The sequence below is a fragment of the Mesoplodon bidens genome (genome assembly GCF_964165515.1).
Source record: "Mesoplodon bidens genome assembly, chromosome: X".
Lineage (NCBI taxonomy): Eukaryota > Metazoa > Chordata > Mammalia > Artiodactyla > Ziphiidae > Mesoplodon > Mesoplodon bidens.
In genome coordinates, this window is record NC_138163.1 from 37,625,412 (window position 1) to 37,769,590 (window position 144,179).

General features: G+C 42.7%; 2 protein-coding genes across 2 annotated transcripts; both read right to left on the reverse strand.

Moving 5' to 3' along the window:
• Window positions 1-8,206: 8,206 nt before the first annotated feature.
• SLC25A5 (solute carrier family 25 member 5) lies at window positions 8,207-11,097 on the reverse strand. Its single transcript, XM_081222054.1, has 4 exons — window positions 10,906-11,097; window positions 9,387-9,873; window positions 9,015-9,155; window positions 8,207-8,625 (listed from the first exon to the last, which is right to left on the reverse strand). The coding sequence occupies exons 1-4, from the start codon at window positions 11,014-11,016 to the stop codon at window positions 8,468-8,470; spliced, it is 897 nt and encodes a 298-aa protein (XP_081078180.1). The 5' UTR covers window positions 11,017-11,097; the 3' UTR covers window positions 8,207-8,467.
• A 12,330-nt stretch (window positions 11,098-23,427) lies between these two features.
• Window positions 23,428-67,675, reverse strand: SLC25A43 (solute carrier family 25 member 43). Its single transcript, XM_081221437.1, has 5 exons — window positions 67,351-67,675; window positions 60,237-60,478; window positions 56,583-56,755; window positions 26,868-27,002; window positions 23,428-26,029 (listed from the first exon to the last, which is right to left on the reverse strand). Exons 1-5 carry the CDS (start codon window positions 67,623-67,625, stop codon window positions 25,829-25,831), a joined length of 1,026 nt encoding a protein of 341 aa, XP_081077563.1. The 5' UTR covers window positions 67,626-67,675; the 3' UTR covers window positions 23,428-25,828.
• Window positions 67,676-144,179: the final 76,504 nt, after the last annotated feature.

Here is a 144,179-nt window from a genome sequence, read left to right on the forward strand (position 1 = left end):
ATTTTTCACACAGATTTGGGGAGGGGGGTTTCTAAGACCCTGGCTCTAGCATGGACAATATAGCAGCAGTATGGGAACCCGGCGATTTCCAAACCCCTGCTATATCCAGAGCCTCCCTCTAAGGCCAGGAGCTGGGCAAACAATAGATGCCAATCAAGAAGGCCCTGTGCAATTTATTACTGCAGAGTCGTTCCCAGGGAGCAAGATGCTGGATCCAGCCAATATTCACTCCTGCGGGAGCACAGTTTACCTGTTCATTCATTCATCCTCTCATTCATTTCTCCCTCCAATGGACATTTACCACACATCCGCTATGTGTTAAGTTCTCTGCTCCATGTTAGGAATGTAAAGAGGAACAAGACATAGCCCCTAATGGAGACAGACAAGTAAATACTTAGTCATCATACAATGACACAAACGTTATGATTCATTTGCTTAATAATTTCTTGAACAACTACTATGTGCCGGGCACTGTTCTAGGCACTGGAGATACAACCATGAATTGAGCAGACAAAATTCCTTGGCTCATGGAGCTGACATAAGCAGACTACTTTAGCAGTTCAAAGGAAAGGGCAGCGAGCACTGGCTAGTGGAGTCTGGGAAGGCTTGCAGAAAAAGGCGTGATGGCAACTGGGTCCTGAAGGACCGCGCCTTGACAGAGAGGTAGGGAAGGGCAGGTGGGGCGGGGCAGAGGGCGGGGGGGGGGGGTAACTGCGGACAAAACCGCCTGCCATTTTAGTAAACAAAGAATGTTGCCCGCCATCAGGCCAGGAGCCACTGCATCTGCACCCCCAGCCCAACACGGGGCGCCCTGAGGGGAATTCAGAAAGGAGAAAAACAGGATACTGGCCCTAGATAGTTAAGATGCATATCTAAGGAATGATTTCAATGAGCCCAGATTCCTGCATCTTCCCATATATAGAAAAGTGCTAAATTCATTAACTTGAGGTGCCTGTTTTTGTGATTAGCAGTAATCTTTTAATGTTCAACTACATTTTTTTTCCAGCAAAATCTCCTATGTATCCTGGCTCCCCCCTTGCCTCTTTGGAACAGTTCCTCAGAGCTCTCTAAGCTGAGAGGCAGTCTCTCCCCGGGTGCAGTCCTCAGTAAGGTCCCCGAATAAAACATAACTCACAACTTTTAGGCTGAGCGTTTTTCTGTAGTCCACATAATAGTACAGCAAAGCTTAGAAATATGAACATGAATGCCTGGTGAGGGAATGGCAAGCAGCTTGGCTTGGGACTTTGGAGCGTGAGCAGAAGTAGTAGGACAAGAGGCACAAGTTACTGTCTCTCCATAGCTGGTGCAATCAGCTAAAACAGACCAACACCCGGGTGTCAGCATTTTGCTGAGACGCCCCGTCCCAACCCCTAACCCTGGCAAGAGGTGAGGGGGCGCCAAACACCACGTGGTCATGTGGTTATGTTAGTTGGGTTGGGCCTTACCCAATGGCCCAATAACCCAATAACCCCAGCCTCAGGCAAATAACATTGGACGGGTGCTTGCTCAGCGCCTCCTTTTAAAAGGAGGGTCTGGGGGCTTCCCTGGTGGTGCAGTGGTTAAGAATCCACCTGCCAGTGCAGGGGACACGGGTTCAAGCCCTGATCCAGCAAGATCCCACATGCCATGGAGCGACTAAGCCCATGAGCCACAACCACTGAGCCTATGTGCCACAACTCCTGAGCCCGTGTGCCACAGCTACTGAAGCCTGCGTGCCTAGAGCCTGTGCTCCGCAACAAGAGAAGCCTGTGCACCCCACAAAGAGTAGACCCCTCTCGCCGCAACTAGAGAAAGCCCATGCACAGCAACGAAGACCCAACGCAGCCAAAAATAAGATAAATAGAATAAATAAATTTAAAAGGAGGGTCTGTCCTGAAAAAGCTAGGGAAACTTGAATAAAATCAAATGTAGCTTTAGGTTCAAGTAATTATTTTTAAACAATAATTCTTAAATTGGCTGGAATAGTAAATAACCCATACTCTAAAAATGAACTCTGTGAACAGTGCTTTGGTTATTACTATTTCTATTTAATTGAATATTTGTCAGGTGGATCCTGTGTTGAAACTAGCCAGCTTTCATATTTTAATATATTTCATGACTGAAAATAAGTAGTTGGACAGGATAGCCTTGAAGTTCTCTTTGAAAGTCAAGGACAGCTCAGAGTACATTACCTCACCTCTTTAAGCCTCAGTTTCATCAGCTGTAAAATGGAGCTAATAACAATACCTACCTCTCAGGGCTGTTGAGAGGGCCAGGAGAGTTAATCCATGCAAAGTGCTTAGCACCACATTGGCATATAGGAGGTCAAAATAATTAGCTATGATCCTGATTCTGTAGTTTTAGAGAAATCATGGTATTTGGTTGTATCGATTGTTTAATCAGCAGAAGCAGGCTTAACAATCCAATATGTCTAGATCTAGAAATTCTGAAAAGGGCCACAGTCCTCGGTAGAAGACTTAAGAAATGATATTGTATCTGATCCTGTAAAAAAAAATTATATATGTGTGTGTGTATAACTGAATCACTATACTGTACACCTGAAACTAATACAACATTGTAAATCAACTACATTTCAATACAAATTAAAAAAAAAAAGAAACCAGATGGTATTGTAACCCAAACAAGAAAAGTTGATTCCCAATCTTCCTGGTGGACAAAATGAGGCACTAACCCTTGATGAGGTGTGATGTGACCCAAGACAGACAGAGAAACATGGAGCTGAAGTGGATTACAATTTCAATGGCCAAACTCCCAGTTTTTAAATCCTAATTGGCAAACAGCATGCTTTTACCCAGAAGTGCAAGCACTTTTACCCCCTGACCTTCAATTTTTGTAACAAAGGGACTCCTGATTCCTGAACTTAATTGCAAAAGTGAAAGGATATCTTTTGCTTCCAAAGGTCTTGGTGTGTTGCCTCTCCCCAGCAGCTTCTTTCCCTAGGGAGTCACATCATAGACTTGGGTAATCAGGCCGGGACCTCATGGATTCCTTGAAATACTACAAGAGCAAAGGGAACCCCGGTGATCACATAGTGTCCCTGGGCCAGCAGGGCAGTAGGGTCTGGGTATGAGGCAGGATGGATTTATTTTTGGCCTTTGCTCCCTTGAATAGTCAGTGTTGTAAAATAAGTGCTCTAACTTAGAGTTCAGGGTTACCACTATAACCACGTTTCTATTCAGTCCACTCCAAGTGTCCTTTTCTTTCTTTACAACCTTTGCTTTGTTCGTGTGTGTGTGTGTGTGTGTGTGTGTGTGTGTGTGATTCACTGTCTATAGGACATGTGGCATTTTCTTGAGACTGTTTCAGAAATCTGTAGGTCAGGGATAAATCCATTACATCAGTCTCCCATGAATGAAACAAAAATCATTTAAAGCATTCCAATAAAAAAATAACAGTCATAATAATAGCAAAACTGGGTAAAGCAGGTGTCCACATTGTTCTAAGAACTTTACACATATTAACCTTGCTAATCTTCACACTATTCCTATGAGGTAGGTACTGTTGTTATCCACGAATGGCAGATGGGGAAACTGAGGCACAAAGCAGTTAAGTAAAAATTGGATAGCTGTCGGGAAGTCTCTGGAAGTCCAGTGGTTAGGACTCTGTGCTTCCACTGCAGGGGGCACGGGTTCGATCCCTGGTTGGGGACCTAAGATCCTGCATGCTGAGTGGTAAGGCCAAAAAAAAAAAAATTGCACAGCTGTCAAGTGAGAAAGTTTGGTATTTGAAAATGAGACCTCTAGTCCAAAAGAGTCTCATGAGCGAGTCCTGAGTGGGAAGATGGGGAGCAGTGGGGAGACCAGATGACAAGGAAGTCCCAGACCTGGGTGACACCTCTGCTTGATGTACAGGGCTGCCTCCAAATTCCTTTATCTATTCCAGCTCCACCAGCAGGAGTAGATGCAGGTTTTGTGGGGATATCAGTTTATATAGTTATATATAATCTGGGTGCCCTCTTTTAAAAAACACAAACATATCTTTGGAACATTTTACAAAACCAGATGACCAAATAAATATGTTGCCACGGTGCCTCCCAGGGCTGGAAAGGGGCCCGTGCAAGGGGTGGCTCCGAGGCTGAAGCATCGTTAGGTTCGTGGCACGTCTCTCTCTGCCATGACAGAGTACATTTGCTCCTTGCCCAGCAGGGCATTGGAAGCTCATTTAGACAGAAGACTTGCCCTTTTCACTCCCAAACACGAGTCCCTCGGAAGTTGATCTGTCAAAAGTGGTCTAGCACAGACTTTGCCCTGGTTATGTCTTTATGGCCACAACTATCTCCGCTGTGGGAGTGAAAACATTAGAGATGGTGAAACATGTCGGGAGATTAGATCCCACAAGTTCCCTTAAATCTCAACAGTGCTAAATTTCCTCCCTGCATTACAAAAGTCACACAAGGAAATGAAATCCCAGGATGGACGCTCACCATCAAAATGAGACCCCTCTTCGACTGACAGTCATGGAAAAACCATGGATTAATACTCTTTTCATGTCACTCAGTTGTGTCTCCGAAGAGGGAACAGTGAAAATACTGCCCAGACTGTCACTTGAACATTGTTTATATTTGTTGCCGGGATACCAAAGGCTCTTTTAAGCCTTTGGCTAAGAAGAACACCATGCATCTGAACTTGTTCACCTGCACTTAAAGCAAATGGCTGAAATGATGGGAAAGCTCCTCCAAACATTTTGAGTGGACCGCAAGGCATTTTTGTGTGTTTCCAGAAATTGTAGCATCCAATATTTGTTGTTCCAATAAATCTCCACCTGCATACCGAAGTGCACATTACACAGAACTAAATGAGGCTCTGAAAAGACCGAAGTTAATTATTTTGAGGTAAAGCAGACCACCTTTGACCCAAACTCTGAGCTGTAATTTTGTTGCTCAGCTTCTTGGTCCCGAAATTAATGTAAATCTTTACATTCGTAATTTTATTTGCCAACACCAACCCACCCACACGGTCTGCAAATGACTGTTCTGAGTCAGAGACTATTCAGTTACGACTGTGTTAGATATTTTAAAATGTTCTCGGGAAGGATTCAGTCACCTAATCCCAGTCCTTTCACAGATTCTGCTTTATGTAAAAATGATGGACCCAGAGAACATCTAAACTGGAAGGACTTTAGAGGAGAAATTAAGGTTGTGATGTGAAAAGTGACTTGCCCCCGGGTCACTCAGCGACCAAAGCTAAAAGCGCAAAGGAAAGTACTGGCTTCCTTTTAAGGTTGTAATAAAGGGTCACACTTCAAAATCCTTGCTCAGAGTCCAGAAGCTACCCTTTCCCTACTCTCCTGCCTCTGACAGCGTCTGTGAGTCCTGATACCCACAGTCTGACACCGGTCTAAAAGAATCATGCCATTTTGAATCCAAGCAGTCAGAATATGATTCAGATAAAAACAAATCAGCTACTCTTACAACAAGATGCATTACATTTTTTTTTTTGGATGGATAGACAAGAAACTGTTCATAATGGTTACTTTTGAGGAGGGGGATTAGGGATGGGAGAGGGAGGACAGGGAAATGTTTGCTTTTCATTTTATATCTTTTCTTTACTGTTCAACTTTGATGACCATGTACAGATACTATGTTGAAAACCTAAAAAACAAATTAGAAATACTATGCTGCTCACAAACTTCACAGGAGAAATGAAATTTACCACAGGAACATGGACGCTTGAAAATCTAGCATCCAGTACAGCAATACTTTAAGATTTTTTCTACTGAAGTGTCCATAATGGCAGAGAAGGCTGAAAGGTTTCCCCCTGGGGTCTGAGGGCAGTGCCAGAAATGGTTCTCTATACACAAGAACTCCCTTTGCAGCTTTAAAACACATTCAAATTGTGCAATAGACTCTCTAACGTATCCGCCTCTCTTTTAATACAAAAATAATGGCTTAAATGACTTACCATCCACGACAACTGCCCCTGTGGGGAGACACCCCTGGTTTCTTTCTCCAGCGGTTGGAGCACCCGGAGCACACTGCCTTCAGTGACTGAGCGGAGTGGCCCCTGGAATGGGGAGCACGGCTGTGTGCGAGCTGACCTGTATTCTGGCTCTCTCACCTGGAATCAGGCTTCACGGATGCTGTTAGGCTTTGAATAGTAACAAAACAACGGCATAAATTAGGGGGTTGCTAAGATTGTGTACCATCAATGTTCGCATGAGCATAATGGACATAATGAATTCTATAGCACTATCCTGCACAGCTTGGAGAGATTAAAACCACTTTGTCTTTAAATTAAATTTCAAAAATCATTGAACAACAAGAATAGAAAGAGAGAGAGAGGAAAAACACCTCATATGTCAGCCACCCAATTGTAGGAAGCACCACTTCTTTCTTTCTGATCATTAATGCTCGGTCCTAGGTTTATTTTAATAGCTGCCAGCTCAGTGAGTCCACATCTATTGTAATAACCATAAAGGGGGCTTGGGTTCTCTCGTATTGTGGTTTGCAGCCCTAAGTGGAGAGCCTCTTATCCCCTTTCAGGAACAAATTCTCTGAAAAAGACCTAAGCTGAAGTTTATTTTATATAAATTCTGCAAAAAATAGTATGTGTAGGCTATTGCAGAGAAAGAAAAGTGGATTTGAATTCATTTTTAAGTAGTTCTCTGCTTGGACAGATCTTCATTCAACAAAATGGATGTCTGATTATGAAAAACTCACATCAGAGTGCTTACTAGATGCCGGGTGCCATATTGATTGCTCTACATGCTTTATGTTACTTAACCCTCATTCCCAACACCCCTAGGAAATATGGCTAGCACTATTAAATCCCCACTTTACAGATGAGGAAACTGAGAGCCAGGATAAGTGACTTGCCCAAGGCCATCCAGCTAAATAAGCAGCAGAGCCAGGATTCAAATCCAGGTACTTCCAATTCTGAAGTCCCTGAAATCTTAACTGTCTCGTAATGATTATCACAGTTACCATTTATAGAGTGTTTATTATGTATGTTCTATGGTAGATGCTTTGCATAAATTCTTTAATCCTTGAAACAACCCTCGGAGGCAGGCATTATTATTCTCATTTTATAGATGAGGAAAACTGGGGCTTAGAGAAATTAAATAACTTACCCAACAGCAGAGTAATTGGCAGAATCCAGGCCTGACGCCAGTAGAGTTCTGGGTTTTTTTTTTAACAACTTTATTACCACACCTTTTACACGTAAACACTGTATATATTTAAGGTATACAACTCGACGATTCAATATGTATACATTGTAAAGAGTTCTCAACAACTAAGCTATAGTACAATTAAGGTGCTTGGCCAGTGGGCACATAACAAACTCTACGATCCCCTGGGCACCAATGCTGCAGACCCCGTCTGTGAGTGGCACTTAAACATGCCAGTGTGCGAGATGTTCCTCAGGAATGTTTTACCTGTGCACATGGACCACCTATCCTATCACTTTCTACTTTGAAATGTTGTGGCTTGACAGCCATGGTGCTTTATTCTTCATACAAATCTCGTGTTACAGGTAAGATCCACTGGATTTCTGAGGCCTTATCAAGAGCTACAGAAATTGCAAACACACTCTCACATGGATCCCAAGTAAGGGTTTATCCAAAAAAACCAAATGTCCTCCATTGACTAGGCTTATTTGCATGTTAGGCAAGATGCAGATGCTCCATTTCCTCTTTGTAAAATGAGTTTTGAGGTCGTGGCAGCTCTCTCCATAATCTTTAACAGCACTGCCATCTCAGCACCATGTAACTATGCCAGCTCTAATCCTCTGCTTTGAACAGGATTAAATTAAAATGACTTGAGACAGGTGAAGATAGATGAGGGAAGGCAACTGGACAAAAGTTGCTAGCTGTTACCACCTTATACTTTACAATACTTCTGTTGAAATGAGGTGAAATTCATAGAACCACCATTCTAAAGTGAACAATTCAGCTTGTATTTCTTGATTAATAACCACAAGATAGGAAAGGTGGGTACATAGTACTTTTTAGAGAAAGCTCATCAGCTATGACTGTCTGCAGGCAATGGACCAATGGTTTTTTGGATGCTTTGGGTCTGAATTTCACTTTGCTAATGTATTGGGAATGTTGATGGGTCAGACGACTGAGCTATTCTTTGCTAAGTAGAAGAAAGCTCTTCATCTCAGGAGATACTGTAGCATTTATTAAACATGTAGCATTTTACTCAAACACAGCACTTACTAAATTATAAAATGTACTTTTATATGAAAATAAACCACAAACAAAATTATATTTCAGGTATTTTTTATTTCTTCAAATCTGTTATTTTATCAGGAGTGACTAAAATAAAAAACATAATTGGGTCCCATCATCGTCATGGAAATGGCTTTAAGAGAAAACTGGTCAGGTGAATATTATTGCTTCCCATTTTCAACCAGTAAATAGTTGCCATTGATAAATAGACAGCCAACAGTCTGTCAGGAATGCTCAAGATATGTTATATAATACAACATGCCTGTTCACAGAAGAAGGAAAACTAGGAAATAACTTATGTGAACTTCTTGATTTCATCATACAAGACAAGCACAAAAGCACCACCCATGCCTCTGAGGACATTGGACCACGCGCCCTTGAAAAAGGCTTTGGCTCCTTCGTCACGAGCAATCTTCCTCCAGCAGTCAAGTGTGCCTGTGTACATGATATCCGCTGCGAAGGACAAAGACAAGGAGCTGGTGACCTGAGGCTGATGAAAAATCCTTAGGTTTGACTAGACTAAACCAGAGCCCCACCTCTAAGAGCTAATGTCAGTTTTTTAAAAATCCAACACTGACACATTAGTGTGGGCAATACTGAAATCTTAATCTGGTGACTAGAGAACAACAGGGGTACGTAGACTACCCGCTGGTCTTAACCTCTAATACCATGGATGCCTCTTGGGCACCCAAGGGGCCCACTCAAAGGCAACTGTGCAGTAGACACAGACCAACCAACCCCATCTACGATCTCAACAGACTGCCATTTTCAAAGACAGGCATGGCTAGTTTGTGCCCATGCTCCACGCCCACATCTTCGTCTTCTGCTCAAGCGGAACTTACTTCCTTTGCGCCCTGACTGCATCATCATGCGGCGACGCACTGTGTCAAACGGATAGGAAGTCAACCCAGCAACCGCTGTGACGGACTGTGCGATCATCCAGCTGATGAAGATATGCGTATTCTTGGGATCTGGAAGCATTCCTGAGGATAGAAAAGAGACACTTTTACCAGAAAGCAGAGTCCTCCTGACTTGTCGTCTGCCACATCCCCTCATCCCCAGCGTCTCATCTGTACACAAAGGGCTGTACTGCGTGACCTTGGCTTCCGTCAGCAATTACAAAGAAATCTCTGGCTCCTAGAAAATTAGGATGGCACAACGATCTTATAAATGATCTCATGAGAACACAGTTCTGAAGCACACAGCAAACTTACCCTTCGCAGTGTCATAGATACCGAAGTAGGCAGCTCGGTAGATGATAATACCCTGCACAGACACGTTAAAGCCTTGGTACAGGCCCTTAATCCCATCAGATTTGTAGATCTTAACCAGGCAGTCACCAAGGCCTCTGAATTCCCTTTCAGCTCCAGCTTTGCCCACATCGGCTGCTAGACGAGTACGGGCAAAGTCAAGAGGGTACACAAAACACAACGATGTGGCCCCGGCGGCACCACCTGATGCCAGATTCCCTGCGAAGTAGCGCCAAAACTGGGTCCTCTTGTCCACACCACCCAGGAAGATCTGCTTGTATTTATCTTTGAAGGCAAAGTTGAGAGCCTGGGTGGGGAAGTATCTGATGACATTGGCCAGGTTACCACGCCAGAAGGACAGGACTCCCTGCTCCTTGGGGATACGAACCACGCAGTCTATGATGCCCTTGTATTGCTTATCTGCAGTGATTTGCTTGCTGGCATGCTGCACCTGACAGACAAGGAGGAGGCCAACAGGGAGGGTTATAACCACGGAGAAGGGAAAAGGGAAGAGAATATATCATCTCAATGGACACCCTTAAAGGTTAGCTGGCTCCCGCTTTCCCCAAATCTAGTCTTCTATATCACACAGGCTGGACGCCCCCGCCAAACCTCTGACGCTGTCACAGGTGGAAGAGGTGATCTGCACCCTTAGAAGCATTAAGCCTCCATCCGTTTGGATGCGGAGGAGGCACACTCAAGCGGACCCGTGACCTTTAGGCCTGGGAGAAAAGTCATTACCTCAGACCCAGGTTCAGAAGCATCAGGGCGAGGCCCACGTCGGGCGCAGTCACCTTGGTGACCGTGGCCTACACCTCAGGGTCCCCGAAGCGGCTTCCCTCCCGATCTGGCTCCCCTCCTCTCCTGGAGGTGACCCGTGGGCCACCACCCCTAGGCCCGTGCAGGCGCGCCCTCTAGAGCCGGAGCGGGAGAGCGCGCTGCGGAGGACGCCGGGCCGCGGGGACGCGCCGGCGGCTGCGCGGGGGAGGACGCAGAAGGGACACGCGCTTCCCGGCGCCGGCTTCCGGCCCGGCTAGGTCAGAGCGCGGCGGCCGGCTGCGAGGCAGCTCCACCAGCTGCACGGCCTCCACGGCTGCTATCCCCTTGCCGCGACCTTGAGGTCTTCGGTAAGGGCAGGTGTCCCTCTTTTCAGTGCCGGCTTTCAGGCTTAGCCCTTGACCTCAAGGGAGCCAGTCACCCCCGGGCTGTCCCATCCGAATTCGCTGCCTCCGGGATGCCCAGGCCCTGGGCTTCCTCCCCCGACCCTCCGACCCTGACCCCTTCCTAGATCCTGAACTTCAGGTCACTAAAGCATCTCCCTCAAGTCTGCCTTTTGGTCCGATCCTGCGGCCACCCCTGCTCCCACGCTGCCACTTCCCTGGACTGGTCCAGAGGGTTCGTTCTCCCCAGGCCCTGGGGCACCACTTCCCGCGCGACCCCCTCCCCCCACTTCCTGGTCGGGCTCTCGGATTCCGGGACGTACCTGCAGCAGCAGCTTGACCCGCTCGATGGGCGCTACGGCGGTCTTGGAGATGGCCGCGGCCACTCCACCTGCCAGGAAGTCCTTGGCGAAGGACACGGCGGCATCTGTCATGTTGGAAGGAAAGAGGAGGCGGGCGACTGCGGGAACAGCAAGAAACCGGCTTGGACTCCGGGGCTCTGGGGCGGAGCGAAGCAAATGGCCGATTTATATACGGGAGGCCGGCGCCCGGGCGGCCGGCGTCGGAGGCGGACGCCGGTGTCGCTGAGTGGCTCAGCGCGCGGAGGGAGGAGCCGTGGAGTCGGGCACCGGCAGCCCTCCGCGTCTACCCGGCTCGCCTGCAGCGCCTGACCCGGCCCGAGGAAGGGGCGGCCCCAGAGAGTACCCGGCCCGGACGCGGGACCCTGGGGGAGACCTGGAGGCGCGGAGGGAGGGGGAGGTCACGACGTGCCTGGACAAGGGTGAGGCGCGATATTTAAGGGGACTCCAAAGAACAGACAAACACCCCCCTCCCAAACTTGGTAGTCAAGATAAATAATATTTAATGCAATATTTTAAAGAAAGATTCGTATAGAAAAAGTAGGGCGCTCTGGCCAGTCGCCTGTTTTTGTAAATAAAGTTTACTTGGAGCCCCAGGGCTGGAATGAGGGTGAGGCAAGTGAGGCAGGACCCTACAAGTGCAAGATGGGAGCCTGTCTTTATTATAAATTTCGAAACATTGTTCATCATGGATTTTTGTATTCCTTTTGATATTTAAAAATAGTGCATTAAGGGCTTCCCTGGTGGCGCAGTGGTTGAGAGTCCGCCTGCCGATGCAGGGGACACGGGTTCGTGCCCGGGTCCGGGAGGATCCCACATGCCGCGGAGCGGCTGGGCCCGTGAGCCATGGCCGCTGAGCCTGCGCGTCCGGAGCCTGTGCTCCACAACGGGAGAGGCCACGACAGTGAGAGGCCCGCGTACCGCAAAAGAATAAATAAATAAATAAAATAGTGCATTAAAATAATCATTCGCCTTGATTACTGAGTTGTTTAGCGCCCGCTTACATTTGGTACCAAGGCAAGTGGCTCACTGTCCTCACCCTAGACCTATCGCTGCCCTGGAGCTTGATGGGTGAAGCTAGAGGAAACTGGGGAACAGCAGAGGTGGGACACCGTCAGCGTGCCCCGGACCCCGGTTTGCAAATGCAGTTTAACAGAGATTTTGCCGGGAATTGGCAGAGGAGAGTCCAAAGAACTCGGTAGGGGGTGGGGAAATTATTTTAGCCAGAAGCCAAAGATAGAGGTTATACCGTTAAGGTTAAGAGGTTGTGTGAATTAGATTGGTATTTGGGTTCCTGGACCCCCAGGTAAAGTGCTCTTGAATTGAGTAGACTCCTGAACTCCAGAAAAGTTTAGAGGAATCAGTAGAACTAGACTGACACCCATTGTGTCAAGGGACAAGTGCTTACTGAGTCCCTTAATCTCTGCACTGGGGGAGCATTTGCCACACATGTCCTTAAAAACCTACTTGTTAGCTTGAGTACACTCTCAGATTCAGAACAGGAGCTGAGAGTGTCATCACAAATCCTATGTAAGTAATCACAACCATGTTTATAAAAGTAAGGATAACTGTTGAAAACTCCAACTGCAGCTGAGCCCTAGGTACCCAGCACACTGAAAACATAGGTGGCATACCCCTCACTTTACTTTCTTGCCCTCTCCCACCTTCTCTAGATCTGCCCGTTAAAGGACCCAATTCTAGGATTCCTCCAGGAATGTCAGGTCCTTCCTCTAAGTATACTTTGCAATTCCTTAGACTTCCCAAGATCCCCAGCAATCCGAAGTGTTGAGCACACACAGCAAGTTTTCAAAGAAGAGAAATTTTCACTCCAGCTTTGTTGATCCTGGGGGCTATCTTTGACCTGTATTCTCGAGAGGCCGCTACGCTCTTGTTAGCTGATTGTAATAGAAATGCAGCTGGATACAGAAATGACCTTGCTGTGCAATTTCAGTGACAGAGTGTGTTCTCTGAAAGTGGTAGCCAATCCTCTACCTCTACTGGTGAGAGAATGAACAGCTAAAACAAAAAATCGCTGGAGCATTTTGTTTAGAGGGAGGTGGATTTTAGAATGCATTTCAAAATACAATTCAAAACCTTTCTAGTCTGAACTCTTGACATTCTGATGAATGCATTTTTAATCAAATATTAATTACCCTGACCCACCTTACCGCCACTTACGTACCTTTTTCTACCTTTCATTGGCCACATCTGCTACTCCCTTTGAGCATGATGTCCCTACCATATTCTAGTCCAAAGCTCTTTTACTGTTTCAAGCACCCCCACATTTATTGTTCTGTTAGATTTCTCTCTCTCCACAAAAAGATGATCAAATAATTACATAGAATTTGTCCCTTTTCAGTCTTTGGGTGCTTAAGTGTAGTTTTACTGAAGTTGAAATACATTTAAAAGCGAGTCCATGTCATGACTTGGTATTTTGCTAAATCTACTGTGAGCTGGAGCTCTCCTGGTTGCCAATGACCAGTAGTACCTCAAGAAGTCAGATGTTCTCAAAAGTGTCAAGGTCATGAAAGACAAAGACTGAGGAACTGTCACAGATTAAAGGAGACTAAGGAGAATGACAGGTTAATGCAATGTGTGATCCTGGACTGGATCCTGGACCAGAAAAAGGACATTGATGGTACTATTGAAATTTGGATACATATCTGTAGATTAGTTAATAATAGTCTACCAATAGTACTTTTAGTTATAGTGGTTATGTAAGATGTTAACATTTAGAGCAGCTGAGTGAAGGATACATGGAAATTCTTTATACTGGTTTTTTTGGGGCAATGTTTTTATTTCTGAAAGTTAAAAAAATGTAAACGTCAAAAGGAAAAAAAAAAGAAACCAGTAGCAAGAGTCCAGGAAAATAGAGATTAATGTCAATGATAATGATGTTGATAATGATATATGGCTAGTCAATTCATCAAAAACAAATTCCTCCAATGAGACATAGTGGGAGCTGTGTGTTAGTAACTATTGTGTTCTGGAAGTTGTGTAGAATACATGTATAATTAAGAAAGAGAAACTAACGCTAAGGCAGTGCCTAGTAACTCTCAGAAAAAACAAGGAAGAGGGTCAGAAATGATACTTAAGGCCTCAGTTATCTATGTACTAACACACCCAGAGTATGAGTAATAAAGTGAATGTAAAATGTCAATACAAGCAAGAAAACACAATTTTATAGGTATTGTTCAAACTTGATGGAATGGGACTTCTGACTGGCATCAGGAAAAGGAAGGGTAAACCTGGTTCAGAGAGATACCATATAGAAGGAGAGCAATTCATTGGTGGGAGGGTGAAAAACATTCCATGAAAATGAAAGGGAGAGATGAAAGTGATTGTCATTGTGGAAGCATACCTAGAGATTGCCTAGATAGATAAAAGCTATGAATAGTACTTCATAAAGCCATCACCTAGACTAGAAATGTTGATCACCTAGACAAAAACCATCTGAATATCTGCTGTAGGTTTCATTATTCTGATAGCAACACACTGGACAAATTCTTTACTCTCTTGCTGATAATTACAGTTCTCAGAACACTGAAGAAGCAATGAGGTAACTTGCTAAACTAGGCTTAATCCTGATAATAAATAAAGAAGATCTGGTTAGCAAAGTAAAAGTGACAAGAATCTAAGGGAAACTGACCAAGACTGACTGGTCTGGATCTGTCAAACAAAAGAAGGCTCGGCATAGTCAGATAGGTTAACTAACCTGTGGAGTGTGTTTGTGTTAGACTTCAGAAGGATCAGAGAAAAGATAAATATGATCTCTTGGCCAAGTTCCAAACAGAAAGATAGCTCAGGAGGGTGAGAGATTCCCAAGATAAAATTCAGACCTGTACAATTTGGAAAAATTCCAATGAGAAATTAAAAAGGGAGAGATATATAATAAATTAAATGCCCTTCCAGGTTATCCTCTGATGAGCTCAAATTTTTAAAGTACATATATAGATGACACATTGAGGGCTAGACTTCCAAGGACAAAGACCAAAGAGTATTACAAACCTCTGGGAACTGAGTCAGAAGGGCTAAAGTCCAGAATAAACCCAGGCTTATAAAATGGGAAGGACCACAATAAAGGTTTCTAATGCTCTGTTTAGTGCAGGACATTTAAGGATAAGGAGCTAGAGCATGTGTGAAAAAGAACTGAGGGTCTTACTTGACTGTGAGTTGGCAATGCCAGAAAATGCTAATGAGTCTTGAGTTGGGTCAAGATGATGGTCATCAACAGATCAGGGGACTTTTAGTCCCATTTGGGCCTCCGCTGGTCCACCCATAGAGCTTTTTTTTTTTTTTTCCCCAAGTTTTAATTTTTTTAACTTTTTATTTTATGTTGGAGTACAGTTGATTAACAATGTTGTGTTAGTTTCAGGTGTACAACAAAGTGATTCAGTTATACATATACATGTAGCTATTCTTTTTCAAAAATTTTTCCCAGTTAGGTTGTTACAGAATACTGAGCAGACTTCCCTGTGCTATACAGTAGGTCCTTGTTGGTTATCCATTTTATTTTATTGTATATATACATTAAAAAAATTTTTTTTGCGGTACACGGGCCTCTCACTGTTGTGGCCACTGTCATTGTGGAGCACAGGCTCCGGACATGCAGGCTCAGCGGCCATGGCTCACGGGCCCAGCCGCTCCGCGGCATGTGGGATCTTCCCGGACTGGGGCACGAACCCGTGTTCCCTACATTAGCAGGCGGACTCTCAACCACTGCGCCACCAGGGAAGCCCCTGTATATATATATTTAAACGTCTTTATTGGAGTATAATTGCTTTACAATGGTGTGTTAATTTCTGCTTTATAACAAAGTGAATCAGCTATACATATACATATGTTCCCATATCTCTTCCCTCTTTCGTCTCCCTCCCACCCTCCCTATCACCCCCCATCCCACCCCTCTAGGTGGTCACAAAGCACCAAGCTGATCTCCCTGTGCTGTGTAGCTGCTTCCCACTAGCTACCTATTTTACGTTTGGTAGTGTATATATGTCCATGCCACTCTCTCACTTCGTCCCAGCTTACCCTTCCCCCTCCCCGTGTCCTCAAGTCCATTCTCTGCCCATAGAGCTTTGTGCTTACTTCTGGATGCCATGTTTAAGAGGACGTTAACAAACTGGAACGTGTTCAAAGAATGCAGTCAGGAAAGTGAAGTACCTGCAAAACATGTCATATGAGAAATGGCTGAATGAATGAGAGAGATTTAACTGGGAAAGAGCTTTGGGTGAAGGAGGGCCATCATGACTGTTTTCATAATTGAAGGGCTGTCAGGTGGAAGAGAATAAGACATTCTATATGGAATCAACACCAGCTGGTAGAAGTGTCACAAAGGTAGACTTCAGCTGAACAAGAAATAACTTTCTAAAATATGAGCTGCTTAGGAATTCCCTGGTGGTCCAGTGGTTAGGACTCTGTGCTTTCTCTGCTGGGGCCCTGGGCTCAATCCCTGGTTGGGGAACCAAGATCCCACAAGCCGCATGGTGTGGCAAAAAAACAAAACAAAACAAACAAAAGAGCGACTTAAAGGTGGAATGGGTTGCTTTACGATGTGGGGAACTTCTTGTCACTGGAAATGTTAAGAGTTGGGGTAAAATGGCCACTTGTTAGGGACACTGTAGACGAGATTGCTATGTTGGCTGGGAAGAGAGTTCTGCACCCATCTAATTCTAAGATTCTGTGGCTCTGTTCCTTTGTATCTATAGGATTGAATGGATTGAGCATCTGAGTTTGGGAATCTGGGACAAAGTAAGAGAGAGGTAATTTGGCCCAGTGGTCAAGAGGGTGGGCTCTGCAGCCAAACTGCTAGAGTTCAGATACTGGCTCTGCCACTTGCTGTCAGGCCTTGGGTAAGTTGCTTAACCTCTCCAGATTTCCATGACTTCTGGTGTAAAATGGGAATGATAATGGTACCTGTACCTTGAAGGACTATAGGGACAATTAAATGAGATAATATATGCATAAACAGTCTAGTACATAGTAAGCATTCAATACATGTTAGATTTTATTAATAGTAAGAAAAATACTGGGCTTCCCTGGTGGCACAGTGGTTAAGAATCCGCCTGCCAATGCAGGGGACATGGGTTCGAGCCCTGTTCCGGGAAGACACCACATGCCGCAGAGCAACTAAGCCCGTGTGCTACAACTACTGAGCCTGTGCTCTAGAGCCTGCGAGCCACAACTACTGAAGCCCGCGTGCCTAGAGCCCGTGCTCCGCAACAAGAGAAGCCACCGCAATGAGAAGCCCGTGCACTGCAATGAAGAGTAGCCCCCGCTCGCCGCAACTAGAAAAAGCCTGCGTGCAGCAACCAAGACCCAACACAGCCAAAAATAAATAAATAAAATAAATAAATTTATTTAAAAATTAAAAAATATATATATTGCATCACACATCTTTACAGTCCTCCTAAAGTACTTAGCCCAGTTTTGTGGTGCCCACTGCCAGCCATAAGGCGGAAAAGCAGAACACTTCCTTCATACCTCTGAGAAAATGCAAAGAGCTGGAAGTTCATTTCAGGAACAGAACTAGAGTTTTAAAATACTTTTTTGTAGCTTTCAGAATTTTTTAAGAAGTTGTTCACCTCAAGGAAAATCAAGAGTAACTAACACGAACGAGTCACTCTGGGTTAAGAATTTGCTACCCTCTAAACTCTAACAGATTGGGTTATAGATGAGATTTTCATGTGTGGATTAACTGCTCTTCCCCATAAAACGCAGTCTGCCCAGCGGTTGGAAAAATGAGTTATTTTGATATATTTCAATAAGGACAGGTTTCTGAAGTTTAAAGATTTTGGCCAGTATATATGGATAGCCATAGTTTTACAACTCAGATTAGTAATAAATGACCAACATCATTTTTCTTTGGAAAATAAAGTTAATAGGGAAAAATACTTTCAACATACTGCAAGTCTCTCTCTCTCTGTGTATAAATTAACAACTTAATCTTAGATAGTTTTTTAATGTATAGATAGGCACTATTCAAAATGTACAGTTACATAAACTTGGCATAGAACACCAAGGTTTTAAAAAATTTTTTTTAATTTAGTAGAGATGATTAGACTGAAGTGTTTTTTGTTTAGTTACATTGTGTGTGTGTGTGTGTGTGTGTGTGTGTGTGTGTATGTGTGTACGTCCAATGTTCTATTTGATCCTTTCTAGGCAACTGGGACATGTTGTGAGAATAAGTTGACTAAATAATTTATTTTCAGGGTAGGCTTGTAAAGCAAGTTAAAAAGGCAGAGAATTCAGGCCACTTGAACTATACATGACTTCAACTGAAAGAAGGTCTTCTGGGGCATGATGAAGCAGTCATGGTATAAACTACCTTCCAGAAACACAAGATTCTAAGCCTAGGATGCTTCAAATTAAATAAAGAAGGATGGTTCTACTATGACAGTGGTAACTTTTGGGGTTTTTTTGTAATTTATTTTTTTTCTCAGTTCCTCATTTTTATTTTCACACACACACACACACACACACACACACACACACACACACACTGCATTTTATTTTTACAAGAGATAAACTGACACCAAGCATTGTAAATGGATGACCACAACAAAAGCAACAATGATTGCAATTACCAAACACGAAACACACTCATACTATGTCATAATATTGACATTCAGTCCAGGAATCCTCCACTGTAACAGCTCCTTTACTCTGCAGTGAAAACTGATGTGTATATTTTCTGCCTCTGAGTCCTTGTGGGATTTATTTTTATTAAAACAGAAAGTCACAAAAATTATAATCATCCTCATCAGTTCACTCAGTCCCATGTAATTAATTTCTTTTTCATCTTGATCTTTTGTTAGCACTTTTATGAATTCATCAGTTTTCCATTAGAGTTCTGAAAATGCTTCATTCATTTCAGCAGTATAGTCAGTTACCAGAAACCTGTACTTGTCAGTCTTTTCCATGAATTCCTTGAAGATGAAACCCTTTTATAGGAACATTTTTGCAAAAGCATCAGAGTACACCCAGAACTGTCTCTAAATGACAAAAGACTTAAAAATGACCACGGTTAAAGATTTGATGAAAGTTCATAATAATGCAATTGACAAGGAAATTTAGTTATTTCAGAGATACACATTTTAAAGTAATAACTAGAATTATGACTTATAACATTATACCAGAACATATAAGATTTTTAGAAATTTCGTGTAATGTCTGAAACATTTATATTAACATATTTCCATACAAATAACCCAAAGAAAGTTTAGTATTAGTTGTTTTTTTGGTCTGTTTGTTTTTTTATACTGCAGGTTCTTCTTAGTCATCCATTTTATACACATCAGTGTATACATGTCAATCCCAATTGCCCAATTCAGCACACCACCATCCCCACCCCACCGCGGTTTTCCCCCCTTGGTGTCCATACGTTTGTTCTCTACATCTGTGTCTCAAATTCTGCCCTGCAAACCGTTCATCTGTACCATTTTTCTAGGTTCCACATACATGCATTGATAAACGACATTTGTTTTTCTCTTTCTGACTTACTTCACTCTGTATGACAGGCTCTAGATCCATCCACGTCTCAACAAATGATGCAGTTTCGTTCCTTTTTATGGCTGAGTAATATTCCATTGTATATATGTACCACAACTTCTTTACCATTTGTCTGTCGATGGGCATTTAGGTTGCTTCCATGACCTGGCTATTGTAAATAGTGCTGCAATGAACATTGGGGTGCATGTGTCTTTTTGAATTATGGTTTTCTCTGGGTATATGCCCAGTAGTGGGATTGCTGGATCATGTGTAATTCTATTTTTAGTTTTTTAAGGAACCTCCATACTGTTCTCCATAGTGGCTGTATCAATTTACATTCCCACCAACAGTGCAAGAGGGTTCCCTTTTCTCCACACCTTCTCCAGCATTTATTGTTTGTAGATATTTTGTTGATGCCCATTCTAACTGGTGTGAGGTGATACCTCATTGTAGTTTTGATTTGCATTTCTCTAATAATTAGTGATGTTGAGCAGCTTTTCATGTGCTTCTTGGCCATCTGTATGTCTTCTTTGGAGAAATGTCTATTTAGGTCTTCTGCCCATTTTTGGATTGGGTTGTTTGTTTCTTTAATATTGAGCTGAATGAGCTGTTCATATATTTTGGAGATTAATCCTTTCTCCGTTGATTCGTTTGCAAATATTTTCTCCCATTCTGCGGGTTGTCTTTTCATCTTGTTTATGGTTTCCTTTGCTGTGCAAAAGCTTTGAAGTTTCATTAGGTCCCATTTGTTTATTTTTGTTTTTATTTCCATTACTCTAGGAGGTGGATCAAAAAAGATCTTGCTGTGATTTATGTCAAAGAGTGTTCTTCCTATGTTTTCCTCTGAGAGTTTTATAGTATCTGGTCTTACATTTAGGTCTTGAATCCATTTTGAGTTTATTTTTGTGTATGGTGTTAGGGAGTGTTCTAATTTCATACTTTTACATGTAGCTGTCCAGTTTTCCCAGCACCACTTATTGAAGAGACTGTCTTTTCTCCATTGTATATCTTTGCCTCCTTTGTCATAGATTAGTTGACCATAGGTGCATGGGTTTACCTCTGGGCTTTCTATCTTGTTCCATTGATCTATGTTTCTGTTTTTGTGCCAGTACCATATTTTCTTGGTTAATGTAGCTTTGTATTATAGCCTGAAGTAAGGGAGTCTGATTCCTCCAGCCCCGTTTTATTCCCTCAAGACTGCTTTGGCTATTCAGGGCCTTTTGTGTCTCCATACAGATTTTAAGATGATTTGTTCTAGTTCCATAAAAAATGCCATTGGTAATTTGATAGGGATTGCATTGAATCTGTAGATTGCTTTGGGTAGTATAGTTGTTTTCACAACATTGATTCTCCCAATCCAAGAACATGGTATATCTCTTCATCTGTTGGCATCATCTTTAATTTCTTTCATCAGTGTCATAGTTTTCTGCATATGGGTTTTTTTCTCCTTAGGTAGGTTTATTCCTAGGTATTTTATTCTTTTTGTTGCAATGGTAAATGAGAGTGTTTCCATAATTTCTCTTTCAGATTTTTCATCATTAGTGTATAGGAATGCAAGAGATCTCTGTGCATTAATTTTGTAGCCTGCAACTTTACCAAATTCATTGATTAGCTCTAGTAGTTTTCTGGTGGCATTTCAAAGATTCTCTATGTATAGTATCATGTCATCTGTAAACAGTGACAGTTTTACTTCTTCTTTTCTAATTTGTATTCCTTTTATTTCTTTTTCTTCTCTGATTGCCATTGCTAGGACTTCCAAAACTATGTTGAATAACAGTGGTGAGAGTGGACATCCTTGTCTCATTCCTGATCTTCGAGGAAATGCTTTCAGTTTTTTATCATTGACGATGTTTGCTGTGGGTTTGTCATATATGGCCTTTATTATGTTGAGATAGGTTCCCTCTATGGCTACTTTCTGGAGAGTTTTTATCATAAATGGGTGTTGAACTTTGTCAAAAGCTTTTTCTGCATCCACTGAGATATCATATGGTTTTTATTCTTCTATTTGTTAATATGGTCTATCACATTGATTGATTTGCATATACTGAAGAATCCTTGCATCCCTGAGATGAATCCCACTCGCTCGTGGTGTATGATCCTTTTAATGTGTTGCTGGATTCTATTTGCTAGTATTTTGTTGAGGATTTTTGCATCTATATTCATCAGTGATATTGGTCTGTAATTTTCTTTTTTTGTAGTATCTTTGTCTGGTTTTAGTAACAGGGTGATGGTGGCCTCATAGAATGAGTTTGGGAGTGTTCCTTCCGCTACAATTTTTTGGAAGAGTTTGAGAAGGATGGGTGTTAGCTCTTCTCTAAATGTTTGATAGAATTCACCTGTGAAGCCATCTGGTCCTGGACTTCTGTTTGTTGGAAGATTTTTAATGACAGTTTCAAGTTCATTACTTGTGATTGGTCTGTTCATATTATCTGTTTCTTCCTGGTTCAGTCTTGGAAGGTTATACCTTTTTAAGAATTTGTCCATTTCTTCCAGGTTTTCCATTTTATTGGCAAAGGGTTGCTTGTAGTAGTCTCTAAGGATGCTTTGTATTTCTGCGGTGTCTGTTGTAACTTCTCCTTTTTCATTTCTAACTTTATTGATTTGAGTCTTCTCCCTCTTTTTCTTGATGAGTCTGGCTAATGGTTTATCAATTTTGTTTATCTTCTCAAAGAACCAGCTTTTAGTTTTATTGATCTTTGCTATTGTTTTGTTTGTTTCTATTTCATTTGTTTCTGCTCTGATTTTTATGATTTCTTTCCTTCTGCTAATGTTGGGTTTTGTTTGTTCTTCTTTCTCTAGTTCCTTTAGGTGTAAGGTTAGATTGTTTACTTGAGATTTTTCTTGTTTCTTGAGGTAGGCTTGTATAGCTATAAACTTCCCTCTTAGAAATGCTTTTGCTGCATCCCATAGGTTTTGGATCATCGTGTTTTTGTTGTCATTTGTCTCTAGGTATTTTTTGATTTCCTCTTTGATTTCTTCATTGATCTCTTGGTTATTTAGTAACGTATTATTTAGCCTCCGTGTGTTTGTTTTTTATGTTTTTTTCCCTGTAATTGATTTCTAATCTCATAGCATTGTGGTCAGAAATGATTTCAATTTTCTGAAATTTACTGAGGCTTGATTTGTGACCCAAGATGTGATCTATCCTGGAGAATGTTCCATGGGCACTTGAGAAGAAAGTGTAATCTGCTGTTTTTGGATGGAATGTCCTATAAATATCAATTAAATCTATCTGGTCTATTGTGTCATTTAAAGCTTCTGTTTCCTTATTTATTTTCATTTTGGATGATCTGTCCATTGGTGTAAGTGAGGGGTTAAAGTCCCCCACTATTATTGTGTTACTTTCGATTTCCTCTTTTAGAGCTGTTAGCAGTTGCCTTATGTATTGAGGTGCTCCTATGTTGGGTGCATATATATTTATAATTGTTATATCTTCTTCTTGGATTGATCCATTGATCATTATGTACCGTCCTTCCTTGTCTCTTGTAACATTCTTTATTTTAAAGTCTACTTTATCTGAGTATAGCTACTCCAGCTTTCTTTTGATTTCCATTTGCATGGAATATCTTTTTCCATCCCCTCACTCTCAGTCTGTATGTGTCCCTAGGTCTGAAGTGGTCTCTTGTAGACAGCATATAGATGCATCTTGTTTTTGTATCCATTCAGCAAGCCTGTGTCTTTTGGTTGGAGCACTCAATCCATTCACGTTTTAGGTAATTATCGATATGTATGTTCCTATGACCATTTTCTTAATTGTTTTGGGTTTCTTTTTTTTTTTTTTTTTTTTTTTTTTTTTTTTGCGTTATGCGGGCCTCTCACTGCTGCGGCCTCTCCCGTTGCGGAGCACAGGCTCCGGACGCGCAGGCCCAGCGGCCATGGCTCACGGGCCCAGCCGCTCCGCGGCATGTGGGATCCTCCCGGACCGGGGCACGAACCCGTGTCCCCTGCATCGGCAGGCGAACTCCCAACCACTGTGCCACCAGGGAAGCCCTGGGTTTCTTTTTGTAGGTCCTTTTCTTTTCTTGTGTTTCCCACTTAGAGAAGTTCCTTTAGCATTTGTTGTAGAGCTGGTTTGGTGGTGCTGAATTCTCTTAGCTTTTGCTTGTCTGTAAAGCTTTTGATTTCTCCATCGAATCTGAATGAGATCCTTGCTTGGTAGAGTAATCTTGGTTGTAGGTTCTTCCCTGTCATCACTTTAAGTATATCATGTCACTCCCTTCTGGCTTGTAGAGTTTCTGCTGAGAAATCAGCTGTTAACCTCATGGGAGTTTCCTTGTATTTTATTTGTCATTTTTCCCTTGCTGCTTTCAATAATTTTTCTTTGTCTTTAATTTTTTGCCAAGTTGATTACTATGTGTCTCGGCATGTTTCTCCTTGGGTTTATCCTGTATGGGACTCTCTGTGCTTCCTGCACTTGGGTGGCTATTTCCTTTCCAATGTTAAGGAAGTTTTCGACTATAGTCTCTTCAAATATTATCTCTGGTTCTTTCTCTCTCTCTTCTCCTTCTGGGACCCCTATTATGCGAATGTTGTTGCGTTTAATGTTGTCCCAGAGGTGCCTTAGGCTGTCTTCATTTCTTTTCATTCTTTTTTCTTTATTGTGTTCCGCAGCAGTGAATTCCACCATTCTGTCTTCCAGGTCACTTATCCGTTCTTCTGCCTCAGTTATTCTGCTATTGATTCCTTCTAGTGTAGTTTTCATTTCAGTTATTGTATTGTTCATCTCTGTTTGTTTGTTCTTTAATTCTTCTAGGTCTTTGTTAAACATTTCTTGCATCTTCTCGATCTTTGCCTCCATTCTTTTTCTGAGGTCCTGGATCATCTTCACTATCATAATTCTGAATTCTTTTTCTGGAAGGTTGCCTATCTCCACTTCATTTCATTGTTTTTCTGGGGTTTTATCTTGTTTCTTCTTCTGGTATATAGCCCTCTGCCTTTTCATCTTGTCTATCTTTCTGTGAATGTGGTTTTTGTTCCACAGGCTGCAGGATTGTAGTTCTTCTTGTTTCTGCTGTCTGCCCTCTGGTGGATGAGGCTATCTAAGGGGCTTGATGGGAGGGACTGGTGGTGGGTAGAGCTGACTGCTGTTCTGGTGGGCAGAGCTCAGTAAAACTTTAATCCGCTTGACTGTTGATCGGTGGGGCTGGGTCCCCTCCCTGTTGGTTGTTTGGCCTGAGGCCACCCAACACTGGAGCCTACCTGGGCTTTTTGGTGGGGCTAATGACAGACTCTGGGAGGGATCAAGCCAAGGAGTACTTCCCAGAACTTCTGCTGCCAGTATCCTTGTCCCCATGGTGAAATAGAGCCACCCCCTTCCCCTGCAGGAGACCCTCCAACACTAGCAGGTAGGTCTGGTTCAGTCTCCCCTGCAGTCACTGCTCCTTCCCCTGAGTCCTGATGTGCACACTACTTTGTGTGTGCCCTCCAAGAGTGGAGTCTCTCTTTTCCCCAGTCCTGTCAAAATCCTTCAATCAATTCCCACTAGGCTTCAAAGTCTGATTCTCTAGGAATTCCTCCTCCCATTGCCGGACCCTCAGGTTGGGAAGCCTGATGTGGGGCTCAGAACCTCCACTCCAGTGGGAGGACTTCTGTGGTATAAGTGTTCGCCAGTCTGTGAGTCACCCACCCACCAGTTATGGGATTTGATTTTACTGTGATTGTGCCCCTCCTTCCGTCTCATTGTGGCTTCTCCTTTGTCTTTGGATGTGGGGTATCTTTTTTGGTGAGTTCCAGTGTCTTCCTGTCAATGTTTGTCCTAGCAGCTTGTTGTGATTCTGGTGTTCTTGTAAGAGGGAGTGAGAGCACGTCCTTCTACTCTGCCATCTTGTTTTCCTCCTCGACAGTGGTAACTTTTAAATGTTAAATGTTTACAATTAGTTTCTGATAAGGCATAATTTACACCATGGTGTGTGCACTCAGAAATTAGCAAAGATTATGAGTTCCAGGACTGTATCAGGAAGCCTGGAGTGAACCTGGGTGAAACTAGGCTGCTGTGGGTTGGTGTAATCTGTGAGCCTGTGGTGGAGCTCCCGTCGTGGTATCTGCCCAGCCACTTCAACTACATGTTGCTCTGAGGAGTCATGGCAATGCCCTTTTTTGGTGTTGTGTAAATTGCCTACTTACATTCAGAGTGTAAATTGCACATTTCACTACTGCTAGGTTCTGTTGTAAAACCTGGTGGGATGCCATCCTGCGACGGTCATGTTGGGAAACCCTCGGTGGCGTAGGTGTTTACGGGGCCATCAGTTTGGAGCTCAGGTATGGCTGAATCTTCTCATTTCCAAGAGCAGCAAACAGGAGCACCCTCTTGTCACTCCACGCATGCACAATTCTGAGGCTACATTTCTCTCTGATTGCAACACACCTTCAGTCAGTGCACTTCTAGCTCCATTCAGTTTTAAAGAGTTGGTTTTTTAGACTTTAGCTGTCCAGTTTTGAAAAACTTCTTTAATTCCCGTAATTCCTGGGGCTTCAAACTCTGATCCACCCCTGGGGTCAATTTATAGCTCAGAGGAGACACGATGTAACCATTTTGGTAAAGACAGATTCTCTTGCAGAACTCAAAGGTGCCAAACATAACTCCAAAATATGGAACTATCTGTTTAAAAAGAAAATGAAAATCATGTTAAAATCTTAAAAGAAAACATCAATGCGTCTGCAATCGACTTGGATCAGGGTAAACTAAGATAAAAGCTGTAGACAGTACAACATGGTCATTCTTTTTTGGAATCAGGGAAGATGGCAAAATGCAAGCTGGCCCAGTGAGGCTTGGGGAGAGGAATGGCAGAACCATTGAAGGGCACGCCCTGGGGAAGCCTGGGTCTGGGTTGATATGCATGTAGGCAGTCTGACACTGCCTGTCAACATATGCTTGTCCTTTTTTTTTGGCTGTGCCTCGCGGCTTGCAGGATCTTAGTTCCCCAACCAAGGATCAAACTTGGGCCCAGCAGTGAAAGCACCGAGTCCTAACCACTGGACAGCTGGGGAATTCCCAACATGTGCTTGTCTTGATTGGAATCAGGAATCACTTTGCGTCAAGGTTAGTCCAAGGTTAGTTCACAGTTCTTAACTTTTTTTTTTTTTGGTCATGGAGTTCTTTGGGAAAATGATGAAAGTTATGGATCCTCTCCGCAGAGGGATGCACAGATGCCCATATAGACACATTTTTGCATACAATTTTAGGATAGGGGGTTAAGTTCCCTTTGGAGTCCATGAACATACATGTTGTGAACCTTTACACTGAATGCTCAGCTCCTCTGGGATGGGGTGTCAGATGCCCCAATACTGCACAGGGTCCCCACTCTCCAGGGCTGACAACCAGCCTGCATTGTGCTAGAGGAGATGTTTCCAGGCAAACTGTAGGGGGAGCAGCAAAGGCACAGAGCAGGGTAGAAGTGAAAGAGGTAGACAAGCAGTAGACTCACCACTCCTCTCACCTTCAGTAAGTTGGCTGCCAATCCATTCCAGAGCCCCAGGACCCCTTGGGCTTTCACTATCTGCCGGAAGCAGTCCACTGCTCCTGAGAAATGGACATCTACTCCTCCACAGTGGGGAAGGTAGGAGCTCTGAGCCTGGCAGGAAACAGAAGATGGGATGAGGTGATTTAGTCACTGGGAAATAATGGTTCTAGTCAAATACTCAAGGTCTCAAGTCTGGGCTCTGGATGCAATGTCCTGGCCAAGATGATGATAAAGAATGGCTGCCACGGGGCCCTACCGGTTCCGTGGGCTTAGAATGAATATTAACATGCAGTAAAGCCATGACACCCCATTCACATATTTGTGGCTATTTTTTCTTGGAAGGAAGCAGCCATTTGGGATGGACTCAACTTCACACTTATCATTGCCTCCCTAACTATGCCCGTTGGATGTGGTAGACACCTCTCAGGCCCTTCATCTTTTTTTAAGTGACTTCTGTTTCCTTGTCTTAACCAATTCCTCCTCTGTGAAGTTCTCAAGTGGGGGCTGCTCATCTTCCCACATCACAGATGTCCTAGGCTGGGGAGCAGAGGGCAGGGCATTCTTCCAGCTCCCTCTTTCTGTTCCCAGACCCTGACTCTGCTGCTCTCATGCCAAAAGCTCTCAGCTGGGGCTCGTGCCACTGAACCACACTCCTGGTCCATGCTGTCAGCTACTGGCCTCCTGGCCACTCTTCCACATTCACTGAGGCCTGTGACACCTGGTAGCTCCCCATCTTCCACTCTCTCCACCGTCGTAGGGAACTTCAGCATCTGTAGTCACAAGCCTTCCCATACCTAGTTTCTGGACCTCGGCTTCAGTGATCCTCACCTTTACACCCCTTTGGCTACCCCATGGATTTCATCATCACCCCCAGTACCATCCTGACTGACCACCAAAATGCCCCATCTTTGAAAGTAACTTTTTTGTCCTTTAGAAAAACAATTTTACGATCAGATGAAATAACTTTTCACTATACCATCTATATGCAAATGGACTCTATTTGTTCACTGTGAGGGGGACAGCCCCTCATAGCTGGCTTTCAGAAATGGTGACAAGTTTACCTCAAGCCACGCACCTACTTTGGTTCGTTTCTGAAATGTCTAGCTGAGGCTAGTATAGCATTTTATTGCAATGGAATCAAGCTCTTCCATGTGGGAGAGGCAGTAGAGTATAAGAGTCGGAAAAGCATAAACTCTGGAGTCGGACAGGCTGGGTTCTAGCCCATGGCTGCCCCACTTACTTACTGGCCATGTGACCCTGGGCAACTCACCTAACCTTTTTGAGACTCAGTTTCGTTATTTGGAAAATAAGAAAAGTATCTGCTGTGAGAATGAATGAGATGTGAATGCAAAGCACTCAGCGGTGTCAGGCACATGGAAAGGATCAATAAATATGAGCTAGTGCTGCTATTACTATTATGTAGAAATTATTCTAAATATCAATCAAATCCCTTACCTGACCTATTAGTCCTCTGTCTCCACTTCTGAAATCTTACACTTCAGAACTGCTCGGACCAGTCTCCTCATCCATCCAGCTGCCCCACTCCCTGATGCCTCTTTTTTGTTTTTGTTTTTTTTGCGGTACGTGGGCCTCTCACTGCTGTGGCCTCTCCCATTGCAGAGCACAGGCTCCGGACGCGCAGGCTCAGCGGCCATGGCTCATGGGCCCAGCCGCTCTGCAGCATACGGGATCTTCCCGGACCGGGGCACGAACCCGTGTCCCCTGCATCGGCAGGCAGGCTCTCAACCACTGCGCCACCAGGGAAGCCCTCCTTGATGCCTCTTAATCGCCATCGTTCAGATCACTAACCCCTCTAGTCACACGCCCTCTCCCTTGTCTCCCAGGCCACCACTTCCCTGCTGGCTTCACGGTCCTCCTTTTTTGTCCTCCCAGCACTTCTTTTTGTTCCTAGTCTCGAAATCCTTTGTCTTTCAGCTGATCTCCATGCCCCCCTCCCCACCAACCCCTTCTCTGCTCCAAGCCTCTGAACATGAATCCACAAAGGGGCAGGTCGGTGCCACCAAAGCTTTGAGGCCTCTAACCTCTGCTGGATCCTCATACTGCAGAGCGAGCCCTGGAAGCATCCTTTCCCATTCCTCACAGTGGCTCTTCCCAACCTTGCCACATCCCTCAACGCCCCGCACGCCACACCGTGTCCTCCACCCTAGACAGGCGACCCTGCCTCCCAGTTCGTAGGGAAAATAGATCATCTTTTCTTCCCACTGGTGCCCTGGATCTCACACCTTTGAATTCCTCTTGGGCACCTCTCTCAAGAGACCTGATTTTCCCCCCTCGCAGAGGAATAAACTCAAGTCGCTCCCAAATTAAAAACAACTCCTTCCTCCAATCTTTGTCCTATAGACACTGCCCAAGCTCATTCCCAAAGTAACATACAGTAAAGTTACCTTGTTTTGGTATAGAGTTAGTTATATGAGTTTTAACACATGTATAGATCTGTGTGACCACCCTCACAATCAGGATACAGAACTGCTCCATCAGCCCCCAGAATTCTCCTGTGTTGCCTGTCTGTAGTCAAGGCCTCCCCCACCCCCAGCTCTGGCAGCCATTGATCTGTTCTCTGTTCTCACAGTTTTGCCCTTCGAGAATGTCATATAAATGGAAACAGACAGCATGTAACCTTTTGAGACAGGCTTCTTTCACTCAGCACAATGTCTTTGAGATTCACCCATGTTGTGTTCATCACTAGTTTCTTCTTTATTGCTGAGTCGTATTGCATTGTACGGATGTTTGGTTATCCATTCACCTGCTGAGGCACAACCCTTCCCACCTCCCCACTCACTGCTCTGCTCACTCACTGTGGCATGTGTCTCCATGACTTCACTGAACTGATTCTGACCAGACCTATATCTCTTCCCTGCCTTTTAATAGTTGGTGTAATTATTTACTTTCTTTACTGGTCTGCTCCTACCCTCAACTAGAAGTTCAGCTCTGTAGGAAAAGGGATTTCTGTCCTCTATCAGGGCGAAGGGTGAACTTTGGGGTTTGGCCTTCCCTTTGAGGTACAGTAACAACCAAGCACAGACCAGAGTATGAGAAACAGGATATGAAATGAACAAGCTGAGTCTCCAGCCTGGAGTTACAGGAACCAAAATGGTCAGGGGGCTTTGGCGAATGTCTTATTTTTATTTTTTATTTTTTTTGCGGTACGCGGGCTTCTCACTGTCGTGGCCTCTCCCGTTGCGGAGCACAGCCTCCGGACACGCAGGCTCAGCAGCCATGGCTCACGGGCCCAACCACTCCGCGGCATGTGGGATCTTCCCAGACCGGGGCATGAACCTGTGTCCCCTGCATCGGCAGGCGGACTCTCAACCACTGCGCCACCAGGGAAGCCCCGAATGTCTTATTTTAAAGCATTTACCCCATCGAGAAGGAACTGCTGTCAAACAGATATTAAGCCTCCTTTCCCTTAGAAAGAATCAGCCTAATCACAAGACTTGAAGCTCCTCCTGCTACTGTAAGAAATATTGGAAAAAGGAGATTGTGTTCATGTAGGAAATTAACTGTCTTATTCTTGCTATGAGATAATACTATTGATTTATTTTCTGCCGGTTTCCAGTAAAATTGCAAAAAGCCCCCAGTCATGAGTCAAGGTAATAATTTTGGAACCTGAGACCCCCTACCACAACTAAAACAGAAGACACTAACCAAGTGTCTAACTCATGTATAACTCATATACATGAGTTATATGACAGGTCAGTTATAATCAATTTGTGATGAATCGGGGGCCATCTGTAGTCAATCTTAGGACCCTAACAATCTTCCAAATGTCTCTCCTTCACTCCACCTTCACCGCCAAGCCACCATCAGTGCTCACATGGACCACCGCAGCAGCTTCCTTAGTAGTCTCCTTGGGACATAAAAAGTTTGAAACTCCTTGCCCTCCCTCTCTATAGAGCAGCTAGAGTGATTTAAAAAAATCAACTCATTTTATTCACCTGCTTAAAATATTTTAATGGCTTTATTAAAGCCACTTAGGATAAAATATAAATTTCTTACTGTTGTCTGTAAGCTGCAGCGGTAATATAGTAGTAAATATTTAACAACTGGTTCTGTGGGCGGGGGAAGCCCTGACTTGTAGCATTTGCTGACCTCAATGGTGTAAATACTCCCACCGTGGCAGATTGCAGGCTACCAACTGTGAGGTCAACCAGCTCCCAAATTTGCTGCAATTTAATAATCAGCTCTCCTGAGCCAGTAGGAGATGGCTGTAGCACACGACTCAAGACTCAAAGGCTCAGGCCCTGAGTGACCTGCCCCCGTACATATTTTCAGTTTCATTTTGTGTCACTCTCTTGCTCACATACTACACTTCAACTGTACTGGCCTTCTTTCTGTTCTCCTCTGCCCCCCTCTCTCCTCTGAGCCACAGGATCGTGTAACCAACTATCTACTTGACATCTCCACTCGAAAGTCTAACAAACACCTCAAACTTTGTATGTCCTACTCAGAACTCCACCCCAACCCTGACTGTCTCTAGTTGTCCTCATGTCAGGAAACGGCACCGCCATTGACCTATTTGATCAGGCCCAAAACTGGAGTCACCCTTAAGTTCTCTTCATCTCTCACCTTCTGCTATCTCATCTCTCACCAGCTAGTTCCAGTGCTCCAAATGTATCCCAAATCTGTCCACTTTTCTTTCTTCCCACTATCATCGCCCTTGTCCAAGTCACATCATCTCTCACCTTCACCACAACCACTGCTGGCTCGTCTACCCGCCCTTATTCCCCACAGAGCGGCCAGGGTGAACTGATACGGTTACTCCTTGACTTCAACTCTTCAGGGTGCCCCTGTTGCCCTCACAATGAAGTCCAGACTCTTTCATCTGGCTTACCAGGCCCTCCATGACCTGGTCTCTGCCTGCTTCTCAGTCTGATCTCCTGTTCCTTCCTGCATTACATTCTATGCTTCAGACACTTTGCAGTTCCACTGCCAGTACCTCTCATCTCTCTTGAGTGAGGACCAGACTTTGCTTACCCATCCCTTCGTCTCCAGTCTCTGCCCTCTCCAATCCATCCTGCACACAGCAGCCAGGTACCACTCAAAACTCATCAGATGCTGTCATTGCTTTGTTTCGAAACCTTCGCCAACGCCCAATTTTCCAAAGAAAGACTTCCAGAAGGAGTGTTTTCCAAAGAAAACTTAACAGAATTCGAAACTCTCTACAGTTTGGCCCCCACCTGTCTTCCCAGTATCATTTCCCACTATCACCCCGTGATGGTTAGTTTCATGTGTCAACTTGGCTAGGCCGCCGTCAGTACCCAGCTATTTGGTTAAATACCAGTCTGGATATTACTGTAAAGGTATTCTGTAGATGAGATTAACATTTAAATCACTAGACTTTGTTAATTTGATAAATTAGGAGTTTGGGATTAACATATACATACTACTGTATATAAAATAGATAACCAACAAGGAGCTATACTCAATATTTTGTAATAACCTATAAGGAAAAAGAATCTGAAAAAGAAGATATATAAAACAGAATCACTTTGTTGTACACCTGAAACTAACACAACATTGTAAATCAGCTATATTTCAATTTAAAAAAAAGAATCACTAGACTTTGAGTAAAGCAAATTACCCTTCATAATGTGGGTGGGCCTCATCCAGTTAGTTGAAGGCCTTAAGAGGCAAAAAGACTGAGGTGCCCTGAGAAAGAGGGAATTCTGCCTGCAGTCTGCCTTTGGACTTGAACTGCAACATCTCCAGTCTGCTGGCCTACCATGCAGGTTTCAGATGTGAGCCAAGTAACTAAAATCCATCTCTCTCTCTCTCTACATATATACATCCTATGGGTTCTGTTTCTCTGGAGAACCTTGACTAATACCTACTCCCACCCCAGGAACCCTACATCCAGTCACACCCATTACCTCCTGAATATTACATATACTTTTTCTGATGGGCAAAATCCTCCTCACCCAGGTCCAGGTCAGATGCCACCTCATCTTGAAACTTCTTGATGCTGTGATTAGAACTGCTTGTTTCCTTGCTTCCTCTTCCTTTGTCTCCTTCCCTACTTTTCTTGAAATTTACCTCTTTCTGTGTTTGTTTGTTTGTTTGTTTGTTTTTTGGCTGTGCCATGCAGCATGCAGGATCTCAGTTCCCTGACCAGGGATCAAACCCACGCCCCCTGCAGTGGAAGCACAGAGTCCTAACCACTGGACCGCCAGGGAAGTCCCTGTTTTTTTTTAAAAACATTTTTTATTGTGGAAAATATCAAACATATACAAAAGTGGAGAGGCTAGTAAAATGAATGCAAAGTTCCACCACCCAGCTTCAACAATTAGCAGTGTATTGACAATCTTTTTTCATCTCTATCCCTTGCAAGACATAATTTTAATTTATCTGTTTAATTTAAATTTAGTTATGTTTCTCGAAAATACAATGGCTTCTTCTCTAAAATATGAAATAAACTATATTACATATATAGAAATATATAATACCATTACCACACCTATGATATTTCCTTAATATCATCATGTATCTAATCAGTGTTCACATTTCCTTGATTGCCTTATAATTAGTTTATAGCTTCTTTGTTTGAATCAAAGTTCTTTTCCTGTTTTGTGCTCCCTTAGTTATTGGTTAGACCTCTGCTGTGGTCCAGGCTACCTGGTATGAGTTATCTGGATGCAGTCTCTGGGCTCGCAGTCAGCAAGCTCATGCGAGCAGGCACTAGGCCTTCCTCACTGTCTTAGCTCTTTGGGGTCCAATACCCTTCATTGCACATACTGGGCACTCATTAAATGTCAAACAAAATTCCCCTTAATACCAGTGTCACTAGTAGTTTTTCCCAAATACAACTGTTTACCCGTGACCAGGCTCAAGTAAGCCACATAGATGGCCATGAAGTAAAATAATGGCCAATATTTACAGAGTGATAGATGCCAGGCATTACACTGAGCATTTGACATGTACCAGCTCGTTTAATCCTCACAGAAGCCCCATGCAGTGGGTAGTATTATCTTATTAGCCCAAGTTTATAGATGGCAAAATGGAGCCCAAGAAAGGATAAATCTCCCAAATCACAGACTGTATGAAAAAAAGCATCAACCTGAATTTGGGTCTGTTTGACTCAGATTCAAGCTCTACCCCACTAAGCTACACTGTTTCCTGATGCCCAGGACTGAGATGACTACCTCAGCCCTCGACAGACTTGTTTCCACACATCGTCCTTGAATGTGGGTGCCACAGCATGCACACCAAATGAATTCTTTATGCTAAGACTGGAGCTCATGGTGTGGTATGAATAAATACCTCTACAAGTATCATACTAAACAGATACCCAGATCACAAAGGCAAACCATATTGCTGGTTGCCCCTTGGACTAAATGTTTGTGCACCCCCAAAGTTCATATGTTGAAGCCCTAACCCCCACTGTGATGGTATTTGGAGGTGAGGGCCTCTGGGAGGTGACTAGGTCATGAGGGTGGAGCTGTCATGAATGGGATTAGTGCCCTTATAAGGAGACACACAAGAGAGATAATGTCTCTCACTCCACCACGGGGGAAACACAGCAAAAAAGTGGCCATTTGCAAACTGAAAGTGGGTTCTCACCAGACACCAAATCTGCTGGCACCTTGATCTTGGACTTCCCAGCCTCCAGAACTGTGAGAAATAAGTGCTTGTTGTTTAAGCCACCAAGTCTATGGATTTCTGTTACAGCAGCTCCAACTAAAATACCCCCAAAGAAAGAAGGAATGGTAAAGCTATACAGCAGTGCTTTTCAACCTTTAGCTGCATGTTAGACGAAACAGGGAAGCTTTTGAAAACCATCAGTGATTGGGATCCACCCCCAGAGACTGAGATTTAACTGACCTAGGGTGAGGTCTGGACGTCAGCATTTTTGGCAAGCTCCTCACATGAGTCTGATATGCAGACAGGTTGAGGATCACTGGTGTAGGCCCTCCACAGCACAAGGCAGCTCAGGCTGAGACCTGAGCCCATCAATCTGCTGCTGACAGTGAGAACGCCTGGGGAAAGCACATGGGTCCTGAGGCCAGACTGCTTAGATGGAGACCTCACTTTGCCACTCACTAGCTCTGGGACTTTGAGCAAATGCCTTGACCTTCCTGAACCTCAATTTCCTCATCTCTAAAATGGGACAATAGTAATAACACCTACCTTATAAGATTGTTGTCAAGATTAAATGAAACATATGTAAGGTGCTTAGAACAGCATTTGACATATAGTAACCACCATTATCATTATTATTTAGTATTTAAACTTGGAGAAGAGGGAATTCCCTGGTGGTCCAGTGGTTAGGACTCTGTGCTTTCACTGCCGAGAGTGCAGGTTTGATCCCTAGTCAGGGAACTAAGATCCCGTAAGCTGCTCAGCATGGCCAAAAAAAAAAAAAAATCCCCAAACCCCCCAAAAAATCAAAAAACCAAAACTTGGAGAAAAGTATGCTGAAGACTAAACCAACCCAGTAGACTAGAACGCTAGACCGCCATTTGCCCGAACCGTATCTTCCTAGCAAAGAGACACAACACATGTCAGGTTACGAGCTACAAGGCTCTTAAGTTAAATCCTCCCTCCACACAAACCCGGGCAACTATCCCATGGTGTCTAGTTCAGATCTGAAGCTGCCAGGATGGGCATGCAGCATTCTGCAGCAGACATCATCGGAGAAAGCCGGGTCTGAGAAAGTTGGCTCTGCCACTATCTGCATAACCTTGACCAAGTCCTTTAGTTCATTGAACCTTAGTTTCCTTACACGTCAGGTAAGGAGACTGGAACTAAATGAACTTGAAGGCCCTTTCTTGCTCCTCTAATCCATGCTGTTGGTCCTACTCAAGGCTCCTTCCTGCCCCTAGGACTTCAAATCTGCCGTTCCCTCTGCCTAGCTAAGTCTCTCTTACTAATCAGACTAAACAGCACTTCTTCAGAGAAGTCTTCCCAGATCTCCAGCCTAAGTCAGGAGCCTAGTAAACACTTTTGGTCACCCTGTACTTCTCTTTCCTGGCACGTGCCACAGTTTGTAATGATTTAGTGTATAATTATTTCTTTCATGTCTCCCCCACTTCACAGACTATAAATACCATGAGGGCAGTGACCATGTCTATCTATCTTGTATGTGGTTTTAGCCCCCAGATCTACCAATATGCCAGGCATCCAGTCTGTGCTTAATACATACTGAAGAAAAGGAGGAACGGGAGTTCCGGGTAAGATGGCGGAAGAGTAAGACGCGGAGATCACCTTCCTCCCCACGGATACACCAGAAATACAGCTACACGTGGAACAACCCCTACAGAACACCTACTGAACGCTGGCAGAAGACCCCAGACCTCCCAAAAGGCAAGAAACCCCCCACATACCTGGGTAGGGCAAAGCGGAGAGATCCCCACACAGACGATCGGTGCCGAGCGGCACTCACCAGCCCGAGAGGCTTGTCTGCTCGCCCGCCGGGGCGCGCAGCGCTGGAAGCTGAGGCTCGGGCTTCGGTCAGAGCGCAGGGAGAGGACTGGGGCTGGCGGCGAGAACTCAGCCTGAAGGGGGCTAATGTGCCACAGCTAGCCGGGAGGGAGTCCGGGAAAACTCTGGAGCTGCCGAAGAGGCAAGAGACTTTTTCTTCCCTCTTGGTTTCCTGGTGCGCGAGGAGAGGGGATTAAGAGCGCTGCTTAAAGGGGCTCCACAGACGGGCGCGAGTCGCGACTGAAAGCGCGGAGCCCAGTGACGGGCGTGGGACGCTGGGGCTGCTGCTGCCGCCGCCAAGAAGCCTGTGTGCGAGCGCAGGTCACTGTCCACACCGCCCTTCCGGGAGCCTGTGCAGCCGGCCACTGCCGGGGTCCCGGGATCCAGGGGCGGCTTCCCTGGGAGAACGCACGGCGCGCCTCGGGCTGGTGCAACGTCACGCCGACCTCTGCCGCTGCAGGCTCGCCCCGCACTCCGTGCCCCTTCCTCCCGCCCGGCCTGAGTGAGCCAGAGTCCCCGAAGAGGCTGCTCCTTTAACCCTGTCCTGTCTGAGCGAAGAACAGACGCCCTCCGGCGACCTACACGCAGAGGCGGGGCCAAATCCAAAGCTGAGACCCAGGAGCTGTGAGAACAAAGAAGAGAAAGGGAAACCTCTCCCAGCAGCCTCAGAAGCAGCGGATTAAAGCTCCACAATCAACTTGATGTACCCTGCATCTGTGGAATACATGAATAGACAACACATCATCCCAAATTGAGGAGCCCGGAGTCAGTGCTGTGCCTCTCAGGTGGGAGAGCCAACTTCAGGACACTGGTCCACAAGAAACCTCCCAGCTCCACATAATATCAAACGGCAAAAATCTAACAGAGATCTCCATCTCAACACCAGCACCCAGCTTCACTCAACGACCAGCAAGCTACAGTGCTGGACACCCTAAGCCAAACAACTAGCAAGACAGGAACACAACGCCACCCATTAGCAGAGAGGTGGCCTAAAATCATAAAAAGTCTGCAGACACCCCAAAACACACCACCAGACGTGGACCTGCCCACCAGAAAGACAAGATCCAGCCTCATCCACCAGAACACAGGCACTAGTCCCCTCCACCAGGAAGCTTACACAACCCACTAAACCAACCTTAGCCACTGGGGACAGGCACCAAAAACAACGGGAACTACGAACCTGCAGCCTGCAAAAAGGAGACCCCAAACACAGTAACATAAGCAAAATGAGAAGACAGAAAAACACACAGCAGGAGAAGGAGCAAGATAAAAACCCACCAGATCTAACAAATGAAGAGGTAATAGGCAGTCTACCTGAAAAAGAATTCAGAATAATGATGGTAAAGATGATCCAAGATTCTATTTCCCAGATCCAAAATCTTGGAAATAGAATAGACAAAATGCAAGAAACAGTTAACAAGGACCTAGAAGAACTAAAGACGAATCAAGCATCGATTAAAAACACAATACATGAAATAAAAAATACTCTAGATGGGATCAATAGCAGAATAACTGAGGCAGAAGAACGGATAAGTGAGGTGGAAGATAAAATAGTGGAAATAACTGCTGCAGAGCAAAATAAAGAAAAAAGAATGAAAAGAACAGAGGACAGTCTCAGAGACCTCTGGGACAACATTAAACGCACCAACATTCGAATTATAGGGGTTCCAGAAGAAGAAGAGAAAAAGAAAGGGACTGAGAAAATATTTGAAGAGATTATAGTTGAAAACTTCCCTAATATGGGAAAGGAAATAGTTAATCAAGTCCAGGAGGCACAGAGAGTCCCATACAGAATAAATCCAAGGAGAAATACGCCAAGACACATATTAATCAAACTGTCAAAAATTAAACACAAAGAAATCATATTAAAAGTAGCAAGGGAAAAACAACAAATAACACACAAGGGAATCCCCATCAGGATAACAGCTGATCTCTCAGCAGAAACTCTACAAGCCAGAAGGGAGTGGCAGGACATAATTAAAGTGATGAAGGAGAAAAACCTGCAACCAAGATTACTCTACCCAGCAAGGATCTCATTCAGATTTGATGGAGAAATTAAAACGTTTACAGACAAGCAAAAGCTGAGAGAGTTCAGCACCACCAAACCAGCTTTACAACAAATGCTAAAGGAACTTCTCTAGGCAAGAAACACAACAGAAGGAAAAGACCTACAATAACGAACCCAAAACAATTAAGAAAATGGGAACAGGAACATACATATCGATAATTACCTTAAATGTAAATGGACTAAATGCTCCCACCAAAAGATACAGATTGGCTGAATGGATACAAAAACAAGACCCATATATATGCTGTCTACAAGAGACCCACTTCAGACCTAGAGACACATACAGACTGAAAGTAAGGGGATGGAAAAAGATATTCCATGCAAATGGAAACCAAAAGAAAGCTGGAGTAGCAATTCTCATATCAGACAAAATAGACTTTAAAATAAAGACTACTAGAAGAGACAAAGAAGGACACTACATAATGATCAAGGGATCAATCCAAGAAGAAGATATAACAATTATAAATATTTATGCACCAAACATAGGAGCACCTCAATACATAAGGCAAATACTAACAGCCATAAAAGGAGAAATCGACAGTAACACACTCATAGTAGGGGACTTTAACACCCCACTTTCACCAATGGACAGATCATCCAAAATGAAAATAAATAAGGAAACACAAGCTTTAAATGATACATTAAACAAGATGGACTTAATTGATATTTATAGGACATTCCATCCAAAAACAACAGAATACACATTTTTCTCAAGTGCTCATGGAACATTCTCCAGGATAGATCATATCTTGCGTCACAAATCAAGCCTTGGTAAATTTAAGAAAATTGAAATTGTATCAAGTATCTTTTCCGACCACAATGCTATGAGACTAGATATCAATTACAGGAAAAGAGCTGTAAAAAATACAAACACATGGAGGCTAAACAATACACTACTTAATAACGAAGTGATCACTGAAGAAATCAAAGAGGAAATCAAAAAATACCTAGAAACAAATGACAATGGAGACACGACGACCCAAAACCTATGGGATGCAGCAAAAGCAGTCCTAAGAGGGAAGTTTATAGCAATACAATCCCACCTTAAGAAACAGGAAACATCTCGAATAAACAACCTAACCTTGCACCTAAAGCAATTAGAGAAAGAAGAACAAAAACATCCCAAAGTTAGCAGAAGGAAAGAAATCATAAAAATCAGATCAGAAATAAATGAAAAAGAAATGAAGGAAACGATAGCAAAGATCAATAAAACTAAAAGCTGGTTCTTTGAGAAGATAAACAAAATTGATAAACCATTAGCCAGACTCATCAAGAAAAAAAGGGAGAAGACTCAAATCAATAGAATTAGAAATGGAAAAGGAGAAGTAACAACTGACACTGCAGAAATACAAAAGATCATGAGAGATTACTATAAGCAACTCTATGCCAATAAAATGGACAACCTGGAAGAAATGGACAAATTCTTAGAAATGCACAACCTGCCGAGACTGAACCAGGAAGAAATAGAAAATATGAACAGACCAATCACAAGCACTGAAATTGAAACCGTGATAAAAAATCTTCCAACAAACAAAAGCCCAGGACCAGATGGCTTCACAGGCGAATTCTATCAAGCATTTAGAGAAGAGCTAACACCTATCCTTCTGAAACTCTTCCAAAATATAGCAGAGGGAGGAACACTCCCAAACTCATTCTACGAGGCCACCATCACCTTGATACCAAAACCAGGCAAGGATGTCACAAAGAAAGAAAACTACAGGCCAATATCACTGATGAACATAGATGCAAAAATCCTCAACAAAATACTAGCAAACAGAATCCAACAGCACATTAAAAGGATCATACACCATGATCAAGTGGGGTTTATTCCAGGAATGCAAGGATTCTTCAATATACGCAAATCAATCAACGTGATACACCATATTAACAAATTGAAGGAGAAAAACCATATGATCATCTCAATAGACGCAGAGAAAGCTTTCGACAAAATTCAACACCCATTTATGATAAAAACCCTGCAGAAAGTAGGCATAGAGGGAACTTTCCTCAACATAATAAAGGCCATATATGACAAACCCACAGCCAGCATCATCCTCAATGGTGAAAAACTGAAACCATTTCCACTAAGATCAGGAACAAGACAAGGTTGCCCACTCTCACCACTCTTATTCAACCTAGTTTTGGAAGTTTTAGCCACAGCAATCAGAGAAGAAAAGGAAATAAAAGGAATCCAAATTGGAAAAGAAGAAGTAAAGCTGTCACTGTTTGCAGATGACATGATACTATACATAGAGAATCCTAAAGATGCTACCAGAAAACTACTAGAGTTAATCAATGAATTTGGTAAAGTTGCAGGATACAAAATTAATGCACAGAAATCTCTGGCATTCCTATATACTAATGATGAAAACTCTGAAAGTGAAATCAAGGAAACACTCCCATTTACCATTGCAACAAAAAGAATAAAATATCTAGGAATAAACCTACCTAAGGAGACAAAAGACCTGTATGCAGAAAATTATAAGACACTGATGAAAGAAATTAAAGATGATACAAATAGATGGAGAGATGTACCATGTTCTTGGATTGGAAGAATCAACATCGTGAAAATGACTCTACTACCCAAAGCAATCTACAGATTCAATGCAATCCCTATCAAACTACCACTGGCATTTTTCACAGAACTAGAACAAAAAATTTCACAATTTGTATGGAAACACAAAAGACCCCGAATAGCCAAAGCAATCTTGAGAACGAAAAATGGAGCTGGAGGAATCAGGCTCCCTGACTTCAGACTATACTACAAAGCTACAGTAATCAAGACAGTATGGTACTGGCACAAAAACAGAAAGATAGATCAATGGAACAGGATAGAAAGCCCAGAGTTAAACCCACAGACATATGGTCACCTTATCTTTGATAAAGGAGGCAGGAATGTACAGTGGAGAAAGGACAGTCTCTTCAATAAGTGGTGCTGGGAAAACTGGATAGGGACATGTAAAAGTATGAGATTAGATCACTCCCTATCACCATACACAAAAATAAGCTCAAAATGGATTAAAGACCTAAATGTAAGGCCAGACACTATCAAACTCTTAGAGGAAAACTTAGGCAGAACACTCTATGACATAAATCACAGCAAGATCCTTTTTGACCCACCTCCTAGAGAAATGGAAATAAAGACAAAAATAAACACATGGGACCTAATGAGACTTAAAAGCTTTTGCACAGCAAAGGAAACCATAAACAAGACCAAAAGACAACCCTCAGAATGGGAGAAAATATTTGCAAATGAAGCAACTGACAAAGGATTAATCTCCAAAATTTATAAGCAGCTCATGCAGCTCAATAACAATAAAACAAACAACCCAATCCAAAAATGGGCAGAAGACCTAAATAGACATTTCTCCACAGAAGATATACAGACTGCCAACAAACACATGAAAGGATGCTCAACATCTTTACTCATTAGAGAAATGCAAATCAAAACTACAATGAGATATCATCTCACACCAGTCAGAATGGCCATCATCAAAAAATCTAGAAACAATAAATGCTGGAGAGGGTGTAGAAAAAAGGGAACACTCTTGCACTGCTGGTGGGAATGTGAATTGGTACAGCCGCTATGGAGAACGGTATGGAGGTTCCTTAAAAAACTACAAATAGAACTACCATATGACCCAGCAATCCCACTACTGGGCATATACCCTGAGAAAACCATAATTCAAAAAGAGACATGTACCAAAATGTTCATAGCAGCCCTATTTACAATAGCCCGGAGATGGAAACAACCTAAGTGTCCATCATCGGATGAATGGGTAAAGAAGATGTGGCACATATATACAATGGAATATTACTCAGCCATAAAAAGAAATGAAATTGAGCTATTTGTAATGAGGTGGATAGACCTAGAGTCTGTCATACAGAGTGAAGTAAGTCAGAAAGAGAAAGACAAATACTGTATGCTAACACATATATATGGAATTTAAGAAAAAAAATGTCATGAAGAACATAGGGGTAAGACAGGAATAAAGACACAGACCTACTAGAGAATGGACTTGAGGATATGGGGAGGGGGAAGGGTAAGCTGTGACAAAGTGAAAGAGCGGCATGGACATATATACACTACCAAACGTAAGGTAGATAGCTAGTGGGAAGCAGCCGCATAGCACAGGGAGATCAGCTCGGTGCTTTGTGACCGCCTGGAGGGGTGGGATAGGGAGGGTGGGAGGGAGACGCAAAAGGGAGGGGATATGGAAACATATGTATATGTATAACTGATTAAATTTGTTATAAAAAAAATAAAAATAAAATAAAATAAAATAAAAATCATAACTCCCCCAAAAAAAAAAACCTCTGATTGGAAAAAAAAATCAAGTAATACTCCTATGTAAAAAAAAAAAAAAAAGGAGGAACGAACTTGCAGTTGATGGAAATGAAAGGTAAATGCTTCAAAGCAATGTGCTTGATTGTTTCTGTGATAAACTCCATAGAGGCCTTCCAACAGAGGCAACATTTTAGGTTGTTCATTCTTTCCATGAGTTCTGAAATAATTAAACAATTTTATGAAGATGTAAAAACTCATATATCCTTGACCAAAGCAATCCTATTTCTAGAAATCTACCCTACAGGTATATTTGCCCCTGTGGGAAATGATGTGTTACGAGGATTTTTGTTGCAGCATTGTTAGTAACAGCAGCAAATTGGAAATAATCTAAATGTCCATCAGTAGGGGGCTAGTTAAAGAAACAGTACATCAGACTATGGAATACTATGTCACCATTTAAAAATATGTGGCAGCTTATCTGGACTGATAAGGTGCCATCTCCAAGATACATTTTTAGGTGAAAAAAACAGTGCAGAAGAGTATATGTAGCATGCTGCTGATTATCTAAAAACAAAAAGAACATAAATGTGCACGTTTATGTGTATCTTTGCACAGACCACCTTTGGAACGACCAGGTAAGAAGCTGGAAACAACCAGTGTTTTCTCTGCAGTGAACTGGGAGTCCCAGGGACAAAGGTTGGGGAAGGCTTACTTTTCAGTGGACACTCTTTGTACCTTTTGGATTTTGTATCATATGCATATATTACCTATGCAAAAGGTAGAATATTAATTTTAAAAGAGCATTAAGACAATGAGAAGGCAAGCCACAGACTAGGAGAAAATATTGGCGAAATTCATATCTGATAAAGGACCGTTATCCAAAACATACAAAGAACTCTTAAAACTCAACAATAAGAAAACAAACAACCCAATTACCACTACACACCAATTAGAATGGCCAAAATCCAGAACACTGATAGCAACAAATGCTGGTGAGGATGTGGAGTGACAGGAACTCTCGTTCATTGCTGGTGGGAATGCAAAATGGTACAGTTACTTTGGAAGGCAGTTTGGTGGTTTCTTACAAAACTAAATATATTCTTACCATAGGAGCCAGCAATTGTACTGATTAGATTAGATCTTAGTATTTACCTAAAGGAGGTAAAAAAAACTTATGTCCTCACAAAAACCTGCACATGGATGTTTAAAGCAGCTTTATTTATCATTGTCAAAGCTTAGAAGCAACAAGATGTCTTTCAGTATGTGAATGGATAAATAAACTGTGGTATCAGACAATTAAATATCATTAAGCATGAAAAAGAAATGAGCTACCAAGCCACAAAAAGACACAGAGGAAAGTTAAGTGCATATTATTAAGTGAAAGAAGCCAATCTGAAAGTGCTACATACTGTATGATTCCAACTATATGACATTCTGGAAAAGATAAAATATGAAGACAGTAAAAAATCAGTGGTTTGGGGGAGAGGACGAATAGGCGGAGCACAAAGGATTTTTAGGGCAGTGAAAACACCCTGTATACTATAATGATGGATATACATCATTATACATTTGTCCAAACCCATAGAATGTACACCACCAAGAGTGAACCCTAAGGTAAACTACAGACTTTGGGTGATTCTGATGTGTCAGTGTAGCTTCATCCTTGGTAACAAATGCACCCCTCTAGTGGGGGCTGTGGGTAATGGGGGAGGCCGCACACGTGTGGGGAAGGGGTACGTGGGAAATCTCTGCACCTTCCTCTCAATTTTGCTGTGAATCTAAAACTGCTCCAAAACCCCCCCAAAGTCTTAATTAAAAAAAAAGCATTTAAAAGGAGAGACCAAAGAAAGAAAACAAAAACAAAAAAAGAGTCTGCTAGTTGGAGCAAACAGGAGCTCAGAATCTTTCACTTGTTATTTGGAAACAACTTTTATCTTCTGTAGCCATATGGAACGCAACCTGAAGACCAAGTGGTCCACTCCCCAAGCCATCTGAGGACATACATGCGTGGAAGGCAGTTGTGGTAGCAGGCTTTTGTCCTTTGGCAAATCCCCAATAGTCAAACAAGCCAAAAAAAAAAAAAAGCCAGTGGTATTGAAGTAAAAGGACCTTTATGTCCTGTGAGCCACATGGCCCAAGTTTCTCTTGGCAGAGCTAGGTACCCAAGAGTTATCCTCATATAGCCAAGAAGCACCCTGGCTCTGTGGTGGGGACGTCCACAGAAACGGGTGCAGGCAGCTGCCCCCGGCTTGGCAAGCCTACAAGTCACTCCCCATCCTGGCCGAGGTGCCCGAGGACCTGCTCGTAAAGCCCGCAGTGACATGGGGGTAGTGAGTAAATGGACAGCAGGTTAGTATTTTGCTTGGGAAGAGAAGAGAAACAGTTCTCATGTGCCGATTGGGGGCAGGGCGGAGAAATCAAAAGTGCAGCTGGGCCAGAAAGCAATTGAGATGCATGCAAGCGAGAGCAGCAGAGGGAGGCCGTGGGAGCGCATGCTGAGTAGCAGCGGCTGAAGGGCCAACTTTTAGTGTCACCTTTTAAAATTTAATTTTTAATTTTTTAATTTTTATTTTTTGGCTGCACCCCACGGCTTGGGGGATCTTAGTTCCCCGACCAGGGATTGAACCCAGGCCCTCGGCAGTGAAAGCGCAGAGTCCTAACCACTGTACCGCCAGGGAATTCCCTAGTGTCACCTTGATTGGGAGTGAGACTGGGTAGGAAGGGTGCAGGAGAAGATTTGGCAGATGCCAGTTTTCTGCAGGCTGGGAATACAGACATAAGCAGTACCTGCACAGGGTGGCCTCTAGGTAAACGCCTGTTAAATTAACCCAATGAATGAATGATTCACTCCCCTACCGTCCCGGATCACCATTATCTATAGAGATGGAAGATCTTTTGAGGTCTTACGATGCTAGCTCACTTGTGTGTTTATAGCGATCATAGGAAACACGTAAACACACCTGGCCCGGCTTTTGTGGTTCTAATCAGGCCTTCAACGCCATGCGTAGATTCTGAAGAGATGCTTCAAGAACAATAAAAATAGTACCTCGGTTTTATTGAGTATTTATATTGAGTGTTTATCTTGTGCCTGCCTCTGTATCTGCATTAACCCAATTCAGTCTTCTCCATGGGGATATGAGCCAGGCATTAGGCTTCTCCCCGTGTTTTACAGATGAGGAAGATGAGGCTCAAAGAGGCGATGTGGCTTACCCAAGTTCACGGAAAGGGTAAGGGACAGGGATGGCACCCAAAGCCCACACTCTGGACCAATGAGCTAATCTGCCCATGAAAGCTTTAAGATGAACACAGCTGTCAAAAACAAATGAACATCAGCTCTGTGGGGGAAAGGAGGTAAAAACTGGTGCTGCGTTTCGAAAGCTGGCTTGAGGCCAGCGGAGGGATGGGCAAACCCCAGTGTTCATCTCCTCCTGACAGCAGGAGCCGCAGATGACTGCTCAGAGCTGCAGGCCTTTCTTGGCTGACAGCAGGCCTTTTCTGGGACCTTTCTTTCCCTTTACCCCTACCTCTCTCTTCACCCCCACTCTGGAGGCAGTGGGAAGGGGAACGCCAGTCTTAGCTGCTGTTATTGTTTAGCTGGAGCTCAAAGAAGTCTGCTTAGCAGAGGGTGGCCTTTTTTTTTTTTTTTTTTTTTTTTTTTGCGGTACGCGGGCCTCTCACTGATGTGGCCTCTCACGTTGCGGAGCACAGGCTCCGGACGCGCAGGCTCAGCGGCCATGGCTCACGGGCCCAGCCGCTCCACGGCATGTGGGATCTTCCCAGACCGGGGAACGAACCCGCGCCCCCTGCATCGGCAGGCGGACTCTCAACCACTGCGCCACCAGGGAAGCCCGAGGGTGGCCATTTTGATACCCAGACTTTATCTCTTGGAAGGAGTAAGCCAGCTCAGGTCAAGAGAAAGGGCAGAGTGATTTCACAACGAGTGGAATTAAGATGGCTCCTCCCTGCTCCCTCCTTGCCTGCCCTCCAGGGGACAGTCTTCGTTTCCATGATCAACAACTGCCATCCCTAAAGTATTTAGGGCACTCTACACTTTTGGAAAAAGCAAAGGGGAGACTTCCTTTCCTTACACCTTAACGATGATGCTCAAACGAAGCCACCTGGCCTGAGGGATGTCCAGACATCTACCTGGATCCGAAAAGCATAGTTTTTTCTCAGATTGCCAAGGCAATGCTACTGACTTAGGCAGAAGAAGTCAGTCCCCAGAGGGGCCAGCCCCCAGAGCAAGATGATGGCAAGGAGTTAAAAATGCAACGAACTAAAAAGGTAAGATTCCCATCCTCTCCCATGACCCCGAGAGCTTAGAACCCAGCAGTGTTTGTACTTCAGGATCATCGGGCAAGTTGGCTGTGCTGGGGAAATAGAACTCTATTCCTACTGACAATAGACACGATGTCAACCAAGAAATGTTGAACTAGGCGGAACATCTGAAGCTTGCTTAGCGCTTCCTAGCAGGTGTGATGAGAACAATCTACTTTCCCCTCCTGGGGCTTTGCACCTGCTCTGCTAGGGGCTCGGTGAGCCAGAAGGGCTTTCTTCCCAGTCCGTCCGAGCGGCGTGGCCAGTCTGCGCCAGCCAAAGGTCCATGGCTGCTGAATGTTCTCTGCTTCTCATTCCAACCTGCCGGCTTCAAGCCTTCCATTGTCAGGCTGCCAGTGACCAAAGAAAGCCAGAGCCCCCAACAGCCTGGTTTACCAAAGGTTTTTTTTTTTCTCCAACTTGAGTTAACCATTCCCTGGCCAAAGCCACCCTCGTGCCTGTTTCTGAGCTTGCACACTACTGTTTTTTTCAACCGAGGCCAAGTGTTCCCAGATCTCAAGGTTAGGTTTCCCTCTCCCTCATCCTCTACTCCCACACCCAGGGCAAGGGAACTGGGAAAAAAAAACAAAAAACGATTACCTAGCATCTAGGACCAAGCCCCTATTGTCCTGGTGGATAAAGCATGGGCCTGAAGGAGAGACCTAGGTTCAATCCCAGCCCCCCGCCCCACTTGCTAGCTAAGTGACTGTTGGGCAAGTTACCCTCTCTGTGCCTCACCTAGAGGCACATTTCCTCACCTTGAAACTAGGAATAATAACAATACTTAATAGGGTCGATAAAGAGGATGGAATGAGATGATAAACTGCCCGGTCTGTATCACATGACCAATAAATGGTAGTTATTATCACGTGATTACAATTTCTTATTCCCAGGGAAAACTTTCCTTTCGTTACCTCCTCCAGACATATTTTGTCCCCTGACAAAAGCCTTCCCACCAAAGGAGGGCACAGATTTAGACCTGTTCATTCATGTCACATTTACTGAAGTCAACAAACTGATGAATACAAGTGCTATGATGCTGATTCATCAGGCACTTCCAGGTACTGTACAGAGCGGTGGGAGGTTGCCATGAAGACGGAGGTGTACATCAAGACTGTTTTACTCTGTCCTTTTAGCATATTTACTTCTCTTGACATGGTAACAGCTGTTGGAGCTGCGATACACAACTGGAGAGCTAAGGTAGGGGGTGGGAGAAAGTGCCCTTTCAGAGCGAGGATTGCAGGCAGTCTGAGACAGGGGACAAGTCGAGGTTTCCCTAGGTCAGCAGGCCGGGGAAAGGGCAGGCTGTTCTTACCTTCAGCAGGGGGTAGGGACGAGCACACAGACTTGGGGCTCACCCAGCAGCAGCTAAGGTTCAATTCTGTACTCACAAGGCAGTGAGATCTCAGAAGCCGGACCTGAACTTCATTCATTTTTAAACAAGTATCGAGTGCCTGCTACATGAGGCTACGTGCTGTGGGGACATACAAATGTGTAAGACATATGTCCCAAAGGCAAAGAGCTCAAAGTCTAGAAGGAATAATGGACACGGAAGATTACGATACAAGGAAGCATGTGACATGGGCCTGAGAACTATAGCGAGAGGGAGCTTTGGGCGTTCAGAATGGGGAGACGTCTTCCTCTTGAGGAGGGGAGAGAAGCCTTCAGGAGGGGGCTCAGACAGGGTGGGGATGTGCTGCAATGGTGGAGAGATGGCAGAAGGTGGGGCACGCGGAGAAATGCTGTGGAAAATAAACCAGCTGGACCAGAGCGCAGATACAGGCTAAGAGCATTATTTAAAAGGGGTTGTCCACCCACAAAGGTTTTGGAACAAAATATGCCCTTGGGGGTGGGGTGGGAGTGACAGTGAAAACAGCATCTGCGGTTATCGGCAGAGCACCCTGTTAGTTAACCTGGATTCTCCTACCCCTGGATCCCCTCCGAGGCCGTGGGGAACACCCCCACTTGTGGTTCTACAGAGGCAAAACACCTGCCTTTATCCATCACGATAGGATAGGTGTTTGAGGGGCAGGAAAAGCCAACTTCTTTATAAAACGAAAGCAACAGATGTGTGCTGTTGTAGGTCAGAAGAGACAAGCCACCACGAGGCAGATGTCAGGTGAGATGGAGGTAGATGCCCCAGGCAGAGGGGACAGGAATGTGAAATACACTTATCCTTCAGGGGGATGGGGGAGGGGGGCTAAGATAATTTTGATTGAATTGGAGGCTGGAACAGAGCAGAGGTCAGAAAAAGGCATGTTCTCTTTAGCCCTGGCAGGATTTAACAATTTTTATTTGCCAACATTGAAAAATTGGGATCTTACATAAAAATCTGGATTTCAGGCTCCCTTGAAAAGTGGGCCAACATTTCTAATTGGCATCTATCCTTTGGAGAAGAGGAACTTGCTGCAGCTTCCCCTGGCCCACTTTGTTCCACGTTGCAATTCATACTTAGATGCTGGTCACATTTTGTGAGCACAGTGCAGTTAGCGCTCCAGAATGCTTCTGAAAGCCAGGATGGCTCAGACTGCACCGAAATCCTTATTCTCTAGGGGGTGAGTGTTATGTTACCTGGGTTTCCCTACTTTCTGTTTTTCCTGTTACTTCCAAGTTCCTGCCGGCATCTGATTTTGCGACTCCTGATATAGGGGGCCTCTGTGCAGTGAGCGCGGCAAAGTTGGTAAGGGCAGCCTGCCAGGCCAAGGGGCTCAGCCTTTATTCTCTCAGAGCAATAAAGGACACAACGCAGGCAGATCTTAAGAAAATTCGTCTGGCAGAAGCCTGGGCTGGGGGGGCACTGAAATGAATATTGGCCCTGGTGATAAGTTACATCTCAGGTTACTCAGTGACTGAGTGTGTGAACTTGGGCAGGCTACAGAACCTCTCAGTGCCTTGATTTTCTCCTCTGTGAAATGGGCTTGATAAGCACAGTGCCCACCTGGCAGTTTTATTGCCAGGATTAAATGAGATAATGAGCATAAAGCCCTTAGCACAGTGCCTGGTACATTAGTACCCAATGTTTATGATCTGTTTTAGAGTTAATCCTGAGACCAATTAGCGGATTACTGCAGTAGCCTAGGTATGAGCTGATAAGGTCCTAGATTAGGGCAGGGACAGTGACAAAAAGAAAGACCAACGTGGGAGCGTTAGGAATGAAGACCCAACGGGGTTCAAGGTTGACTGGGGGAGGGGAAGAGAAAGAGTCAAAGACAACTTCCGGGTCTGCAGCCTGGGTGGCTGGGGGAATGACAGCATTGAAATGCAGAACCTTTGGGAAAACAGTTTGATACATACTTAGAGGTGACCCTGGAGAGGCAACAGCCAAATGGCAGTGTCCGGCAAACAGTGAGAAGTGTGGGGCCAGGGCTCGGGAAAGGTGGCTCAGGGCTGAGGATGTGGATCTGAGTAGGAGAAACCACGAGAGGGGCGGGGCGCCCTGGCGGGAGTGCCCAGTTCAGCATCTCAGGCAGGTTCAAGCATCTGTCTGAACAGCTGGGGCCCTCTCTTCACTCAGGGACCGGTGCCTCTCCTGCTCAGTCAGCTGTGCCCCTTGTACTACCTCTGTCCTTCGTCTTATGTGCTTTCAGTTCAGATGCTGACCTGGCCTAATCCTGCTTGCCTTGTGAGCGCTCATGGGGTCGAAGTCCCCTGGGTAGAAGGCAACAGGCTAACACTTGGTTTTATGTTTAATGAAACGGAGACACCTAATACGGGCTGCAGGGAGGGGGGTCAGGCAGAGTTGTGGGAGACCGAGCTTGTGCCTGGTGCCTCCCTCCTGATCCACTCAGAAGGCCCACCAGATTCCAAAGCTCCACCTTCTCAGCTGCTCCCTGGATTTTCCAGGCAGCTTATCTTCCTCTTTTTCTTTTTTCCACATGAACTGTCCAGAGAACCATTTGCTCAGGACTCCCTGGTCCTTGTGGAGAGCCCACAGATTCATCAAACGAATCTCCATCAGTATTTTACTGTTCTACTTGTCCTCCCAATACACTAAGTGCCGCCAGCCTCTTTGGTCCCAAGCTCAGGGCCAGGTGTGGGAGAGACAAACGTGGAAAGGCCGGGTATATACCTGGAAGAGTGTGAGCTGAAGTGTGCTGAAGTGTGGCCAAGGGCATTTCAGGCAGGGTGGTCTTGGGGGCCATGAACGCGCCCCAGGTATGGGGGCACCTCATCCTATCTGTGCGCAGGGCTGACTCACCCCCTTCCCACCAGAAACCATCCCATCAAAACATGCACATGCACAATTGATTTACCTCTCCAGTCTCTAGCATGCCAGCGAGGAGCCGGGGTGAGAAAAAGAAAAAGGAATAAAATGAGTGTAAGCACGGTGAAGGAAGGGCTCAGCTGGTTCAACAAGACTTACGAGTACTGTCATTACTGGTCAAGAGACTTCCGACCTGATGCGGCATTAAACGGACAGATTTTGTGTGTGTGTGTGTGTGTGTGTGTCTGGATGAAGCATACATTAGGAGAATGAGACATTCAGACAAAGTGGCCAGTCGGTATGCGGGTTCAAGAAATTCCCTGTCCAGCTTGTTATCCAACAGACACCTGACATTGATTTGCTTCCTGATGGACAGTGTAAGGAGGAAAGCTGATGGAATGCAAATGTTACCATTAAGTGTGTTCAGGTCAGAGCAGCCCGGCTGCCCTGCAAAGCTCTCTCCTTATAAATTCTGCGGGCGAACCCTGCCTGCTCCCACAGCGGGTGGCGGGGAGACGGTTATTAAAGCTCTCTCTTCTTGGAGAAGTTGGACTGAGTGCCCTGCAGGAACAAACAACAGCCACGATACAATTTACGGTTAGCCTGTTGTTTCTAGGTTCCTTACTCTCCGAACTGAAGATGTATTTTGAGCAGGGATAAGGGGGTTGTTAACTAGTCGGTGATCGCCAGCTGCGAGGCTCCCATACCCTCAGGTCGTGCTCAGATAAGCTCCGTTACTGCAGCGACATCTAATGGCCAGAGAAAGCAACACACGTTTGCATTTAAAAGCAGTCTGTGGTTCTGTTTGGGGGAGTTAATAATTTTTTTTAAGTAGGCGGGACAAGGTATTAGTGTTTATTAACTCCTGTAAAAAACACTTTGATCGCAACCGTAAGATTTCGCTTCCCGTATCTTTGGATGGCATTTATGTTGTCATTCATAACTGGATGCTGATCATATTTTGTGAAAACCATGCAATTGCCTCTTTGGATTTTTTGGGGTTTTTTTACAACCATCATGACTTTGCACTTAGTTGAAAGCTTCTTGTTGAAGCTCTGTGTATGCATTATGCATCAGGTTTCCATACAAGGGAAAATATGATCAAATTTACCCCCAAATACCCACTTCTAGTGTACAGCAGATTGTTGTGGTAGGTATACATTCTAGAGTAGAATGTAGTGGTGGCTAGATTACCCCATAAGAGGTCATTGTTCTAGCTCTCAGGTGGAAAAAGGAAAGCTAAAAGTTTACAGAGAAGACTGAAACCTCCACCCTCACATTTAGATGTCACTGAATTTCATCTGAAACCCACTGTGATATTGTGATGTATACTAAGAAATATATACTTGGTCTTCGTCCCCATTTCTGGCATAGAGCTCCTATAATCCTTGACATTACCTAAGTGATGAGAGCAATAAAGGTGCCTTGATATTCATAACAAACCCCTTTCAACCACGTCTGAGTTTATGTTAATGCAGCGACTTTTGGAAAGCACCTAAGGATGGGGCCTCGTTGCCAGTAATCTAGTGAGTTAACTGGTTTCCTGAGTTCTGTGAGACACTCTAGCAAATTAATTGAATCCAAGGATGGGGCTGTGGGAACCTCTAATTTATACTTCAGAAGCACAGGTGACAACCTGGACTTGACATTGGCATTTGAAATGGGGGGACAGTCTTGTGGGACTGAGCCCTTGGCCTGTGGAATCTGATGCTGTCTCTGAGTAGAGAGTGTCCGAGTTGAGTGGAATTGTAGGACACTCAGCTGCCGTTGGAGACTTCCTTGGTGTAGGGAAAAAACCCACACACCGGAGTTGGTCCTAGACTCTTACCCTTTCTCACTGACTGCTCCAACCCCCAGGCTCAAAGCCCTGGGTTTGAGCAGGATTGCTATGGGGAGGAAGTGAGCTCACTAAACCTTGAACTCTGAATAAGGAACACTAAATTATAAGAGGTGCCAGAAAGTGCTGGTGAGACGCCTCTGGCTCTACTATTTCAAAAAGCAATCCTCAAAGCATGGAAGTCAGTGATATAAGCCGCCTTAGTTTCATCCATCTTCTGATGGCCAACCAGCGAGAGCCCATTCACACTCCTGACAGGAAGATAAATTCCTAGGGCCAGGATGTTAAAAAAAATGAATAAAAAGCTTGTAGTATATCATACCTTCTTCCCACTCAACCTCACCCTGGATTTTTTTTAAGAAGCTATCTTTTTTAGAAAGAGCATAATTATCATATGAAGAAATCAACTTTTATAAGAGTTAACCATGTGAAGTTGCCCTTTGGGTATGTCGAAAAGGTAGGATGTTGGCAATGTTATATGGTTCAATGTAAAGAAAGAAGACTGAAGCTATAGGGGAGATATACAGTATTCCTGAATAAAGATAGAATATTTTACATAAATTATTCCAAGTGCATAGGTTGAACATAACTCCAGTCATAATCACAAGGTAGTTCTAAAGTTCATCAGGAAGAACAAATGACTGAGAATAATCAAGGAAATGTTGAAAAGAAGAGTGATAAGGGGGTAGATGCCCTGTCAGACATTACAAGGTATTATAAAGCTATAGGGATTGAAATAGTGTGGCACTGGCACGAGGACAGACTGACAAATCTACAGCTCAGAATACACAGCCCCAAGACAGACTCTAGAACATATACAAATATCTAGGATGTGGTAAAAGTCGCAGCACGGAGTAGTGGGGAAAAGAGATTATTCCAAAAATGGTGCTTAAACAATTGGTAAACTATTTTTTTTAAAGTCAGATGATGACCTCACATCATACCTCAGGTAAATTCTAAATAAAGTGATAAGTATAAAAATTACAACAAAAATAGTTAAAGAACTATATAAGTGAATAGTCATATGATTGTGGGATGGGGTAGGCCTTTTACACAGAAGAGCAAAGTTAGAAACCAAAAAATAGTAATATATATATATATATATATATATTTGCATAAAAATTTAAAAATATGTATAATAACAACATAAACAGTATTAGAAGCCAACTGTCAAACTGGGAAAAATGCATGCAGTGTATGACAAAGGGTTAATATCTTTAACATATAAAGACTTCTTACCAATTAGTAAAAAAAGCTGAATAGCCTAGAAAAATAGGCAATGGACACAGAAAGTTTACAAAGAAATACAAAGGACAAACTGATATATGAAAAACATGCAATTTGCTTGTAATCAATGAAATTCAAATTAAGGTAATGTGCCAGCATTTTTCAGCTATTATTAGGTTCACAAGGATTTAGAAAGTGATAGTCATTACTGTTGATGGGAGTTGAGATGGACCACCCCACTCACTGCTGGTGCAGGCGTAAACTTACAGCCTTTCTGGGGTGCAAACTTCATTAAGAGCCTTAGAATTATTTTTATCTTGTGGCCTGTATTTCTAGGAATACAGCTAAAGGGTGTCATCACAAATGTGAAAAAATACAAGGGCTTTCACTGTGGTGTTATCATACTGAAGAATTAGAAACAGCCTGAATATTAAAAAACAGAAATTGTTATTTATGGAACGATGGAGCCAGAGACTGAAGTTGTATTGCCGCAAACCAAGGAATGCTTAGGGCTACCAGAAGCTGGAAGAGACAAGGAAGAATCCTCCCCCAGAGCCTTCAAAAGGGGCATGGCCCTGCCAACACCTTGATATTAAACTTCTAGCCTCTGGAACTTTGAGAGAATAAATTTGTTTTTTGTTTTTTAAAGTTATGGCACATCCATATGGTGGAATATATGTGATAATTAGAAAAGATGCTCTTAATACTTGATGGCCTGAAGCACTATCCATTATAAAATAAGTGAAAAAAACAGATATTAATTTTTATATACAGTAGGAATGCAATTTTGTGAAAAATAACTTTCCATATGTATATATTATATACTTATATTTATGCACACACACATATGCATACACATATGAACATACACAGAAGTAAAACTATTAATCATCATAATGCATAGGTGTCGGGCTTATAGGTAATTATTATTTTCTTTTTTGTATTTTTCTGTATTTCCCAAATTTTCTATAACCTATGTGCATTTCTTTTTTTTTAATTGTGGTAAAACACACAACATAAAATTGACCATTTTAACCATTTTTAAGTGTATGTACATTACTCTTAAAATTAGGAATAATGGCTTTTCTAAATAAGCATGCTCTAAGCAGGCTTTAAACTTGCATCTACGTTAAAATTACAATAACGTGACAATTTATAAATGTGTTTGGACAAAGGACAGGAAAGGAACGCAACCCAGACAGATGAAAAGTTTGATGGATTGGAGCAGCAGAATTGGGTGTAATTGTGATGTGTATTGTTCTGAAGGCAGCTTTTCTTTATAGGTTGAGATAGGCACTTGCAGGCTTTTTAGTGCTGAGGTAAGTGAGGCCTGGCCTGGCCTGGCAAAGAAAACCATGTGGGGAAGCCGGGGGCCACTGAGATAGCAGAAGGACAAGTTAGAGACATGGGGAAAAACAAACTCAGTGGGGACTGATCATTGAAAATTGGATTCAACTCCCCCAAATTAATATCCAAGCAGCTCTTCAGGAATACATCGATTGTATAAATCAAGATATGCCCGGAAGAGGCCAGGGAGGCAGGCAAGCCTGTGGATGTGGAGTCTGAAGGGAGGCTGGTGGAGAGTGAGCAGGGTTCAGGGCAGATGCGAAGCCTTGCTTGATTCTGAGTCCACCGACTCCCACCCCTGCCCTGTGTGGACCTGCCTGTAACCCCCAACCTTACTTGGACTACTCTGATTTTTCTTTGATCAAAATTGGTTGATTCTAGGCTAAGCCAATTCCTCTCTTTGAGACCTCAGATATCAGGCTTTTGTCTCTGTGGTCTGTAGAGAAACTGTGAGTTTTCCTAGGTAACAATTAGGAAAATGCAGGGCCAGTCCCACTAAGACACCGGCCCATTTCAAATGCAGTTACTTCCTCAGCAGGGGAATCAGGGACTACTGGCCCCTTGCTATTGATAGTTCTTGGCTTATTTTGGTTCTTTCCAGTCTGTTTCACTGAACTATGGACAGGCTTTGAAGGCAAGGGTGTCCTGTCCTCACTGTGGAGGCCGCCTTGATGTAATGGGCAGTGGCAGCTATGAAGAGAGGAAAGAAAAGTGCTTTTTAAAAGACCTAAAAAAGCAGAGGATGGGAATGGGGAGGTGGCTTGGGCTCAAGTCCATTGCCCTGAGGTTAGCAGCAGAAATGCCACGCAGTGAGGGTTTGCAGAGTGTTTGCATGAGCAGTCATGAGCTCCTTGGAAACCTGGCATTGCTCAGGCTCCATGTTCTTTGCTGTTGTTACCCACCCACAAACACTGCAAGCCATCCCTCCCACATACCCACAAACCCCCCCAAACATAATTCTTCACCTGCATCTTTCTCTTCACCGTGTCAAAGGGAAAGGAGAGTGTCTGGGTCACCGCGGCAGCCAGGCAGACATTGGCAAAGTTCTGGAGGAGAGAGAACCGATCTCGGGGTCCATTCCAGATTTTCTCCAGGTTCATGTAAACTAGAAGGGAGCCAGCAGAGAAAGGGAGAGCACCTGAAAAACAAGGCCAGGGAGAGGCTGTGATGTCTCAGGAAACACTGGCTTGAGAACATAAATGCCTGTGGGGAATCCAGGGAAAGTAAGCAGGACTGGCTCTGGGCTTGTTAAACAAGTCACTCCAACTGAAGCAGCAGGCACTTTCTTGGGTGATGATAACGTGCTATATTTTGATACGGGTTGTGTCATTGATCAAAATGCATGCATCAAAAGATTCCCTAAATATGTGTGTACTCTATGTCGATTTTACTTTTAAAAGAGCCATAAACAAATATTGCACTCTAGTTAATGATATGCATGTTGAAGGGTTGAGGGCTGAAGAGTACTGATGTTTGCAACTTACATGGAAATCATCAAAGAATATGTGACTGATGAATGGTTAGAGGGACAGATAAAGCAAAACATTAATTGAAGGAGCTGGTATATGGTGGGTACATGGGTGTTTCCCATGTTTAATTTTTAATTAAAATTTAATGTTTTATTAAAAATTTAATAAAAATTAAACATGGGAATGTTTAATTTTTAAATTTCAATTTAATTTAATTTTAAATTTAAATTTTTTTAAAATTAATTAATTTATTTATTTTTGGCAGTGTTGGGTCTTTGTTGCTGCTCGCGGGCTTTACTCTAGTTGCGGCGAGCGGGGGCTACTCTTCATTGCGGTGCGCGGGCTTCTCATTGCGGTGGCTTCCCTTGTTGCGGAACACAGGCTCTAGGCACGCAGGCTTCAGTAGTTGTGGCTCGTGGGCTCTAGAGTGCAGGCCCAGTAGTTGTGGTGCATGGGCTTAGTTGCTCCGTGGCATGTGGGATCTACCTGGACCAGGGCTCGAATCCGTGTCCCCCGCATTGGCAGGCGGATTCTCAACCACTGCGCCACCAGGGAAGCCCCTCCAATTCTTTTTTTAAAAAATTTATTTTATTGGAGTATAGTTGATTTACAATGTTGTGTGAGTTTCTGCTGTACAGCAAAGTGATTCAGTGGTACATATATATTCTTTTTCATATTCATTTCCATTATGGTTTTTTACAGGATACTGAATATAGTTCCCTGTGCTATACAATAGGACCTTGTTGTTTATCCAGGCTGTTTCCAATTCTCTTAACTTTTCTGGGTGTTTGAATTTAGAAAAAATAGAGTGTTGGGGAAAAAAAATCACTCCCATGAAAAAAAAGTTAGTGGGCGGTACTTAATCAAGTTTTGGAGACTAGGGGGGAACTGATCTCTAGCTGAGAAGGAAACATTCTGTGAAATCTGAAGAGTGAGATAGTATGAGATGCGGCCATATCAGGGCTCAGCGGGTACCCTGCACTGTATGGCAGCCTCACCTTTCTAGGAAAAGATGGTGAGCAAGTAGTGCAGTAGTTGGCACCTCGAAACTTCTGGAAACTTTGGGAGCAATCTGAAGTTTATGCAGGGACTAAATTTCTCCCTCAAAATGAGATTTAAAAGAGGGGCTAACACTAGTGGAGTTGCTCATCTTTAGAGAAACGTAATATTTATTTAATAAACACATTAAAAATGATGCACCAACCCTACATTTTCCTTCATTCAGAAAACATCTATGGAGCTTATGCTATGTGATGGGCCCTATGCCAGGTGCTAGGAATATACAGAGGTGTAAGTAGGCTAATTCCTGGAGATGCGCACCATCTAGTGGGAGAGACAGACAGATGACATATGCCATAGTAAGGGGGCTATACAAAGTGCTTTAGGTACACAAGGATCAGAGGGATTAATTTTGCCTGGGGGAATCAAGAAGGACTTCACAGAAGAGAGAACTTTTCAACTGGGTGTTGAGGAATGAGTAGGAGTTCATCAGACATTGGGAGAGCAGGCAGAGGGAACAGCATGTACAAAGAGAGTGGTGTTTCCCAGAAATGCCTAGTATTTCTAGATGGCCAAAGCAGGAGTGCAGGTAGAACGTGACAGGAGATGAGGTAGGAGGGGCTGGCAGGGCCAGGTCTGAAGGATCTAGTATGCCACAAGGAATCTGGGCTTTTCCCTGTAGCTCACAGGAGTCAGTGAAGGCTTTTAAGGAGGGCAGTGGAAAGAGGTTGGTGAAATGATCAACTTGCACTTAGAAAGATCATCACACCCTGGCAGCAGGGCACAGGGCGGACTAGGGCAGCAGAGACCCAAGACTGGGACTAGGTAGGAACCTCTCATAAGTGTCTGCAGGAAAGGTGATAATGAGAGTGTGGCCTGTGGCAGAGAAGATGGGGATGGAGAAGGGGGCAGACTTGAGAGTTAAAAGATGAAATTGACAACACTTGTGGCTGAAGTGGGTGTGGAGTGAGAGGAGGAGTTGAAGCGATTCTAGGTTTCTTCTGGCTTGGGCCACTGGGTGAAAGAAAGGTGGTCTCGTTCATTAAGGAACACAGGAGGGGGCAGGTGTGTGGCTAACGAGGCTATCAGGTTTACTCTTGACTTCAGTGAGCCAAGGGAGCATCAAGTGAGGGTGTCCAACAGCAGGCATTTGTACTGCCATTGGGAAGTGGAAGTAGTCAGTGGTTAAGAGAGAGGGCTCTGGGGTTATACTGCTAGATTCTTCCACTTTCTATCTGTGACCTTGGGCAAGTCACTTAGCTTCCTCAAGCATCTATTTCATCTGTAAAATGAGGCTTAAATGAGGAACTGTATGCAAACCATTTAGCACAGTGCCTGGCACATAGTAAACTGCGATAGATGTTAGTCATTGTTATTATAGAGATGAGATTGGGAGTCATTAGAGTATAATGATGCTTGTTCAAGCCACTAGCTTAGATGAGGCCACCCAGGGAGGGTATGGAGGGTGAGAAGAAAGCTAAGGCAGGAGCTGGGGGATAGTGACACACAGGGGGCTGGCATCGTCAGATGAGCCAGATAAGAAAGAGCTGCAGAGAGGTGGGAAAGACATCTAGGAGACAGTGGGGTCCTAGAAGCCAAGTTTCCAGAATAGAGTGATCGATCTCATCAAATGCTGCAACAAAGGTCGGATAAAGGGCAAAAGTCTACTGGACTGGCAATTGGGGGTCCTGGTGACCTGTGCACGTGTAGCCCTGGCAAAGGTTCCAAAGACCACAGAAGCTACAGTTGCTACCCTGGTTGTGTTCATACGTGTACCGATGCACGCAGAGACTCTTTCCTGCAGTCAGATGGGGAGCGTGTGGGACTGTCTTCCTATCAATTTGTGCTGAGCCACATGCACTCTGTCCTACTCCCTCCCTGGGATATAACAGACCAGAGTTAGGAGTGGGGTGTATGGCTATGGAATAGAATGAAGCTAACTGACTCTGTGTGGATTGAATCCATATGACCTTGAACTCGGTTAAATGGATTTAACTGGTTACAAACAAAGGTATACAATACATTCATATATATATCCCTTGAACTCAGTAAAATGGATTTAACTGGTTACCAACAAAAAGGTATACAAGTCATTTGCATGTATCAAAGAACACAGTCTTTTCTTGGACAAGGTGAAACGTTCCATCTTACCTAAAATAGTAAGGGAAACCCCTCGATAAAGGGCCAGGAACCCTTCCTGTTGATAAATAGTAGAAAAAGCATGGAGGATCCCCCTGTAAGATGGTTCCAGCATGTTCTGCACAATTAACCGGGTTTTGATGAGGTCTGTAGGATATGTCACGATGGTGGAAACCATGCCCGCAAGACTCCCAGCCATGATGGACCTCCACTGGGAGATGTGGCCCAGGTCATCCGTGAACAGCACAACAAACCTGGGACAAAACAGGGAGAAAAGCCCAAGGGAATCAGCCATGGATTGTGCTAGAGTGCTCGATGCTACTTATTGCAACATTTCCCTGCATTTGGAAATACTTTAAAAAATGAAAATTACTAATGTATTAGGATTAATGAATAACACATTCAATTCTACACATTCAATTATGTTCATATTAATGAATGTAATTCTAATTATATAAAATTAGCTGCTATAGTTTATATAACAGCTATAAGGAAGAGATACCTAGCCCTCTTATTTCTGTCTACCCTAAGTCCTCACTTCATTTCAAGCATTTCCTCCTTTTATCTGCAAAACTGTCAACCCTGGCTTGCCTGTGGGGTGTAAATGAACAGAAATACTTGGTAAATACGGAACTGGAATGTGCTCCTTTGATTCTGTTGCAACGTAAATGAAATTGCTTGAAACGATGACTTTGAGCATCCCTAGTAATTGAGTTTTAAAAAATATATTGGTTTAATAATTATAAGAGAAGATGTGCCACCCCACCAACTGTCAGGGAAATAACAAATAAAAACAATAACACAATACCACTCCTCAACCAGCAGACTGGCAAAGATTAAAAAGTCTGATAACATCAAGTGATGGTGAGAAAGTGTGGAAACAGGAACGCTCACCCACTGCTGTGAGAAGTGTAAATTGGTAGGTCACTTTGCAGTATCTAGTAAAATTGGAAAAATGCCTACTTTCAACCCAGCAATTCCATTTCTAGGTGCATATCCTAGAGAAACTCTTGCACGGGTACCTATGAAGACACATACAGCGTTGTTTGTAAGTGAAATCGAACCATCTAAATGTCCATCTGTAGGGGAATGGATAAATTGTAGAACAGTGACACAATGATACTTTAGTTAAAATGAATGTGCTTAGAACTATGTACTTACACGGATAAATCGTAAAAGCATAAAGTTGAGTGAACGTAGCAAGTTGTAGAGTGACCTATGGTGTATGATAACCATTTGCAGCCATCTCTGTATATCCACAGGTTTCAGGATCCCCTACGGATACCAAAATCTGCAGATGCTCAAGTCGCTCATATAAAATGGTATACTATTTGTCCTCTCGTATACTTTAAATCATCTCTAGATTACTTATAATCCCTAGTACAATGTAAATGCTATGTAAATAGTTGCTGGAGTGTGGCAAATTCAAGTTTTGCTGTTTGGAACTTTCTGGAATTTTTCCCCCCAAATATTTCCAATCTGTGGTTGGTTGAATCCATGGATGCAGAACCCGAAGATGCAGAGGGCTGACTACACTTAAATTAAGAAACACATCCACAAAACCATATATTATACCAATCATGGGTAGATACAGATACATATAAAAAAGTATAAAATAGACCCCCAGGAAGGTGGAGAGTGGATGGGACTGGGAATCAGAATGAAAGGGACTTCAGCTTTATCTGTAATATTTTATTTCTTGTGTACAAAAAGGATACTTGAAGTATCTTTTAAACTAATTATCTTTCATGCTGCCAATTCTGCATGGTGGGCATATGAATGTTTGCTAGACTATTCTTTGTGTTTCTCTGCAGTTTCACAATTTAGTAAAAAAAAAATGGCTTTGGGTGGACTTTTCTAAATGCAGAATAGAAAGCCGCTCTGTTACAATCCCTCTTTCTGGAAGAAGTGCATCCTCAGTCACGAGGGCCTACCTCGGCAGAAATTGTTCTCAGGGGACTTTTACATGGTGCACGTTCCCTGGCCAGGAAGCAAAGGAATTTTACTCATTCTTGCTGATAAGGACAAAATTTTAAAAAAGGGCTTGGAAACCAGGAAAAATAATATTTTCTGTTGGAGGGTGGGGAGGGGGAGAGGGAAAGGATCTGAATAAAAAGAAAGTGAACAGAGCTAGGCTAAAATAAAAGTACTGTATCTTTTTAAAAATGAGAGCATCCCCAGTTCTTTGGCTTTCCAAGCTCCAGTGAAGTTGTGTATTTCCTGCTTTTTCAGCTTGGCAGCAGGCCAGGGCCCCCCCTCTGATAAATAAGACGAGCCAGAGTTCAGGTGAAACCACTGAAGGGGTTCTAGGACCGCTCCTTTGCTCCCAAGTAAACACTGGTCGATTAAAAACATCTCCTTCAAGCTGTAGGAAAGTCTGGACTTCATTCTGTCACCCTAACTTAACTGCACCAACTGAAACAGTCATCTGAGTGAACCAGCAACGTTTTAAAGATGCAGGTGTGGAGGGGTGGGATGGGGAGGGTGGGAGGCAGGGAGATGCATGAGGGAAGGGATGTGGGAACAGATGTATATGTATGACTGATTCACTTTGTTATAAAGCAGAAACTAATAAAAATAAATAAATAAATAAATAAATAAATAAATAAATAAATAAATAAATAAATAAATAAATAAAATAAAATAAAAAATAAAAAAAATAAAAAAAAATAAAGATGCAGGTAACTAAGCTGGCATTCACCAGTGGGCCGTCTGCCTCGGTTTCCCTGCCTGCACACTCCCTCGGTCCTCCCTCCTCCCTCCCCTGGCCAATCAAGTGGCAGCGGAACCTTAGCCAGGGGAGGGGAGACAGGAAGTGGAAATGCTTGGCTGGAGGAGTGGTCTGCAGGAAGCGGGAACAATCTAGAAGAAGCAGGAGTTTGAATGCCAAAAGAAACACCATTCATTCTCATTGCCTCCTCCTTATAACCCCATCCCGCTCGCCACTCCCAGGGCGTTAATGCATTCATTCCCCAGTCACCGAACATCCACACTGTGCCAGACACTGCGCTAGCATTCAGCACAGATCTTAAGAGAGCTCAACAGCCCTGCCAAAGAGATGACTGATAGGGACAACAAGAGAGGCATTAGGCTCTTGGTTCTCTGAATGACTTGATGAAGGAGGATGAGGAGTTCTGTCTTCTATGAGTTTGTTTTATAATGTAGGGTCTTGCTATCAAATATACAAAATTAAAAAGAAGAACCAAAGCAAGTCCTTCTTCTCAGACTTTTACTATACGGAGACAAAGACTACAAATCGTTCCTCTTACAATCAGAGTCAAGGCAGGGCACCCCTGATAGGCCATCGATTACATCATCCTGGTCCCCACATCTTAAGTGCTTGTCTGATTGGGTGGGGCAGCAGTGTTCCCCTTTCTGCTCTTCCTCCCACTCCTACACACTGCACAGCAGCTTGTTCCAGCGAAACTGGATAAGCTGGTGAACAGCAGTAGCCCCTTCCTTTCAGGCACCTGGATATGACACACACCCTGGATGTATGTAGGTAGAACTGCCAACACTTCAACCTAACACAAGTTAGCAGGTAAACACAAGCTCATGAATCGATTACACAATAAGGAAATGGTGTTGGTTATGAGCAATTTCAGAGCTTCAGGGACCCAAACCAGTGTTTATACAGCTAGACAAACAGCTGTGGCATAAAGTTGGGTGAGGGTCTACTACTTGATATATTTGAAAGCCATCCATTGTGCTAGGTTTTATTTGTTTAGCACAAGGACCTACCTCCTAATAGACTCTACTGAGTGGATTCTTTTAACTGTAAATCCAAGTAAGGAGACACTTCAGCATCACAATGTTGGGCAGAGCCCTGCACTAAGGAGCTAGAAGACCTGGTTTCAAGCTCCAGCTTTGCCATTAATTGTGTTTGTGGACAAGTCACTGAACCACTCCATTTTCTGAACATTCTGGAGGTTTATGCTTAGTTCAAACCCATAATCATAGGCTGTATCATTACCCCCAACCAACTGTTTTGCAAATTCATGGTCAGGAGGGTAGAGATTAATCAGTATAATGATGGACCCAAGGTATTGTCTTTATGTAGGAAGGCTGGCACCATGATTAATCAACCACTTTGCTGTCTATCACTGAAATATTTCTTTTTAATTTCCAGAAAGAAACTAATCTTGCAGGAAAACATTATTAGCAAACCTAGCCTGGGTAACTATCTGTTCTTCCTCTCCCACACATCTCCTCTTCTCCACTCCCACTGTCACCAGCCTATTCCAGGTGCCCCCAGCCGCTACATGGACTAGTGCGACGGGTGGTCCTGCCACCCCCCACCCTTCCTCCTCTTTAGCTGTCCTCCACTGCTACCAGGTGACAATTGCTGTTGAATTGCTTTAATCACAGCACTCCCCCATCAAAAATCCCCCACAGCTACTCTTGCATTCCAAGTAAAGTCCAAACTCCTTAATCTGGCCCTCCAAGATCTCATTCCAACCTGCTTTTCTGGCTGTATTTCCCATTACAGCCAGAGACACACCTTATGCTCCAGTCATGCTGCATGCCTTCCCACCTCTGTGCCTTTGCTTGTGGCATTATCTGCAGTATCTTTCTCCCCATCTTTGCCAGAAAACTCCTACTCATTCTCCCAACACCAAACTCCGATGGTTTTTCTCCACTGTGACATCTTCACGTCTTCTCCTCCTCCTCCGTCATCAGAGGTGTGAATTGCTATAGCACTTTATCGTTAGCAATCACATGCTATGGACACACTAGTCTTATTCTTTTGCTCTGTAAGCTCTGGAGCACAGGGACCATGCCCCTTTCATCTTGCATTGTCCCCAGCATCATGCACACCATGGTCACTTAATGAAGGCAGAGAGAAAGGCAGCATGAAGTAACAGGGCATGGGCATTGGAGTCAGAAGGCCAGGTGGTGGAGCTCAGCTCTGTCACTGACGAGTGGTGTGGCCAATCTGAGACCAACTGTGCATCTGTAAAGTGGGCATAATACTTCGTGCCCTGTGGACCTTACAGGGCAGGAGGCAGGTGTTGTAAAAATCCAATGATTGGGCTTCCCTGGTGGCGCAGTGGTTGAGAGTCCGCCTGCCGATGCAGGGGACACGGGTTCGTGCCCCAGTCCAGGAAGATCCCACATGCCGCGGAGCGGCTGGGCCCGTGAGCCATGGCCGCTGAGCCTGCGTGTCCGGAGCCTCTGCTCTGCAACAGGAGAGGCCACGACAGTGAGAGGCCCACGTACAGCAAAAAAAAAAAAAAAAAAAAAAAAAAAAATCCAACGATTTACACACACACATGCATGCGAAATGGTAACTAGGTAGAGGTGATGGATATGTTAATTAGCTTGATTGTGGTGATCATTTCACAATGTATACATATATCAAAACATCAAGTTGTACACCTTAAACATACACAATTTTTATGTCGATGATATCTCAGTAAAGCTGTTAAAAATCCAATGATATGAAGTCAGCCCTCCGTATCTGTGGGTTCCACAACTAACTGCGGATTGAAAATATTCAGGAAAAAAAATTCCAAGAAAGTTCCAAACAGCAAAATTTGAATTTGCTGCACATCAGCAACTATTTACATAGCATTTAGATTGTATTTACAGTGATTTACATAGTACTTACATTGCATTAGGTATTATAAGCAATCTAGAGATGATTTAAAGTGTACAGGATGACTGTATAGGTTACATGCAAATACTACTCCATTTCCTGTAAGAGACTTGAGCATCTGGGGATTTTGGTTGGGGGGCCGTGTCCTGGAACCAATGCCCTTCCGGATACGGAGGGATGACTGTATATATTCTAGACGGTTAGCAGCAAAGCCACAGTACTTAAACCAGCCTTTGAAGTTCTGCTTCCCTCCCCTTGGTACACATTCCAAAGGAGGAGTTCCATACTTTGTGGAGAGCAGAGTGAAGTGGGGAGAAACTGAGTCATTAAAATTCAGAGGAGAACTGTTTACAGACTGCAAGCCAGATGTTGCTGAGGGAAAGGGGGCTGGGGAAGAAAGAGAGCCTTGACAGAAATGCCCCACGATCTCACTACCCTCCCTTCCTAGAGAAAGAGAAGGCAACTCTATTCCCAGGCACAGGTGAAATGAGCATTGGCCTCGAGGACTCAGTGATAAGGAAGATTCCATCGGGCTTGTTTGTCAGCTGTCAGGTGAGACTGCCAGCTCTGGCCTCCCAGAGCCAAAGGCAAAATGCTTTGACTGTTAGCCTCCAAGGCCGACCTACGTGGTCAAGGCTGTGGGCTGTGTTTCTCTAATTCTGAGCCAAGGCCAGTCTTCGGAGTTGGCAGTGTGCCCAGCGAAAGAGGAACACGGGGAACATCCCCCCAGCTGCAGAACTACCTGAAATTGCATCATTACCACTTCATTCTTTTAGACTTTGTTTCCAGTTAAAATGCAAATATCTCTGAGCTCTTGAGGAAGCTTTAAGAGTCATCTGGCATTACTTCTTTAGATGTTTTCCTAAAATGCAGCTGTTTTGCGGGGAGGTGTTAAAAGCCCAAAGAAGGAGTCCAGGGAGAAGCGAGGCTGGAGCTGCTTGCAGTTTGGGGAGGGGAAGCTGCAGCCTCTGTAGGACCCTAAAGTCCAGTTTCTTGGGGGTGGGGAGCGCCGAACTCCGTGGCCTTTTTGTCGCAGTGGATTGGGCCCTGTGCCCCTACCAAGCACGTTCTTCTGGGGGCTCTGACACACTTCCTTCCATACATGCATCTTCAAAAGGGTCTCTCTCCCAGGCCAGCCAAAGCAAAATTTCCAAGTTGGCGGATGGTGGGAAGGATTAGGGGCCATCTCTCCGGAGATCTCTTCACTCCTTCCTCCCAAATCTCCTTTCGCCCCCTTCCACCTCCTCGCCCGACCAACCCGGTCAGCCTCTCTGGGCCAGAGCAGCGTCCCCACAAAACTGCACCCGGCGGGGCAGGAATCCCAAGAAAAGGTGAAAAGGAAAAGGTGGGGACTGCGCTTTGGAGGCCGGAGAGGTTGCCTTCTGGCCCTAGGGGCTCCCACGCGCTCCGGAAGGGGGCTGTGGCGCGCCGCTGGCCGGATCCCGGGCACCGGGGCGGCGTCGGGCCGCGGGACCCCCGGCGGCGGCCTCCCGGGCCCCGCCCACGCCGCCCGTGCCCGGCTCTTACTTGCGGTAGGCGGCCAGTTGAACGGCGCTGCAGGGGAAGAGGCGCAGGCAGGCCACCGCGTTCCCCTTCCACAGGGCGCGGGGCCCCTCGGCCCGCCAGACGCGGAGCCCCGCGCCCCACGGCCCCCGGGCGCGGCCGCGCACGACGCCGACCTGGGCCAGCACGGTGGCGAGCTCCAGCGGCGCGGTGAGGCTGAGGCTGAGCGCCCCCGCCAGCCCCGCGCACAGCAGCCGCTGGCTGCCCGTCAGCCGGCCGTCCCGCCGCCAAGTCGCCATCGCGCGTCCCCGGCCCGCGCCCCAGGCGGCCGGCAGATCGCGTGGCTCGAGCCTGGGGCTCCCGGGCTCCGGTGTGGGGGGCGGGCCAGGCTCCGCCCGGCGTAGGGCGGACCCGCGGCCCGGACGGGAAGCCGGTCCGCGCCCCGGCCGAGCCGGCCTAGGGCCCGGGCGGGGTGGAGGATGCCAGCTCGGGGCTGAGGCCGCGCCGGTTTAATGTCTGCTCTTCGGCCGGTACGTTTCTGTTTGCAGTTGAGGAGTCACCGCGTTCTCTCAGAGCCTAGCCCGCTCCACTTCTTGCATCCTGAATATTCAGTGCCCCCCCACCGCCTTGTTTAACACCCTTTTTTCTTTCCACGTTCCACTTCGCCCCCTCCCTCCCCTCGCCTCTGTTCTCATCCCTCCAACCTTTTTTTCTGCCCCAGGAAAAAGCCTTACGGATTTCCCAGTGCAGAAGGAAAAAAACCTTTAACGTACACACGATATCAGACACTTGAATTAGGCTTTTCATACATTTACTCCTTTAATCCTCAAAACAGCCCTTAGTAGGTGTGCCCTCATTTATTGCTCTCAATTGGTGAGGCTGTGGGTGTGGCGGTTAGGGCCTGGACTCCAACATGCTTTCGAATCTTGGCTCTGCAGTTTACCAGCTGTGTGACCTTGGGGAAGTCACTCAGCCTCTCTGTGCCACAGTTGCTTCATCTATAGTTTCTTCCTCTAGGGGTTGTTGTAAGTATTAAATGAAAAATGATGCAGGTAACACTACAGATGTGCTAGCCACCATTAGATGTTATTTTACAGAAGAGGAGACCAAGACAGAGAGATTGACTTGCTCTAGGCACAGCTGCTAGACGCCATCAGGATTCAAATCTAGGTCGATTTTATGCCAACACCCACTACCAGCTACACTAACACGTCCACGGCGACTGCAGAGTGTCTCTCAACCATTTTCAGTGGTTCTGCGAGCTAAGGGGACAACAGAGGCAAAGAAGGGTTAGGAGTGACTTGGCCAGAGTCTAAGAAGGATTTTGATAAGTTAAAAAATTCCAAATTTCTCCGTGTTTTCTCTTCTTAAAAAGCCATATCAGTAATAATGGTGAAAAGGCAGACTAGCAGTCCATCAGTAGAAGACATCCCAGGTACACAGTTGCTTTTAGGCTTGTATAGTTATATTCTACATTTACTAACACACATGATGATAAAGGATCCTTTTCTAAATGGCATTGCAGGGTTTAGATCAAGAGGACTTGTTCTACCTATTTATGAAACAAACAGGCAGAGAATATACTTGTGGTTGCCAAGGGGTATGGGGAGTGGGGGAGGGATGGGTTTGGGAGACTGGGATTGGCAGATGCAAGCTATCATATATAGAATGGATAAACAATAAGTTCCTACTGTATAGCACAGGGAACTATATTCAGTATCCTGTGATAGCCCATAATGGAAAAGAATGTGAAAAAGAATGTATATATGTATATAACTGAATCACTTTGCTGTACAGCAGAAATTAACACAACACTATATCAACTATACTTCAATAAAATAAAAAAGAAATGGAAAAAGAGGACTTGTTCTAGTTACAGAAGCCTAGCTCTGCTCTCAACCACTGGGGATGCTTATTTTTCTTGTTTTGTGAATTCGCCTGTCTTGCTGTAAGCTAATTTCATGGCTGTGGGAGGTTGGAGAAAGTAGGTTGATGACTCTAAAGACCAGAGGACACTGGACTTTAAGAGGGTTTGAATTGGAATTTGGGGACTACAGTAAGGGAAACTTCAGCTACCAGTTCTGTCCTAAAGCACTCCGTTGGACAACAGGACTAGATCCTAAAGGTCCTTAAGAGAGCTCTGCCCTGGGAATGGAACAGTTGATGCAATAACCCCATTGTATGGAGATTGGCTGAACTGGGTTGTATTGTTTTTTTTTTTTTTTTTTTTTTTTGTTACACGGGCCTCTCACTGTTGTGGCCTCTCCCCCTGCGGAGCACAGGCTCCAGACGCACAGGCCCAGCGGCCATGGCTCACGGACCCAGCCGCTCCGCGGCATGCGGGATCCTCCCGGACCGGGGCACGAACCCATGTCCCCTGCATCGGCAGGCAGACTCTCAACCACCGCGCCACCAGGGAAGCCCGGTTTTGTTTGGTTTTAAGGCAACTTGTGTAAGCTTTCAATTGCATCCACCTTGGGAACCAGGTATACCCTTTTCTTTAGCACTGCTGTTCTTTTTGTCTTCAGCAGGAATAAGATGTTCAAGTGAGCCAGAGGCAGGAAGAACCAGTTTAGTTTTCACAGCTGTGGGCCAGGAGAGATTGTGAGTTGATGGTATATTTTAACCTCGAAAGTAATTTTTCACAACAGAAACCTTGCACAGTAAAATGAGTAACAGCAAAGTATTTATTTGCTGCCTTCTGTCTTTTCATGATAATGTGCTAACGTAACACGGTTTGTTCATATTTTACTCAGCCAGAGTCTCATTCATTTGCTAAGCATTGGGAACATTATGTAGATTGATCTTAAACATAAATCAGTCCTTGAGGGTGTCCTATATTTGGATTGTGATTTGTAGACTCAAGCTAATCTCATTGCCTCTTTTTCATACTTGTTGAAAAGTCTGTGAAGAACCTAGTAAGTTAAGGACCTCCAACTTTGGAAAAGGCACACAATGTGAAACTGGACTGCTGTGTTAAAAATAAATTTATGATAACTAAAAAAAAGAAAAAAGAAAAACAGGAAAGGCAGTAAGTAAAGTAACCTTAGAAGTAGTATTGTAATATGAGGAAAAAGGGTGGCTGGCTGATTCAGGCCAGTAGGCAGCCTCCTGTCCTCCTCATCAGGCCTTGACTTTTGACTGTGTGCCCTTTTGTACTGTTTGCTTTTTCCCCTCTTTTCTTTTTACCACGGGTATGTATTATCCATTTAAAAAAAAATCTCTCCGCCATCATCAATTTTCCCTGAAACATTCCCATTAGCTGCAGTGTTTCTGGTGATATTTGCCTTGCCATGAGGGAGGTGTTGGTTTTGAAATGTTGAACAACTCTTGGTGAGGTTCTGAATGAAACAAAATACAATCTGCTTTCTATTTACATGGTAATTGAATTCTTGGGAAATTCTGTATACATAAACACTGTGAGAAAAATGATTTGTATTTTAGAGTTAAGCAGAGTTAAGTTTTCAACTCTGACAATTAGAAACAGCTTTTCCACCTACATGGATGCCTGGTGGGATCTTTGAAAACCATGAAGGACGCAGGACAGTCTGGTGCATTGCAGATATGCAACATCCTTGCCCTGCCCATTAAATGCCAGTAGGGTACCCCAATCACTCTGGCTTCCCTCTCCCCAGTGTCCAAAATGCCCTCTAGGAGACAGTGCCATTCCTTTTGAGAACCACTGCTCTAGCTGCTCTCTCTGGAAATTTCTTTCCTCAGATATTTGCAGAGCTGGTTCCTTGTCATTCCAAGCTCAGCTTAAATGTTATCTCCTGTTAGAGGGCTCGCCTGACCACCCAGTCTATACAGCCCCCATTCACTCTGCCACATCGCCCCATTTCAATTCTCTGTAGAGCATTTATCCCTATCTGCTCTTTTTCTTTTCTTGGTTTATCGTCTGTTTCCAGCTATCAGAATGTAAGATCCATGAGGGAAGGGATGTTGTCTCTTGTTCACAGCTGTGTCCCCTGTGCCTGGAACACTGGCTGGCACATAGTTAGTGCTCAGTAAACATTAGTTAGATGAATGAAGGATGGAAGGAAGGAAGGAAGAAAGAAAGGAAAGAAGGAAGGAAATCTTCTTCAGTTCTACAAGTTGGAAAAGACTAGCAGAACATAATGTCTTCATGAAATTATTTATTTAGGTCATATGTGACAAATAGCAAAAGATTAACTAGATTCACAAGATTGGTAGATTTATCAATTCCCAGTGAATAATATCAGCTTTGTCAGAAATTGGATGTTTGCCATTTTAAATTTCCAGCCACATCTGTAATTCTAAAGTGAACTGTGATATTTGACAGAGACTCTTTGTCCCCAGTCATCATTTTCACCATGTCTTGAGCAGCAGTCTTGGCAAGTGTGTCAACAATGACTTCAGCAGCTCTGACCTTTACAGTTAAATATAACACTATAAAGTGTGGCTTCCATAGCTTTTGCATTTCTCTCCCTTGGCACACTGTACTTAACTTTAAGCAATGCTTGAATTTCCTTCCATTCGGCTTCAAAATTTGTGATGATGTTGAGGCAGGAAGGGTTCATATCAAAATGTGTGAGCCTTTTCCTTCTTTCATTCTCTCACTCATTTATTCATTCCACAAATGTTTATTGAATACTAACTCTGTATCAGGAACTATGTTGGGGATACATATTTCACATAATGGAATTTAATTTGCTCCCATTACCAGGCTATGGTAATCCAAATTTCAATGGTTTTTTATGGTAGTCACCTAATATTTTAGTTTCTTTGCAGCTGGTATTTTTAAAGCACTAAGAGATGGTCCAGGTGATGAAATGATACACCTTTAATATCTATCTGAAGACCTAGGGCTAAACTCATCACATTTTTTTTTATTTTGGCCACGTGGCATGTGGGGTCTTAGTTCCCTGACCAGGGATTGAACCCGTGCCCCCTGCAGTGGAAGCGTGGAGCCCTAACCACTGGACTTCCAGGGAATTCCCTAAACTCATCACATTTTAATCACCAGCTCCACCTCTACACTTTTTGCCATTTATGTACAGTAAAATTACCTTGTTTCGGTGTAGAGTTAGTTATATGAGTTTTAACACATGTATAGATCTGCGTGACCACCCTCACAATCAGAATACAGAATTGCTCCATCAGCCCCCAGAATTCTCCTGTGTTGCCTGTCTGTAGTCAAGGCCTCCTCCACCCCCAGCTCTGGCAGCCATTGATCTGTTCTCTGTTCTCATAGTTTTGCCCTTTGAGAATGTCATATAAATGGAAACATACAGCATGTAACCTTTTGAGACCGGCTTCCTTCACTCAGCACAATGTCTTTGAGATTCACACATGTTGTTGTGTTCATCAATAGTTTCTTCCTTTTTATTGCTGAGTCATATTCCATTGTGTGGATGTACCACAATTTGGTCATCCACTTATCCACTGGTAGACATTTGGGCTGATTCCAGTTTTTGGCTATTATGAATAAAGCATCTATGAACATTTGTGTACAGGTGCTTGCATGAAAATATCTCCTTTTATTACATGAAAGGTAACATTCTATAGATATAACTTTGGTACTTTGCTTTTTTCACTGTATACTATATCCTAGGGGTTACTCCAACTCAGTTCATAGGTATTGTTGTCACTCTGATTTATAACCACATAGTATTCTATTGTATGGATGTACCATAGTTTATTTAGCCATGCTCCTAGGAATGAACATTTAGGTGGTTTCCAGTATTTTGCAATTATAAACAATGTTACAATGAATGACCTTTTGCATGTGTATTTTTGTATTGTTGGGGGTTTATTTTCATCCACTGTTAAACTTTAAAATCCCATTTGTAAACGCTGACCCACGGTGAGTTCAATGGAAAACAAAACAGAAAAGAATGAAGCACAGGCCTAATTCCTAGTAAATTATATGTGCCTTTACATAATTCCTGTACTAAAGGTTTGTCAGCTTCTGGAAATCATGTGTGGATGTGTAAATGAAAAAAATGCATTGATGTACATGGACCTTCAAGATACAGGGCCCCATACTGCGGCTCCAGATTGTGAAACGCACTGGCAATGGGCAGATTGAGGAAACAAGAGGCCAGGGTGCTGGGTGGTTGACCGTGTGAATGTCGAAATCACTGAGAATTATGAGAGAAGTTGGGACAAAGAGGACAGATAGTCAAGAACTAAAGCCTTTATGAATGAGGGCAGTGACCAGGAAGGTGACAGAAGACTACCAGCAGGATGGGGAGAGGGTGAAATAACAGGATGGTGTGAGTCAAGGAGGAGCCAGAGACTTCTCAAGAGTGGGGAGGAACGAAGATCAGGAAGTGGCCTTGGGGAGGAAGGAGAGCTCCAGCTCCGCCTCTTGACACTCTCTAAGGCATTTAGCTGTGGGGAGATGAGAGAATAAACAACCTGCACTTCAGAGGGGTCAGCAGACAGCCAAGATTTCAGTTACAGTGGGATGTGGAGGGAACATCCCGAGGAGAGGCTCAAGGCCACTGGGACTTAGCCCATCACAGACAGGAAGTTCTAACCTTAATCCAACCCGAACACTAACTTAACCCTCATCCTCACCCTAACCTGCTGGTAAGGTCCAGCTGTTGTCATGGAAAGTGTTCCTTCTAGATCAGCTGGTGTTGGCAGCAGCAATGAAAGTAGCAGCAGCTGGCTGCAATGAGCTGTGTAGCCCTTTGCCATTGGGGCACTGGGAGTGGTTTTCATTGTGTCTTCTGGAAGCTCTTCAAGATTGGGCCTGAGAGCCTGGTTGGAGGGTCACAGGGCTGAGCTCCTCCTGCAAGTGTGGCATGCACGGTTCTGGTGTTTAGTATCCTCAACCAGAGACTAGCCATATCTCCCACAATATTGCCATGCTGCTGCTATTTTGCATATAATTTGCATGAGGTTTGTTGCATTTTGAAGATGGCAAAGGGAAAAGCTGACTGACTAATCAGCCAGATTTCACAGGACAGTAGTACCTTGGTGGGAGTCCCTGCTATCTATTCCTTAGCTTTGCGGATCCAGAAATTCAGCGTTGTCAGTGTACCCTGCAATAAGCTGATTCTGGGGGCTGACTCTTGATAACTCCTGGGCACTCCTTCTCAGTCTCCTTTGCTGGTTCTTCTTCATCTCCACAACCTCTGAATATTGGAGTGCTTCAGGCTCAGTCCTTGAGCCTCTTCTCTGTTTAAACTGATTTCCATGGTGATCTCATCTAGTCTTGTGGCTTTAAATACCATCTATGTCCTGATGACTCTCAAGTATGTATCTCCAGCTTGTAATCCTCCCCTGAACTCCAGATTCTCATACCCAGGTTCCTCCTTAATAGCTCCACTTGGACATCTAATGGGCATCTCAAGCCTAATGTGTCTCAAACCAAACCCCTGGTCTTCCCCACCAAATCTGCCCCTCCCCTTGTCTTCCCCATGTCAGTAAATGAAACTTTTTTTCTTTTTTGGTAACTCAGGCCAAAAATCTTGTAGTTGTGCCTGGCACTCATTTTTCCCTTTAAAATTTATTCTCTCTCCCTTACATTACTGGAATTTCCTCCTAACAGGCCTTTCTATTCCCACCACTGCCCCCTCCTCTGCTTTCTTTTTCTCTGTAGAATTTATCACTATCTGACATACTATGTGTTTTCCTTAAACTGTCTTCCTTTAGCCCACTAGAATGTAAACTCCATGAGGGCAGGGGTTTTGTCTATTTTGTATACTTCTATATTTCTGGGTCTTAGAACGGTGCCATGACACATAGGCTAGTAGGCACTCACTAAATATTTGTTTAATATATGAATGAATGAATGAACCGAGTCATATGATACTGATATATGCATCAGAATGTCTGTTTCTTAATTGACTGTGAGAAGTATGACTGCTAAGCAGACCTGAATACTCACATTAGATATTCAAGGCACCCTCTTCCCTTTAGGGGAGTATTAATGGGCTATCACACTAGAATGAGAAGTTAGGGGAATATTAGGATAGATACTCTTTACAGGTAAATGTGATCAACCCATCTTCATTGTAGGAATATGCTTTCCTATAAGACCATAATATTCATGGAAGCTGCTTTGGAATCACCCATGCATTGGGCTCTTTGGGTCTCTTTTTTCTGCTTTTCATGTAGAAGAAACAAGGATAACTTCTAAATTTTTGACTTGAGTAAATGGGTGGATGGTGATGCAATTAACAGAGATATGGAACGACATCATGAGAATAATTTAGACTAGAAGTGATGTATAAGGATAAAGTATGAAGGGTGTTAAAACTGTAGTAAATCCAACCTGAGGCCTTGTTTCAAGTATTCAAGCCGTTACACCAAAAGCAAAGTTCTATTGTGGAAAAGATTGTACACCAATATCCATGTGCTCGTCTGTATTTCCCCTTGGCTTTCCTTTTAGGCAAGTGGGGTCATGTGGTTTTGTTCTGGCCAATGGAATGTGGATGGGATTGATAACTGCCACTTCCAGGCCTGGCCCATCCAATAGCCTTCATAATTTTTCATGCTGAAACTCTCTGCTGTTGCCACAGCTGGAAGCAAAGGACTTGAGATGGCAGAGCACAATGCAAGGAACCTGGCTCCCTGAGTTCATCACTTAGAGGAAACCTATCTAGGAGAGTTGTTTGACAGGAACCATCTCATAGGACTTTGTGTGAGTGAGAAATAAATCTTTGTGTTAAGTCAGTGAAATTTCAGGGTTTGTTTGTTACCACAGCAGAGTCTAATCTACCCTGACTAACACATCTACCTACACACTATTATCCACAGGAAAGCTCTCTCTTCCTGAGCTATACCTGGAGATTCAAGAGAAGCACTTAATGCTTGTCAGTTATGTTAAGGATTTTCTTCCTCAGCTTTATGAAGAGATGGGCAATGACTATAAATGACTACTTTTGCTTAAGAAAGTCTCTGACTTTCATAAGGAAAAGTCATCACTTGACTATTTGAGTTTCAAGAAAAATCTGTGTCTTTCTGGGGAAAAAACCTTCAATTTGAATGATCATAAGCATGGCTAGGATTGACTTTGAACAACCCAAATTTATGCTTTTATGACAAGCTTCATCATTGTAGTACCATGCAAGAGAAACTGAATGCAATGATTGCAAAAACTGTAGCTGTAGCACATATGCTTTGATGGAGATTATGAGTTTGGGGTATTAAATGATATTCATTGTCTAGATTACCTAGTTGTGAATTCAACTGAAGAACTTGCTGAAAACATTTTCTTCATAATGAAGAGACTCTTGAAATGCTTGATTAAGTGTCTTCTGCAGAATTTCTCAAAGTGGATGGCAGTGGTGAGTAGCTAATTGTGCTAATTTGGCTCCTCCAGGAAGCAGATGCTAATATGGAGTTAAGAATACAAGATGTTGACTGGGGATAATGCCTGTGAAAGCTGAAAGGGCAGGGAGCAAGACTGGGCAAAGAAAACCCTTAGACCATAATGCAGATCTGACACATGTGAAAGGGTTGGGGGAGGAAGGGGAATTGGGCAGAGATGACTTAGGCTGCAAGGCAGATGTGACAAAGTCTTGATCAACCCAATGGAGAGTTCTGGAGGAAAGACGGCCTGTTAGAAGAGTCCAGGGCTTCCCTGGTGGTGCAGTGGTTGAGAGTCTGCCTGCCGATGCAGGGGACACGGGTTCGTGCCCCGGTCCGGGAAGATCCCACATGCCGCAGAGCGGCTGGGCCCGTGAGCCATGGCCGCTGAGCCTGCACGACCGGAGCCTGTGCTCCACAACGGGAGAGGCCACAAGAGTGAGAGGCTCGCGAACCGCAAAAAAAAAAAAAAAAAAAAAAAGAAGAGTCCAAAGTTGGACAGAAATGGCCAGGTCCTAGTATTGCCACCATGCTCCGTCATTGGCTGTAATATTCCAAGGGAAAGCATGGTCTTGTCAAGAATGCTGCAGCTGATCTTGGAAGGTGCTGCAGCTGGAGGCTGTCAGCTAACTTCACTCCTTACAGATATATGGCAAATTCTTTCTTGAAGAGTGATCTAAGGCGTGCACCCCCTTGCCTGCCCAGTTTTCCCTTTGTGTTGCCTGGATTCTCTTCTCCAAAACTGCACAATTTTCCTGTGAGCCTCTCTTTCTATGGGAAACATAGTAGAGGAGGTTAATGGGAAGAATTACACCTTGCTGCAGTTGGTCTCAGGGCTTCCACTGGTTGTCATCTTCTCCCTTCTCCACTATCCACTCTATATTCATATTGATTTTCTGTCTGCGTGATCTATCAATTACTGACAAAAGGATGTTGAAGTCCCCAATTCTGATAGTGGGTATATCCATTTCTCCTTTCAGTTTTGTCAGTTTTTGCCTCACCTATTTTGATGCTCTGTTGTTAGGCGCATATACGTTTAGGAGTGTTATCTCTTCTTGAGAATTGACCACTTTATCATTATGTAATGCTCCTCTTTATGCTTGATAGTATTCCTTGTTCTGAAAGCTACTTTGATAGAAAGGTAGCAACTCCAGCTTTCTTTTGGCTAGTGTTTTCTTGGTATATTTGTGTCTATCCTTTTTATTTTTGACCTACCTGTCTTTATATTTAAAGTGGGTTTCTTATAGACAACATATAGTGGGTCTTGTTTTTTTATCCACTCCAACAATTTCTGTCTTTTAATTGGTGCATTTAGACCATTCACGTTTAAAGTGATTATTGATATAGTTAGATTAATATCTACCATCTTCGTCAGTGTTTTCTATTTGTTGCATTTGTTCTCTGTTTCCTCACCACCCTCTTTTTATGTCTTCTATGGTTTTAATTAAGCTTTTTATATGATTCCATTTTATTTCCTCTCTTAGTATGCCAATTCTTTTCTTTTCTTTTCTTTTTGTGTTTCTGTATCTTTTCTTCCTGTTAGTGTACCAATTATAATTGTTGCCCTAGAGTTTATGATATACATTTTAAAAAACTTACTCTTTTTTTAAAAAAAAAATTATTTATTTATTTGGCCGCGCTGGGTCTTAGTTGTGGCATGCGGGATCTTCGTTGCAGCATGCAGGATCTTTAGTTGCGGCATGCGGGATCTAGTTCCCTGACCAGGAGTTGAACCTGGGCCTCCTGCATTGGGAGTGCGGAGCCTTAACCTCTGGACCACCAGGGAATTCCCTATAATATACATTTTTAACTAATCTAAGTCCATCTTCAAATAATACCATACTGCTTCATGTGTAGTACAAGTTCCTTATAACAGAGTATTTTTGATTCCTACCTCCCATCCCTCTGGCCTCCAGAGTGCACTGCTGGCAGCTTATAGTTCAGTGGGACTCTTGCTGTGCTCCTGGTAAGAGTGTGCCCTCTTTGAGGACAAGTACCTCTTACACTGCAGAGCTCAAAATTATGGGGGACTGAAAGTACAATGTCTCCCTACTAGTAAGTTATTGGGAATGACTGTGTATGTGGTGACTTCTGCTTCCACTCCTTGACTCCTGCACCCATGTACTTCTCCTCTGGGGGAGATGGTGCCATATAGAGGTCTCTGATTTAGCATTTACTTTGTATCCTGGAGGATGGTACCACATCCTTGCAGAGTATTGCTTCTGAGCTGGTGCCTCAGCTGCACCTTCACCAGGCCATTCCATTGCTTTATCAGGTCAGCTACTTCTGAATGGTGTGGAAGGTAACATGCCAGGGGGTCCTATGGTCACAAGCACACTCCCACACTTCCTTTGAAGCAAGTCCCCGGTCAGCTGATATGCTGTGTCAGATTCCATGGTGTGCACAGTCAGGCACTCCTTAGGTCCCTGGATGCTGTGGTGCTGGCTGAGTTTCTGTGGGCTAAAAAGTCAAAACCACACCCAGAATAAATGTCCATTTCCATGAGAGTGAATTTCTGGTCCTTCCTGGATGGAAGAGGCCCTGTCATCCCTATTGCTGGTTATGAGACTAGTTCCGGGTTTGCCCCTCCTATTCTCTGCCCTGGCCTGCAGAGGAGAGCCACATGAACTTCTCAGTGATGCTGGTGCTCTTCGCACCAGCACATTCAACATGGCCTTGGTGAACAGTGTGTTCCCTGAGCTGTTCTGTACAATATAATCCTCCGGTGGATATTCTGGCCTCACATAACACATCCATTGCAGCATGCCCACCTCCCGGAGCCTTCTAAGCTACTGTCTGTCATGGCAGTTCAGGCATTTCTACCCAAAGTTAATATCAACCAACATGTTTTCTATGCTTCTAGGATCCAACCTTCAAGTTGTGTTTGTACCATATTCCAGGGACCTTGCCAGGGTGTTCAATCCTGTATCCCAGGAGAATACACATATATTTACAAACTATCTTTTATCCAAATTTGTGTTCTACCTCCCTGTTTATTACCTGGAACCCCTTCCTAGAGAGACACTTTAGATCTCTGGGTATTAAATGTCTAGCAGTCCTCTAAATGTCTCCCCTTTCCCCAGCATACACTCACCTAAGTAAATGGCCATAGATCCCTTTAGGGAAGGGCTGGAACTATTATTATGGTCTGTAATTACCATGGTGATGCAGTGTCCTTCCCCCTGGGGACCTAGCCACTTCTTCAGTCAGCGGGTTCTGGGTCTGAAAACCGACTCAGGTCCAGGAACTGGGCAGAGCATCATGGCTTTTTTGGGGGGTGTTAACCCTCAGCCTCTTTTCTATTGCTGCTTTTTAAAAATTATGTAATTAAACAACATCCTTATTGATTGTCTGTCTATTTGCCCCTAGGGGCACCATACTCTATTAATCCTCTTGACTCCCTGAGGGTCAAGCTCTCTTGGCTGCCCCTCTGACATTGCCAGTCATTATAGTTATTGTGGCCTCCTGGCTTTGGGCAGTTATACACAGCCAAAGCTGCGGTCCTTATTACTTTGGCCTCTATTAATGAACCCAACTCTGTGATTGCCTCTCCTAGCATCTCCCCTGGCCTGCAAAGAAGAGCCACCACAGAACTTCTTGGTGATGCTGACCCTCCTCTCACCAGCGCATTCCTCTTGGCTTTGGTCAGTGGTGTGTCTCCTGAGTCCTCCCATGCCGCATTACTCTCTGGTGGGTTTTCTGGCCTCAGGTAGCATATCCACTCCAGCATGCTTACTTCTTTGAACCTTTGAATTCCTTTCTTTACCATCTACTGTGGCAATTCAGGCATTGTAACCTCACTCAGTGTGGTTTATCACTTTCTCCAGGCTTCTAGGAGCCACCATAACAGTGGGTTTGTACCTACCCCTAGGGTCCTTGCCAAGGTATTAAGACCTGTATCCTGGGGCTTCCCTGGTGGCGCAGTGGTTGGGAGTCCGCCTGCCAATGCAGGGGACACGGGTTCGTGCCCCGGTCTGGGAAGATCCCACATGCCATGGAGCGGCCAGGCCCGTGAGCCATGGCTGCTGAGCCTGCGCGTCCGGAACCTGTGCTCCACAACGGGAGAGGCCACAACAGTGAGAGGCCCGCGTACTGCAAAAAAAAAAAAAAAAAAAAAAACCTGTATCCTGAGAGTGCTCCCAAGTCAATAAACCCTCCCTTATCCAGTCTTAAGTTTTGGACCCAGAACTTGAAACACCCTTGAAATCCAATCCATGGGATCTCTCTGGCTCCTTCCAGCATATGTTGGCAAGGTCTGGCAGCCCTTTTGGTGTATATAGACCCTTTTCTTTCTTACCAAGTCCAGTACATCCCTGGCTGGGTTATACCCTAGTTATTGGCCTGATAACCAGGAGAAGAGGTGAAGGCAGATCTTGTGCCTTATAAGGGAGAGGCCTTTTTACCATCTTCCCTAAAGAAGTGAGGTGAATGCTAGCCCTTAATCGGGAGGAATGGGTTACCTCTGCACGCTCTGAGGATTCAGAGCAGTCTGGGGAGCGAAAAATCTTTGGAGGCATCTACTTAGATATTCTCATGCCATTTGCCAGGATCCTGGGTTTTCCCAACTAGAGCCCTGACCTTGGCATAACAGATCTGCTTTGGATAAGCATTCAGTCATCTTTGAAGCTTGGTGACTCTAATTATTAAGTTCTAAGTTTGGTCTTTAGATTTTTCTGCTCGCTCATTGAAGAAGATAAGGACCTCTTTGTGAGCTACCAAAGAGGCACCCTGGCTTTTACACTTAGTTTTCTAATGTTAGTTGCCCTCAGCAGTTCTATTATTCCTCCATAGGGTTTCAATGCAATTTAATAAGAGCCAGCCAATTCCACTGTCCTTGCAAACAATGTTATCCACATCTTCTTTTCATTGCATCTGCCAGAACATTTTCTTTCACCAGAACATTCTCCCAACTCACTACCAGTGGAAGTTTTAGCAATTGGGCCTTGGCCCACATACCACTTGGGATGATGTTCTCATTTCATTTCATGTAGTAAATGATCCAGTCCCAAAGCCCCACCTTACCTCTGCTTTCTCAGACCAATCCTAGTACCAGTTGTTGTCAGTTCAGGTCCTCTGGGAAGCAGATACTGAGACAGAGTTAGGAGTGCAAGAGGTTTATTGGGGGTACTACCTGTGAAATACAAAGCAGGAGGAAGCAAGATTGGGCAGGAAATGCCTCAGACCATGATGCAGACCTGACACTTGTCAACAGAGAGAGGCTAGGCAGGAGAATTAAGAAGGGTGAGTCTCAGATGACAATGCAGATCTGACAAAGTCTAATCTCAAAATGTTAGAATGCTCCAGAACTCAGTCCTTGGTCCACGTCTGTTCTCCAGCTTCGCTTACTCCCTTAATAATCTCTTCCAGTCCCATGGCTTTAAATACCACCTATACTGATGACTCAAAATAAAAATCTAGCCCAGACATTCCCCTGAGCTCCAAACTTGTATATTCAACTGACATCTCCACTTGAAGATTTAGTAGATTTCCAGTTCAACATGTCCAAAATGGAACACTTGATTCTCACCCTGTTCCAATCTATTCCTTCCAAGGTCTTCCTCACCTCAGTAAATAGCTATCACTGTTCACCCAGTTTCCAAGTTAGCCATCTTTGATTGTCTCCTCTCCCTTATTTCGCATGCATATCCACTTGATTAATAAGTTCTGCTATCCCTTCTGTTCTTCAGACATGCCAAGGTATTTCCATATGCAGTTCCCTCTGCCAGAAATGATCTTCCTCTGTCTTCACACGGGGATCCTTCTACTTCAGTTCTCAGCTTAAAGATTCTCTCTCCAGAGAGAACTACTACAAACGCTCTCTTATACTCTCTCATAGTGCCCTGTATTTCCTTCATATCACTTTTTTTGGTCCCTGTATATTTGTTTGTCTCATGTCTTTCTCCCTCATTAGCACGTAAGCTCCACGATGAGAGGAGCCTGCCCGTTTTGTTCACTACTGTATCCCCAGTAAGTGCCATATAGTAAGTGTGCAATATTTATCAGATGAAGAGATGGATTAAAAATATTTCCAACAACTTGTTGTCTTCTGTCGCTGAATAAAATCATTTTAAAAACTGTGGGGCTTCCCTGGTGGTGCAGTGGTTAAGAATCCGCCTGCTAATGCAGGGAACACGGGTTTGAGCCCTGGTCCGGGAAGATCCCACATGCCGCGGAGCAACTAAGTCCATGCGCCACAACTACTGAGCCTGAGCTCCAGAGCCTGCGAGCCACAACTCCTGAAGCCTGGGTGCCTAGAGCCCGTGCTCTGCAACAAGAGAAGCCACTGCAATGAGAAGCCTGCGCACCGCAACGAAGAGTAGCCCCCTCTCGCCACAACTAGAGAAAGCCCTCATGCAGCAACGAAGACCCAACGCAACCAAAAATGAAATAAATTAAATAAATAAATTAAAAAAATTGTGGATTAGGGAAATAAAGAAGTACCCTTAAGGACATCTAGTTCCAGTAATATAATGGACATGGTCAGTGCTTCCCAACTGCATTAATAATATTAATATTAATATCACTAACACAGCAGCAGTAACAAAGTACCACAGACTGGGGGCAGACATTTATTGTCTTATAGTCCTAGGGGCTAGAAGTCTGAGATCAGGTGTCAACAGGGTTGGTTTCTTCTGAGGGCTGTGAGAGAGAATCTTTTCCATGCCTCTCTCTTAGCTTCTGGTGGTTTTCTAGCAATCTTTGGTGTTCCTTGGCTTGGAGGTGCATTGCTCCAGTCTCTGCCTTCATCCTTACATGGCATTTTCCCTCAGTCTCAGTCTCTGTCTATGTGTCCAAATTTTCCCCCTTTTTAAAGGATACCGGTTATGTTGGACTAGGGTCCACCCTAATGACCTCATTTTTAAGTTGATTACCTCTGTAAAGGCCTTATTTCCAAATAAGGTCACATTCTGAGGTACTGGGGGTTAAGATTTCAACAAACCATTTCAGGGGCTATAATTCAACCTCTAACTCCAACCCTTTTGAGGAGGGGGACAAAAATATGAGAATATCTATTTTTATTTTTAAATCAGGAAGTAAGGTATTAATATTTAACATGTGAATTTACATCATGAGCATGCTGACTTAGTCTTATGTCTGACAATTGGTGTCAGAAACAGGATACAAAGTTCGTATCCTGAAACAAGAATGGGAGTTCCACAATACAGAGAGTTTGGCAGTGGTGTCATACTCCTTCTTTAACTTCTAGTGTATTGCAAGTTTTGCCATTTGCTGTGTCAAATTAAGTGAATTCATGAATGATATGATGATCTTGTTTTAATTAACCCTTACAAAATGTAAAAGTAGATTAAAATGATTCCTGTAAAAACAAATAAATACCCCTCTGCTCAACCTCTCCACAAACCCAGCCATAGATTAAAAATAACACTAATACTTCAGGCTCAAAGAAGTAGCAAAAAAGAAGAAAAGGGAAAAATAGGGTAAGTAGAAAGCACAAATTAAAGTCATAGAAAGAATTCCAATAAACTAGCAATGACAAGTGTAAACAGATGAAGCTTACAAGTTAAACAATACATACTGACAAATTGTATTTTTAAAGATCCAGCTATGCTGTTTATAAAAGATATATCTAAAATATAAGGACACAGAAAGTTTGAAAGTAAAAGACAGAAGAAAATATGCCCAGAAATTTATAACCTTTATAACCAAAAGAAAACTGGTACCATAATTTAAAAAAAAATTAAATTAATTAATTTTTGACTGCGTTGGGTCTTCGTTGCTGCACGGGCTTTCTCTAGTTGCGGCAAGCGGGGGCTACTCTTCATTGTGGTGTGTGGGCTTCTCATTGCAGTGGCTTCTCTTGTTGCAGAACACAGGCTCTAGGTGTGCGGGCTTCAGTAGTTGCGGCACGCAGGCTCAGTAGTTGTGGCTCGCGGGCTGTAGAGCTCAGGCTCGGTAGTTGTGGCACACGGGCTTAGCTGCTCCACAGCATGTGGGATCTTCCCCGACCAGGGCTCAAACCCGTGTCCTCTGCATTGGCAGGTGGATTCTTAACTACTGCGCCACCAGGGAAGCCCAGTACCATGATGTTAATATCAGACAAAATGAACTTTAAGGTAGAAAACATTAGGCATAAATATGGTCACTACATTATGATGAAAGGAACAATCCATCAGGAAGGTATAAAAATTCTAAACCTGTATGTAATCTAATTATATTATTGTAGAAAAGCAAAAAATGGACAAAATTACAAGGAGAAAAGGAGAAATACACACAAATAGAGACTTTAACGTACTTCTCTTCATATTTGAGAGATTATGCAGACAAAAAATTAGTAGTGTATAAAAGATTTGAAAGCACAATTAAGAGGCTTTCTCTACTGGACATATATAGAAACTTACATTTATCAATTAGGTAATACATGTTCTTTTCAAGCACAAATATAACAGTTTAAAAAATTGATCATTAAATTGCAAACTAACAAATACCAAAGAATATTAATCATGGAAATCATAGTCTCTAATCACAGTGAAATTATATTAGAAATAATAAACAAGAGGATAATTTTTAAAATAAATTTATTTTTGGCTGCGTTGGGTCTTAGTTGCTGTGCACGGGCTTCTCATTGCGGTGGCTTCTCTTGTTATGGCGCATGGGCTCTAGGCATGCGGGCTTCAGTAGTTGTGGTGCACGGGCTCAGTACTTGTGGCTCGTGGGCTCTAGAGCACAGGCTCAGTAGTTGCAGCACATGGGCTTAGTTGCTCCGTGGCATGTTCGATCTTCCCAGATCAGGGCTCGAACCCGTGTCCCCTACATTGGCAGGTGGATTCTTAACCACTGCATCACCTAGGAAGTCCAAGAGGATAATTTTAAAGCCACATATACTTGGATATTTATAATCACATATCACATGGGTCAAAGAAGAAATTATACTGGAAACTAGAAAATATTTAGAACTGAATGATAATGAAAATACAAAGTATCAGAGCTTGTGAGGGTGCAACTAAGGTGGTCCTGAGGGGAAAATGCATAGCTTTAAGTTCTTATATTAGAAAAGGCAAAAGGCTAAAAATTAACTCAAGAAGTTAGAAAGTAAGCAAGAAAGTAGAAGGAAAGAATTTCAAAAAGTTAAGAGCAGAAATTAATAAAATAGAACACCAAGCCAAATCAAGAGAAACAACAGAATAAAACACTAGTTGTTTATATAAATATAAAGATGACATATATACATGCTGGATATGCCAAAATAGGGCTTGATCTCATGTGCTTAACTGTTACGTTAACAGATACTCTTGTTAAAGTTTGTATTTCTTCTTGTGTAATTTTATTCTAATAAATGTTATTGATTAAATAGAGAATTAAATGTGACTCAGTCTTTGCAAGTATATCCTGTAAATGCATTTACAAATCAGAAAAAAATGAACACCTGGTTGGTTGAGAAAGATGAATAAAGCACACAACCTCTAGCTAGATGAATAAAACAGACAACTCTCTGGAAAAAAGGAGAGAAGGCACAGATAATAAAAACGCAAGAGTTGTAAAGTAACTGACACAGTAGATAGGATATTGAAACAATAATAAGAAATCTTTATGAACATCTTTATGCCAATAAATTTGAAAACTCAAATAAAATGGATAATTTCATATAAAGCTACAATTTACCATAATTGACTCAGGAAGAAATGGGAAAACTGAGCAAACATGATTATTAATGAGACTGAAACAGTCATTAAAATCTACTAAGGAACCAACAAACAAGCACAATACACAACTCACCACACACCCAGTAAATGGTTGTACGGGTGAGTTTCAACAAACATTCAAGGAGCAGATCATCTCAATACTATATAAACTGTGGCAGTAAATCCTCTCCAACTCATTTTATAAGGCTAGCATAACCTTGATGCCAAACCAGGCAAGGCTATTGAGAAAGGAAAATTACAGGCTAACTTCATGTATGAATATACATGCAAAAATCCAAAATAAACTACTAGCAATCAGAAACAATAATGTATTAAAAAATACATTATGGCCAAGTTGCATTTATCTCAGTAATAGAAATGTTTTAAGATAAGAAAAATCTATTAAGTCACCACTATAATAGAATAAAGGAGCAAAACTAGCACTTCTATTCAACCTTGTACTGTGGGTTCAAGTCAGTATAGTAATAAAAAGAAAATAAATGGAAAGTATCAAAGGTGAAACAAAGATTATTAACAGATGACATGATTGTCTATATAGAAAATACAAGAGAATATGCAAACTATTGAAACAAATAAGGTTTGAGGATATAAGAGCAATATAAAAAAATCAACAGTGCAACAGAGCTTACAGTAGCAACAAAAACTAAAAGACACCCAGGAATAAATCTAATAAAAGATGTGTTAAGGCCTCTATGTAGAAAAGTAGAAATCTTTATTGAATGACATTAAAGAAAACCTAAGGTAATGGAGGGACAAAAATATGTTCATGTATAGAACTTAGTGAGTAATGGTGTCAAGTCTCCCTAAATTCACTTAGAGATTTAATTAAATTCTAATTAAAATTCTAAATAGGAACAAGAATAAAAAAGACAGTATTAAGCAGCACGAAATACCCTACCAGATGTCAACACTTCTTATAAGCTATAGTAATTAAGATATAGCAGAGAAAAAGAAATAGATCAGTGGAACACTATAGAGAGACCAGAAACAGACCCACACATAGATGGAAACTTGATACATAACAGTACGGAAAGGAGGAATTATTTAACAGATGTTACTGGAACCATTGGTTATCCATATGGAAAAAAGTTAGTCAGATTAGATCCTGACTGCACAGTGTATACAAAAACGAATTCAAAGTGGTTTTATGACCTAAATGTGACAAGTACTTGAAAACTTTTTTTTTTTTTTTTTTTTGGTACGTGGGCCTCTCACTGTTGTGGCCTCTCCCGTTGTGGAGCACAAGCTCCGGACGTGCAGGCTCAGCGGCCATGGCTCACGGGCCCAGCCGCTCCACGGCATGTGGGATCCTCCCGGACCGGGGCACGAACCCGCGTCCCCTGCATCGGCAGGCAGACTCCCAACCACTGCGCCACCAGGGAAGCCCTTGAAAACTTTTGGAAGATAATGCAGGTAAATATCTTTACAACCTTGTGGTAGGGAAGAATTTCTTAAACAAAATGCAAAGAGAGAAACTGTAAGTAAAAGTTTGATAAATTTTACTACACTGAAATTTAAAAATTTGTGTGTAAAGAAATGAATCATGAACAAAATGAAAAATGAAAAAAAAAAAAAAACAAGCCACAGACTAGGAAAAATATTTGCAACATGCTTGCTCCTGCCTTAGACCCTTGGCACCTGATCTTCCTCTGCCTAGAACAATCTTCATCCAAATAGAGGTTTCACTCTACTTCAGTTCAGTAATGCCTCTGTTCAAATGTCACCTCCTTAGAGAGGCCTTTCTGACCACCCTGTTGAAAATAACACCTCTGTCACTTCATCATCTTCCTCTGTTTTCTCTTCATAGCACTTATTACTATCTGACATTCTATGTCTATTTGCTCATTTATTTATTACCCATCTCTCCACTCCTTGAGAGCAGGGACTTTGTTTTGCTGACTGTCATATTTCTCAGACCTCAAACAATGTCTAGTGCATGGTATATACTAATACATACTTTTCAAGTGGATAGAAAGTGAATATAAATGATAAGGGATTAGTATTCAGAATATGTAAAGCACTATAGATCAATTAGAAAACTTTGAACAAATGCCTCAATAGGAAAATTGTTAAGGGCTCTGAACAGGCAGTTCACAGAAGAGGACACCTGAAGGGGCAATAAAAATATGGAAAGAGATTTAATATCATTTGCAATCAGGAAAATGCATAGTTAAATGATAACTTCACACTCAAGAGACTGGCAGAAATGAAAAGTCTGATAATGCTGGTTGTCAGAAAGGACTTAAGGGAAAAGGAACTCTGTTCACAACCATCCTGGAGAAGAATTTGGGAATATCTAATAAAGATAAACATGCACTTACCTTAAGACCCAGAAATTCTACTCCCAGGTAAATATGCTAGAGATGCTTTTTCATATTTGAGTCAAGTGACTACACAAGAATGTTTACAGCAGCATTGTTTTAATAGCAAACCACTGAATATAAACCGAATGTATACCACCAGTAGAATAGACAAACCATGGTATAGTCATAAAATGGGATACTCTACAGCAATAAAAATTAACAAATTACAGCTGGCCCTCCATAACCACAGATTCTGCATCCGCAGATTCAACCAACCTCGGATTGAAAATATTCAAAACAAAATTTCAAAAGGTTCCAAAAAGCCAAACTTGAATTTGCTGCACACTAGCAACTATTCGCATAGCACTTACATTGTATTTACAGTTTTTTACATAGCATTTACACTGCATTAGGTATTATATACTTACATGATTTGAAGTACAGGGGAAGATAGTGTCAGTTACATGCAAATACTGCACCATTTTATATAAGGCACTTGAGCATCCATGGATTTTGATATGTATGGGGGGGGTCCTGGAACCAATCCCCTGTGGATATGGAAGAACAACTGTATAATTCATCATTGTGGATGAATCTCATAAACACACAGAGCAAAAGAAGCAAATTGCCGAATACATGTTGTATAATTCCATTTATGTAAAGTTTCAAAATATGATAAACTGTGCCATATGTTGTCTATAGATGGACATGTGGTCAAAGGGTAGTGGTTAACTCTGAAGTGGGAGGGAGTGGCATGGGATTAGAAGAGGGTACAACAGGGGGCTTCAACTGTCTGTGTTTTTTTACTTTAAGGAAAAGCAAATATATTAAAATTTGACAGAGATGGGAGGGTAGTGATCATATCATGACATGACATGAGTAGTAATTTCATTATTCCCTTAGTGTGTGCTTGTAATGATTCATTTGAAGAAATTACCATTAGTTCAGTATCATCTGTGTTTGGGTATGTGTGAGTTAAATGCTTAACCAGTTTGGTAATGCTACTATTTTCCCACCCTTGTGGCCTCCTCTTTCTGTTTATACTATCCCAGCTTTAGAGTTATTTGCTGAACAGGGATCACACAGTTCTTGAACTTGAAACTCAGCTTAATTTGGGACAGGAGTCAGCCAACTTTTTCTGTTAAGGCCTAGCTCGTAAATATTTTCCGTTTTGTGGGCCACATGTTCTTTGTTGCTTCTACTCAAGTCTGCCATGGTAGCTGGAAAGCAATGTGGTGGGCAGAATTCTAAGATGGCCCTCAAGCTTCCTGGCCCCTGATGTACATACACTTTATCCCAGTTGTTCAATTAAACACTAATCCATGTGCTGCTGTGAAGGGATTCTGGAGATGTAATTCAGATCCCAAATCTGTTGACCTTAAGACTATCCCTGGTAGGCTTAACCTAATCAGATAAGAGGAGAGACTCTGTGAGGGAGAGTCTCTTGCTGGCTTTGAAGATGGGAGATCCATGGGGCAAGGAATGTGGGTGACCTCAAGGAGCTGATAGAAGCTCTGGGCTGATGGCCAATAAGAGAAAGGAGGCCTCGGTCTTACAGCTGTAAGGAACTGAATTCTGCCGACAACCTCGTGAGCTTGATAAAAGACTCTGAGCCTCACATGAGGCTGCCGCCCTAGCCAAAACCTTCATTTCAGCCTGGGGAGACCCCGAACAGGGAACCAACTAAGTCCTGCCCAGACTTCTCACCTACAGAAACTGTGGGGTCATCAAATGGTGTTGTTTTAAGCCGTTAAGTTTGTGAGACTTTGTTATACAACAATAGAAAATGAATGCAAGGAGCCATAGACAAAGGGTAAATGAATGAGCAAGGGAGGCTGTGTTCCAATAAAACTTTATTTGTGGGCACTAAAATTTGAATTTCATATAATTTTCATGTGTCACAAAATATTCTTCTTTTGATTCTTTTCAACCGTTTACATATATAAAAACCATTCTTAGCTCATGGCCTATACAAAAACCAGTGGTGGGATGAATTTTGGCCTGTCGGTTATACTTGGCAATCCCTGATGTAGGAATTGGTGTATTTTTTAATCAAACCATCTAACTTTTGATAATTTTTCAGATCTCATTAGAATATGGAAATGAGTCTCTAAAACATTCTTTAAAATTTGAAATGTGTTACATCTTATTTTCTTCACATAGCATCATAAGCATCATAGCTTTTCTCAAACATATGATACATTTTAAAACAATTTTCTCTAATGGTCTAAGTCTCTTCTAAATATCAAATCTGAACTATAAAAGCATTTCATTTATACATCAATTTCTCACACTCAAATAGGATCAAAGGAACATTGCCAACTATTTAATGAAAATATTGTAGTTATTTATTTATTTTATACCCCAAGGAAGCATTCTTTATTCTTTTGATTGTGTGATTCTAATTAGTTGATAAACATGCACGGCCTTTCTTAAGACATGTTAATTAGTATGGACGTTGCTATAATAATCTTCTAGTAATTTACATTTTCTGAATATCTGGTATATCATGCATTTATTTTTAACATTTAATGAAATTACTAAATCAGGAATTTAGAATGCTGTGCTTAAGCTTTCTTTAATTAGAAATAGAGATATGAAAGCAGGTGGGACCCTTGGAAACAACGGTTTGATAGCACAAGATAGACATGCTTTTGGGAAAACTTTCTGGATTAGTTTCCCAGGGCTGCCACAACAAAGTACCACAAACTGGGTGGCTTAAGGCAACAGAAATTTATTCTCTTACAGTTCTGGAGGCTAGAAGTCTGAAATCAAGGTGTCAGCAGGGCCATGCTCCTTCTGAAACCTGTAGGGAAAAATCTTTCATTCCCTCTCTCCTAGCTTCTGTCTTTTGCTGGCAATTGACAGCTGGTTGGTGTTCTTGGTTTATAGATGCATTATTCCAATCTCTGCCTCTATCACCACACGGCCGCCTTCTCCCTGTGCCTTTCTTTCTTTCTTTCTTTCTCTCTCTCTCTTTATTTCTTTCTTTTTTTGAAGTTCCCTCTTTCTCTTTTTTAAATAAAACATTTATTTATTTATTTAATTTTTTGGCTGTGTCGGGTCTTAGTTGCAGCACGCGGGATCTTTCATTGCGGTGCACGGGCTTCTCTCTAGTTGTGGCGTGTGGGTTTTTTCTCTCTAGTTGTGGCGTGTGGGCTCCAGAGCCTGTGGGCTCTGTAGTTTGTGGCACACAGGCTTCTCTCTCGTTGAGGTGCGAGAGCTCAGTAGTTGTGGCTCACGGGCTTAGTTGCCCCGCATGTGGGATCTTAGTTCCCTGACCAGGGATCGAACCCGTGTCCCCTGCATTGGAGGGTGGATTCTTTACCAATGGACCACAGGGCAAGTCCTCCCCCCCCTTTTTTTAATTAAACAAAAGCATGTGTTAAAACACTTATTGGAAATGTTAAAAATTAATGCACTCTAAACTTTATGGTTTCCTTGAGGTTATAATTTTTGGCTGCTCTTAGTACTATTTCACAGAAAAAGCGTATGGACTATGACCACCTTCCAGACACCCTGATTAAATACACTATATTTAACAATTGGTAGCTTTACTTTCAACTCAGCAACCTAAACCCAAGAAGCAGTGTGATTTTATATACGTTCTACTGTATTAATACAAAGTTCATTAAAGTCAATTAGAAAGTTTGTTTTATGAGTAAAGAATAGGAGGTCAAAATCTGCAGGCTGCTATAAAAAAGAATGTTTCAAAACTGCTGTCAAGTGCCCAAGAAGTCAGAAAAATAAGACTAAAGAATTTGTTAAAGGTTATTTTTTTCAGTTTGTGAAAATTTCGGGGTAGAAACGTTACTTCATGGTATAGATATATTGAGTTTAAAAGGTATATCAAATTGTTTGATAAGTTTTAAAAGTATTTTTGGATCACATTGATCTGCATGTTAACTTTGATGCTTACGAAAGTTGTTTCTGGGTTAAGCACCTGAAATATTCAAGGTTGGCCCTAGGAAAAAAGTGGAAATTAGGCAAAGTTTATCTGAGTCTTTCTTATGTTTCCTTCATTCCCCTCTTCCTCCTTAGCTGTACTCTCCTCCAGAAGCAGGTGATATTTACTGAGTGCTTCCTATGTGCTGGGCATTGTGCAAAGTCTTCTGTGGTACCATTTCCTTTAATTCTTGTAACATAGCGGTAAGTGCTATGATGATCCCATTTTAAAATGAGGAAACTGAGCCTCAGAGAGGTTAATTAACTTGTCCAGAGTCTCACAGCTTGCAAGTGGCCAGGCTGAGATGCAAACACAGGCAGGGGCCACATTCTTAACTACTTTGCTACTCTGCACCTTCCTTCTGGCCTTTGACCTCTCCCCACCGCCATGCTTGCACAACCTTTAGACTTTGCCCAAGGACCCTCCTGGAGGCCCTCCTTAAGCCCACCTTCCCAGAGAGGGTCCCCCATTTCAGAATCATCCCTTGGACTCTGCCTGTTGCGTGATGAGGTGGTAAAGAAAGAAGCCAGCTGATTGTACAAGCAGGGCCTCCAGGGGCCTAGGGTTTGTTTCTCAGATTCGAGGATTCAGAAACTTTGTCTTGTTGGCATCCCCAGGAGTGTTCAGGTCTAGGGTCAGAATTCCCCTGTCTGAATTTACAAGGGGTTGATTGCTAATCCGGAATACTAATTTGGGAATTTACACTGAGAAATACGCCTGCCAAGTGTTGCAAATATTGCCAAGAGAGCAGTATTGGAAAGGAAGAGCTGCTCAGGCAGCACCTTGCCAGGGGTTCTTTGGTGAGATTCTCATGCCCACAGTCTGGGTCCTGGTCTACCCCTACCACAAAAGGGACCAGGGCCCATGGGGTGGGAGTGGTGGCACAGGCTTGACTTCTGGTAGCAGGGTCCCAGGGGCTGGGTTGTCTCAGGACTCTTCTGCAGCCTGAGGCAGAGGGCCAGGCACCATGTGAAGAAGAGCCAAGGTTCTGGCAGGAGAGCCAACATCGTGAATTGAATCCAAAGGATGTGGGAGGACAGAGAGGGGAACATGAGGAGGGAATTTGGTAGCTCAGAGGGACCGGGCCAGCGAGCTGAGAGGAAACACAACGCCAAATTCTTAGCTCAGTCTGACTCTTGCCTCCGACTCTTTGGATCTGGGCCTGTGGGAGGTCATCCTGGTGATCAGACCTCGGCTCTCTCCTATGGGCTTTTTTAAAAACTTAATTAATTAATTAATTTTTTCTGCCATGGGTCTTTGTTGCTGCGTGCCGGCTTTCTCTAGTTGTGGCGAGCAGGGGCTCCTCTCTGTTGTGGTGCGCGGGCTTCTCGTTGCGGTGGCTTCTCTTGTTGCAGAGCACGGGCTCTAGGCATGGGGGCTTCAGTAATTGTGGCACGTGGGCTCAGTAGTTGTGGCTCGCAGACTCTAGAGAGCAGGCTCAGTAGCTGTGGCACACAGGCTTAGTTCCCCTGCGGTATGTGGGATCTTCCCGGACCAGGGCTCGAACCTGTGTCCCCTGCATTGGCAGGTGGATTCTTAACCACTGCACCACCACTTGACCTGATATTCATGTTCTTGGCAGCCTCTGCTGCCTCTGCTAGAAGCCTCACACTCTGGCTCTGGCCCCATAAAACCCAGTCCTCCCCAGGAAGGGAGGATACAGACACTTAGCCACAAATCTATGGTTTCTGAGGTCTCCACAGCTGCCTTGGCAAGACCCTGCCCCCTCTACTCCCTGAATCTGTGATGATACAGAAGGAAAATTCAGAGTTCCATGGGTGGGTTTCCACTTTGGCAACCGAAAAAGCACAAGGAACGGCAGAGTCAATTCCATAGTCGGTTCCCAGAGCCAGAAAGGCTTTAGGCAAAAGTTTTACAGGAAACATGTTGGATTTTTTCAAAGTTGCTTGCTTTTGGCATCCTTAGATCCAAATTTTCTGCCTCTGACATGTTGTCTCACTTTTGGACATTCTTGTGATCAGCATTAACTTCTTATTTTATTGGTTGCCGTTAATTATACACACTTGGTCAGGACCATATCAACTGCTCCTGTGGCTCAGTCACTTTGTCTGACTGCTGCCTTTAGCGATCACCCAGGTGAGTGAGCTGCTTTGGATCAGGGCAAGTGCCTGGCATATAGTGGGAACTCAAGAAATATTTGTTGAATGAATGAGGAAATGAACACGTGATTGAATGAATCACTGAAGACTCATTTGTAAACTTTGCTTGCGATCCGATATGCCTAAACATTCACAAGAAAGAAGGTTGTAACTGCTCTTTCAGTAAAGTTATGAGCTTCTTGTGAAAAAAATTACACAGGTACTACATGAATACATTCTCATCATAAAAGATTCAAACATTCTAGAAGTATACAGAACAATAGTCCATGCTACCCTCCCTCCCACCATCTGAATCCCAGTCCCCTCCTTAGAGGTAACCACCAGTTCAGTGGGCATAATTCCCACCTACTTTTCATATATTTACATACATGTGATGTATGTGTGTTCATATGAGCATATGACTTTCCTCTTTTCCATAAATGGGATTCCATTATGTTTATGGTTTTGCAACTTGTTTTTTGGATTTAGCAATATATTATGAGCATCTTTCCACATCAGCGCATGTACTTCATTATTATTAATGACCTTTTAGTACTCCATAACACGGACATACCATATTTTATTTAACTAGTCTTATTTGGTAAGTATTTCAGTGGTCCACGGTTTGTGTCTAATACAAACATTGCTGTAATAAACATCTTTTCTATTTATATATATTACATATGCTTTAATATCTAGTAGACTCGTCTCCCCTGCCCCATTATTCTTCCTTTCCAGCAGTTCTCTGGTTGCTCTTCCTTGCTTCTTTTTCCATATGAACATTAGACAAGCTTCTTGAGCCCCCAAAGTAGGCAGTTTTCCTGGGATCCTGTTAAATCTATAAATTAACTTAGAAAGAATGGACATATATTTTTTAAACATCTTTACTGGAGTATAATTGCTTTACAATCGTGTGTTAGTTTCTGCTTTATAACAAACTGAATCAGTTATACATATACATATGTCCCCATATCTCTTCCCTCTTGCGTCTCCCTCCCTCCCACCCTCCCTATCCCACATATTTTGATGTTATATCTTCTTATTTGAAAATGTGGTATGCTTTTCTATTTAAGTTTTAGTCTGAGGCTTCTAAAAATATTTGGTTTAAACATTATTACAAATTAATAAATGTCTGTTGTAGAAAGTTTAAACCACTTAGAACTGTATAAAGTAAAAATTAATCTCTTCTGTTCCCATCTCCTGCCCCATTCCCACTGCCCATGACTGTTACTACATCATGGTGTTTTAGTCTCCCCTACCCCTTCTTTTTTTTTTAATTAGAGTTGATTTACAGTATTGTGCTAGTTTCAGGTGTACAGCAAACAGATTCAGTTTTGTATGTATATATATATATTTTTCAGATTATTTTCAGTTATATGTTATTATAAGATATTGAATATTGTTCCCTGTGTTATACAGTAAGTCCTTGTTGCTTATCTATTTTATGTATAGTAGTTTGTATCTGTTAACCCATACTCCTAATTTATCCCTCCTCCTCTTTCCCCTTTAAAAAAGTAAGATCATGCTTTTCATGTGATCTGCAATTTGCTTTTTCCACTTTAAATATCCCCTGAGTAACTTTCTGTGTCAGCATATACAATGCTGCCTCAATCTTTTTAAATTGCTGCAGCACATTACACTCTGTGGATATACCATATATATATATTTTTTCCATATGTATATATATATATATATATATATATATATATATATATTTTTTTTTTTTTTTTTTGCGTTACATGGGCCTCTCACTGTTGTGGCCTCTCCCGCTGTGGAGCACAGGCTCCGGACACGCAGGCCCAGCGGCCATGGCTCACAGGCCCAGCCGCTCCGCAGCATGTGGGATCTTCCCGGACCAGGGCACGAACCCATGTCCCCTGCATCGGCAGGCGGACTCTCAACCAGTGCGCCACCAGGGAAGCCCCCATATGTATATATTTTTAAATGCAATGCAATGTGATAGGTATTTGGGTATGTCTAAATTTTACTATTATAAACCATTTTATAATAAACATCTTATAAATATTGTTACATGAATTATGTGAATATTTTTGTAGGGTAAATTCCTAGCAGTGGACTTGCTGGTGTCAAAAGGTTTTGTGCATTTAGAATTTTGATTGATGTTGCCAAACTATACTCTCAAACCTTTTAACCAATGGTAAAAGGTTTTTTCAAAATAGTAAGGTTTTTCTCAAAACCTTATCAACACTAGGGTTATTAATCTTTTTTTTTTTTTTTTTTTTTTTTTTTTTTGCGGTATGCGGGCCTCTCACTGTTGTGGCCTCTCCCGTTGCGGAGCACAGGCTCCGGATGCGCAGGCTCAGCGGCCATGGCTCACGGGCCCAGCCGCTCCGCGGCATATGGGATCCTCCCGGACCGGGGCACGAACCCGTATCCCCTGCATCGGCAGGCGGACTCTCAACCACTGCGCCACCAGGGAGGCCCTAATCTTTTTTAATATTTGCTGATCTATAGTTTTCATCTATTTCTGAATTAAGGGTCAGGTTGAGCATCTTTTCATGTTTGTTGGCCGTTTATAATTGGTTTTCTGTGCTTTACCAATTTTTGTCCCTTACCAACTTGTCTACTTTTGTTTTGTCTTCTCTTACTGACTTATAGCAGTTCTTTGTGTATTACTAATGTTAGTCATTTGCTTTTCACATTTGTTGCAAATATTTTCCCCAATTTTATGCCCTTTGGCTTTGTTGATGATGTTTTGGCTGTTTACACTTTTTAAAATTGTATATAACCAAATGTTTAAATCTTTTTCCATTTTGGTTTCTGGATTCCAAGATTGTAAAAATATTATCCTATATTTTATTTTACTCCCTGTATTGTTTTATTTTTAAATTGAAACCTTAACTCCATCTGGAATGCATTTTTGTGTAGGAGGTAAGATAGGGATCCAGCTTTATATGTTTCTAAATGACTCATGAGTTAAGGATGTTTAGCTGCTAGTAAAGGAGCTAACTTAAACTAACTAGATGGGAAAAAAGAAAATTTACTATGAGAATATGGAGTATTTCCCTGAAACCCTAGTTCTAGGATGGAGTTTCATTTCCAAAAGGGTTGGAATCTGGGAAGGGAAAGGTGTCAGGAATGCAAAGCGTACTAGTTGCTTTCCATCTCTCATCTCTGCTGCTCTCTGAGCATTGGCTTCATTCATCTCTCTCTGTGGATTGGTTTTCTCTGCTACTTGGTCCTGTGGTGGAGGCTAGCCATACTAAAGCTCAACAGTTAAGGTTTTAGGTCTCCTCCCTTCTAGACACCAGCTCTTTGGACTGGCAGAGACTCCAATTAGTTCAGCTTAGGTCAGGGGTTCACCTTTGATTTGATCGGTGACATGGGTCATTTACTATAAACATGGCTGTTGTGAACTCAATCCTGAGACCCTATGGATTGGAATGGAGAAGTTAGAGGGTGGGCATTCTCTAGGAGGAATCATTGTGAATTGATTTGGGCAGACACGTCTACTACACCTTTTGTCCCAGTGCCTTATTTGAAAAATGTATCTTCTCCCCACTAACGTCTCTCCCACTCTCCTGGGTAACTATATCACACTGCATTCACAGTGTCAGGTGAACAGGGTTCAACTGCTAAAGGAGACTCACAGGATCCAATGGCAGTGCTAACAGATGTACAGTTTACTACAGAAAAAGGATACAGCAAGGGGTCCTCTTGCCCTCCTCTATAAGTGTGGTGGCAAGACATCTTTTCACTCGGACCAGGAGCCACTGACATGTGCACGGAACACCTCAGAACCAGGGAGTCAAAAATGGAGTCTTGTTTGGGGTAAAAAAATTTTTTTTTGCCAGTCATATAGGCGTATTCCAGCCTCAACGGAAGAGCCCTGGGAGGAAGGGGCAGGTGTCATACTGAGGCCAGGTGCAAATCATTAATCTCATTGTTATCAATACATAACGTGTACAAACCCCCTTACAGCTCCTCAGACGCATGGTTACACAGCAACACCATTAATCAGTATGCTTCATGCCTTGATGAGGGGTCAGTGCCGTGCAGGAACTTCAGTAAAACAGGTCAGGCTAATTCTAGACCTACTGGCATTAACCTCAGAGCCCACATAATTTTTCTTCTTTTAAGCCTCTGCACCCCCTCTCTCATCTTCTCTCCTTGCTTCCTATTTCACTGAAAAGATAGGAGCGATCAAAAGAGAACTTCCACAAGCTCTCACTGTCACACCTGCCCTCTTACCTACAACTCTGTCTGTATTCACTGCTGTCCTTCCTAATGCTGTAAACCAACTGTCAGTGACTCTGTGTACAGCCCTTCCCTCTGTGTGTGCACTAGATTTCATCCCCTTTCTCCTACTCAAGGACCTCCCCCCAGCAGCTTCCCTCTCTCTCCGCCTCATCAGCTTTTCTCTCCATTGTGTCATTCCTATCAGCATACAAAGATGCTATTTCTACTCCCCATCTTAAAACTTTCTCTTGAACTCACTTCCTCCTCTAGTTACTTTCTCTGCTCCCCTCTAAAACAAAAGTCCTTAAAAAGCTGCCTGTTCTTGTGGTCTCTAATTCCTTTCTTCCCATTCTCTCTTCAGCCCACTTCAGCCATTCTTTCACGCTCACCATTCTGCTACAACTGCTGTTATAAAAGTCACTCATTATTTCCCTGTTACTAAATCCAGCGACCTATTGGTGAACATTTGCATCATTGATTACTTCTCCCTCCTTGAACCGTTTTCTCCACCTGGCTTCCAGGACACACATTTTCCCGGTTTTCTTCCATCTCTCTTGACTTGCCTTTTCAGTTTCCTTTACCACTTTTCCTTTACCACCCCCTCCCATGCCATCCTCCCAACACCTGACCTCGTAACATTGGGCTGTCCCAGGGCTCAGTTCTTAGACCTTTCTCTGTCTGATCTACTCCCATGGTGAGCTTATCTGGTCTCATGGCTTTCAATACCACCTATATGCTAGTGACCTCAAATGTATATTTCCATCCCTGACCTCTCCCATGAAATTCAGAGCCGTGTATCCAATCAACTGCATCCCTCCACTCTGATGCCCAAAAGACCACTCAAAGTCAACATGTCCAAAACCCAACTCTAACCTTCCCTCAAAATTTGCACCCCCTGAAGTTTTCTCCATAACACTAAATGGCAACTCAACCTCTCAGTTGCTTAGGCTAAAATCCTGGGAGTCATTTTTTTAATATATATATATTTTTAATTATTATTTTTTATTAGTTTCTGCTTTATAACAAAGTGAATCAGTCATACATATACATCTGTTCCCCTATCCCTTCCCTCTTGCGTCTCCCTCCCTCCCACCCTCCTCATCCCACCCCTCCAGGCGGTCACAAAGCACCGAGCTGATCTCCCTGTGCTATGTGGCTGCTTCTCACTATTTATCTACCTTACGTTTGGTACTGTATATATGTCCATGCCTCTCTTTCGCTTTGTCACAGCTTACCCTTCCCCCTCCCCATATCCTCAAGTCCATTCTCAAGTTGGTCTGTGTCTTTATTCCTGTTTTACCTCTAGGTTCTTCATGACCTTTTTTTTCTTAAATTCCATATATATGTGTTAGCATACGGTATTTGTCTTTCTCTTTCTGAGTTACTTCACTCTGTATGACAGACTCTAGGTCTATCCACCTCATTACAAATAGCTCAGTTTCATTTCTTTTTATGGCTGAGTAATATTCCATTGTATATATGTGCCACATCTTCTTTATCCATTCATCCGATGATGGACACTTAGGTTGTTTCCATCTCCGGGCTATTGTGAATAGAGCTGCAATGAACATTTTGGTACATGTCTCTTTTGGAATTATGGTTTTCTCAGGGTATATGCCTAGTAGTGGGATTGCTGGGTCATATGGTAGTTCTATTTGTAGTTTTTTAAGGAACCTCCATATTGTTCTCCATAGTGGCTGTACCAATTCACATTCCCACCAGCAGTGCAAGAGTGTTCCCTTTTCTCCACACCCTCTCCAGCATTTATTGTTTCTAGATTTTTTGATGATGGCCATCCTGACTGGTGTGAGATGATATCTCATTGTAGTTTTGATTTGCATTTCTCTAAGGATTAATGATGTTGAGCATTCTTTCATGTGTTTGTTGGCAGTCTGGATATCTTCTTTAGAGAAATGCCTATTTAAGTCTTCTGCCCATTTTTGGATTGGGTTGTTTGTTTTTTTGCTATAGAGCTGCATGAGCTGCTTATAAATTTTGGAGATTAATCATTTGTCAGTTGCTTCATTTGCAAATACTTTCTCCCATTCTGAGGGTTGTCTTTTGGTCTTGTTTATGGTTTCCTTTCCTGTGCAAAATCTTTGAAGTTTCATTAGGTCCCATTTGTTTATCTTTGTTTTTATTTCCATTTCTCTAGGAGGTGGGTCCAAAAGGATCTTGCTGTGATTTATGTCATAGAGTGTTCTGCCTATGTTTTCCTCTAAGAGTTTGATAGTTTCTGGCCTTACATTTAGGTCTTTAATCCATTTTGAGCTTATTTTTGTGTATGGTGTTAGGGAATGATCTAATCTCATACTTTTACATGCCCCTGTCCAGTTTTCCCAGCACTACTTATTGAAGAGGCTGTCCTTTCTCCACTGTACATTCCTGCCTCCTTTATCAAAGATAAGTTGACCATATGTCCGTGGGTTTACCTCTGGGCTTTCTGTCCTGTTCCATTGATCTATCTTTCTGTTTTTGTGCCAGTACCACACTGTCTTGATTACTGTAGCTTTGTAGTATAGTCTGAAGTCAGGGAGCCTGATTCCTCCAGCTCCGTTTTTCGCTCTCAAGATTGCTTTGGCTATTCGGGGTCTTTTGTTTTTCCAAACAAATTGTGAAATTTTTTGTTCTAGTTCTGTGAAAAATGCCAGTGGTAGTTTGATAGGGATCGCATTGAATCTGTAGATTGCTTTCGGTAATAGAGTCATTTTCACAATATTGATTCTTCCAATCCAGGAGCATGGTATATCTCTCCATCTATTTGTATCATCTTTAATTTCTTTCATCAGTGTCTTATAATTTTCTGCATACAGGTCTTTTGTCTCCTTAGGTAGGTTTATTCCTAGATATTTTATTCTTTTTGTTGCAATGGTAAATGGGAGTGTTTCCTTGATTTCACTTTAAGATTTTTCATCATTAGTGTACAGGAATGCCAGAGATTTCTGTACATTAATTTTGTATCCTGCTACTTTACCAAATTCATTGATTAGCTCTAGTAGTTTTTCGGTAGCATCTTTAGGATTCTCTATGTATAGTATCATGTCATCTGCAAACAGTGACAGCTTTACTTCTTCTTTTCCAATTTGGATTCCTTTTATTTCCTTTTCTTCTCTGACTGCTGTGGCTAAAACTTCCAAAACTAAGTTGAATAAGAGAGGTGAGAGTGGGCAGCCTTGTCTTGTTCCTGATCTTAGTGGAAATGGTTTCAGTTTTACACCATTGAGGATGATGTTGGCTGTGGGTTTGTCATATATGGCCTTTATTATGTTGAGGAAAGTTCCCTCTATGCCTACTTTCTGCAGGGTTTTTATCATAAATGGGTGTTGAATTTTGTCGAAAGCTTTCTCTGCATCTATTGAGATGATCATATGGTTTTTCTCCTTCAATTTGTTAATATGGTGTATCACATTGATTGATTTGCATATATTGAAGAATCCTTGCATTCCTGGAATAAACCCCACTTGATCATGGTGTATGATCCTTTTAATGTGCTGTTGGATTCTGTTTGCTAGTATTTTGTTGAGGATTTTTGCATCTATGTTCATCAGTGATATTGGCTTGTAGTTTTCCTTCTTTGTGACATCCTTGTCTGGTTTTGGTATGAAGGTGATGGTGGCCTCGTAGAATGAGTTTGGGAGTGTTCCTGCCTCTGCTATATTTTGGAAGAGTTTGGGAAGGATAGGTGTTAGCTCTTCTCTAAATGTTTGATAGAATTCGCCTGTGAAGCCATCTGGTCCTGGGCTTTTGTTTGTTGGAAGATTTTTAATCACAGTTTCAATTTCAGTGCTTGTGATTGGTCCATTCATATTTTCTATTTCTTCCTGATTCAGTCTTGGCAGGTTGTGCATTTCTAAAAATTTGTCCATTTCTTCCAGGTTGTCCATTTTATTGGCATAGAGTTGCTTATAGTAATCTCTCATGATCTGTTGTATTTCTGCAGTGTCAGTTGTTACTTCTCCTTTTTCATTTCTAATTCTATTGATTTGAGTCTTCTCCCTTTTTTTCTTGATGAGTCTGGCTAATGGTTTATCAATTTTGTTTATCTTCTCAAAGAACCAGCTTTTAGTTTTATTGATCTTTGCTATTGTTTCCTTCATTTCTTTTTCATTTATTTCTGATCTGATATTTATGATTTCTTTCCTTCTGCTAACTTTGGGGTTTTTTTGTTCTTCTTTCTCTAATTGCTTTAGGTGCAGGGTCAGGTTGTTTACTCGAGATGTTTCCTGTTTCTTAAGGTGGGATTGTATTGCTATAAACTTCCTCCTTGGAACTGCTTTTGCTGCGTCCCATAGGTTTTGTGTTGTCGTGTCTCCATTGTCATTTCTTTCTAGGTATTTTTAAATTTCCTCTTTGATTTCTTCAGTGATCACTTCGTTATTGAGTAGTGTATTGTTTAGCCTCCATGTGTTTGTATTTTTTACAGCTCTTTTCCTGTAATTGATATCTAGTCTCATAGCATTGTGGTCAGAAAAGATACTTGATACAATTTCAATTTTCTTAAATTTACCAAGGCTTGATTTGTGACCCAAGATATGATCTATCCTGGAGAATGTTCCATGAGCACTTGAGAAAAATGTGTATTCTGTTGTTTTTGGATGGAATGTCCTATAAATATCAATTAAGTCCATCTTGTTTAATGTATCATTTAAAGCTTGTGTTTCCTTATTTATTTTCCTTTTGGATGATCTGTCCATTGGTGAAAGTGGGGTGTTAAAGTCCCCTACTATGAATGTGTTACTGTCGATTTCCCCTTTTATGGCTGTTAGTATTTGCCTTATGTATTGAGGTGCTCCTATGTTGGGTGCATAAATATTTACAATTGTTATATCTTCTTCTTGGATCGATCCCTTGATCATTATGTAGTGTCCTTCTTTGTCTCTTCTAGTAGTCTTTATTTTAAAGTCTATTTTGTCTGATATGAGAATTGCTACTCCAGCTTTCTATTGATTTCCATTTGCATGGAATATCTTTTTCCATCCCCTTACTTTCAATCTGTATGTGTCTCTAGGTCTGAAGTGGCTCTCTTGTAGACAGCATATGTATGGCTCTTGTTTTTGTATCCATTCAGCCAATCTGTGTCTTTTGGTGGGAGCATTTAGTCCATTTACATTTAAGGTAATTATTGATATGTATGTTCCTATTCCCATTTCCTTAATTGTTTTGGGTTCATTATTGTAGGTATTTTCCTTCTGCTGTGTTTCTTGCCTAGAGAAGTTCCTTTAGCATTTGTTGTAAAGCTGGTTTGGTGGTGCTGAACTCTCTCAGCCTTTGCTTGTCTGTAAACGTTTTAATTTCTCCATCAAATCTGAATGAGATCCTTGCCGGGTAGAGTAGTCTTGGTTGCAGGTTTTTCTCCTTCATCACTTTAATTATGTCCTGCCACTCCCTTCTGGCTTGTAGAGTTTCTGCTGAGAGATCAGCTGTTAACCTGATGGGGATTCCCTTGTGTGTTATTTGTTGTTTTTCCCTTGCTGCTTTTAATATGATTTCTTTGTGTTTAATTTTTGACAGTTTGATTAATATGTGTCTTGGCGTATTTCTCCTTGGATTTATTCTGTATGGGACTCTCTGTGCCTCCTGGACTTGATTAACTCTTCCCTTTCCTATATTAGGGAAGTTTTCAACTATAATCTCTTCAAATATTTTCTCAGTCCCTTTCTTTTTCTCTTCTTCTTCTGGAACCCCTATAATTCGAATGTTGGTGCGTTTAATGTTGTCCCAGAGGTCTCTGAGACTGTCCTCTGTTCTTTTCATTCTTTTTTCTTTATTTTGCTCTGCATCAGTTATTTCCACTATTTTATCTTCCACCTCACTTATCCGTTCTTCTGCCTCTGTTATTCTGCTATTGATCCCATCTAGAGTATTTTTCATTTCATTTATTGTGTTTTTAATCGATGCTTCATTCATCTTTAGTTCTTCTAGGTCCTTGTTAACTGTTTCTTGCATTTTGTCTATTCTATTTCCAAGATTTTGGATCTGGGAAATAGAATCTTGGATCATCTTTACTATCATTATTCTGAATTCTTTTTCAGGTAGACTGCCTATTACCTCTTCATTTGTTAGGTCTGGTGGGTTTTTATCTTGCTCCTTCTCCTGCTGTGTGTTTTTCTGTCTTCTCATTTTGCTTATGTTACTGTGTTTGGGGTCTCCTTTTTGCAGGCTGCAGGTTCGTAGTTCCCGTTGTTTTTGGTGTCTGTCCCCAGTGGCTAAGGTTGGTTCAGTGGGTTGTGTAGGCTTCCTGGTGGAGGGGACTAGTGCCTGTGTTCTGGTGGATGAGGCTGGATCTTGTCTTTCTGGTGGGCAGGTCCACGTCTGGTGGTGTGTTTTGGGGTGTCTGCGGACTTTTTTGATTTTAGGCCGCCTCTCTGCTAATGGGTGGCATTGTGTTCCTGTCTTGCTAGTTGTTTGTTATAGGGTGTCCAGCACTGTAGTTTGCTGGTCGTTGAGTGAAGCTGGGTGCTGCTGTTGAGATGGAGATCTCTGGAAGATTTTCGCCGTTTGATATTATGTGGAGCTGGGAGGTCTCTTGTGGACCAGTGTCCTGAAGTTGGCTCTCCCACCTCAGAGGCACAGCACTGACTCCTGGCTCCTCAATTTGGGATGATTTGTTGTCTATTCATGTATTCCACAGATGCAGGGTACATCAAGTTGATTGTAGAGCTTTAATCCACTGCTTCTGAGCCTGCTGGGAGAGATTTCCCTTTCTCTTCTTTTTTCTCACAGCTCCCGGGTCTCAGCTTTGGATTTGGCCCCACCTCTTCGTGTAGGTCGCCGGAGGGCGTCTGTTCTTCGCTCAGACAGGACAGGGTTAAAGGAGCAGCCGCTTCGGTGACTCTGGGTCACTCAGACCAGGGGTGAGGGGGGAAGGAGGGACATGGAGTGTGGGTGGACCCTGCAGCGGCAGAGGCCGGCGTGACGTTGCACCAGCCCGAGGCGTGCCGTGCGTGCTCCCCGGAAAGGGGGCGTGGACAGTGACCTGCGCTTGCACGCAGGCCTCGTGGCAGCGGCAGCAGCCCCAGCGTCCCACCCCCGTCTTTGGGGTCCGTGCTTTCCTCCGCGGCTCGCACCTGTGTCTGGAGCTCCTCCAAGCAGTGCCCTTAATCCCCTCACCTCGTGCACCAGGAAACAAAGAGGGAAGAAAAAGTCTCTTGCCTCTTCGGCAGGTCCAAACTTTTTCCCGGACTCCCTCCTGGCTAGCTGTGGCGCATTAGCCCCTTCAGGCCGTGTTCACGCCGCCAATCCCAGTCCTCTCCCTGCGCTCCGACTGAAGCCCGAGCCTCAGCTCCCAGCGCCGCCTGCCCCAGCGGGCGAGTAGACAAGCCTCTCGGGCTGGTGAGTGCTGGTTGGAACCGATCCTCTGTGTGGGAATCTCTCCACTTTGCCCTACCCAGGTACGTGGCGAGTTTCTTGCCTTTTGGGAGGTCTGAGGTCTTCTGCCAGCGTTCAGTAGGTGTTCTGTAGGAGTTGTTCCATGTGTAGCTGTATTTCTGTTGTATCTGTGGGGAGGAAGGTGATATCCACGTCTTACTCTTCTGCCATCTTCCCCATCTTTAAGAAGTCCTTAAATTATTTATTTTATTTAGTTTTGGCTGCATTGGGTCTTAGTTGTGGCACGTGGGATCTTCATTGTGGTGCATGGGCTTCTCTCTAGTTGTGGCATGTGGGTTTACTCTTCTCTAGTTGTGGCATGCAGGTTCCAGGGTGTGTGGGCTCTGTAGTTTGCGGCAAGCAGGCTCTCTAGTTGAGGCACGTGAGCTCAGTAGTTGTGGCGCGCAGGCTTAGTTGCCTCGCGGCATGTGGGATCTTAGTTCCCTGACCAGGGATCAAACCCACGTCCCCTGCATTGGAAGGTGGATTCTTTACCACTGGACCACCAGGGAAGTCCCTGGGAGTCTTTTTTTTTTTTTTGCAGTACGCGGGCCTCTCACTGTTGTGGCCTCTCCCGTTGCGGAGCACAGGCTCCGGACGCACAGGCTCGGCGGCCATGGCTGACGGGCCCAGCCGCTCCGCGGCATGTGGGATCTTCCCGGACCGGGGCACGAACCCGCGTCCCCTGCATCGGCAGGCGGACTCTCAACCACTGCGCCACCAGGGAAGCCCAACCTGGGAGTCATTTTTGATGCCCCTCTTTTATTCACATATGTCAGCAAATCTTGTTGACTCTACCATCAAAATATATCCAGAATCTACCACTTCTCCCCACGTCCACTACTCTCACCCTAGTCCAAGCCTTTCTGAAGCCACCAACACCTCTTCTCTGGTTTATCACAATAACTGGTCTCCCTGCATCTTCCCTTGCTCACCTACAACCTATTCTCAACACAACAGACTGACTGCGTCTCCGAAAATAGAAGACATCAAATCACTTCTCTGCTCAAAATCCTCCAATGGCTTTTCATCTCATTCTACATAAAAGATAAAGTCATCACAGTGTCTTAGGAGGTCCTGTATGATCTGCCACAGACCACCCCCTCCCCCCAAATATATTACATCATATTCTACTAGTTCTCTTCCCAGCCCCCCATCCACCCTGATCCTTGACTCATGATCACTCCACTCCAGTCACAATGGCTTTCTTGCTGTTTCTTTAACATGCCAACCACTGTCCTCAGCCACTCGGGACATTTGCCCTCACTGCTCTCTCCAAACCAGACGTTCTCAGTTGGGGGCCATTTCACTCCCCAGGTGACATTTGGCAATGTTTACAGACATTTGTGATTGTCACACCCGGGAGGAGGGTAGCTACTGGCATCCAGTGGGTAGAGGCCAGGGATCCTGCTTAAACATCCTATGATGCACATGACGGCCTCCCCTACAACAAAGAATCATCTGGCCCAAACTGTTAATACTGACCATGTTGAGAAACCTCACCGTATCTGACCTACTCTTTCCTTAGGTATCTACATGGCTCATGCCTTTACCTCCTAGTCTTTGCTGAAATGTCACCTTGTCAGAGATGACTGTTCTATTTAAAATTGCAATTCCCTCCAACTCCCATCTCTCTTTTCTGCCTGAGTTTTCTCAATAGCACTGATTATTGGCTGATGTACTATATATTTTATTTATTGTTTGTTTGTTGGTTAGTGTCTTCCACGAGAATTTAAGCTCCACTCAAGGCAGAAATTTTGAGTGTTGCATGTCTTCATCAGATATAGCTCAGTAAATATTTGTTGAGAGAATGGATGCCAACTTTATTACATAGGACTATGTTCTCCCATATATTTAAGTCCATTTCTATACTCCATTCTGATCCATTAAACTGTCAGTTCCTGTCAATTCCTGTATCACACTCTTTTAATCACTGTGGCTTTATAATACACTTCACTATCTGGTAAGATTAATCCCCACTTATTACCCTTCTTTTCCAGATTTTAATGTATTTTATGATGATTTTGTCAAGTTCTCCATCTCTCCCTTCAGAGGATTCCTTTCTAGAATTTTGGTTGGGTGTGTGTTGGATTTCTAGATCAATTTTTGGAGAGCTAAAATTGTTATAATGTTGAGTCTACCTATTTAAGAATACAATATGTCTCCATGTATTGAAGTCTTATTTTATATCCCACAAGAGTTTTCTTTATAGAAGTCCTCCTGCTCATTTCTTGTTTAGTTCTAGATATTTTATGGGTTTTACTACTATTGTGAATGGGATAATTTCTTCTATTGTAAGTTCTAACTGGTTATCGATTTTATATGATAATCTCAAAACCAGCCATCTCAGATAATAAGTATGAGGAAAAAAATTTAAATAGAGAACATTCTTTTTCCTAGTTTGCTTCCCTAACAAGAATGCTTGAAGTGTCTGTTTCTGCATTCTGATAGTTTAACAACTTCACAGTTTCTTGTGATCTGAAAGGTTTTGTAAACTTTTTTGGGGGGCAATAATTGAGTCTAGATGCTTTATTTGGTTTTCCTTATTTTGGACACTTATTGAATTCAAAATTTACCTCTGAAACACCTGCAATACTTTGGGAAAGAAACAAGATTGAGGAGCCTTTCTTCTGTGGGTAGTTGACAGCAATTTTTTGAGTTGACTTGTTAATCATTAAGAAAATTACTGTTAACAATTCAGCTCATACTGAAACTCTTTTGTTTCAGCTTTTGGGTTTAAAGAAAGTTCAACTTGCAGTATTCAAATACTGTGGAAGCCACTTGATTTAATGGACCAGTTGTGGTTTCTAACCCATGCAAGGCAAAAACCTCTTACCTAAAGAGCTTTAAAAAACCCATGATTAAAAAATATTTTGGAATAGAAGTACTTTATTTCAAGTGTGTTTTATACATGGAATTAACCGAAATGCATTCAAACTTAGAAAACCGCATTGCTACCATTTTATGCAAATTGCATGCTGAAAATGTTACATGTATTTTACAAAAGAGCTGAAAAAGCTCCTAATAGGCTGCCTTACTTGTGTTTGTTCTTGTGTTTGTTAGAGAAAGCACATGGTCCCATTTGCCCCTGGGTTTTGTGAGGCCAAATACACAGAAGCATTCACTGAATACACAGAAGTCTCAATTAGACAGTAGTCTTTGCCAACAACGTAAAGAAAAACATCTTGATTAAAGTTGGGGGTGGGAAGGGGCAATTTTGTCCCCATTACAGATGTCTGATTAGCTATGAAAAGAGAACGTGTTCTCTCTAAGCTTTGGGTTAATAATCTTAAAATCTATTTCTGCTGCTCTTGTTAAAAAACAATCAGATGTGACATAAATGGCAGAAGCCACTAAATGAAAACAATGAAAGCTTGGGACACATTACAAAAAATGAAACAAACCCCCCCCAGAAAAACCAAACTCTATAAGAACACCATAAATAATTTTTAAAAAAATTTTATTTTATATTGGAGTACAGTTGATTTACAATGTTGTGTCAGTTTCAGGTGTACAGCAAAGTGATTCAGTTATACATATACAAGTATCTATTCTTTTTCAAATTCTTTTCCCATTTAGGTTATTACAGAATATTGAGCAGAGTTTCCTGTGCCACACAGTAGGTCCTTGTTGTTGTCTATTTTAAATATAGTGTGTGAGGACTTCCCTGGCTGTCCAGTGGTTAAGACTCTGTGCTTCCACTGCAGGGGTGGGGGCGCGGACTTATCTCCCCCGTTTCCCCCTGGTAACCATAAGTTCGTTCTCTAAGTCTGTGAGCGCTTCTGTTTTGTAAATAAGTTCATTTGTATCATTCTTTTTTGTTGTTGTTTTTGTTTTCGCGGTACACGGGCCTCTCACTGCTGCGGCCTCTCCCGTTGCGGAGCACAGACTCCGGACGCGCAGGCCTAGAGGCCATGGCTCATGGGCCCAGCCGCTCCGTGGCATGTGGGATCCTCCCAGACCAGGGCATGAACACGTGTCCCCTGCATCGGCAGGCAGACTCTCAACCACTGCGCCACCAGGGAAGCCCTGTATCATTCTTTTTTAGATTCCACATATAAGTGATATCATATGATATTTGTCTTTCTCTATCTGACTTACTTCACTAAGTATGATAATCTCTAGGCCTACTCATGTTGCTGCAAATGGCATTATCTCATTCTTTTTATGGCTGAGTAATTTTCCATTGTATATGTGTACCATGCTGTATCCATTCATCTGTCTATGGACATTTAACACCATAAATAATTTTGCAGGTCAAACACATTTTGGGGAGAAAATATTTGCAACATTTATGACATATTTCTGACAAATTGATTAAAATAAAAAGAAGACATGCTCAAACAGAAAAATGGCAAAGGCCCCAGTTGTAATACAAAAGAAGGAACAAAAATGGAAATAAATATGAAAGGCTGTTCTGCTTTACTGGTTATCAAAGACATGCAGATTAAAATAACATTGCTATTTAAAACACCTACAGGGTGGCAAAGATTAAAAGATTATTAGTATGCAGTGCTTTGAAAGGTGTGGGGAAGGAGCAGTTCTCTCATATTACTGATAAGAAAGTCAGTTGAAGGCAATTTTGCAGTCTGTGTGAGACTGAAAATGTGCATATAATCAGCCCTCCATATCCTCAGGTTCCACATCTGTGGATTCAACCAACTGCAGATAGAAAATATTTGGGAAAATAATTCCGGAAAGTTCCAAAAAGCAAAACTTGAACTTGCCTTGCTCTGGCAACTATTTACATAGCATTTACGTTGTATTTACAACTACTTACATAGCATTTACATTGTGTTAGGTACTATAAATAATCTAGAAATGACAAAGTATATGGGAGGATGTGTGTAGGTTATATGCAAATACTGCACCATTTTATTAAGGGACTTGAGCATCCCTGGATTTTGGTATCCGAGGGAGTCCTGGAACCAATCTCCTGTGGATACCAAGGGAAAACTGTACTCTTTATTTAGCAGTTTAAGAATTCAGAATCTTAGAGGCATATTTTGCATGTGCACGACAATGTATGTTCAGAGATATTCATTATGGGATTATTTATAATCACCAAGATTAACAGCCTGAATGTCCATCGAAAGAGAACTGGAGGAATAAATTATAGTGATCCGAAGACGCGGAGATCACCTTCCTCCCCACGGATACACCAGAAATACAGCTACACGTGGAACAACTTCTACAGAACACCTACTGAATGCTGGCAGAAGACCCCAGACCTCCCAAAAGGCAAGAAACTCCCCACATACCTGGGTAGGGCAAAGCGGAGAGATTCCCGCACAGAGGATCGGTGCCGAGCAGCACTCACCAGCCTGAGAGGCTTGTCTGCTCGCCCACCAGGGCGGGCGGCGCTGGAAGCTGAGGCTCGGGCTTCGGTCAGAGCGCAGGGAGAGGACTGGGGCTGGCGGCGAGAACTCAGCCTGAAGGGGGCTAATGTGCAACAGCTAGCCGGCAGGGAGTCCAGGAAAACTCTGGAGCTGCCGAAGAGGCAAGAGACTTTTTCTTCCCTCTTGGTTTCCTGGTGCGCGAGGAGAGGGGATTAAGAGCGCTGCTTAAAGGGGCTCCACAGACGGGCGCGAGTCACGACTGAAAGCGCGGAGCCCAGTGACGGGCGTGGGACGCTGGGGCTGCTGCTGCCGCCGCCGGGAAGCCTGTGTGCGAGCGCAGGTCACTGTCCACACCGCCCTTCCGGGAGCCTGTGCAGCCCGCCACTGCCGGGGTCCCGGGATCCAGGGGCGGCTTCCCTGGGAGAACACACGGCGCGCCTCGGGCTGGTACAACGTAACGCCGACCTCTGCCGCTGCAGGCTCGCCCCGCACTCCGTGCCCCTCCCTCCCGCCCGGCCTGAGTGAGCCAGAGTCCCCGAAGAGGCTGCTCCTTTAACCCTGTCCTGTCTGAGCGAAGAACAGACGCCCTCCGGCGACCTACACGCAGAGGCGGGGCCAAATCCAAAGCTGAGACCCAGGAGCTGTGAGAACAAAGAAGAGAAAGGGAAACCTCTCCCAGCAGCCTCAGAAGCAGCAGATTAAAGCTCCATAATCAACTTGATGTACCCTGCATCTGTGGAATACATGAATAGACAACAAATCATTCCAAATTGAGGAGCCAGGAGTCAGTGCTGTGCCTCTGAGGTGGGAGAGTCAACTTCAGGACACTGGTCCACAAGAGACCTCCCAGCTCCACATAATATCAAACGGCGAAAATCTTCCAGAGATCTCCATCTCAACAGCAGCACCCAGCTTCACTCAACGACCAGCAAGCTACAGTGCTGGACACCCTATGCCAATCAACTAGCAAGACAGGAACACAACGCCACCCAGTAGCAGAGAGGCGGCCTAAAATCATAAAAAGTCTGCAGACACCCCAAAACACACCACCAGTCGTGGACCTGCCCACCAGAAAGACAAGATCCAGCCTCATCCACCAGAACACAGGCACTAGTCCCCTCCACCAGGAAGCCTACACAACCCACTAAACCAACCTTAGCCACTGGGGACAGACACCAAAAACAACGGGAACTACGAACCTGCAGCCTGCAAAAAGGAGACCCCAAACACAGTAACATAAGCAAAATGAGAAGACAGAAAAACACACAGCAGGAGAAGGAGCAAGATAAAAACCCACCAGACCTAACAAATGAAGAGGTAATAGGCAGTCTACCTGAAAAAGAATTCAGAATAATGATAGTAAAGATGATCCAAGATTCTATTTCCCAGATCCAAAATCTTGGAAATAGAATAGACAAAATGCAAGAAACAGTTAACAAGGACCTAGAAGAACTAAAGATGAATGAAGCATTGATTAAAAACACAATAAATGAAATAAAAAATACTGTAGATGGGATCAATAGCAGAATAACTGAGGCAGAAGAACGGATAAGTGAGGTGGAAGATAAAATAGTGGAAATAACTGCTGCAGAGCAAAATAAAGAAAAAAGAATGAAAAGAACAGAGGACAGTCTCAGAAACCTCTGGGACAACATTAAACGCACCAACATTCGAATTATAGGGGTTCCAGAAGAAGAAGAGAAAAAGAAAGGGACTGAGAAAATATTTGAAGAGATTATAGTTGAAAACTTCCCTAATATGGGAAAGGAAATAGTTAATCAAGTCCAGGAGGCACAGAGAGTCCCATACAGAATAAATCCAAGGAGAAATACACCAAGACACATATTAATCAAACTGTCAAAAATTAAACACAAAGAAATCCTATTAAAAGCAGCAAGGGAAAAACAACAAATAACACACAAGGGAATCCCCATCAGGTTAACAGCTGATCTCTCAGCAGAAACTCTACAAGCCAGAAGGGAGTGGCAGGACATAATTAAAGTGATGAAGGAGAAAAACCTGCAACCAAGATTACTCTACCCAGCAAGGATCTCATTCAGATTTGATGGAGAAATTAAAACGTTTACAGACAAGCAAAAGCTGAGAGAGTTCAGCACCACCAAACCAGCTTTACAACAAATGCTAAAGGAACTTCTCTAGGCAAGAAACACAACAGAAGGAAAAGACCTACAATAACGAACCCAAAACAATTAAGAAAATGGGAATAGGAACATACATATCGATAATTACCTTAAATGTAAATGGACTAAATGCTCCCACCAAAAGACACAGATTGGCTGAATGGATACAAAAACAAGACCCATATATATGCTGTCTACAAGAGACCCACTTCAGACCTAGAGACACATACAGACTGAAAGTAAGGGGATGGAAAAAGATATTCCATGCAAATGGAAACCAAAAGAAAGCTGGAGTAGCAATTCTCATATCAGACAAAATAGACTTTAAAATAAAGACTACTAGAAGAGACAAAGAAGGACACTACATAATGATCAAGGGATCGATCCAAGAAGAAGATATAACAATTGTAAATATTTATGCACCCAACATAGGAGCACCTCAATACATAAGGCAAATACTAACAGCCATAAAAGGAGAAATCGACAGTAACACAATCATAGTAGGTGACTTTAACACCCCACTTTCATCAATGGACAGATCTTCCAAAATGAAAATAAATAAGGAAACACAAGCTTTAAATGATACATTAAACCAGATGGACTTAATTGATATTTATAGGACATTCCATCCAAAAACAACAGAATACACATTTTTCTCAAGTGCTCATGGAACATTCTCCAGGATAGATCATATCTTGGGTCACAAATCAAGCCTTGGTAAATTTAAGAAAATTGAAATTGTATCAAGTATCTTTTCTGACCACAATGCTATGAGACTAGATATCAATTACAGGAAAAGAGCTGTAAAAAATACAAACACATGGAGGCTAAACAATACACTACTTAATAACGAAGTGATCACTGAAGAAATCAAAGAGGAAATGAAAAAATACCTAGAAACAAATGACAATGGAGACACGACGACCCAAAACCTATGGGATGCAGCAAAAGCAGTTCTAAGAGGGAAGTTTATAGCAATACAATCCCACCTTAAGAAACAGGAAACATCTCGAATAAACAACCTAACCTTGCACCTAAAGCAATTAGAGAAAGAAAAACAAAAACATCCCAAAGTTAGCAGAAGGAAAGAAATCATAAAAATCAGATCAGAAATAAATGAAAAAGAAATGAAGGAAACGATAGCAAAGATCAATAAAACTAAAAGCTGGTTCTTTGAGAAGATAAACAAAATTGATAAACCATTAGCCAGACTCATCAAGAAAAGAAGGGAGAAGACTCAAATCAATAGAATTAGAAATGAAAAAGGAGAAGTAACAACTGACACTGCAGAAATACAGAAGATCATGAGAGATTACTATAAGCAACTCTATGCCCATAAAATGGACAACCTGGAAGAGATGGACAAATTCTTAGAAATGCACAACCTGCCAAGACTGACTCAGGAAGAAATAGAAAATATGAATAGACCAATCACAAGCACTGAAATTGAAACTGTGATTAAAAATCTTCCAACAAACAAAAGCCCAGGACCAGATGGCTTCACAGGCGAATTCTATCAAACATTTAGAGAAGAGCTAACACCCATCCTTCTCAAACTCTTCCAAACAATATCAGAGGAAGGAACACTCCCAAACTCATTCTACGAGGCCACCATCACCTTGATACCAAAACCAGGCAAGGATGTCACAAAGAAAGAAAACTACAGGCCAATATCACTGATGAACATAGATGCAAAAATCCTCAACAAAATACTAGCAAACAGAATCCAACAGCACATTAAAAGGATCATACACCATGATCAAGTGGGGTTTATTCCAGGAATGCAAGGATTCTTCAATATACGCAAATCAATCAATGTGATACACCATATTAACAAGTTGAAGGAGAAAAACCATATGATCATCTCAATAGATGCAGAGAAATCTTTCGACAAAATTCAACACCCATTTATGATAAAAACCCTGCAGAAAGTAGGCATAGAGGGAACTTTCCTCAACATAATAAAGGCCATATATGACAAACCCACAGCCAACATTGTCCTCAATGGTGAAAAACTGAAACCATTTCCACTAAGATCAGGAACAAGACAAGGCTGCCCACTCTCACCACTCTTATTCAACATAGTTTTGGAAGTTTTAGCCACAGCAATCAGAGAAGAAAAGGAAATAAAAGGAATCCAAATTGGAAAAGAAGAAGTAAAGCTGTCACTGTTTGCAGATGACATGATACTATACATAGAGAATCCTAAAGATGCTACCGAAAAACTACTAGAGCTAATCAATGAATTTGGTAAAGTAGCAGGATACAAAATTAATGTACAGAAATCTCTGGCATTCCTGTACACTAATGATGAAAAATCTGAAAATGAAATCAAGAAAACACTCCCATTTACCATTGCAACAAAAAGAATAAAATATCTAGGAATAAACCTACCTAAGGAGACAAAAGACCTGTATGCAGAAAATTATAAGACACTGATGATAGAAATTAAAGATGATACAAATAGATGGAGAGATATACCATGCTCCTGGATTGGAAGAATCAATATTGTGAAAATGACTCTACTACCCAAAGCAATCTACAGATTCAATGCAATCCCTATCAAACTACCACTGGCATTTTTCACAGAACTAGAACAAAAAATTTCAAAATTTATTTGGAAAAACAAAAGACCCCGAATAGCCAAAGGAATCTTGAGAACGAAAAACGGAGCTGGAGGAATCAGGCTCCCTGACTTCAGACGATACTACAAAGCTACAGTAATCAAGACAGTGTGGTACTGGCATAAAAACAGAAAGATAGATCAGTGGATCAGGATAGAAAGCCCAGAGATAAACCCACGCACATATGGCCAACTTATCTTTGATAAAGGAGGCAGGAATGTACAGTGGAGAAAGGACAGCCTCTTCAATAAGTGGTGCTGGGAAAACTGGACAGGGACATGTAAAAGTTTGAGATTAGATCATTCCCTAACACCATACACAAAAATAAGCTCAAAATGGATTAACGACTTAAATGTAAGGCCAGAAACTATCAAACTCTTAGAGGAAAACATAGGTAGAACACTCTATGACATAAATCACAGCAAGATCCTTTTGGACCCACCTCCTAGAGAAATGGAAATAAAAACAAAGATAAACAAATGGGACCTAATGAAACTTCAAAGCTTTTGCACAGCAAAGGAAACCATAAAGAAGACCAAAAGACAACCCTCAGAATGGGAGAAAATATTTGCAAATGAAGCAACTGACAAAGGATTAATCTCCAAAATTTATAAACAGCTCATGCAGCTCAATAGCAAAAAAACAACCCAATCCAAAAATGGGCAGAAGACTTAAATAGGCATTTCTCCAAAGAAGATATACAGACTGCCAACAAACACATGAAAGGATGCTCAACATCATTAATCATTAGAGAAATGCAAATCAAAACTACAATGAGATATCATCTCACACCAGTCAGAATGGCCATCATCAAGAAATCTAGAAACAATAAATGCTGGAGAGGGTGTGGAGAAAAGGGAACACTCTTGCACTGCTGGTGGGAATGTGAATTGGTACAGCCACTATGGAGAACAGTATGGAGGTTCCTTAAAAAACTACAAATAGAACTACCATATGACCCAGCAATCCCACTACTAGGCATATACCCTGAGAAAACCATAATTCCAAAAGAGACATGTACCAAAATGTTCATTGCAGCTCTATTCACAATAGCCCGAAGCTGGAAACAACCTAAGTGTCCATCATCGGATGAATGGATAAAGAAGATGTGGCACATATATACAATGGAATATTACTCAGCCATAAAAAGAAACGAAACTGAGCTATTTGTAATGAGGTGGATAGACCTAGAGTCTGTCATACAGAGTGAAGTAAGTCAGAAAGAGAAAGACAAATACCGTATGCTAACACATATATACGGAATTAAAAAAAAAATGTCATGAAGAACCTAGGGGTGAAACGGGAATAAAGACACAGACCTACTTGAGAATGGACTTGTGGATATGGGGAGGGGGAAGGGTAAGCTGTGACAAAGCGAAAGAGAGGCATGGACATATATACACTACCAAACGTAAGGTAGATAGATAGTGGGAAGCAGCCGCAGAGCACAGGGAGATCAGCTCGGTGCTTTGTGACCGCCTGGAGGGGTGGGATGGGGAGGGTGGGAGGGAGGGAGATGCATGAGGGAAGGGATGTGGGAACAGATGTGTATGTATGACTGATTCACTTTGTTATAAAGCAGAAACTAATAAAAAAAATAAAATTAAAAAAAAAAAAAAAAAAAACAACGGGGCTCTCTGTCACTCACTGGAGTGGCACCCGTGTCACCCAGATCAGAGGAGACTTTCTATCTTTCCCCGAGGAGTCTTGTTCTCTGCAAAAGCTTGAACGGAGCCCACCTGTGCGCTGTGGGAATCCAACATTCTCACAGCACCAAACTTCCCAAATACAAAATAAAAACAAACAAACAACAACAACAACAACAACAACAACAAAATTATAGTGATCCTTACACTAAAGAACTTTTTAAAATAATGAAATAAATCTATATATGCTAATAGGAAACAACCCCAAGAGCTTTTACTGAGAAAAGTCATTTCCAAAACACCAAGTATGATCACTGTCTCTAGTTCTACTCCTTCCATACTCTGACTCACTCCAGCCAACTCTTGGCAAATTCTCTGTTACCTTGACCTCAGTGATGCTAACATTTAACCTTAAGTCTAATCTCCCTCTCTTTACTCACTCCGTATGGAATCTCACGGCTTTAAATACATCCCATGTGCTGTTGTAGCCTTAATTTAGTTCTTCAGCCAGTCCTCTCTTGTGGGCTCCAGACTTGTATATCCAACTGCCTACTTGATCTCTCCTTTAGCTGTCTAATAGACATCTTACACTTTTCCTATCCCAAACTGAACTTCTGATTTCCCCCCAAAACTTCTCTTAATCTTCTCAGTAAACGGCAGCTCTACTCACTCAGTGACTCAGGCCCAAAACCTGGGCATCATCCTTGACTCCTCTCTCTCACTCCACATCTAGTATTACAGTTACTGTGATGCTAATGAAGCTTAAGCGTTGGAGTCCCTCACTTGCTGGCAGCTTCTTACAAGGCCCCAACAATGGGATAACACTGCAACACGCTTTTGTAAAATTTGCAAAAGTGAAATATTTTAATTGCCATCAGTTAAGATAGCTGTCTCGGGACTTCCTTGGCGGTCCAGTGGTTAAGACTTTGCCTTCCAATGCAGGGGGCGCGGGTTCAATCCCTGGTCGGGGAGCTAAGATCCCACATGCCTAGAGGTCAAAAAACCCAAAACATAGAACAGAAGCAGTATCGTTACAAATTCAATAAAGACTTTAAAAATGGTCCACATGAAAAAAGTCTTTTTTTAAAAAAAAGGTAGCTGTCTCTTTCCACTCCAACTTCCCCTCTGTCATTCTTCCCCTTGTGGTAGGGTTGGTATTGGATGGCTGTGGACATTTTGGGGTCATACAAGGTAGAAGTTGAATTGGGTTTACATTTATTTGGGGTTTGATCAAATATTTTTACATGGCTTGCAGTCACTTCTATGTCACTGCTAGCCTTCCCGGCATAAGAATGTCATCTGCGAGTGCGCCTGCTGATGCTGGGGACACGGGTTCGTGCCTCGGTCCGGGAAGATCCCACATGCCGCGGAGCGGCTGGGCCCGTGAGCCATGGCCGCTGAGCCTGTGCGTCCGGAGCCTGTGCTCCGCAACGGGAGAGGCCACAACAGTGAGAGGCCCGTGTACTGCAAAAAAAAAAAAAAAAAAAAAGAAGGTCATCCGCGAATACTCTTATCTCTCACTATGCTGACTAATGGTGTAGAGCCAATGATCGTATCTTGGAACTAATGTGTCCTGCAGCACCAGCACTGGAGATACGTGTAGCTGAGAAGAAATAAGGTTGGGAATGTACAGAGCAAAAACCAGCCTGTGGAAAATTCTTCCGCTCACTGGACTTGTAAAACTATATATGGAGGATTCAGTACTGCCTAGTCAGAATGGGACTCCTGTCACTCATGTGACAGAATATGCAATAATGTGGCATATGCAACTTAATGCACCATCCATTCTTTTAATTGTGGCAAGAACACTTAACATGAGCTCTTCCCTCCTAACAAATATTTAATTGTACAATACATTTTTTTTTTTTGTGGTACGCGGGCCTCTCAGTGTTGTGGCCTCTCGCGTTGCGGAGCACAGGCTCCGGACGCGCAGGCTCAGTGGCCATGGCTCACGGGCCCAGCCGCTCCGCAGCATGTGGGATCTTCCCGGACCGGGTCACGAACCCGTGTCCCCTGCATTGGCAGGCGGACTCTTAACTACTGCGCCACCAGGAAAGCCCTACAATACATTTTTGATGACTGTAGGTACAATGTTGTACAGCAGATCTCTAGGAATTACCCATCTTGTATAACTGAAACTTTATACCCATTGAAGAGCAACTCCCCATTACCCTCTCTCCCCAGCCCCTGGCAACCACCATTCTACTGTCTGCTTCCAAGTTTGGCTATTTTAGATACCTCATATAAGTTCAATCATACAATTCTTATCTTTTTGTGATTGGCTTATTTCACTTAGCATATTGTCCTCAAGGCTCATTCATGTTGTAGTATGTGAGAGGATTTCCTTTTTTAAGGCTGAATAATATTCCATTGAGTGTGTGTATATGCATCTATCTCTTTATCTCTCTATCTATCACATTTTGTTTACCCATTCATCTGTCAATGGACATTTAGATTGTTTCCATAACTTGGCTATGGTGAATAATGCTGCAGTAGACATGGGAGTGATATATCTATTTGAGATCTTGAGTTCAATTCTTTTGGATATATACCTAGAAGTGGGATTGCTGGATCATGTGGTAGTTCTATTTTTAATTTTTTGAGGAACTTCCATACTGTTGTCTGTAGTGGCTGTACCAACTTACATTCCCACCAACAGTGCACAAGGGTTCCCTTTTCTCCATATCCTTACCAACAGTTCTTATCTCTTGTGTTTTTGATGATAGCCATTCTAACAGATATGAGATAATATCTCATTGTGGGTTTCATTTGCATTTCCCTGTTGATTAGTGATGTTGAGCATCTCTTCATGTACCTGTTGTCCATTGTATGTCTTTTTTGGTCCAGCCTATTTTTAAATTGGATTTTATTCGTTTTTTTTTTTTTTTTTTTTTTGCTACGGAGTTGTGAGTTCCTTACATATTTTGGATATTAACCCATTATCGGATAGATGATTTGCAAATATTTTCTCCCATTCTGTAGGGTGCCCTTTCATTTTGTTGAATGATTTTTTTGCAGTGCAGAAACATTTTAGTTTGAAATCCCACTTGATGATTTTTTTTCTGCTTTTGTTGCCTGTGTTTTTGGTACCATGTCTAAAAAATCATTGTCAAGGCCCATGTCAAGGAGGCTTTTCTATGTTTTCTTCTAGGAGTTTTATGGTTTCAGGTCTTACATTTAAGTACTCCATACTGTTTCCATAGTAGCTACAGCAAATTTTTCTGGGAACCTTGAAATAGAATTTATCAGAAATCCTGTTTTTGCAGAGCACCAGCCTGTAGCAGTACTACAAATTGTGATTTTGTCTATGTATGAATTTGCATATTTTATGCATCTTAACATATTGGATCATGTTTTAGTGTATCTGAGTCATCTTGTTCTGATGAAGTCTGGCAGTTTCTGATGAAATCTGGCAGTTTCTGATGAAATGGCACATGAAAGTATCATGGACACAGCAGCTAGCCTGAAGAAACAAGTTTTCTTGTCATAAAAAGCCAAAACATATTAATCAATAACTCCGTGTATGGAATATTGAATGATTTTTATACAATTATATAACTCAATGTGGTGCAGTGTCAATTTTTAAATACATTCATATCGCTCATATAAATATCTTGTTTTCAGGTCAATTTTGTATTTGTTTTCTGGAATTTTTGATGAATAAGAATTTAAATATGATAGGAAGGAAGTTAATATGTAAGAAAGAAAGAAGACTCACCTGTCAAAACCTGTCTTATTATTACCACAATGGCAATTAAAAACTCTAGCGATAATAAAAATGAAATAAAAGTATCAATAAAACAGAAATTAAAAAAATTTTATTTTATATTGGAGTATAGTTGATTTACAATGTTGTATTAGTTTTAGGTATACAGCAAAGTGATTTAGTTATACATATACGTGTATCTATTCTTTTTCAGATTCTTTTCGCATATAGGTTATTACAGAGTACTGAGTAGAGTTCCCTGTGCTGTTCAGTAGGTTCTTGTTGTTTATCTATTTTATATATAGTAATGTGAATATGTTAATCCCAACCTCCTAATTTATCCCTCCTTCCGCCTTTCCCCTTTGGTAACCATAAGTTTGTTTTCTAAGTCTGTGAGTCTGTTTCTGTTTTTTAGATAAGTATTTATGTCAATCCCAGTCTCCCAATTTGTCCCACCCCCCCTTTCTCCCTTGACGTCCATACGTTTGTTCTATACATCTGTGTCTCTATTTCTGCCTTGCAAACCAGTTCATCTGTACCATTTTTCTAGATTCCACATATATGCATTAATATACGATATTTGTTTTTGTCTTTCTGACTTAATTCACTCTGTATGACAGTCTCTAGGTCCATCCATGTCTCTACAAATGACCCAATTTCGTTCCTTTTAATGGCTGAGTAGTATTCCATTGTATATATGTACCACATCTCCTTTATCCATTCATCTGTCGATGAACATTTAGGTTGCTTTCATGTCTTGGCTATTGTAAATAGTGCTGCTATGAACATTGGGGTGCATGTGTCTTTTCAAAGTATGGTTTCCTCTGGATATATGCCAAGAAATGGGATTGCTGGATCATATGGATTCCTATTTTTAGTTTTCTAAGGAACCTCCATACTTTTCTCCATAGTGCCTGTACCAATTTACATTCCCACCAACAGTGTAGGAGGGTTCCCTTTTCTCCACACCCTCTCCAACATTTATTGTTTGTAGACTTTTTGATGATAAAATAGAAATTTTAATCAACTATGCTAGAAGAGAAAATTATCTTACTGTTATTTTATAGAAGATATTATAAAATTATCATATGGACAGGTGAATAAATAGTATACAACAAACTATATAGTAAAAGGCTTTATAGGGGTGTGTCAGGAAGTTAATATTAAGTTATTTTCTAGACTTTCTGATGTTTGTAGTATTTGTCAGCTTTTATAAATTTGTGATATATTGTGATTTATTTTCTCATTTTAAATAAATATTCATTTTATATCTAATTTTGTATCCTTCTTCTTAACAGAGAACCCCCCAAATTGTATAAGCTTCAGGCCTCTCAAAGCCTAGTTTGACCTCTGCCTATATCCAGCCCTTCAGCAAACACTGTTGGTGCCACCAGCCACATATGTACAGAATCTGATCACCTCTCCCCATCTTCACTGCCACCACCCTGGTCTCAGCCACCATCATTTCCCGCCTGGATAATTGTGCTAGCCTCCTAATTTTCCTCCCTGCTTCTTGCTTTGCCCTCTATCAGTCCAATCTCAGCGCAGCAGCCAGAGTAATCTCTTTTAAGCTGAAGCCATATCAGGTCCTTCCTCTGCTCAAAACTCTCCAATGATTTCTATCCTCACTCAGAATAAAATCCAAAGTCCTTTTTATGGCCTTCAGAGATGCTCCACACTTCTCTGACCTCCGTTCCTACTCCTCTCCCCTCACTTACTCCCTTCCAGTCACCCTGGCTTTTCTGTTGTTCCTTGAACATGCCAAACCTGCTTCTGCTGTGGGATCTTGGCCTTGGCTGTTCCCTCTGCCTGGAAAGCTCTTCTTTCAAGATGTCTGCATGGCTCGCTCCCTCATTTCTTTCAGGTCTCTGCTCAAATGTCTCTTCATTAGTGAGGCCTTCCTTATATACAATTACAACCTCCCCATTACTCATTATCTCCCTTCTTTGCCTTATTTTTCTATCATTTATCACCATCTGACATGATACATACTCTCCTGTTTGTTTATCTTCTTTCTTTCCCGTTAGGAATAAGTTCCACAAGGGGAGGGAGGTTGTTTTGTTCACTAATGTTCACTAATGTGTTCTCAGCACCTAGACATGTGCTTGGCCTATAGCAGGCATTCAGTAAATATCTGCTGAATGAATGTATGATGAATCCTATATGCCAACTTAAGCAGTGGGATTAGAGGGCTATCTTCCCTTTCTTCTTTTGTTTAGAAGTTATTTTTTAAATTATAAAATATACACAACATGCAATTTACCCTATTAAGCTTTTTTTTTATTTTAATTTTCTTTATTGGGGTATAGTTGTTTTACAATGTTGTGACAGTTTCTACTGTATAGCGAAGTGAAGTAGAGCTCCCTCTGCTATACAGCAGGTTCTCATTACTTATCTATTTTATACATATTAATGTATATATGTTAATTCCAATCTCCCAATTCATCCCACCCCCCCTCCCCACCTTGGCGTCCATACGTTTGTTCTCTACATCTGGGTCTCTATTTCTGCCTTGCAAGCCGGTTCATCTGTACCGTTTTTCTAGATTCCACCAATATGCGTTAATTTACCATATTTGTTTTTACAATTTTTAAGTGTACAGCTGATTTGCATTAAATACATTCACATTGCTATGCAAATATCACCACCACCCATCTACAGAACATTTTTCAGCTTACAAAACTGAAACTCTGAATCTCCTTTCTTCTATATACACTAGGTTAATGCCTGAATTTCTTACAACAAATATTTATCATAATGATGTTAAAAGGCCGTTTCCATTTTGGGAACAGCCTAATCGGAAATTTATATTCATTTTATAAAACGATTATTGAAAAATGACTGTGTTCCTATTCCTTGAGCAGATTAAGTGTGAAGCTTTCCGGCTTTAAAAATGATTCATTACTGTGTTCCTCTGGGAGTCTGAATATTCAGAACCAGCTGTTTTCCTTATTAATATTTGAATTCAATATTTTACCATAAGAAATCTGATACCAAAGGAACAGTAAATATTTAACTACTTATGATATTATTTTAATTTAACATTTTTTCTTTTACCTAGAGTTTAATTAGCAATATTATCGCAGTTATGCAACATCATTGATGCAGGGAAAAGAGGGAGGAAAGTGGTATGGATCGAGAGCCTACTAGGTGTCAGGGGCTTTGTCGATATGTCAAGTGACCTCTACTTCCTCACACCCCACTCACTTGTCCATGCACTCAGGCCAGGCTGACTTTAACCATCTATATTTTGTGGAAGTGCGCTTGACAAGATGGCCTGTTACTTCTGTGTCACTAAATTCCAATAGACACTTACTTTTCAGTCCTTGTTAGCTTGACCCCCTAGCAGCAGTCAGCACAGATGACCACACCCTTCTTATCAAACATCCTTCTTCTTTTGGTTCATCATCAGAGGTTTCTGATTCTACTTCCTAAATAAAAGGTCTTTCCACTTCTCTCTGTATCCATTGTCACCATCCAAAATAGTCTGAGACACCATCGCCTCTTGCCTGAACTACTTCAATAGCCTCTTAACTGGTCTCTTTGTTTCCAGTCTTCACCCCCTTTCCCCCCTCCCCCACCCCTGCCATCGCCATCACAGGGCTCCCTTTTCTATACAACTGCCAATGATGTCTCTGAACTACGATCACACCACTCCCTTGGTTATAACTCCTCAATGGATTTTCCCTGCTCTGAACTTCAATATCCTTATTCTGGTCAACAGATTCCTCCCCCCTCTGGCTCCTGCCTGCCTTGCCCGACTCCAGCTTGAGCCACTTTCCTTTTTGACCTTACTCCTTGAGACTTCTTTGAATTCCTTGAATAAGCCACACATCTTTCAGCTCTGGAACTTTGCACATGCTCTTCCCACTCTTGGTTAATTTATTCATTCATTCAACAAATACTATTCTAAGTATTGAGGATATACCAGTGAGTAAAGTTAAGATTCCTGTGCCTGTGAGCTTGCAGTCTAGGAAGAGAGAGATTAAAGAGAATAAACATAATCAATAAGTAAACTGCCTAGTGTTTGGGAAAAAAGAAAAAGTAGAGAGCAGAGTAAGAGGTCTCAAGAGTGCAAAGGAGGGTGGGTAAGTGAAATTTTTAATGGAGCGATCAAGGTAAGCCTCCCTGAGAGGGTGGTACTTAAGCAAAGACTTGAAGGAGGTGAGAGAAAAAGCAATATGGATGTGTGAAGGAAGAACTTCTGTGGAGGGGTGGGGAGGAGGAAACCTTGTGGGGTGTGTTTGAGGGACAGCAAGGAGCATGGTTTGGCTGGAGTGGAGTGAGCACAGGGAAGCGTGCTTGGAGATGATGCTCTACTGGCCACTGGAGGCTAGATCATGAAGGGGCAGGCAGGCTGCTTTATGGAGTTTGGTTTTTCTCCGAGCAAGATATCTGAAGCTATCAGAGGGTTTTAAGCAGAATAGTTAAATAATCTAATTTATGTCATGAAAAGATCCTTCTGTCTGCTATGTGGAGAATAGACTGTCTGGGGTGGGGGATGATGGGGATGAAGCAGGGAGAGGCTACTGTCAGGAGGCTACTGCAGTAAACCAAGTGAGAGACAGTGGCAGCTGGGGCTGGGGTAGTAGAAGTCGAGGTGGTGAGAAGGGGTTGGATTATGGATATATTTTGACAGTGCAGCCATCTGGACTTGCTGGTTGGATATAGAGTATGAGAAGGTCTGCAGTCTATATGTAGGGCTTGAAGCTTATAAGATTTGTGGGACCTTGTTTTTAAAAAAAGAGTACAAAATTAAGTACGAAAGTGAGTATGTATTTAAAGTGAGGGAAAAAATCACAACAATGAGTCAGGCTTTGTCAGGACAAGACGGATGGGTCAGATACTCTAAGACACGATTTTGTATGCTGGGATTCATCAAGCAAACATCACTTCACACACATACTCAATGCTTGTAGTACTGCTACAGGTGTGTGCCCTACAAACATAGGGATTCTGGTCCATTTTACTTAATGGGATTTCCATCAAAAAGAAAAAAAGAGCAGGTTGCACTTATAATTGTGTATGCTGCATTACCAGTATATATATATATATTTTAATTAATTAATTTTATTTTTGGCTGTGTTGGGTCTTCGTTGCTGCACACGGGCTTTCTCTAGTTGCAGCGAGCAGGGGCCACTCTTCATTGTGGCGCACAGGCTTCTCACTGCGGTGGCTTCTCTTGTTGCAGAGCATGGGCTCTAGGTGCGCAGGCTTCAGTAGTTGTGACTCGTGGGCTCAGTAATTGTGGCTTATGGGCTCTAGAGTGCAGACTCAGTAGTTGTGGTGCATGGGCTTAGTTGCTCCACAGCATGTGGGATCTTCCCAGACCAGGGCTTGAACCCGTGTCCCCTGCATTGGCAGGTGGATTCTTAACCACTGCACCACCAGGGAAGTCCCTATCCAGTATGTTTTTAACAAGGCAGAAATTTCATCTTTATTTTTCTTTTCTTTTTGGGTTCACGGCAAGTGGGATCTTAGTTCCCCAACCAGGGATTGAACCTGTGCCCCCTGCAGTGGAAGTGCAGAGTCTTAACCACTGGACTGTCAGGGAAGTCCCAAAGAAATCCCATTTTTTATTTAGACATCAATAAGAACCAAATCCTCTGCATACAATTCTATAATTTGGGAGAATTCTCCATAGACTAGGTTCTGGATGTGTACATATCAAACCTTGTGTCACTTCTATGACCTTTATACTGCCCGTGCCAAGTGCAGTAGGACAGATTGCTATCCCAATATGACTTCTGGTCCTCCAGTGTTCTGTCACGACACCAGGAAGTGAATGCAAACCACATAAATGTATGTCCCCAAAGCCCAGCTAAATGTGTCCCCATCTTAACTTCCCCTAAGCAGGATCCCCAAAATGTCCATGGTCACTCCAATACTATGCAACACAAGCGTTTGAAATGTGATGGAAGGAAAGTTGGAGTGGAAGGAGACAGTGGTCTTAACTGACCGCAGTTAAAATATCTTTCCCAATTATATAAAAATATATGACAATGTGAACACATTCCTAGGGACCTGTCCAGGGCCTTGGAATGTAAGGGTCCCTGAAACTAAAACTTTATCAGCTTCAAGAGAAGCTGGCATTGGATATGGGGTGTGACAGAGGGAAGTTTCCATTCAGGATGATTCTAAAGTTTTTGGCGTGAGGAGTCAGAGGGACGGAGTTGCCATTTCTGATGTGGTGAAGGCGGTAGGAGCAGGCTGGTCAAGTGGTGGGGGAAGGGAGGGGGAGACCAAGAGTTTGGCAGGATCATATTAGGACTGAGATACCAAAAAATGATACAAATGAACTTATATACAAAATAGATAGAGACCCACAGACAGAAAACAAACTTATGGTTACCAAAGGGGGAAGTGGGGAGGGCTAAATTAGGAGTTTGGGATTAGCAGATATACACTACTATATATAAAATAGATAAACAACTAGGAGCTACTGTATAGCAGAGGGAACTATGTTCAATATCTTGTAATAACCTATAATGGAAAAGAATCTGAAAAAGAAGATAAACAATATAACTGAATCACTTTGCCATACACCTGCAACTAACACGACATTGTGATTCAACTATACTTCAATCAAAAAAAGAGAAAATATTATGCAAGGAAAAAAAAAAAGAGAAGACTGAGACGCCTATTAAACAGCCAAGCAGAGACGTCAAGCGGCAATTCTCTCCATTCCTTTTGTGGCTTACTCCTGCTCATCTTTCACAGCTCAGCTAAGTGTCGCCGCCTCATCCCGGACTCACTGTGAAGCTTAAGTCTCCTACATTTTATAGCCCCCGTACCTCTCTTTTTGCAAGACTTAGCACCCCTGTGATGACGTTTTTAATGGTTGTCTCTCCTGCACTGCACTAGACAAAGCTGAGGCTGTGCATTCCATGCTGTCCTGCGCCTGCTGTGTACCACACTGCCTGGTGCTGAGTCAGTCCTCAAGAATTGTTGGTTGAGTAAATGAAGAGAGGCCAAGTAACTTTTCCAACTCACAACAAGAAGATGGCAGAGCTAAGATTGACAGAGACATATTTTTTCAATTTTTAAAAAAGCAAAGCCAAGCACATGGATAGGAAAATGCATGAAACACCAGTGGATTATCACCAGTTGAACACTCTTGGGTAACTAGCACTCAGGCCAAGGAACAGCACAGTGACAATGTCCCAGAACCACTGGTGCCCCTCTTCTGAACCACTACCCGCTTCTTCCCCCAGGTGACCACCATCCTGATTTCTGACATCATAAATTAGTTTTTCTTGTTTCAGAACTTTATATATATGGAATATCCAGGATCTATTCTTTTGTGTCTGTGTGTGTGAAATTTATAAATGTTGTCATGAATAGCAGTGGCTGATCATTTTCATTGCTGTATAGCAGTTCTCAGACTTTCTGGTCTTGAAACCCCTTTCCATTTATAAAAATTATTAAGGAACCTAAAGAACTTTTGTTTCTGTGGGTTATGTCTATTGATATTTACTGTATTGGAAATTAAAACTGAGAAATTTAAAAGTTATTTAATTTAAAAATAAATTCATTACATGTTAATATATATAATGCATTTTAATGAAAATAGTTGTATTTTACAAAACAAAAAAGAATTAGTGAGAAATATGGTAGTGACTATGAACGAGAGTCTTGGCAAATATGTCAGAACACTGACACTGGGTGGGGCTGGGAAGGCCTGGCTTCCAGAGGTCTTGGCCAAACCCCAGAGGGCACAGGAATGATGGGGAGGCACTAGGATGTGGACCATGCACCGTTTTGCCATCTTTGAGTTTTGTGCATCAATTAGCAATAGATACAAATGAGCGGGCCAAGGAGACATACCATTAGTATGTGCAAAACACCCAACAAATCTGGCAAATGTGTAAATGTATGACTTAATGAATAAAGTTGACCCAATTTGGGTAGGAGGTGAAGAGGATAGAAAGGCGCTGTCCAGGCAAGTGGAGAAAGGAATGGTGGCAGAAAATAATATTGTTTGTTTGGGAGGCAGAAGACATACTTGTCAGGGTGAAGGTAAAACCCTTAGTGTGGTTTTCATGGCCCCTGTCGGCTTTTCAGGCCCATCTGCCACTCTATCCGATGTCCCAGCCACTTTCTTCCCCAGATATGTACAAACACATGCACCCATGTCGTCCACTCTTCGTGCTGCTTCCTTTACCTGCAGTGGCATCCTTCTCCCCCTCTTTACTACCAGGTAAACTAGTGACCCTGGGGACCCACCTGAAATGCCTCCTCTTGAGCAACTTCCCAGGCACCAAACTACTTCCCTCACCTCCCCCCTCCAGCTAATATTCGCTCTCCCATGCTCCCATAGCGCTTTGTGCTCACCTCTGTCCTAGAACTTGACATCTTTTGTCATCATCAACCAAGTGTCTGTCTTCCCCTCTAGACCATGAACTAGGGCAAGCCATGGGTCTTACGTACCTCTGAGTCCCTAACTCCTAGTACAGCTCCAGGCAGGTAGTGGCACCTGCTTCTCTGTCCACAGCAATGTCTCATACGAGGCATTGCACATAGGTGTGCAGTACATATTTACTGACATCTGCGATGGGTGGAGCAGACTGGCCTGAACCTTTCAGAGAACCTCAGGTCGTGTTCATTTACTTTGTCGGTGGCTGGTTAATTAACCTTCCATTGTCAAGTTGCCCCTGGAGCTGGATAGACAAGAAACAGTCCTCGTTTAAAGGTCGATTAAAGGTCAGGAAATCCCTTTGGAAAACATTTTGGCAGTTTCTAGAAATGTTTTTTTTTAATTGGAATATAATTGCTTTACAATGTTGTGTTAGTTTCTGCTGTACAACGAAGTGAATAAGCTGTATGTATACATATATCCCCTCCCTCTTGGACCTCCCCCACACTCTCCCCCCCATCCCACCCATCTAGGTCATCACAGAGCACCGAGCTTAGCTCCCTGTGCTATACCACAGGTTCCCACTAGCTATCTATTTTACACATGGTAGTGTTACACCTACCATATAATTTAGCCATTCCACTCTTAGGTATTTACCCAAGAGAAATAAAAGCCTATGTACATACAAGGACTTGTACAAGAATGTCCGTAGCAGCTTTATTTATAATAGCCAAAACCTAGAAACAACCCAAATGCCCATCAATAGGTGAATGGATAAACTGTGGTGTATCCATACAATGGAATATTGCATGCAACAATATGGATAAATCTTAAAATAATTACGCTAAGTAAAATAAGCTAGACCAAAAGAATATGCACTATATGATTCTGTTCATATAAAATTCTAGAAAATGAAAACGAATCTATAGTAACAGAATGCAGATAAGTGGTTGCCTTGGGATGGTGTGGGGAGGAGAGAGAGGCACAAGAGAATGATTACAAAGAGGCGTAAGCTAACTTTGGGGGTTTTAGATATGCTCATTATCTTGATTATTGTGCTGGGTTCATGGGTGTCAACATGTGTCAAGACATCAAATTGTATATTTTAAATATGTACAGTTTATTGTGTGTCAGTTATTTCTTAATACAATTGTTTAAAAAATCCATTAGTCCATCCTGCACTTCGATCAGTCTTTTGCCCATGCTTGATTTTGTAACATTCTCTATTGGTCATTTGGAAAATATTGCTTCACTCAGGTATGCAGACCTTCCAAGTGTTGACACATTTTACTATACGTTATCAAAAAAATCACATTTGTTAGTATTAGCGCAGATCTCATCAGCAAAGTCTTTAAGCATTTGGGAAGCTGTCAAGTTCATGGTGGTGGATAGCTTTTCCAAAATTTGTATTTTTATTTGAAAGCAAACACTGTCAGTTAAGTAACAGACTCACCTCGTTCATTTTCAAGGAACTATCTGCCAGAAGCCTCAATCTGAATAATTATAGTTTGTCTGTCAGTCATCTTTTCAAGGAAAATTGGTGTTCCATGAAAAAAAGCATCTAGTTCAGCTCACAAAAATGAGTACTTTTCCTTTGGGCAATAATTGCACATTGATATGTAACAGATGTGCTTTATGCATGCTTCCCATTTTATCACATGGAAAATAATTTTTAAATGTACTCAATGGTTGAGATTTAATACAATTAATTTTTATACTGTTTCACCAAAGACTTTGTTTATTGTGAGTGTGTGGGGTGAAGAAGGCAGTGAATAGCAGTACAGTTGGTATCACTACCTTGATATGTGCTAAGGTGCTGGCAGTTTTTTTAATCTAACTTTGCTTTTGCACCATCAGTGCAAATATCAATGTAGTGAAAAAGGCAAATGTCCTTTTAGTAATATTATGAAAAGAGTTTTGACCTTGAGGACCCCCTAAGAGGGTTTTGGGGATTCCCCAGGGGTCCACAGACCACATTTTTTAAAAATAAATTTACTTATTTATTTATTTATTTTTGGCTGAGTTGAGTCTTCGTTGCTGTGTGAGGGCTTTTCTCTGGTTGAGGCAAGCGGGGTCTACTCTTCCTTGCGGTGCGCGGGCTTCTCATTGCAGTGGCTTCTCTTGTTGCAGAGCATGGGCTCTAGGCGTGTGGGCGTCAGTAGTTGTGGCACGCGGGCTCAGTAGTTGTGGCTCGCGGGCTCTAGAGCGCAGGCTCAGTAGTTGTGGTGCATGGGCTTAGTTGCTCCACGGCATGTGGAATCTTCCCAGACTGGGGCTCGAAACCATTTCCCCTGCACTGGCAGGCGTTTTCTCAACCACTGTGCCACCAGGGAAGTCCCACAGACCACATTTTTAAGAAGAACTGCTGTATAGTATTTTATTGTAGGAATATACCACAACTTAGTTATGTTTACTATTGTTGGACATTTGGAATGTTCTGTTTTGAGCTATTACATATAGAAGTGTTAAGAGGTGGACTTCCCTGGTGGCGCAGTGGTTAAGAATCTTCCTGCCAATGCAGGGGACATGGGTTTGAGCCCTGGTTGGGGAAGATCCCACATGCCTCGGAGCAACTAAGCCCACATGCCACAACTGCTGAGCCTGCGCTCTAGAGCCTGCGTGCTTCAACTACTGAGCCCACACACAGCAACTACTGAAGCCCGCGTGACTAAAGCCCATGCTGCACAACAAGAGAAGCCACCACAATGAGAAGCTCGCACACTGCAAGGAAGAGTAGCCCCCGCTCACCGCAACGAGAGAAAGCCTGCCTGCAGCAACGAAGACCCAACGCAGCCAAAAAAAAAAAAAATGGACCTCCCATATAAAAATCGGGGTTTCTCAATTCTCTTGAAAAATAAGTTCCAGCAGCCTTGGGTCTGCATCCTGCACCTGAGACACCCCCTCTAGATGAGACCTCACCTGTGGGTCACCAGCCCCACCTGCCATCTTGCCTGGTCCTGGAGGCATTTATCTCCATGACACTTGGTAAAACTTTCACTATAGAAAAAAAAAAGAATCATCACCGGATGCTAAGATTAATGGGCAAAGTATGATGAGAAACAGGATATTTACATAGTCTCAAACTATCTCCCCACAAGAAGCTTATTAATTACAAAAGAAAAAGTAGTAACTTCACAATAGAGAAACCTAGCAGACACCCCTTAACCAAATGATCAAAGTGAACATCATCTGGAATGAGAATATTGACATCGTGTGCCTCCTGATATGACGAGGTGAGAAGGGCCTGCCATCACTTCTGTGGTTTTCTTTCCCGAAATGCATAACCCGAATTTAATCACAAGAAAACATCAGACAAACCCAAATTGAGAGCTATTCTTCAAAATAACTGGCCGTTACTCTTCAAAAGTGTCAAGATCATGAAAAACAAAGAAAGAGCGAGGGGCTGTCCCAGAATTGAGGAGAGTAAGGAAAAATGACAACTAAATACAAAGTAGGATCCTGGATTGAGTCTTGGACCAAAAAAAGAGCAGCAGTGGGGCAGCTGACAACTTCTGCATGAGGTCTGTGGGTTAGTCAAAAGTATCATATCAATGTTAACTTCCTAGTTTTGATAATTGATTGTGGTTCTGTAAGATGTTAACATTTGGGGAAGCTGGGGGACAGGTATAAGAAATTCTTTGTTCTTGTTTTGCGCCTTTTATATGTCTGAGATTATTTCAAAAAATGAGTTAAATATGAAAAAAGTATAAACATATATTGCTTATATAATCAGGAAAAGAACCAAAAAAAAAAAAGCGCCCTATTTTTACTGAGAAAATAAGCCAAAATAGAAATAAGCCCTCAAAATTGAAAAGTAAAATCGTCTGTCCCTTCACCCTCATCCCCAGCTCCATTCCCTGGAGCTAACCATTTTTACCATTTTCTTGTTTATCCTTCTAGAAAATTTGCTTTATATACAAGTATATGGTGTGTGTCTGTATCCCTTTTAAACACACACACACACACACACACACAAAGACAGGAGATCATGTTATTTATACTACTCTGCTCCTGTTTTTTTTTCCTTTCACTGAGCTGTATATTTTGACCACATATCAACGTACATATAGATGGATCTCTTTCTTTCATCATCTGGTTGAATCTTGATCAGTTGGCCAGTCCCTGTTGATTGCCATTTAGATTGGCTCCCGTTTTTCACTGCTTCAAGAAATGCTGCAGTGAACACCCTCATCCACTGGACCACCAGGGAATTCCCTCTTGTGGCACTTTTGAAGTCATTCAGGGGCACGCACAGAGTGGCAAAAATTTGAATTGCCATAAATGTACATTCTTAGCTGAGGTCAAGCAGAGCAATGCCTTCTTGTTTCAGCTCTCATGTTGTCAAAAAAACGTCATTTCTGTGGTCTATTTAGTGCCACATTTTTATTGGTGATTTTGCTATTTAAAATGACCCCCAAGGGTAGTGCTGAAGTGCTGTCTAGTATTCCCAAGTGCAAGAAGGCTTGATGTGCCTTACAGAGAAAGTCCATGTGTTAGAGAAGTTTTGTTTAGATATGAGTTCAATGCTAATGAATCAACTGTATATTAAATAAGGTATCTTTAAACAGAAACACATAAAACAAGGTTACTTACTGATCCACTGATGAACATTTTTTGACCAGAGGCTAGTAGGAACCTAACCCTGTATTTCCCCTAGGGGCACTGGTTCAGGATTCATTAACTCAGCATGCGTGGTGACTCTATAGAACATAACTACAGTACTTCAAATAATGAGAACCAATTGTAATCCATCCCCAGCAGACTTGTTCCATAAGAAATATTAAAGGAAATTCTTCAGACTTAAGGGAAATTATACCAGCTGGAAATTCAGAGCTACCTGAAAGAATGAAGAACACTAGAAACGGTTAATATCTGGGTAAACATAAAAGGCTTGTTTTTCATTTAATGTACTGAAAAGACAATTGACTGTTTTAAACAAAAAGAATAACAGTGTATTGTGGGGTCTGTAATCTATTTAGAAGTAAAAGTGCATGAAAACAATGGGAAGGAGGAGTAAAAGGAAGTGCACTGTTATAAGGCTCTTACATTTTATGTGAATTGGTACAATATTAATTCAAAGTACACTGTGATAAGTTATGGATTCATATTGTGATGCTCAGATCAACTACTAAAAAATAAAATAAGACATATGGCTAAAAAACCAAAATAGAGTACTAAAAATACTCAGGAAATGTTAAGGAAGGGAGAAAAAGAGGACAAAATGAGCAAAGAATAGGTAGAACAAATAGGAAAAAATATCAAGATGGGAGACTTGGAAATAACCATATCAGTTATTACAGTGAACGTATTAAGTGCTCCAAATAAAAGCTAGATGTTGTCAGACTGGCAATCAATCAATCAATAAATCAATCAATCATACATACATACATACATACATACATACATACATAAGCCTGCCCTATAAGAAACCCAGTTTAACAGTTTAAATGCTTGGGTTAAAGTAGAAGGACAGGGAATTTCCTGCAAGTCCAGGGGTTAGGTCTCTGTGCTTGCAAGCTGCACAGCATAGCAAAAAAAAAAAAAAAAGTCAAAGGACAGAAAAATATATATTACACAAACATGAAGCATAAGAAATCTAGTGATTATATTAACATCAGATAAAGTAGACTTTAAGACGAGGAGTATTACCAGAGATATGGAAGGATATTTCCTAATGGAGAAAGGCTCAATTCATAAGGAGATGTAATTCTTAGTTGTGAAATATGTGAAGCAAAACCTGGTAGAGTTTAAAGGAGAAATAGACAAATCCACAATTATATTTGAAGACTTTAGCACTCCTGTCTCAGTAATCAATAGAACAAGTAGACAATCATTAAGATACCATCAATCAACTTTTCCTAATTGACATTTTAAATATCTCTCTCCCTCCAATGACAGCAGAAGACACAGTCTTTTCAAGTGTGCAAGGAACATTCAGCATGAGAAACCATGCTGGACCATAACGAAAATGTTAATAAATTTAAAAGGATGAATACAGTAGAGAGTATGTTCACTGACCATAAAGGAATTACATTAGAAATCAATAATTAGAAAGGTAACTGGGAAATTCCCTAAGTGTTTGGAAATTAAACAAATGCAGTGATAACTGGGCACTTTTGATCGACTTGACTGGAAGCCAGTTCCTACTAAAGTATACAATCTCCCTCCTCCCTCTCCCCCAAACACCTATCAGTGTCTTTTTGTTTCCACTCATATATGTGGGGTCTTCTGCTTTGTAACCAAGAGAAAAGAGTTTTTGGTGGTGAAGAGGCCTAGACAAACGTAAGAGGAGCTCTGAGGGGATAAAATGGCATGGATTCCTTTTCTGGACCTTTAACTTCCATGGTTAAGCAAATGAGAACCATGAATTGCTGGACTTGCTGGAGGGAGACTTTGAGAGACTGAACGAAGCAGGGCGTTTCAAGGCCCAGGTGACAGAGGATGGCACAGAGTTGGGAGGATACCCATCTAATCCAGAACCACTTGGGCACCCCAAGGCTTGCAAGCTTTGGGAGGAGCTACAGAAAGCACTGGTAGCATGGACATTGGTATCTCATCATGGACACTAAGCAGTCAGATTGCTCTAAGTAATCTGACTTGCAAGCAGACTGCAAGCAGAGGGGGTGGAGAAGTGGAAGCTGGAGCAGTATAAGAAAAACAAACAAACAAACAAACCAGGGTGGGACTCCCAGAAACAAATGGGATGGGGTGGGACACTTGAAAGTGGTGTGTGGTCTTACAGGTCTATGCTTACCTAATAAGCATATATAACTTACTGGGAGCCAAAGGTGGAATAGTCTACTTTTCTGGAATAAGTACAAGATCCTTCAGGGGCCAGTCTTAGGGACCCTTTTGAAAATCTAAGGTTGTTTGAGGGTCTATGCAGAAAGAGAGGGATGTAGCAACTCATGATTGCTCTGTAGCCTGGACTGCAACAGATTTCCCTGTGCAGAGAATTACTGTGCCTTGTGGATTCTTGATGAAGAAAGGTCCCTTACCTTCAGTCCTTAGCAGATTAAATTCGGAAAGGAGGCCCACAAGGCCACTGATAAGTGCAGGAGGCTGGTATAGACCTGCATAAACAGTGTTCAAAAGACTAAACACCAGATGTAGACCTGGGGCTGTCAAAGAATGGTAAGGTCACCATAAAGAGCTTTTCACAAGTAATGTTAAGAGCAGGAAGATAATCAAGAAGGGGATACAATTGACAGTGATGTAGTGATGGATGATGAAGACAGAGCAGAACTCCTCTGCGCTCACTTTGTACCTATATTTCTGTTAAGGAGAAACTTTCATACTGAAAAGTCTAGCCAAGGGCTTTTCAAACTTTAACATGCATATGCATCACTTCGGGATTTTGTTAAAATGGAGATTCTGACTCAATAGGTCCGGGTGGGGCCCAAGAATGTGCATTTCTAATAAACTCCCAGGTGACACTGATGCAGCTGGTCTTCCAGCCCCACTCTGAATAACAAGAGTCTAGACCAAACATTGGTAAGGGAAGAAAAGTCCAGGATGGATAAAATGGTTATCTAAAGAGCATCTCATTGCTTTAACCAAGTCCAAGTCTCCAGTCTGGACAAATTATATCTCTCGAAGTATTGGGAGTGCTTGCAAATGAGAACCATAAACCACTCTTGAGGATACGTTTATTTTCATCAATGTGGAGACTAGGAGAGGTGCTAGAGGCCTGATGACAAGCAGATGTGATCATAGGTTTCAAAAAAGGAAATAAGAGAGGAAGTGTAATGGACAGATCAGTAAGTTTGATGCTGATTCCAGGAGACAATCTAAAACGGATTATTTGAAAAGGATGGTTTGTGTTCACTGGACCCAGTGTGACTTCACTGAGAGTAAAACCTGTGAGACAAGTTTCATTGTCTTTGGTAGGTTTACCAGAATGATAGCTCTGGGCAGCAAGTGAAATGTAGCAAAGCACTAGCTGAGGACTTTCAAGATGTTATTTGTGCAAAGAAGCACAGCAGTGACTGGCTGTGAAGGCAATGAGGGGGATTAGTAACTGGTTGATCCAGTCTGCCTGGAGGGCCCTGATTAATGATTAATAGTCCCCGAAGGTTAGCCTCTTGGACTGTTATGAGGCTTCATCGTACACCTGGTCTGTTTCAGTAATTTTATCACTCACTGGCTTAGATCAGTGGTTCTCAAATGTTAGGGTACACCAGAATTTCTTGAGGGCAGGGGATACTTGTTAAAATGTTGGTTCCAAGTCTCCAGTCCTGGACTCTGATTCGGCAGGTCTGAATGCCTTTTTAATAAGTATCTCAAGGTGATTCTGAGGAAGGTACTCTGTGGAGCTCAATTTGAAAAAGCAAACAAACAAACAAACCCTGATGAATAGGAATGAACACAGGCAGCTCAAAACACTCTTTTTGAAGTGTGTATTTGGGGTTTCCCAATTGACTAAGGGATAGCAAAGCCAAGGGTAGTATTTCCTAAGAGAGAGATCCCTGGGTCCCGAGGCTGCCCATTTTGTTGATTCTGAATGAGACTGAGAGTGGGAAAGTGTTTTTACCTTTGCTCTATATTGTTTGAACTGATTTCTTTTTAAAGTCCAGGACTTCTGCTTTCTAGAAGATGGAATACACCTACTTTTTGCTATTTCTCTGGTGAAATACAACTAAAAATTCTTGACATTGTATATGAAACAAACATGAAGACTCTGAAAGGTGGAGAGAAGAAGGCAGATCATCTAGGGATTTTAGGACCCAAGGAATGATCTGGCGGTGAGTTCCTCAGGTTTCCTTTATGCCTCATATAGCCTAGACTTGGAGCTGAAGAAGGTGACAACCCAGAATGGCCAAGGAGGGCAACCTGGAACTGGCAATGAATGCAGGCAAAAAAGCCCCAAGAAAAGTGGGGCCTCTTTAGCCAAAGGCCAGAAAAGGGACAGCCTAGAATGACAGAAAATGTTTAGATAATAACTGCTTTACTCCAGCCAAGCACTATAGAAAACAATGTGGCCTCACCACACCCCCATCAGCAAAGGCCAAGTGGGGAGCTGAGATTTCCACCTCACCAGGTTGTAATGAAGCACCCCGAGGCCCCTTGCCAGGGTGGTGTCAGAGGAGGCATGGAGGAGAACGAAGACTTTCACCGCTGCCCAGCAGTAACGAGGCTGCCTCTCCTCATGGTGTCACTAGAAGCCACGTGGAGGCCAGTGACAAGGTATCTACACCTCTTGGCCAGGGAGGTACCAGCAGAGCCTGAGTGGGGAGCTGGGACTTCCAGCCTCACTCAGCAGCCCCTCCTTAGTTGTGAAAGAAGGCTCAGGGGTAACCTGGACTTTCACCACCACCTGGCAGGAGCATGACAGTATTTCCTCTTCCCCCGGCAGAAGTGTCACAGGAAGCCAGCTAAGACAGAGCATTTACATAGGATCCAGAGTCTCATAACATAATACCCCAAATGTCAAAGTTTCAGTCAAAAATCACTCATCAGACCAAGAACCAGGAAGATATCAAACCGATTGATTGAAGAAAGACAATCAATAGACACTGGATATCTTTCCCAGGGTGGCTGTAACATAGTACTACAAACTGCGTGGCTTAAAAACAACAGAAACTTATTGTCTCACATTTTTGGAGCCAAGAAATCCAAAATCAAGGTGTTGGCACAACTATACTCCCTCTCAAACCCACAGGATTATTTGAACAACCCTATAACTATTAAGGAAATTGAATTTATCATTTAAAAACTCCCAGAAAAGAAATCTTCAGGCCCAGATAGCTGCACTGGAGAATTATACAAAACATGTGAAGAAGGATTTATACTAAATTCTACCAATGCCTTCTAGAAAGTAAAAGAAGAGGGACTACTTCTCAATTTGTTTTATGAAGTTAGTATTAACCTGATGTCAAAACCAAAGATATCACACAATAAACAAAAAACTATACACTGATAACTCATAAATACAGATGCAAAAATCCTCAACGAGCTATTATTAAATAGATTTCCACAATGTATAAAAAGAATTGTATACCATGACCAAGTAGGATTTATTCCAGGGATGCAAGACTAATTCAGTAATTCAATATTCGGGCTTCCCTGGTGGCACAGTGGTTAAGAATCCGCCTGCCAATGCAGGGGACACGGGTTCGATCCCTGGTCCGGGAAGATCCCACATGCCGCAGAGCAACTAAGTCCGCGAGCCACAACTGCTGAGCCTTCGCTCTAGAGCCCGTGGGCCACAACTACTGAGCCCGCGTGCCTAGAGCTTGTGCTCCGCAACACGAGAACCCACCACAATGAGAAGCCTGCGCGCTGCAATGAAGAGTAGCCCCCGCTCACTGCAACCAGAGAAAAGCCCGCGCGCAGCAACAAAGGCCCAAGGCAGCCAAAAATAAATAAATAAATAAATAAATAAATAAATAAATTTTTTTAAAATTCAATATTCAACAATTAATCAATGTAATCCACCATATTCACAGAAGAAAATTTACATGATCATCTCAGTAGATGGAGAAAAATCTTTTTTGACAAAATGCAGCACTCATTCAGAATAAAAACTCTCACTTCACTAGGAATAGAGGGGGGACTTCCTCAACTTGCTAGAGAGCATCTACAAAAAATCCCTGGAATCTCACATGGCAAAAGAGACTTTGTAGATGTCATTATGTTAAGGATCCTGAGATGGGAAGATTATGCTGGATTATCCAACATAATCACGGGGTCCTTATAAGAGGGAGACAAGAGGGTCAGAGTCAGAGAAGGAGATGTGACGATGGAAGCAGAGGTTGCAGTGATGTGCTCTGAAGATGGGGTAAGGGGTCACAAGCCAAGGAATGTGAATGGCTTATGGAAGCTGGGAAAGACAAGGAAACAGATCCCCTCTAGAACCTCCAGAAGGAATGCTGCCCTGCTGGTATTCTGATTGTAGGACTTCTGACCTCCAGAACTGTAAGATAATACATCTGTGTTGCTTTAAGCCATGAAATTTGTGGTAATTTGTCAGAATAGCGATAGGAAACAAAGGCAGAAATGATGGCCTTGCTAGTGGAGGTTTGAAAGCCTCTCTGGCAACACCCTTGGCTGCTGCCTGGCCTGTTGATTCCTGGAAGACAGAAGTGATGCAGAGCTGAATTCATAACGTGTTTTCTGTCTTGTTCTTGTGGCTCTTAGCATTTGTTTCTCTGGATAACATTAATTAGCCTCCGATTAGATGTGTGCTACTTGTGGACAACTTGAGTCACCACATCGCACAGGACAACCTTGTGTGCTTAACAGGCAGGCAGTACTGATGCTTTGCAATTGTGTATTATGTTGGGGTCTCTAAAAGTTTCTTACGTATGACACAAGCATCAGCATAAATTGAAAATCTGAGAGCGGGAATCGTAGGAGGTCTCCAGAGGAGGCTGTAAAAGTGACACTGAGTGAAGGAGAGAGAATCCTTCCCAACTGGGGAAGGGCCAACTGCCAGGGAAAGGAAATGAACTCTCCTTCCCCTGTAAAAATTGGTGAAGGCTCACAACCTTTAAATCTTATCCTGAAAGCAAGCCACTGGGGATTAAGAGGTGGCATTATTCTGCCTACCATGATTTTCCATCTCTCTGCTCTGGAGAGGCCATTTCTCTCCATCCTCAACACACGCTTTTCCCTGTGGCACCTTCCATATGCCTGGTGCTGGGCTTTCTGTTTATGTTCACTATACGGATATATAAGAAACTTTTGGCTTTTGAATTTGTTGCTTTTCTGTTTTGCTTTTAGTTAGATGAACCTCAGGATGAAACAGATAGCCTCAGTCCTCACTGGCAGGGAATCCCTGAGTGTAAACTAGCAGAGCCTAGGAGGGCTCCTTTCGGTCCTGAGATATCTGGGTCTCATTCACAACAGAGTTTAAGGAGTGAAGCTGGTGGGTGTTCTGAAGTGGCCTGTCTCTGTGAGCTCATACCAGTCAGTCAGGCCCTTGGTCTGTACCACCCCTAGCCTGCCCCTCCCACAGTCCCTTCCCATCTCAGTAAATAGCAAGTCCAAGTCCAATTTTCCAGCTTCTCATGCAAAAACTTTCCTCTCACATCTGACATCTAAATAATCAGCAAATCCTGTTGACTCTACCTGCAACATATATTCAGAATCTAACCACTTCTTACATCTCCCCGCTACCGCCCTGGTCTAAGCCGCCATCACCTTTCTCCTTAGTCATGGCATTAGCCTTCTATTTGGTCTTCCTTCTTCCATCCTTGCCTCCCTTCCATTTATTTCCAACACAGCCACCACAGAGACCCTCTTAAAAGGTAGGTCACATCATGTCGCTCCTCTTCTTATAACTCCAATGGTTCCCCATCTCGTTCTGAGGACAAGGTAAAGTCATAGCCCACAAGCCTCTGCACACATAGTCTGGCTCCCAGGTCCCTCTCTGACCTCGTCATCTACTCCTCTCCCCCTCCTTCTCTCAGTCCCAGGCCCTGGGCCTCCTTGTTCCTCCTTGAACATAATAGATAGGCTTTTACTGTGGGTCCCTTGTTCCCTCTGCTAGAATGCTCTTCCCCCAGATATCTGCATGGCTCTTCTCTCACATCCTTCAGATCGTTGCTTAAATATTTCCTTTTCGATGAGTCCTTTTCTGACCACCATTTCTAAAATCACAGTGTCCCCTCCAACACCCCCGTCCTCCCACCCCCTTTCCCTGCTTAATTTTCCTCCATAGCCCTATTCTCCATCTCACATATTATCTCTATCTATCTTTATATTATACAATAAATTGTATATTAAGTATATTTTGTTACAGAAAGTATAATTTGTTAATTGCCTGCGTCATCCCCACCAAATGTAAATTCTCAAGAGCAGAGTTCTTTCTCTGTTTTGTTCACTGATGATTCCCCCAGTGCTTTAAACAGTGCCTGTCACATAGTAAAAGCTAATAAATATTTGCTGGATGGATAAATGAATGAATTTTACATGTTCTTCACAATCCAGTCCCCCACTTACTACTTTCTCACCCAGTTCTAGCCTCACAAACTTCCATGCCTTTCATTGAGACAGGAATTCACTTTGCGTCTTAAAAACCGATGTCCCAAAGATTAGCCCCACCCCCACTGAGGGAGTTTCAGGTGTTCTAACCAGAAAGTTACCATTCTTGGACGATATCTCAGTTTGGGGACCAGGTGGACCTCGATATGAATGCTGGCTCTGCCACTTGGTAGTTGCAGGTAAGACCCAGAGCAAGTTGCTTCATTTCTCCAAGCCCCAGCTTCCCCCATGGAGAGTGAGAATATTATCTGCGATCATGGGGTTGCTGGGGGGACTGAAAGTAGGCATGTATTGCTTCTGCCAAGAGCAGTGCCTGGCACAAAGGTGGGATCATACTGTATACAATGATCTTCAATTGGCAGTCCCTGCACAAATCAGTTTTGTACATATATCCTTAGATACTGGTCCTTTAATCCCTATAGGATAGATTCCCAAAGTGGGGTTGCTGACCGCAGTGGTATGTAAAGAGTAAATAAATGGTGCCAGATTATTTTCCAGAAACAGTTGTTAACAATTCATACTCCTGCCAACTGTGTCTGAGAATGCCTGTTTCCCCCCCCCCGACCCTTACGAGTACCAGATGTTATCAGTCTTTTTCATTTTTGCCCATCTGATTGGGGGAAAATGGTATCTTGTGTTGATTTCCATTTCCTTTATCACTTGTAAAGTTGAACATCTTTTCATATGTATAGTATTCATTTGTTGTATGTCCTCTTCTGTGATTGCCTTTACTTGTCCAGTCGTCTTTTGAGTTATGTATTTTTCTTATCAATTTATAGGTTGGGGATATGGACAGTGACTGCTAATAGGTATAAGTTTCTCTTTGGGGTGATGAAAATGTTCTAAAATTGGGTTACAGTGATAGTTCCACAACTCTGTAAATACACTAAAAAGCTTTGCATTTACACTTTAAACCAGTGCATTTTATGGTATATAAAGTATATCTCAGTAAAGCTGTTAAAAATGAAAAAAAATATTTGAAAAGGTGACTTTAATAGCTGCATAAAATTCCCGTTTATGGAATTATCATATTTTATTTCATCACTTCCAATTGCTTCTAATTATTTCCAAGATTTTACTCATAAAAAATTCTGATGAATATCTTTGTACATAAATATCTGCTTTTTCTTAGGATACATTCTTAGACAGGAATTACTGAGGGAAAATATATGATTTTTAATAAAAAAT

Bases quoted from the DNA above. Each gene is read 5' to 3' on its own strand.
- SLC25A5 (XM_081222054.1), bottom strand. From the start codon at position 11,016: ATGACAGATGCCGCCGTGTCCTTCGCCAAGGACTTCCTGGCAGGTGGA. The intron at 9,156-9,386 runs GTAAGTTTGCTG...TTCTATCCTCAG, and splicing joins TATCTATGACACTGCGAAGG to GAATGCTTCCAGATCCCAAG. The intron at 8,626-9,014 runs GTAAGTTCCGCT...TGTCCTTCGCAG, and splicing joins GCAGTCAGGGCGCAAAGGAA to CGGATATCATGTACACAGGC.
- SLC25A43 (XM_081221437.1), bottom strand. From the start codon at position 67,625: ATGGCGACTTGGCGGCGGGACGGCCGGCTGACGGGCAGCCAGCGGCTG. The intron at 60,479-67,350 runs GTAAGAGCCGGG...GTTTTGTCCCAG, and splicing joins CAACTGGCCGCCTACCGCAA to GTTTGTTGTGCTGTTCACGG. The intron at 56,756-60,236 runs GTAAGATGGAAC...CTTGTTTTTCAG, and splicing joins GGTTTCCCTTACTATTTTAG to GTGCTCTCCCTTTCTCTGCT.